At 55.6% G+C, this 139,391-nt stretch overlaps 5 protein-coding genes and 1 pseudogene across 5 annotated transcripts; 1 reads left to right on the top strand and 5 right to left on the bottom strand.

Moving 5' to 3' along the window:
- Nucleotides 1-20,145: 20,145 nt before the first annotated feature.
- GDF6 (growth differentiation factor 6) lies at nt 20,146-34,432 on the bottom strand. The gene is made up of 3 exons (XM_012935323.2): nt 34,147-34,432; nt 20,937-21,394; nt 20,146-20,810 (listed from the first exon to the last, which is right to left on the bottom strand). The coding sequence occupies exons 1-3, from the start codon at nt 34,430-34,432 to the stop codon at nt 20,370-20,372; spliced, it is 1,185 nt and encodes a 394-aa protein (XP_012790777.1). The 3' UTR covers nt 20,146-20,369.
- A 40,149-nt stretch (nt 34,433-74,581) lies between these two features.
- LOC101558821 (cytochrome b-c1 complex subunit 7) lies at nt 74,582-78,757 on the bottom strand. The gene is made up of 4 exons (XM_004619890.2): nt 78,674-78,757; nt 76,557-76,628; nt 75,415-75,581; nt 74,582-74,791 (listed from the first exon to the last, which is right to left on the bottom strand). Exons 1-4 carry the CDS (start codon nt 78,690-78,692, stop codon nt 74,714-74,716), a joined length of 336 nt encoding a protein of 111 aa, XP_004619947.1. The 5' UTR covers nt 78,693-78,757; the 3' UTR covers nt 74,582-74,713.
- A 1,797-nt stretch (nt 78,758-80,554) lies between these two features.
- MTERF3 (mitochondrial transcription termination factor 3) lies at nt 80,555-92,789 on the bottom strand. The gene is made up of 8 exons (XM_055126980.1): nt 92,574-92,789; nt 89,700-90,030; nt 88,256-88,408; nt 86,278-86,467; nt 84,249-84,396; nt 83,675-83,746; nt 82,022-82,183; nt 80,555-80,819 (listed from the first exon to the last, which is right to left on the bottom strand). The coding sequence occupies exons 2-8, from the start codon at nt 90,013-90,015 to the stop codon at nt 80,625-80,627; spliced, it is 1,236 nt and encodes a 411-aa protein (XP_054982955.1). The 5' UTR covers nt 90,016-90,030; nt 92,574-92,789; the 3' UTR covers nt 80,555-80,624.
- A 304-nt stretch (nt 92,790-93,093) lies between these two features.
- On the top strand, nt 93,094-114,203 carry PTDSS1 (phosphatidylserine synthase 1). Its single transcript, XM_055129267.1, has 13 exons — nt 93,094-93,401; nt 101,804-101,895; nt 104,521-104,565; nt 104,649-104,773; nt 105,668-105,826; nt 106,806-106,957; nt 107,490-107,631; nt 108,103-108,215; nt 109,161-109,226; nt 110,174-110,273; nt 111,369-111,437; nt 111,973-112,042; nt 113,473-114,203. Exons 1-13 carry the CDS (start codon nt 93,223-93,225, stop codon nt 113,583-113,585), a joined length of 1,425 nt encoding a protein of 474 aa, XP_054985242.1. The 5' UTR covers nt 93,094-93,222; the 3' UTR covers nt 113,586-114,203.
- A 12,908-nt stretch (nt 114,204-127,111) lies between these two features.
- LOC129403103 (U6atac minor spliceosomal RNA) lies at nt 127,112-127,219 on the bottom strand (annotated as a pseudogene).
- Nucleotides 127,220-133,845: 6,626 nt separating this feature from the next.
- LOC101540952 (bolA-like protein 2) lies at nt 133,846-134,450 on the bottom strand. Its single transcript, XM_055128647.1, has one exon. It carries the CDS (start codon nt 134,377-134,379, stop codon nt 134,113-134,115), a length of 267 nt encoding a protein of 88 aa, XP_054984622.1. The 5' UTR covers nt 134,380-134,450; the 3' UTR covers nt 133,846-134,112.
- Between the last annotated feature and the right edge of the window lie 4,941 nt (nt 134,451-139,391).

Raw genomic sequence — 139,391 nt, 5'->3', positions numbered from 1 at the left:
GCTCCTCTCAGAAGTTAGTGAATGGAAGCAAAGGGGAGAAGGGAAGAGCAGGGGTGTTCATTTTGCTTTTGCCCTTCTGCAGTGCCAGGACTTGAACCCAGGCTCCGGGCAGCGAGGCCATGGCTGGCTGCTGAGCCATCCCCTGCCCAAGAGTGCCTGGCTTAGCTCAGGTTCTCTTCTGCTTTGTCTTTCCGCTTGCTTCTGGGTCCTGAAACTGCATCCTGTCTTCCAAAAGGCAACGGCCCCGGGAGTGGTGAAGGAAAGGTCCTTCCTGCAAGAAGAAGGGAGACAGAGACCAAGGAACGAACACACCCTCAACGGACGCCAACCCCAGCCTCGGAAGAAGACAGCCCCTCGGTTTGCTTGAAAACATGCTCCCCCCGAGTGAGGGGAAGGAGCCGTGGCCTCTCACCTTTGCAGCCCACCAAGAGCACGGCAGGTCTCTCTTCTCTTCTCCTTCCCGGCTGCACTAGGAGAGAAGGCAGTGCCCGCAGCATCACCCGCCGATGCAGTGCTCGGTGAGAGCCTCGTCCTCGTTGGCAGGTGATGGCTTCTGGCCGAGACTTCTCACACAGAAGGAAGCTTCTGCCGGGGCCTTCTCAGGAGACTGTTCCCTTCTACCCCTAAAACTCAGTTCTGAATAACTTTGCAAATCACAGTTTAAATAAAATAAGAACATTTAAAAAGAATAGCACAGCCAGTAGGGTGCTTGCCTTTCACGCAGCCGACCTGGGCTCACAATCCTACGCTGCATGTAGGCCCGCAGCAGCACCAGGAAATATCCCTGAGCGTAAATCCAGGAGAAAGTCCTGAGCATGGCCAGGTATGGTCCATGAAGGGAGAAGGAGGGGGGGGGCAGGGGGAGAGAAATACCACTTTCATGAGGTCTAGGGATGTGGAGCCATGGAACGTATGTGTGAGGCTCTGGGTTTGAACCCTGCCCTTCAAAACAAAAGCCAAGGGGCCTCACGATGTGGGCTCCAGGGGCGAAACAGAACGGCCCAGATTCCAGCACATTTGAGACCACCTGCAACAGAGGGATGCAGGGCAGAGACAGCACCACCCACACTGGTCACTCTCCACCAGTGTGGTCAGCTGGGAGCTCTGGGAACAGATCAGGAAGCCCATCTGCCAGTGCATGTGTAGAGATGCCATTTGGTCCCGGGATCAGACTTGAGTGAAGGGGATCACGAGGTGTTTGGCTCCAGGGCTCTGATGTGACAGATAAGAAGGAAGCTCATGCCAGGGTCCCAGGGCCCACAGAGCCCCTGCAGCCCAGACCCGCTCCACACACAGGAGCCCTCATCACGATGGACTCTTGTTGGTCAACAGAACACTGGGAGAACTTATACAAGGGGATCTCTGCGTCCTCCGAGTCCGGCCTGAAGACCTGGCCCCAGGACCTGATAACTCAGGTCACAGACTCGTGGTCAGCCTGGATGGCCGGAGGATTCATCGGCCCCGGGTCTTTCCCAGGATGCGTGGAGAGGCCGCCTGCACCCTCTGTCTGCAGGCCCGCTGGGTGTTCAGCTGTATGCTCTGTCTGTGTGCAACATCTGTATGCACCAGCTGTATGCTCCATTGTAGGCACTATCTGCATATACGGCTGTATGCTCCATTATAGGCACTATCTGTATGCACAGCTGTATGCTCCACCTGCAGGCACAATCTGTATTCTCCATCTGTAAGTACCAGCTGTGTGCATGCCTTATGCTTCATCTGTGTGCTCTTATGTTCCATCTGTATACACCATCTGTATGCACCATTTGTATGCACTATCTGTATGCACCAGCTGTATGCTCCATTGTAGGCACTATATCTATGCACCATCTGCACTCACTGTATGCATACACCATTGTACTCTCCAACTGTATGCACCTCTGTAAGCATCAAGTGTATGCTCTGCCTGTACGCACCATCTGGACCCACTAAAAGTATTCACTGTCTGTATGTTCCATACGTATGTTCCCTCTGAATGCATAATCTATATGCACCATCTGTATGCAATATCTGTATCTACTGTCTGTGTCCACAGCCTCTATCCACTGCCTGTCTTTACTGTCTGTATCCACTGTCTGCACCCACTGTCTCTCTGTACCCACTGTCTGTCTGTATCCAATCTCTGTCTGTACACACTGTCTCTTTGTACCCACTGTCTGTACCCACTGTCTGTACTCACTGTCTGTCTGTATCCACTGTCTGTACCCACTGTCTGTCTGTACCCACTGTCTGTCTGTATTCACTGTCTGTACCCACTGTCTGTCTGTACCCACTGTCTGTCTGTATCCACTGCCTGTCTGTATCCACTGTCAGTATCTGCTGTTGTATCTGCTGACTGTATCCGCTGGCTGTATCCACTGTCTGTCCATTCTCTGCGTCCACTGTTTGTCTGCCCTGTGCGTGCCTACAGGTTTCACACCCTCATGCCCATCCAGGAGCCAGCACCCTCAGACTGCTTCCCTACCAGCCTGCAGAGACACAGGTTTCTTGAAAGCGGGGGGAGGCTTTTGTTCATTGTTTTATTCACTTCAAAATACAGATAGATATAGTTACATAGACATACAAAGATACATAGGTAGAACATATAGAGAGACATATGGAGAGCAAGGGAATCGCACACTTTGTCATCCTGGTCACACACTAAGGAGTGGGCCATGGCTGGGAGCTCAGCTGCCACTGAGATGAGACGCCAAGAGAGCTAAACTCCAGCCTACTTTTGGCGCATGTTAGGTTAGATCACAACTGCTACAGGAACTTCTCTCTTCTGTTGTCTTCAGTTTCTAGACGAGAGTGGAAGATGGTATAATAATTCAGTAATCATTGACTACTAAAAAAGAAAAAAAAAACAGGTAGAGTGTCAATTTAACAGATGGCTCTCCAGCTCATTTCTCACCTCTGACCTGTGGGTGAGATTTAACTTGAGGGAAGGAGAAAGTTTGGTGGTACCAGAACAGCAATTTTTCAAGGTTCCATCATTTTCTGTTGCTCGCTTTCCTTGTTGTCAGAACTGAAGAAGCAGCAGCTTCCACATACATCAAGATAAGAAGCACGCTTCCATTAATGAAAGGGGAGGACTCTCCGGGAATCAAGGAGTCTTTTTACGCTGCGAATGGTAAAAGGGACTCTGTGTCAGGGTCTTATCTGGCTTTTGATCATCCGGACAGGTTTACAGAAGGAGAAAAGGCTGTGTTTATTTTACAGACAAAAATTGCGTTTGCATTGTACCAAATACGGGTTGCAGCTGCTTAGACCTGCTGCTCCAGGAGGGCGCAGGGCTGTCAGGGGCTACGCAAGACGCTACTGAGTTTTCCAGAAGAACTGGGCTCCATGCAACAGGTTTGTAAGAGTCAAGGGGATTTCCCAAATCCCCGCCTGACCATCTAAACAAACGGCACCCTCGGATCATCAGAAGTTAACTGGTAATAAGCACGTGTCTGTTCACATTACAGGAAGCAGAGCAGAAAAACGGAGAAGCACGATCATCTGGTTCCTTTTTACGGACGTGGGATCAAGACTCTGTCAAGACTCTGAGGAAGAACAAAGGCCGAGCGGACGGCCAGGCCCAGGGCCGCAGCCACAGCCAGCATCTGTTGGAAGCAAAAATTGGATTAACTCTGGCCACGGAGATGCCTCTCTCTCTCTCTCTCTCTCTCTCTCTCTCTCTCTCTCTCTCTCTGTCTCCCTCCCTCTCTCTCTCTTTCTCTCTCTCTCTTTCTCTGTCTCCCTCCCTCTGTCTCTTTCTCTCTCTCTCTCTCTCTCTCTCTCTCTCTCTCTCTCTCTCTCCGTCTCTCTCTCTCTCATTCTCACTTGCTCCATCTCTCTGTCTCTGTCTTCTCTGTCTATCTGTCTCGCTCCCTCTCTCACTCCCTCGGAATCCATGCCCTTGGGCCTCCTCAGCACAACAGCCCGCCCAGGACCTGCCACTCATGCAATAGCACAGTTTCAAGTTAGGTGCTGAGCTGCCTCCCCGTCTATCTTCCAGGATGCCGTTGGCAATTGGAGTGTCTTATGACTCATACAAGCTGCATAAGACCGTGGCCCTGTCTCACCCAAGCCCTTCCCGGGAGAAACCTGCACTTTGCCCAAACCTCTGATTCATCACACAGAATTTTGCGGATGATCTTTGTGCATGAAGCAATGAACGAATGAAGGAAGGAATGAAGGCTTCAGCGAGGCCCCCACAGTAGAACAATCATCTTCACGCTGAGCTGGGTGCCAGAACTGCTTCATTCCCACACGGGGAGCTAGTAAGAAAGCCCCCAGCTGGGGCAATAGCACAGCAGGGAGGGCATTTGCCTGGCTCACAGCCCACCTATGTTCAATCCCCCAGCATCCTATAGGGTCCCCCGAGAACTGCCAGAAGTAATTCCTGAGTGCAGAACCAGGAGTAGGCCCTGAGTATTGCCGGGGGTGACCCCCCCAAAAAAAAACCCAAGCAAATAAAAGAAAGCCCCAAGCAGACGGAAGGAAGGGGGTGCTGGCCACGTGGCTGCAAACCCGAGGGGCTGGCGGTGCGTGATGAGGACCGTCCCTCTCTCCTCCAGCCTTCCCTGATGGCTGTGTCCCGCTCGGATGTGAGTCCCTCAGTCCTGAGGGGATACTCCTCTCCCTCTTGCTCCTGTTCCAGCTCCCCCAGCTCAACCCTGATCCCTGGGTGCTCACCAGGCCCTAGGTTCCCCTATTTACACGGGACCCCTTTCTCCCCACACCATCTTCCACCTCCACGCACAAGTCAAGTTTCACCAGACAGGGCTCCCCCAAACACACCCAGGGCTTCCCACAAGCATCAGGACCGAGGGTTGGATGCCAGGGGGCTTTCTGCAGGCCCTGCTGGCTTGGTTCCTTGGGGCTCCCCAGCCCCCATCCCCCCCGCCCCCGCACATCATTCCATAGGTGCCTTTCCACATTTCTGGATTCACCCCCTCACCCATCGCTATGAACTTCTCATTTCAGCCCAGCCCTGCCTCCTGCCGGGTACCCTCAGCCCAGACCTGCATCTCCCCACCGACCCCAGACCCTGCCCTGCCGGGAAGCAGCCTTGGGCAGCAAAACTGCGAACTCTGTGCCCACTGTTTGCTTTCTCACTTGCCTGCGGAAGCTCCATTTTTTCATCAGCTTTTTCCTTCTGTTTCCATAAGCCCATCAAAACCAAATATACCCAGGCTGCCCCATCCATCTTCGGGAACAACACAAAACCACTTTCTTCCCTGACTTGGCAGCCCGCCCACCCCACCCCCAGCCTCTCCTTCGTGCGCCCTCCCCGCCCCCAGCCCTCTATCACCCCATCTCACCCCCTCCGGCTTAAGCCCTCTCAACCTGTCTCTGCTTTCTTTCACCAAACTCATTTCTTACATCCCCGAAGCTCTGTCTCCTTTCACCACGGCCCCAAGACTGCCCCTAGTCCAAATATTTGAACCCCTTCTCTTCCTCCTCTTCCACTCCTCCATGGTCAGCAGTCTCCGCCCACCGCGGGCATCTCCTCCTTGCCTTCTGCCCCTGCAGCCGGTCTCATGCGAGCTCTCTTCCCCTCTCTGGTCCTCTCTCCATCCTCCAGGCTGGTCTTTCGTGCAGGCCCAGAGCCTCCTTCCCAAGCCGCCCTCCCCGTGAGGCAGGGCTTAGTGGCATGGGTGGTGGCTTCTTGTCTGGACCGTGCCTTATTGCTGGAGAAGTTCTTGAGTCCTTCCGACACACACGCCATTTCAATCTCTTGGGTTTAAATCTCATTGTTTTTTCCCGTTTTGGAGCCACACCCAGAAGAGCTCAGGGCTTACTCCTGGCTCTGTGCTCACTCTTGGTGATGCTCAGGGAGCCATATGGAGGGCCAGGATCAAACCCGTTTATTTTGGCCAGGTGCAAGGCAAGGAGCTTCATCCCTGTACTATCTCTCTGGCCTCAGTTCTTTGTAAAATCTTATTTCAGTTGTGACATGATCATAATCATGTTTATATGTGTGTGGGGAGGGTTCCATTTATTTTTATTATTAAGACACCATAATTTACAAAATTGTTCATAGTAGAATTATCTCAGGCACTCAATGTTCCAGCACCAATCCCACCACCAGTGGGACCTCCCCCAACCAATGTCCCAGGTCCTCTGCCCCGGCCCCCTCCTGCCCCCTCGGCAGTCATAAAACAAATGTATTTCCTATTGTTTGCTCCAACAAAACTTCAAGAAATGGAAAATGGAATTATTAGAAAATAAGTCAATGAGAGCCAATTTGTGATGATTGATTGTTGCATAATGTTGACCTACATATATAAAGAAATTTGGATCACTCAGTATAAGGTTCCAACTCTGCATCTAAAACATAATGAATTAAGTTTTATTTTGTACTTGGATTTTACTGTGGCAACTATCATGTTTTCTCTGTCATAAATAAAACTGTTTTTAAAATTCTGTGATTTTATATATATATATATATATGTATTTCGTTAACTGAATTATTGTGAGATACACAGTTATTGCGTTTCAGTTATACAATGTTCCAATACCCGTCCCTTCACCAGTGTCCATCTCCTACCACCAATGTCCCCAGTTTCCCTCCTGACTTCCCACAATACCAGTCTGCTGCTATGGCAGAAGACTCTCTCTCTCTCTCTCTCTCTCTCTCTCTCTCTCTCTCTCTCTCTCTCTCTCTCTCTCTCTCTCTCTCCATTTGAGCATTAAAGTTTGCAATACAGGTACTGAAATGTTATCACATATGTCCCTTTACCTACTTTAGCATTTACAAGAAATAGGTACAACTGTTTCATGGTCGAGAGAGGACCAGAGCCATGGAGACTGAGAGCTGATTTGTTTCCTTCTCTCCTTTCTCCATAGCTGTATCTACTGCCTCATCTTGATTTATAAGCAAAACTTGTAAAACCTATAAGAATTATTGCTTTGTGGGTTTCCCAAGAATAATACAAAAATATTGCTATTATTTCTGGTGAACAAAAATTCATTTTTTGTAGTTTATTTCAACCTAAATAAAATGTGAATTTTTTTAAAAAAGAAATATGTAAAACCTACAAATGTAAATTTTAGTAAAAGTGAGGAGAATTGAGGGAGCCACGACGCTGGTACAGCGGGTAGGGTGCTTGCCTTACATGCGGCCCACCGGGTTTGATCCCCGAGCACCACCAAGAGTGATTCCTAAGTGCAGAGCCAGGAGTAACCGCTGAGCATTGCCAGCATCCCCCAAACAGAAACAAAACAAAAAGAGCGAAGATAATTAAGAAAATTTTAAGGGGGAAATCTGAATAAGCCTGTGAAAATACTAAATGTTTTATCCTAAGAGAGGGAACGTGGATTTTATATTAGAAAATATTATATTTAGTGCCAGAACTTGGTGCCAGAACTGCGCAGGAGGAAGAGAACAGCGTGGAATGCCTTCAAGAGCATAGAAGAAGTGGCTAAGAGGACGAAGAACCTCTGGCTCTGGGCACATCTTTTTGACTCCATCGTTCTTCCTGCACTAACATACGCCTCAGCCAACAGGATTGACAAAAGGGAGACCCAAGGGACACGAGCGTGAACCCTCAGTCTATTGTCTTGGCTCTCTCAGATGACAAGTTTAAACACACTCGGTTCATAAAACTACTCCATGCTACTTGAATGTATGCATTAATAAATAAAAGATTGCTGAAAAAGAAAACCTCCATGGATGTAAAAAAAACTGATCAGACATAGAACATTCAATATAAATGGGGCACTGATTCATTATGAAAAATATATAAAATCCCTTAGCTAGCTAAGAGTCAACAAACTTCCTTAATCCAGCGGTGGGCAGCCACAGCACCATGAGTGAGCACCACACGGTGCCAAGTGTGGTGAGAAGCTCGGCCTGTCCTTACAGAAGCTCCTTTAAAGCTTCTTTACAAACTGGTTCCAAAGCTATGAATCCTTCACTCCTGCCTGTCCGTGGAGATCTGGCAATCTTGCTGGCTAGAGTATTCTTGGTGAGGTGTTCTTTAGCAGAGGGTTTGTTTTTTTTTTCAGGGGTGTCTTCTTTTTATTTATTTATTTTTTATTTCTTTTGCCTTTTGGATCACACCCAGTATTGCTCACGGGTTACCCCTGGCTCTGCACTCAGTAATTTCTCCTGGCAGTGCTTGAGGGATCATATCGAATGCCGGGGATTGAACCTGGGTCAGCGGTATGCAAGGCGACTGCCCTGCCCGCTGTGCTATGGCTCCAGCCCCTTGCGGGTTTTTGTACCATCTTCCTCCACTCTCTGCTGGCTCCTAGGTCTCACTTGGTAGCTCTGCTGAGACGCTAAGGGGCTTTGTGTACGGTTTCTTCTTGATCTTGCTTCTTTCAACCTCCTGCCTCTGTCTTGAGTGTTTCTCACTGGAGCACTATGGGTTTTCTGACTGAGTCTGTTTCCCTAGGACCCTTGGGGCCTCTTGGATCTTGGTACCTATATTCCACAACTCTGGGAAGTTCTTTTTTTTTAATTAAGTCCCTGTGAATTTTAATTTATGGTTGGGTTTCGGGCATACAATATTCCAGCACCAATCCCTTCGCCGACATTCATTGTCCTCCACCAATGTCCCCAATATCCCTCCCGTCCCCAAGCCTGCCCCTATGACAGGCACTTTATCAATAACTTTTCAGTGCTGTTGTTTACATTACTGTTTCTGACAGAGTTTCAAGCACAACACTTCACCACCCTTTCAGTACCCCTCCTTCCTCCACCATTATTGTAGTGTCCCCTTCCCTGTCCTATCTAGCCCCCACAAAGTGGCCAGCCTCCTACTGAAGCCCAGTTCTCATGTGCTTCATTTCTGTTGGCTTTGGGCGTTCCTTATTCCCCTACTGTGTTTTTTTTTAATCCCACATATGAGAAAGATCATTCTGTGTCTCTCTCCCTCTAATTTCACTCAGCATAATGCCCTCTAGACTCATCCATAGCATAAAATTAAATAATTTTATCTTTTCTTATGGCTGAGTAATATTCCATTGTAAATATGTCCCAGAGTTTCTTTATCCAGTCATCTGTTCTTGGGTGGATAGTGAATTTTGTGAATAGTGCTGCAATGCACCTAGGACAACAAATGTCTTTACTATGTTGTGTTTTTGGTCCCTTGGGCATGTATTCCAAGAAAGAGCATTGCTGGGTCATATGGAAACTCAAGTTCTGGGTTTTTTGATGACTTTTCATATTGTTTTTCAGAAAGGCTAGACCCGTTGGCATTCCTACCAGCAGTGAGTAAGGGTCCCTTTACTCCCTGCCTCCACACTAACACTGTTGTTCTTGTTTTTTTTAATGAGTGCCAGTGTCTGTAGAGTGAGGTGTTGTCTCATTGTTTTGATGAGTAATGCAGAACATTTTAGTATACCTTTCAGTAATTTGTGCTTTTTCTTTGAGAAAGTTCCTGCTCATCTTTCTCCCCATTTTTTGATGGAGTTAGATTTTTTTTTCCTTGTAGAGTTCTACCAGAAATTCTTATCTTTGATTTCATTGGTTCTCCATCAAATTTGTCTTCCTGTTCCTCAGGGACTCTGATGATTCTTTTATTGTTCCTCTTGAGCTCGTTTTGTAGTTCTCTGCTGTACTGCTCATTTGTTCTCAAGCCTTTTTTTTTTTTTGCTAATGCATTTATCTTTTTTTTGAATTTTTTTTTAATTAGTGAGTCACAGTGAGGGTACAGTTACAGATTCAAACATTTCGTGCTTGTTTTTCCCTCATGCAGTGTTCGGGAGCGCATTCCTCCACCAATGTCCATTCTCCCTCACCAATGAACCCAGTGTCCCTCCCACCCCCCAGTCCCATCCCCCCCAATTCTCAAGCCTTTTTTTCCATCTTCTGGTGCCCTATAGGATCTCCTCCTTCTCATACTGGATCTTTTCCTCAGCTGCTGTTATTCTGCTGCTCAGAGCTTCTAAGGGCTTTTATATATCACCTACCATGCTCTTCATTTCTGCGTGTAATTTTCTCATTTTCTTTCTCATAGTTTCTCGGGCTTTGCTGACTACCTGTGCCACCATTTCCTCAAGCTCATTAAATACCATTATCACGGTGTCACTAAAATCATTTCCTGAGGACTTACAGAGCTAGTTTGGTGTCACATGGGAGTCAATTGGCTCCAGATAATATTTGCTCCTGGGCATCCATCATATTTATTTAACTTTGGCCTCAGTTGCCCTTAGATTACCTTAGTTCCTAACACCCCAAAAGGTGGGTCCCGCTGAGGGACTTGGATGGACTTGTGTCTTGGAGGGACTTGGATGGTTATGTCTTCCATGTCACTGCTCTTGTTCACTGAACTTGGTGGATGTCTGCGTGTCTTCCCGTTGGTTTTCCCAGTGTTCCTCTGTGCTAAGGGTGAGTCTGGGGAGAGTTTCCTGGAAAACTCAGGAGGGTTATGTTGACAGTTGCTCTTTCCCCTCCCTGCCCTGGCCCGCCAGATGCCAGGAAGTATAGCTGTGAGCAATGTGTCATTTGTTGAGCAGATGGGTGCTGAGGGCCAGTGCCTCGGAGCCGTGGTGAGGGCCAGGTCATGTACCGAGGCCACGGGACCTGCCAGAATGAAGGGTCACTGCCTCCCTTTCTGAGCAGGGCCAGTGATCTCAGCCAAAAGCTAGCTTCACACAGAGGCTCCTCCCGCCCCCCCCCCCTCTTTCTCAGCCTCAGATCACACCCCAACTTCCTGTGCTCAGCCCCTGGCTCCCCTTGGACCCACTCCCCCTGGACCCGCTCAGCCTCCATCCCTCCTGCGGTTCTGCAATGGGAGAGTTCCTGCTCTTCCTTCTCCCTCCCTCCCCCTCCCTCCACGCTGCTCTCACTTCCGGTGGCCCTCTGCTCCATAGCTGATAGCTCCCTGCCTCTCCCCGGGCCCAGGAGTCCCCTACCAGTGTTCATGCCCCTGCCCTTTCTCCCGTACCAGAGAAACACACACTTGTCTCTGCTCCATCCACAGGCCAGCTTTGGTCTGATTTGGGGAACCCAAATGTTGCCTCTGTGTCACATGCCCTCGGCGTCACACACCCATGTGGGGTCTGCAGGGCCTTGCTGCCACCTAGCCTGTTTCTCTGGGAGATCCTGCAGCTCCTCCTGCTCAGCCATTGGCCTCCCCCATCCCCTTAGCTCTGCTTCCCACCCTGCCTCACATGCTCACTGCTTACTCGACGTTTAATTTTGTTTTACACAGGATGCTTTCTTTTTTTCCTTTTTTTTTGGAGGGGGGAGATTGGGGGGCCTTAACCAGGGGTATTCAGGGGCTATTTATTCCTGGCTCTGTGCTCAAGGATCACTGCTGGCAGTGCTCAGTGGTGCTGGGGATTCAAACAGGGGCAGCAGCGTGCTAGGCGAGAGCTTCCACCCTATCCCAGCATGCTCTCTGGCCCAATATTTCCTTGCTGAAAAACTAGCTGTAATGCCCAGGGCCATCTAGCATGAGGCCATAAAGCCCTTGTCTCCATGTCCACTGTCAACATTTGTGCTGTTGTGACCACACTGCTCCAATTATCCAGCCATTGGTGATCACACTGGCCGGCCATGCTGGGTGCCCCTCCCAGTCTGGCACAAAAGGGGCCAGATGGAGCCAAGGATAGAAGCTGGGGCAGCAGGAAGGGAGGAAGGGAAGAAGGGAGGGAGGGAGGGAGGGAGGGAGGGAGGGAGGGAGGGAGGGAGGGAGGGAGGGAGGGAGGGAGGGAGGGAGGGAGGGAGGGAGGAAGAGACAGGGCAGGAACCGAGAAAATTCATGGGTGGATCAGCACTGGGGCTTTGCACATTCTCTCTCCCTGCAGAGACAGGGGCTTCGTGGTTCCTTTCTGCATATGTCAAACCACCACGACCAGAGGCCTCTTGATCACAGATATTGACATCTTGACCTCTTGAAGTTCTGTTAAGTCATTCGTGCAGCGTTGGGAATAGCTTCTGCATAAAGTGCCCCCCAAGATACCTGAGGTCGGGTGGGCCCAGAGCTGCCCAACTGCACAGGGCAGATTCTGCTCTAAGCACCATTTTTCAGCCCTGCTCACCCCCACTGTATGCAGACCCCAGCAGGGTGCTTGCAGAGCTGAGGGTCTCACCACCCCCTCTTCTGGTGGGGGTGCAGCGGAGGGACAGAGCGGAGCAAGGAGGGAGGTGTCCTGTGAACTCCCGGGAGGTGCCCGACTTGCCCCTTCTCCCCTCCTGGGTAAGATAAACCCCAGCCCCGCCCCAGGGAGCCAGAGCTAGGGGCCCTTGGCCGGTCACAGCTCGAAGTTCACCTCTGCTTTAGCTGCCCCCCCACCCCCCGGGGCTACGGCTCTGATCTGGGATCCAGAAAATGCCAGCACTGTCCTCCACACCGCCCCTTCCTCCTGGAGCTGCCCATAGTTCTGCCCCATCTCAGGGGTGGGCCCTGCGGGCTTCTGCACCCCCAGCCCCTGCACACCAGGGAGCCTGGCCAGGCTGAGCAGCCAGAGACCCAAGGCAGGCCGGAGCACCAGAAAGAGTTGCCAGAGAAAAGGCTCTGAAAGCCTCGGGATTCATTTCGGCTGTCCAAACAGACCCCGGGAGCCCAGGAGATTGAGAGCATTTTTTTTTTTTGGCTACCCACATAGCCAAGGCTCTGCCGGTGATAAGAGATGGGACAGATTGTGAGACAAAAGTCCAGCCTGAGACCGCCCTGGGCTTCGCGATCGGGTTCCCTGCTGCCTTGAAGCCCAGTGGCAGCTACATTTTTCCCCTATCTTTTCTCTTTTTCTTTTTCTTTTTTTTCCTGACTGTAGTCATGCTCCAGTCTAGTGAATCTTGCTGGGTTTCAGGGCCCTCTGGGATATGGGGAGAGGAAATGGGGTGCAAGAAGTGAGTGCTGGGGCTGGAGCAATAGCACTGCGGGTAGGGCGTTTGCCTTGCACGCGGCCGACACGGGTTCGATTCCCAGCATCCCATATGGTCCCCTGAGCACCGCCAGGGGTAATTCCTCCTGAGTGCAGAGCCAGGAGTAACCCCTGTGCATCGCCGGGTGTGACTCAAAAAGCTAAAAAAAAAAAAAAGAAGTGAGTGCTTTGCAGGCTCCATTCCTCCCCTAAGAAGCCCTCTGAGACCCCTGCGGGCGCCCACATTAGCCCGTGTCCCTTCTGTGCAGCTCCCAGGAGGGTCCACACAGCCCCTCAGCCAGAACAATCAATGCGCCCCTCAAATTTCAGAAAAACCCTGAAGATCAAATCCTTGAGGAGCCCTCAGCGTTAAGCAGCCACTTACGAAAGCCTCCAAGAAAAGGGAGAGGTTTTGTAGAGCTCTCTGCCCGGCACGGAGAAACCTACAGGAGTGAAGTGGAATTTGAAAAGCAAGAGGCTGAGTGCTCTGAAAAATTAAACGTTTCTTATAAACCTTTGGGAAAAGGCTCTATTATCAGCACAATAAGGTGATAGCCTAGCTACCGGTATCACATCTCTGGCCGTGTGTCTGTGTGTGTGTGTGTTGGGGGTCTGGGATGCCCGTTTTTTTAATTGAATCACTGTGAGCTACAGTCACAAAGCTTTCATGTTTGAGTTTCAGACATATGTGATCAAACACCCATCCCTCCACCAGTGCACATTCCCCACCACCAATGTCCCCAGTATCCCCGCCCCATCCCACCCCTCCCCCTGCCTCCATGGCAGGAAATTATAGCTGCTCCTTAACCCTGGCTGATGCCCCTCCTGCAGCCCAGGCTGGACGTGATGTGTCCATTGCTCTCTCACTCCGGAGGAACTGCCACATTCCCGGTCATTCAGTCCAGTTATCCGAGAAACTTCCCATCCAGAGCACTCACGAGTATCAGACACAGAGCATCTCCCCCACTCTTTCCACCGCTGTGGTCTAAGGGCCAACCCTCCATCTCCACCTCTTCCTCCTTCCTCTGCTCCCTGCACATGCCCCACGGTCTCGTATGCCAACTCTCTCCCCCAAAGCCAGGCTACTGGTCCCCACACTCAGACCTGCACTCAGGTCCCCCAAACCAGCAGTATCTTCCTAAAAACCCCTTCTCCCTTTTTTCTATTTAGTGTGTGTGTGTGTGTGTGTATCTATAGGGTTCACACTCAGCAGTGCTCAGAGGCTACTCCTGCCTCTACACTCGGAAAAGACTCCTTGCAGTGTTCAAGGGGTCATATCAGATCAAAACTGGGTCAGTCACAGTGACAGGACCTCAGGGTCATTCTAGAAGAAATGAACTAGACCTAGGTAAAGACCTCTATCTCCCACCTGCCTCACCCAGGCTGGAGGCCCCTGACTCAGTGCTACTCCACGGGATATGTCTGAACATTTAGGAAAAGCTTCAGGGCCCCTGAAATGTAGCTGATACTCTTGGGAAGGGGCCACCTCTTCTTGCCTTTCCTGCTTTCTTGCTTCCTGGGATATGGACGTGATGACTGGCACCTGGGTAGCACACTTGGACTATAAAGTAAATGTATATAAAGAAAGAATTTGAGACTATTAAGCTGATAAAAGCAATGTACTCTATGTAAAGGAGCAGATTGAAACTCAGGAATGTTGATCTGTTAGACTGAAGAGCTGAACAGGATCACAGACTCTCGTGACAGTGCTCAAGGAAATGGATAAGTGAAAAAGGATTTGGACGTGTGTTCAGTCCACGCACAGTGCTTGCTGTATGCTCAGAAGGTAGCACTGAACAGGGCCCGAGTGATAGCATGATGGGGAGCACACTGGCCTTGCATGCAGCCAACCCAGGTTCAATCCTTGGCATCCCATAGGGTCCCCCAGCACTGCCAGGAGTGATTCCTGAGTGCAGAGTCAGGAGGAACCCCTGAGCATCACTGGGTGTGTCCCTAAAACAAAACAAAACAAGGTAGCAGTGGATAATAAGAATCTCTCAGCACATTCCCTGTCTTTAAGATTTACCCACATCTCAACTTGAGATGGATGTAGACTCTTGGCTTGCCTCGCTCTCCTCTAAATAAGCCTGTTCTAGCCTGTTCTCTCTCTCTCTCTCTCCTCTCTCTCTCTCTCTCTCTCTCTCTCTCTCTCTCTCTCTCTCTCTCTCGGTCTCTCTCTGTCATATATATACATGTGTGTGTGCATGCATAGGGTTGTGTGTGTTTGAAAATTTAACTTTTCGGCACCCAGATCTGTGTAAGCATATTGCCAATGATGGTCCTTCAGACAGCCCGTGTTCTGCCTCCATTCCCCTCGGCAGTTTGGTGACGTCTCTGAAAACACAGGGTAAGACTCCAGGCTTGCGAGTGCTCCTTTATATCACAACAAAACGTGGAACTTACACAGACCGGGGGCCTGAGAGCTAACTCAGCGAGCTGGGACACATGCTTTTCGTGTCGTTGTGTGTTTAATCGGCAACACCACAGTTGAGCCTATTTTACTTTGCAGGGGGTGAGGGGGAAGCATCTCTCAGTGGGGGCTACAACCATTAAACCTCGGGGGAAAGTGGAACGCCCATATATTGGATGTTACGTTTTTTCATTGATTTCTTTTTCGCTCTCTTCCCTCGTCCCTTTCCCCTCAGGCTGGCCGCTGCTACTGTGGGAACGAGCTGGAGTAAGTGGAAGGTGCCGAGTGGACCCCTTCGACTGTGGTTTTTCTTGGGGATCCATCCTGTTGCTCCCACACCCTGGGCTTGTGGCGCTGGCTGAGGGCACCTGGAGCGGTCGCCAGGGGTCGCTGTGGCGATCACTGCTGCTTTCGATGCTCCTTGCGTATACTGGATCAGAAATCACTTTGGGGGGCCTGAGAGCAGAGCTGGGGACCCCAAAGTGGGACCGGTGGGAGCTGATTACATTGCATGCTGGCAGAACCGAGAGTGAAGAGGGGCCTTCTGCTTACCAGGCAGGGGCCTCAAGCCCCTCTTGGACATTAATATTCACAAACTTGGCCATAAGTTGTCCTTATGGAACACCACCAAATTAACAGGCATGTCTGGGATCAGGGTGGGAAAGCCCACTGGCCTAAGCCCCTGATTCTGCTCTCTGGTACCACAGGTACCGAAAATAGCCTCGACGGGTTCTCTGGGACCCCAGGGCCATAGTGGGGCATAAGTTCCAGCACATGGTCACATATGAGCCCCCCGGGACCTCCATGGTGGGCACCACTGCCAGAATGTGTGCCCACGCCACCCCCAGGGCGGCCCCTGGGCACTCTCAACAAGCACCAGCATCAAAGGTGCAGCCCCAGGCCATTGAAATAGCCCAGATAACAGCCAAAGGAAAAGGGTGCACCCAGCATCTCTGTTCACTGGGTGTCATTGACGCCCACCACATCTCATCTCTCAAGTGAATGCCCTCACAGCCTGTGCTCCTGGGAATCTCTGCCCAGAGGCTGAGCTCTCCACGATCTCAAAGGGCAGGTGTGTCTGCAGCTCAGAAACTCAGCAGACGCAGCCTTGTGCAGCTCAGCCTCTGGCTTTCTCCACTCCAAGCCAAGGAAGAAACGTCCTGATGGAGGGAAGAGAAGCAGCAAGGGGTAAACGTTTGCACAGGAAGGGGAAGTCTCTGGATCAGGGACTTATGAAGGTCCTCAGGGCAGTGGAGCAATTGGGTGAGGGGTATGGAAAGAGTAGTGGAAAAATGCAAAGAATTCTCAACTATCTGAAAAACAACTTCTACCAGGAAAGACAGAGAGCCTCTCTTCTTTTTCTTTCCCAGGTGATTATCTGTTTCTAAAACCCAGGATTGCTTTGTTAGAAAAGTTCGTATTGGGTAAATAAAACTTTTATTTAAAAACAAAAATCACAAATGTTTTTTGGTTGTTGTTTTTTTTTTTTTCTTTTTGGGTCATTCCCGGCGGTGCACAGGGGTTACTCCTGTTTACTCAGGAATTACTCCTGGCGGTGTTCAGAGGACCATATGGGATGCTGGGAATCGAACTCGGGTTGGCCACGTGCAAGGAAAATGCCCTACCCGCTGTTGCTATCGCTCCAGCCCCACAAATGAGCATTGTTTTTATAGGAAAAATTCCCCATTCTAAACAGCCCACTGACAAACAGCCCACTGAAACAAAACTTGTTTGTAAATACATCATTATTTTCATAACCAGAGCCCTCAAAAAGCAAACCCACGGGGCCAGAGAGAGCCTGTGGGGTGAAGGCATTTGTCTTCTATGTGTCAGATCGAAGCTTGATACCAGGCACCACATGTGGTCCCAGAGTCTGCCCAGGAGTGACCCAGAGCACAAAGCCAGGAATAAGCCCTAAGCACAGCCATGAATGACCCAAAAAGAACCCCCTCCCAAGCAAAATAAAATGATAATAGAAAACCATACCCCAGGCAGTTGCAGGAACCTGTAGAGTCTGCTGAGGGCCGGCAGGACCCCCGCTGTAAGCACCCTACAGTGAGAGCTAAACTAAGGGTTCCCAGCTCCCCAAGCTCAGAACTCCCTGCGCTTTGCAGTTCCTACCCACCACCAGCTACCCAGGGCCCAACAGTCACAACGCAGATATTCCCAACTGCAGGCAAAGTCGTGACCCCCAGAGGGGGACAGCTCCTCCCTCACCAGTCCGCAGCTGCCCCCTAATAATTAGCTGGGATTGGTTGGGAAATCTGATGGGGACCAATCAGAGAGCAGATGGAAGACTGGGATGGGGTGGGGGGGGAGGAGGGGGCAGGATCTTCACCTAATTCATGATCGCCACTCTACCCCTGCCCCCGCAGCTGTTCACCAGTCAAATTAAACGTTCTGTAAAAGGGGAATGAGGATTCCCTCCCTCATGGAGTCTATAGCGGGTCAATGAGACGATGGCCATACACAGTATTTCTGACAGGCTGAGAGCTCAGAGTTGGGCTCCCTACCTTCAGCAAGAGTCCAAAGTGAAAAACATTTCATAGCCCCTTCGTGTAGCCTTCCCGACATGGAAGCAGTAATCACCCACATCACGCTGGATTTAGCTAACTTACAGGTTTCCTTTTCAACATTGAAGAACCCCTCCCCTCCCAAATCCAACTCCTATCTTGGCTCTTGAGAATGATGGGGACAGGCAAATAATCGCTATGCTAACAGCAACAGGAATCTGACTTTAATTTGGAGAATGAAACTTTAATCAAAAGGGTTATGGAAGTGGAGCCAGAGGAATAGTATAGCAGATAGGGTGCTTGCCTTGCATGTGGCCAACCCAGAATAGATTCTCTCTACCTCCTGCACCCATATCGTCCTCCGAACCTACCAGAAGTGATCCCTGAGCTTAGAGTAAGCCCTGAGCACTACCAAGGCCAAAAAGAAAAGAGGGAAAGAGAGAAAGAAAGACAGAAAGAGAGACAGAAAGACAGAAAGAGAAAGAAAGAAAGAAAGAAAGAAAGAAAGAAAGAAAGAAAGAAAGAAAGAAAGAAAGAAAGAAAGAAAGAAAGAAAGAAAGAAAGAGGGAAGGAGGGAGGAAGGGAGAAAAGAAGGGGAAAGAAGAAAGGAAGGAAGGAAGGACAGACAGAAGGACGTTAGTTTTGGAGAGATAGTACACAATGTGCTAAGTGACAGATTTTTAATAATCAATGACTTTTCAACCTTTCATTCCTAGTGGAACAGAATACCACTGACAATACTACTTAGAGAAAGTGATTTTTCTAAACAGACCCATAGAAACCAAGGTAAGTTAGGAAGGGGAGATGAATTTAACAACAGATTAGACTGAGTGCCATCCAGGAAAAACACCCTGTAAAAACTGGAATATAAAATGGACCTCAGGTAATGTTTGCATTTTAAATACTTGTATTATAGTGAGGTAGACAGTTAAAAAAAACAACTCTCCATTAGACAGACGTAAAATTTTGTAATAATATTTAAGAAAATGATAATATTAAGAAAGAATGAAATTTCTGATTAATACTTAACTTTGTACAACTCGAATATAAACTTTAAAAATATTAGAAATTATAACATTTGAGTGCATGTGACGCTTTGTACATTTAGAGGAAGCGCACTGCCCACTTCCCTTTGCTCTGTCACCTTAAATAAACAAATATATACAGCCTCGATAGTACAACAGCATAGGCAAAGCAAACGTGCATTTTAAATTATTCCTCCTGGCCAAGTCTCTCTTTTTTTTTAATGTAGCATTTTATATTAGCATTTATTATCATTCACGCTTTCTTGGACAGTGTGGAGTTCTCCGAACCAACCCTGCAACAGCTTTGGATGCAGAGAGCCTGAAACCATGTGGCAAACCGTGAAATCTTCGTTTCCCGATTGGGCCCTGGCGTGGGCCCTGGTGTGGGCCAGGACGAGAAAGGCGCGGGGTCTCTGCCGCCTGCAGGGGGCGCTCTTTGGTGCTGGCTGGACCAAGTTCCAGTTGGGGTTGGAGACAGTCTGGGGCCAGTGTGGAACAGCACTGTGCTCTCTCCTGCTTGCTGCCATCCAGAAGCTTCTTCCTCTGCCACCCCCGACCCACCCCCACCCCCAGGCTCCCACCCCAAGCTGTACCATTCACTGTTGAGAGCTTCGAATTTCTGGGCAGGCGCCTGGGGAATTCTAGCGGCCACCCTTCAGGAACTGGCGTGGGGTGCTGTGGACACTGAGACGGGGCCTCTTCTCAGCAGATGGGGCCACCCAGTCCAGCCCCAGGCCTGTCCCTGCCCTCCGCTATGGCCCCTCCAACTCTAGGCCTCTTCCTCCCGCTCATCCACCCTCCCCGCCCCTGAAACACCGCCAATCACAGGCCCCTTCAAAGGTGTCACTCGGGCCAAGTCTGCCCAAAGACCCCAGAATGACCAGGCGTGGGTGTCCCCGTCTGCTCAGAGGCCGGCCCCGCGGGTTCCACTGGGCTCATTCTCTCATTCCAGCATCACCAGATCCCCTGCCCCTGCCAGCCCCCACCAGCTGGGTGGTAGGAAAGGCGCCCTTGGGGGCGGGGGGGGGGGCTCTGTTCTACTGCCCCTTGGGTGCTTCCTGCACTGACAGCCCATGGAGCCCCTCTGTGCCACCGCCTCCTTCCCCCCAAATCGTGGCCACCCGCTGTGGTGGCCCCCTCCTACACCACTGCACTCCTTCAACAGGCTTCTTGTGTTTGTCAATCCAGGGGGCATGGGGAAGGGGCTGGAAACCAGTATGTGTCCCCCACCACTGAGCCAAGCCCAGAAACACACAAGGAAATCCAAAGCCACAAGGAGAGAGAGATAGAGAGACAGATACAGAGACAGAGAGACAGAGAGACAGAGACAGAGGCAGAGGCAGAGGCAGAGATTAGAGAGAGTCAGAAAGACAGAGGGACAGGCAGAGATATAGAGACAGAAAGACATACGCAGAGACAGAGACAGAGAGAGGGACAGAGTCAGAGAGAGTCACACAGAGAAACGGAGACAGAGAGAGTCAGAGAGAGAGAGAAAATTAAAGAAATCTCCTTGGTCTCGGTTGCCTGGTTCCGGGATGACCAGGCCAGGTGTGAGAATGCTGTGGACGGTGCTGGGAGGTGGGGACGGGGCGGGCGGCTCCATTCATCCCAGCGTCCGGGCTGCCTGGGCTACCTGCAGCCGCACGACTCCACCACCATATCCTCGTACTGCTTGTACACCACGTTGTTGCCCGCGTCGATGTACAGGATGCTGATGGGAGTGAGCTTGGTGGGCACGCAGCAGCTGGGCGGGGTGGCGCCGGGGTCCATGGAGTTCATGAGCGTCTGGATGATGGCGTGGTTGGTGGGCTCGAGGTGCGAGCGCAGCGGGAAGTCGCACACGCCCTCGCAGTGGAAGGCCTCGTACTCGAGGGGCGCGATGATCCAGTCGTCCCAGCCCAGCTCCTTGAAGTTCACGTGCAGGGGCTTCCTGCTGCAGCGCAGCCGCGCCTTCTTGCCGTGCCGCTTGCCGTGGCGGCTGGCCAGGGCCGTGCGCCGCCGCCGCCTCCCCGCCGCGCCCGGGGACCACCAGCCCGGGACGCCCGCGCGCGGCGCCGCCGCCGCCTCCTGCTGCTGCTCCTGCCGCTGCTCCTGCTGCTGCTCCTCCTCCTCCTGCTCCTCCTGCTCCTCCTGCTCCTCCTCCTGCTCCTCCTGCTCCTCCTCTTCCTCCTCCTCCTGCTGCTGCTGCTCCCGGGCGCCCGGCTGCTCGCGCATCTCGGCGAAGAGGTTCCTGCGCGGGGAGCGCGTGAAGACCACGAGCAGCGCGCGCTCCTGCGGGGCCCGGACGCGCCGGCCGAAGCCCAGACTCCGCAGGTCGGGGCCGGGCTCCGCCGCCGCCGCCGCCTCGGGCCCCCCGACGGCGCGCAGCTCCAGGCACAGCCGCCGCGGCCCGGGGCGCAGGCCCTGGCCCACGTCGAAGACTTCCCAGCCGGTCCGGGGCGCCCTCTGCGGGTGCAGGGTCCGCGCGTCCAGCAGCCGCGGAGACTGGCACGGCCGCAGCTGCACGTGGCCCGGCGCGGACGGCAGCCCCCCGGGGACAGCGGGCGCCCGGCGGAAGAGCCGCAGCTCCGCGCCCACCAGCTCCTCTTTGTCCGAGAGCGTGGACACATCAAACAAATACTTCTGTCTCCGCAGCGGCGTGAGCGAGAGATCGTCTGCGAGATTAAAAAAAAAATGGAAAAAAATAACTATGATGGGCAGTTTCGCTGAAGGGGGAGGTTCGTGCCCCCCCACCCCCGCTCTGTGGCCACCAACACACGCACGCACGCACACACACGCTCACGCACACACCCTGCCCTAGAAAAGGCCAGTCCCGTTACAGAGCCTGACCACCTCCACCCGGGGTAGGCACACCTGAGGCCAGAGCTTGGAGCTGCGCCCCCATCTCCCCCAGTCCGCAGTCCGGGGACCCCTGCCCTTGCTCCCCTTCCCGCGGGAACTCAGTGGCTACTGTCCGAGAGGTCTCTGTGACCTTCTTCCCTGGTGACCAACTGACAGCCCTTGGCGGTCCCAGCTGGAGCCGTGATCCCCAACACATCTTCTCATCCGTCACCTCCCCCAACAAAACCGTCCTCCCAAGTCCTAGGTCCCAGCTGATGAATTCTCGCTGTCCGGTCTTGGTGAGTCTCCTTAGTGGTCAGTTCCCAGCACATACACACAACCCCGCCTCCCCCCACCACACACACACACACACACACACACACACACACACACACACACACACTTAGCCTTTTTTTTTTTTTGGCTTTCTGGGTCACACCCAGCAATGCTCTGCGTGCAGAAATTACTCCTGGTGGTGCTCAGGGACCATATGGGATGGCTGGGATCAAACCTGGGTCAAGCGTGTGCAAAGCAAATGCCTACCCACTGTGGTATCACTCCAGCCCCCTGCACTTGGCCTTCTGGCCCACTGCAGCTCCTGCTTAAGGAACCCAGAAGTCATGACGGGTGGGCACCTGAGGACCTTCTAGAGTGCCCTTCCCAACAGGGCTTACTTCCACCCTGACACAGCGTCTCTGGGCCCTGGAGACAGCTTGGTCGAGGATTGCCTGACCTTTCTATTTAATTCCAAGATCATTTTTCAATGAATTGGAGACCCAAGAGGTAGTCCAGAGAATACAGTTAAGGCACTTGCCTTGCACGCAGCTAGCTGACTCCAGGTTCGAATCCTGGTACAGCATAGGGTCCCGGGAGTGTGGCCAGGGGTCACTCCTGTGGCCCCACAAAAAAGAGGAGCCCAGAGAGCTCTCCAGCTGCCGTGCAGATGGGCATGCCAGAGGCCTGGGCTTGATCCCAGGCACCACGGGGCCCCCCAAGGGGGGGAGAGGGGAATATCCCAAGCAGCACAAGGTGTGACCCCAAAAACCTAAAAACAAAATAAAATGAAGCCCTAATTTAGGCACACACAACTGTAGGGTGCATGAGGCAGCTTTGCAGAAGCTCTGAGCTCCTGAGCTCCGACAGATAGCAGTGCTGTACTGGGTACCCTAACATTCACCATCTCTGAGACATGACCCCTTAAGATCCTCTCTCAGGATCCCTCCTTCTCTCTCTCTCTCTCTCTCTCTCTCTCTCTCTCTCTCTCTCTCTCTCTCTCTCTCTCTCTCTCTCACACACACACACACACACACTTTTGAGCCACACCCAACTGTGCTCAGGGCTTACTCCTGGCTCTGCACTTAGGAAATATTCCTGGTGCCTGGGAAGAGGTGGGGTTCTGGGGATCAAACCCAAGTCTGTTGCTAGCAAGACAAATGCCCTACCCATTGTGCTATTGCTCCGGGTCCATCTCTTCTCTCCTCTCTTCTCTCTTTCCCCCACGACTCACCCCCCCCCATCCAAAATCTTCTCGTTTTGCAACTAATCCCGGAGATAAATGCTTTGGAATCAAAGTAAAAGAGAAATTTGGGGCGCATGCTGAGGGGAGGGAGAAGTGGGCTTCTAAGACCTGAGGTGAATTCTTTGGGGGCTCGGGCACAAGCGCGGCTGCTTTTGCGACACATGTGCAAGGAGCACCAGCCTCACTTGAGCGTGCAAGGCGGAAAGCTAACCAGATTTTCTTGGGCTGCTTCTCGTAAAATATTTACAGCCCCGCAAATACAAAAATCCCCCAAGCTCTGTGCTTTCCCCCCAGAAGCTAGTAAAGTGTGGGTGCATTTCAATAGTAAAAGTGTCACCAGGCCCGTTCTGCCCTCAGTGCCAGTCCAGACGCTGCCCCCGGGCCAGTCCGGGGCCTCCAACACAGCCCGTCCCTACTTCTGCGCTGAGTCTACACAGGAGTTCTAACCTGAGACGGGGCGGAGGGAGGGGAGAGGTGAGAAGGGAAGCAAGACGGAGGCAGCTGACTCCTAGGAGCTGAGATCTGAGCTGAGTAAAGCCAGAGAAATGCCAGCAGGACCCCCGGGCTCTCTCTCCACAGACCCCGCTCAGGCACACCCAGCCTTGTGCACCCCTGTCTGCCTTCTGCAGCACTTTCCTGCCCTCCCCCGCCCCAAAAATTAAGGGTTGAGGATGAGAGGGCATGCCCAGAGCATCAGGCGCCCCATAGTCCTCTTTCCTTCACCCATAGAACAGCCAGACAGCTCCACTGGTTCCCTCCTGCTTGACTGCAGGGAAAAACCAACCCCGCTCATGCAGAATCCACAGTAAGCTCATTTCCGAGTGTGCCAGCTCTCCGGCCACAAGCCTGAGATTCCAACAGGATGACTCTAGAATCAAGCATAGGGGTCCCTGAGCCCCTTTGCTGCCCTTTTTCTCCTGGGCCCTCCAGGGTGAAAGAAAGGGAGAACCAGACCCCACTGGTTTGGCCTGTGGTACTCCCGGGCACAAAACAGTAACCCCAGCCAGGGTTCCCCTGGGGGTTGCAAGCACCCTTGCTTCAGGGACAGCCAGGCTGGGTCCTGACGGTCAGTCCCTCCTGCACAGGAGCCTGTGCCGTTTTTAAGGGTGAGAGACTAGCTGACCTTTCACGGATGAGCCAATAGCCTTCGAGAGGGGTGAGGAACCCGGGATGCACCCTGGCTGCTGCAACCTGGAATTCCTGAGGGTCTTTCTACCCAGACCCGCCCACCAGCATCCTTGGGGGGGGGAGGAGCAAAGGGAGGGAACAGGGGGGATGCTGAGCCCAACCGAATGCAGCTTCCCCCCACACCCTCAGCCACCCAGAAAGGGAGACCATGCGAGCCCGAGCCCGTGGACCCTCTTCCACATGCCCAGCAGTGCCCATTGCAAGTGCTCTGGGGGTCAAGAGGGCAGAGGACACAGACCAGCCTGTGCATATCCAGTAAATCCCCGGGATTTTACTAACCCTTGCTGACCTTGGGACCCACTAAAACAATTCATCTGAGTGAGTGTTTCCTTCCCCCCACTTCTGAGCCCCCCACCTCACCCCGGGGGTCCCTGGGAAGTGGACCAGCCTGCACCCAGGCATGTCTTAAAGGAACAGCTCAATCACCAGAACCAAACTACTGTTGGGCTTTCTGCTCCTTCCCGCCCTGCCCCCTGGGCTGCCCCCCACCCCAACCAGGTGACTCCTGACCACAGTCCTATCACCGGATCTCCTGAATCCCTAGAGAAGGCCCTAAGAAAGTGACTGTCTCTGTCCAGCTCCCCCACAGACCACATTCCCAGCCTGTCTGGGCTTGCCCCTGGGATCAGCCCAAGGAGGCATCTGCCCAGGGGGTGCACACACCACCCCCACGACCCTGCGGATACTAGAGCAGTCGCCTGTGGGGAGAAGCCAGTGCTGGGCACCCTGCCAGGCCCTCACTGTCCCCCAGTAGCCCACTCCAAAGGGGACCTCACGTCATCAGTAACCAGCTCCCCAGATCCCCAGACCCTGGAACCAAGCACCTCTCACCTCTCTGGGGCCAGAGCCACAGTGGGGAGGGCATTTGTCTTGCAAAGGGCCTTGACTCCCGGACCCAGTTGATATGAAGCTGCTGAGTGCTGCTGGGTGTGCCCCCCCAAAAAAAGAGTGCCTCTCACTCACTCCCCAGTCTATCAGGTGAGGTTCCCAAAAAGCCTGGAGGTGAAGGTGAGCCTTCCCTGTACCCAGTTTAAATGGAAATTGATCTGTAACCCATCAGGGCTTGCATTTTACATTTGGTTTTATTTGTTTGTTTGCTTTGCTTTTGGGGTCACACCCAGGGATGCACAGGGGTTACTCCTGGCTCATGCACTCAGGAATTACTCCTGGCGGTGCTCAGGGGACCATATGGGATGCTGGGAATCAAACCCAGGTTGGCTTCCTGCAAGGAAACCGCCCTACCCGCTGTGCTATACCTCCAGCCCCATTTGTTTTGCTGGTTTTGTTGTTAATTTCTGCTCTCTCTCTCTCTCTCTCTCTCTCTCTCTCTCTCTCTCTCTCTCTCTCTCTCTCTCTCTCTCTCTCTCTGCTTTTCTTGGTCACACCAGGAGATGCTCCGGGTTACTCCTGGCTCTGCACTCAGAAATCATTCCTGGAGCTGCTGGGTGGAGGAGGAGCCAGAGGGGATGCAAAGGCAAAGGCCCTCCACCCCACCCCACCACACCCCCTCGAGGGACTACTGCTCTGGCCCCTAATTCCTGGCTTCTGGCATCTTACAGCTTGGCTTACACACACAGCTAAGGCAGGTTGGTTTGTTCTCAGGATTTATTTGTTGTGCAGGTTAGTGGGAGCTTGTGGGAGGAAATAATCACCAGGAGAAATCCATCTACACAGTGGAAGAAAATTCAACAGTAAGTCAGCCGCCTGGTGGGGGGGGCGGAGAGGTGGGGGGTGGAGGGCAAGGTAAGACCAAGCGGGCCATAAGGCTGAGGAGGGGTCACTGGTGGAGGGGAGCGGCTTCCTTGCTGGTGAGTGTGGTGCTGGATGCACAGGAATCATGCGGAACAGTAGGATTGTAAATCCGAGCACCTCGATCAAAAGGGCTTCAAAGAAGGGAGGGCTGAGGGCACCTCAAACATGCACTGGGGTTGGAATTAAATTTTAAAATAAAAAGGAAAGCAAATAAGGAGAAACAGAACGAACTGCTTGGAAGATCTGCCCTGTTCTGTCCCTTTAAATGAGAAAACAGGCTGAGAAAGAACTGCATCTGCAAACCAGTCTAGGGCTTTCGAAGAGGGCTGACTCTCGTGCTCTTCCCCAACCCCACACAGACACACACGGACACAGACACACAGACACATACACATACACAGACACACAGACACACTCACACACAGACATACGCACAGACACAGACACACACAGACATACAGACACACACACAAATACACACACACACACACACACACACCACACACACCACACACACCCTCTGCCGGGAAGGAGGGGTTAGGGGATGGTAATGGAGAAGGGGAGCCCACACCAAAAACTCAGCAGAAGCCCCAGGGAGGGATAAGCAAAGGTGGGGTGGGGTCTCCCCACTGTGACCCCCAACACCCTCCCTTCCCCGCCCAAATCACAACGTGCTTGGTTTTGGGCCTTAGGGCCCTGCACTGAATTTTCCCAAGCTGCCAAACTTGTCCCTGGACGCTGTCGCCTTCTACCTCCCCCACCAACACCCCCCACACACACACACCACGCTCAGTGGTGAGAACCTGTGAGTCCGAGCTGAGCCTGGGCTGCGGGAGGGCTGCTGCCCCCCACCTCCCCTAGCGGCGCCCCTGCATCCGTCCCTGAGGCCGAGACTGGGTGGGCGGGCCAGCTGACCGCTGGGGAGATGTGGAGGGGGGTGGGGGGGGCAAAGTCGCCCTCTCTGCATACCCTAGCCGTCCAGGCCCGCCCAGCTTCCTCCGGCTCCACCGCCTGGGCGCCCGCTCCTGCGGGCCGCGGGTGGGGGTTGGGGACGGGGGTCGGGGAGCGGACTGGCCAGCAAGATCCAGCCGCTCCCGTGGATCCACAGGAGGATCCACTCCACTCCTCCGCCTTACAGGAGAGGAGCTCTGGACAATCCCGGTTTGCCAGAGGTCCCTCGCGAGCCGGGACGCACCGTCTAAATTCCAAGCGGGCTCCCGGGTAGGGGTGAAGAGCCCGCCCCGCGAGGCTCTGATTGGGTGGGCGGGAGCGAGGAGCTCGGGTCGCCTCCAATCGCTGGGGGCGCGGTGGAGTGGGGGCGGGGATTCTGTTTCGTGGTCGCGGTCGCGGTCGCGGCGCTGTCAATTCCCCGCCGGCCGTGGCTGTCACCTCTCCCTCCGCTGCCTCCGCAGGGTCCCGAGAAGCCCGAACGCAAGGGTTGCAAACTGCGCCCTCGGTCCCAGCCCCTGGGATCAAGTGCTCCGGGTGCCCGGGTGACCGTGCCCTCCTGGGTACCCCTGGACTCTTTGAGATCAGACTCTTGCAAAGTGCAGACCTGGTTGAAGCAAACTGCACCCACTACGGGGCCAGGCAAACTCCTGCTCGCCCAGAAACTCCCTTGGTCTGGTTGGGGTGGGGATGGAGGTGGGTTGGGGGGCTGGGCAGCGCGAATGTGTCCAGGTCTGGGTAGCTGGGGAGTGAGCTGAAGAGGAAGCAGAGCCCTGGGAGGCCATGCTGCTCTTTCATCTGTTCCTGCCACTGGCCAGGTCCAGCCACCTGTGAAGCAAAGTCCAGTCTGCAGCCTGTCCACACACGCTCTGTCCCCTATGTGGCCTGCTCCCTCCTCTGGTCTCTCTGTAACACTGTCTGTCCTCTGTCAGGGTCTGGCCCACTGGCGACCTGTCCTGTGCCTTTTGATGGTCTGTCCCCATCGGTCCTCTCCACCACCACCCCTCATGCGCCCCACCTCCTGTCACATATTCATGGCCCAGTACCACTGCTGTCCCGACTTCCCTGTGCCTCCCAAGCTTGCCCCAGATCTTCCACTCCTCCCCCCTTTTCATAGACAGAGGGGCACGTGATCAGCCCTGGCGGAGACTGCCCCAGCCTGGCGCTGCCCCTTGGCTAGGGGTGCAGAGAGGGGTGAGCAGGCTGGCTGGCACCACGCACACCTTGAGGCTGGCTGGGGCGGAAATGGGTGCCTAGAGGGAGGGCGAACCCAGAGGTGCTGGAACTCAGATGCCCTCGGAGCCTCAGCAGGGTCTTCCAGGGCTGCTGACCCCTCTTGCTTCTGCAAGGCAGTTTGCTGTAGAAAGGGGTGAGTCCCACCCCCAGACCAAGCCTGAAAGTGCTCTGGGGGTTCTCCATGTCTCTCCAGGATGACATGGATTCACTTCTAAAGTGACTCCCAGGAACGGGGTCTGGAGGGAGGTTTTGTAATGGGTCCCAAGGATGAGACAGGTTCCTGGAAGCAGGCAGAGCCCCAACAGGAGCTGGGTGTGGCCCCTCCCTATCCCTCCCCATCTGCACTAAGCCGATAGAAGGGAGGAGGGCAGGCCATGTCAGCAGGGTCTGGGGGAACCTGGGAGAGGGACCCTGGTGGGGCAGAATCCGGGTAGGGACCCTGGACCTAGAGCCTGTGTGCAGATCAAAGGAGCATCTAGGGTGCGAACACTGTCCAGCTCCAGGGGTGGGGACTCAAGCCAGGTACATAGAATGGGGGGGGGGTCTGCAGCAGCCTCGACCTGACCCGTTCGCCTTGACCACCACCCCAGGAACGTGAACTAACTCAGCTCTGCGAGGCTCTCAGAGGCGGCTCCGTAGGCAGATGCGCAGTCAGATTCTCACATGCTCCTCATTCAAGGGAGGGGCCCAGCATCTCCTGCTCTGGCTTCCCTGCTCCTCTCTCCTGGCTAAAGCGGGCCAAGCACCCGGCACCCCAGAGCCTGCAGCTCCATACCCAGATGAGGGAGCAGATTGTCCGGAACTGCAGAGAGCCAGTTTCATTCCTAAAAAATAATCGACACCAGGTCGGGTTGACTCGGAACTCCAAAATGAGCAACCTGGGCTCCAATGCAGTGGGGGGATGGCAAGTGGCACCCCTTCCCCCATGGCATGGGGATCCACATTAGCTCTCGCCACACCTCCGTGGACCTGGGATAAAATCAAGCCCCAGGCATGGCGCTGGCACGGGAATATTATGACTCCGGGGAGCAAAGCAAAGGAAGGGGCTTCCCTCCAAAGCCTCCCAGTGATTCCCTGGAGCTCAGCCCTGTCCCCAAGTTATCCCAAATTGTTCTTCTCTGCCCTCTCCACCTCCCCTTTGCCCTCCCCTACCCCTACTCCCTGCGCCTGCCCCCAGGCTCTGTCAGAAAGACGCCCCAATTTCCAGGGGTGCCCCAGAGCTCCAGCTGGAGAAGAGGTGTAGGCCACGCCCCCAGCACCCTCGGTGTTGGAAAGGAGGAAGTTTCCACTCTTGATTCGTTGGCAGGGTGCGTACAGAAACGACTAGAACTGAGCGGTGGACTCATTTCCCCTCCCCCCAGCCCCCAGCAACTCTACACAAAGTCTCCTTGGGAATTGGAGCCTCCTGACCAAGAAAGTCCTCCCCCTGCACCCCCAGAACTCCCCGTCCCTGAATCTCAGAAAAGCGGGAGGCACAGCCCTAACCACTTAACCGCGGGGCGCGCTTATACCCAGTAAAGAGGGTGACGATAAAACAGACTCTTACTCCAAGCCACGGAGATGAGAGTGGCTCGAGCCCTTAAACACTCTTCCCAGACCCCTGCCGGCTGCATTTGCGGCCCATCCCCGTCCACCGCGCCTCGCGCGCCCACCGCGCCCCGCGCCCCGCACCCCGCGCGCCCTCGGACGCAGGCATTTGAACCCGCCGCGCTCCTTCTCCGAGACTGCTCGCTCTTTCCGGGGAAATAAAGCCTAGATTGGAACCTTCTGCCGGCTTCCTCACTGGGCCGTCTGGTCTGCATTAGTGTTTTTATAAGGGACTCAAACAAATCGAAGACAAGGTCACCAAATAATTAACAGTTGTGAATCCCCTCCGTCCCCATTAAAATACTTCCCTGCTTAGATTTCATTTTCCGTTTGCCAACCACAGCGAGGGCGCCGGCACCCTTAGTGCCCCTCCGGGCCCAGGTCCATGAAGACACTGGCAGGTTTGCTCCCCCCAGCACTGTCCCCTGCATCACCAGACAGGGACCCTGGCAGCTCTGAGAACGCCTCCCACCGTCAGGTCAGCCCAGGATGCCCCAGCTGGCCCGTCCTTTCCCAGATTCCAGAAACTCACCAAGCTTCCCTCCCTGGAGCCTTCCTGGGCAACCCAGCTCCCGCAGAGAGCACCTTTCCTAGGGTTTTTCCTACTCTCCGGCCCTCCTTTCCACCCTGCAACCACCATAAGCACCACCCAGCCCAGCTCTTCTTGTTTGCAATTTGTCTTTCCGAGTAACCTGGAGAGCTCATTCACTGCATGTTCTTACACTCGCTGCGGTGTCCTCCATCCAGAGAGGTTTTGTGGGTTCTTGGGTGGAAAAATGGGGCTTTCTGTGGTGCTAAGAGACTTCCTCGATCCTTTCAGTTTCTCTCCTCGCCCCTCTGTCAACCATGTTGGCTTCAGAGAAGATCCCAGAGTCTGCGTGTCCAAGTGTCCACCTTTCTCTGAGCACCAAGGTCTTTTGATGATAGTTATCATGGGGACAGGAAGTGCCATTTCCACCCTCAGACCTCAGACCTCAGTCTCCAGCTTCCACAAATCAGCCTCCACAGCCTCCAGCCCCCACAGCCTCCAGCCCCCACACCCTCCACTCCCCACAGACTCCAGCCCCCACAGACTCCATCCCCCTCAGCCTCCAGCTCCCACAAATCACCTCCCACAGCCTCCAGTCACCACAGCCTCCAGTCCTACAGCCTCCAGCTCCCACAAATCAGCTCCCACAGCCTCCAGTCCCCACAACTTCCATTTCACAGCCTCCAGCCCCCACAGGCTCCAGAACCCCACAGGCTCCAGCTTCCCCATCACTCATTCCCCTCTGCAGAGAGGCTCATTCATTACTAGCACACCCAGAGGCATTCTAAGAAGCAGGGACAGTGTGGTCCCTGCCCTTCACCAGGAGCAGAGAGGAAGCCTGGCCCTGCAGCCTCTCAGCCCCTTTACCCTGCACCGCTTCCCCAGCTCCCTGGGGATCTGCAAGGGGAGGCGGCTGGGAATCGCCAAGAGTCTCCACCTCACTGGCCGTGTGGCCTTGGGCCATTTCGTTTAACCTCTCTGTTCTCTGCAATTTATAAGTAAAACCCAGCCACTAGCAAGGGTGTGCTTGTGTGATCCAGTGAAACCATCGTGGCAACAGAATCCATTCCCAGTGCCCACTGCATCCTGGCTGTTACTCCTTCCCCCTTGATCTTTTAAAAGGGGGCAGGGATGCAGACTCAGACTTGACCCTGGTCGGCAGGAGAAGGGGGGGGGTATTAGAGAGCACAGAACTTGCCATCACTAGGTCCCCAACGCGCAAAGGAACTCTTCCTTGCAAGAGCTGCCTCCCGCGCCCCTAAAAAAAAGTGCGGGAGGGGGTGAGGAGAGGGAGGATCTAAGTTTTGGGGTCCGGAGTTGGCAAGCTAGGATGGCTTTGGATGGAGACCACGCATGCGGAAATACCTAACTGTGGTCCCCCTCGAGATGCCTCCCCCTTTCTGAGCCTGCGAAGCCCAGGTCACCAGACCGGCACCCTGGGGGTCCCGCGCCAGCCCTGGGGGCGGGGAGGGAGGAGAAGAGGAAGGGCTGGAGGGGTCCCCATCGGAGCCGGCAGCGTCCCTGCCAGGGGGCATGCGCGGCGGCGGCCCGGCCCTCGCGGGTGACTCCACGCCCTCTGATGTGTTATGACATGAACCCTCAATTAGATCGCAGGCCCCAGACACTCCAATCAGGGGCCCGATGCCAACAAGCCCCGGAAGGTCCAGCGCGGGGTCACCGCCCGTGACACATCAAATCAAGATCAGTGAGAGGGAAAGTGAGGCTTGTCCTTGATCCGCCGGCCCGGACCTCCTCCAAGCCCCTCCTCCGCGCGGCCGGAGGGCTCCCCCGGGGCTCAGCGCCCCTTCAGCCCCGCAGTGTGCGCCCAGCCCCGCAGCTTTTCCGCGCGCGCGACCTCCCTACCACCACCACCACACACACACACACACACACACACACACACACACACACACACACACACACACACACACACTCCCAGTCGCTCTAGACAACTGGGGAACTCGCAAGACCCCCGCGCGCTCCGTAAGCGGCTGCCCGGCCGGGAGGTCCCGACGCGGGTCCGGGGCGCGCACAGCCCCAACCCTCGAAGGCATTACGGACCCCAAGGCGGACGGACGTCTGGATCTCGGTGGCGCTGGCCCGGAGACCTTGGCGCGGGAACAGAGGCCCCCCAACCTGGGCGCGCGGCCAGGACCTTCCCCACCTCCGGCGCCCGGAGGCACGCAACGCAGTGCTCGCGGAAAGGGGAGGCGCAAGCCGGTCCACGGTGTGTGACACCCTAAAACCCCGAGAACCACCCCACCCACCCCCCAGAGCTGCTGCCGCCACTCTGCACGCCTCCCGACGGCCCTGGGCATTCCTGTTAGTGCACGGAACTTCCAGGACGCAGCCCGCCAGTTGCAGGCGGGCTGGGGGGGGGGGGGAGAGGCTTAGGGGCGGGGATTCTTTATGTTTGCGGGAAAGTGGGGGTGGGGGATGGGAACGAAACTGCCAGCCCCGACCTCCGCGGCTTCTCCCCTAGAGGAAGGCTCCTTGGGACCTTGTGCTCACACCGCCAAGGTTTGTCCTGGAAATCGGGGCGGTGTAGGGGACAACCCAGGGTTTGGAGGGGACCGTGCTGGCCGCCCACGAGGCCCGCGAAGGAAGCCACGTGCTGGCCGAGGGGACTTGAGAGAGATTCTAGAATCTCCTGAAATGCCCCGCATCCCTGTGCCGCGGAGCCCTTGCAGCTGCCCAAGTTCGCTTTAAGGGGTGTGGGGGTAAGCTAAGGGCCGCAGCTGTGCGATCCCGGGACGCGCGGGGCTCCTGGGCGCGTGAGCCTGCCTGCAGAGCATGAGGTCGGTGAGCGTCTCCCCAGCCCGTGCGGGTTCCTGAGCGACCCCTCAGCCGCAGGTGCTGCAGTCCGGAGCTGGTGGGAGCCGGGCGGGCCGCGGAGCGCCTGGGATACCATTCGTTCTCCCCTCCCGCGCTCCTCTCCCCTTCCCTTCTCCCTTCTTCCCAGAGTTTCTTTCCACGCTGTGGACTCTCTTTAGGAGCGCATTTTCGGGTGCCTGTGGACACCTCCACCAGATTTCTGGTACGGAGGTTCTGATCTAGGGGGCCTGCCTCGCTGCAGAGGAGGCGTGCGGGGAGATCGGGGTGGGGAAGGCACAGGCGGATGTCACAGTAACCATGCCCGGGGAAGGCACGGAGACAGCCCGATACCCGCATGGGTCAACAGGCAACGTGCGGGACGCACCGGACTTCCAAGTTCGGGCCATCCCTGTCCCCTGCGTCTCCTCTGCCACCACCTGGAAGAAACGCAGCAGCCCAGCGGCCAGAGCAAGGAGCCCTGGGCACGTCACGCTCGGCTCGCGCCCACCGGCCCAGGAGCTTCGCCAGAGCTTGGGTTGGATCGTCGGATCCCGGGACCTGCCGCCCGTTTTGTCCCGCGTGGATCCCTCCGTGGCTGCCCTCGCTCCGTCCACCCTGGGTGGCTCAGACCCTCGCGTCGCGCTCCCTGCTCAGCCCAGTACCCCGTGGCACGGGTGCCATCCGTCCCCGCCGCCAGCCCTCTGCAGCCCCGGCCACCTCTCGTACACACACACACACACACACACACACCAACACACGCACACACGCATACGCACACGCGTGCGCGCACAGCCACCTCCTCGCTCCTTTCTGCAAAAATAAAAAAAAAAATTATTTTTAAATCCCCCCATCCGAAACAAAACAAACAGAAGCGAGGGAGAGCGAGAGAAAGAAGCAGAGAATAGCACACGGGTCCCAGCGCCGCGGCCCCCGACACACGCCCGGGCTTGAGACGGTCGGCTGAGTCCAGCGGCGCCGCGTCCAGCCGGCCGCCCGGGCTGCGGGTCCCTCACCTCGCCCTCGGTCGACGAAGCTGGTGATGGTGTTGGCCGACCTGGACGCCTGGAAGAAGCTGGCGTTGATGCCCAGCTTCTCGGCGATGGAGTAGGTGCGGTAGAGCGCCAGCATGTACTCGGGCGCCCGCGCCGCCCTCGCGGCCCCGCGGCCCCGCACGCCCCTGGCCGAGCCCGGCTCGGCGCCCGACGCCGCGGCGGGGATGGACGCCTGCTGACCGCCGGGCACACCCCACAGGAAGCCGAGGACGAAGGCGGCCCGGAGCAGCAGCCGCGGGGCGTCCATGGCAGGCGGGGCGCGGCGACGCCCCCCGAGGGAGGCTGCGGAGCGGCGGGACGGCGGCCGGGGCCCGGCTCGGCGGGCGGACTCAGTGCACGGCGCCCGCTCGCGGCCACCCCAAGGCCGGCCCGCCACGCCCCCTCCCGCCCCTCGCCGGGAGGGGGAGGGCGGGGATCGAGGGGGCGGGGTGGGGGGGGAGAGGCCGGGCGCGGCGGGCGGGAGGCGTGGGAGAGGGGCCGCGGGGCGCGGGGCTGGCCCGGAGGCGCCCCCAGAGAGTACCGGCGGCGAGCGCCCCGGGGACACCCGGCCGCGTCTCTCTACTCCGGAGCGCGCGGGACGGTCCCGCGGCGGCCCCCGAGCTCAGGTGTCCGGGAAGGGGGTCCCGGGCCGCCGCGGGCTGTGGGGGAGGGAGCTGACGCCCACCCCCTCTTCCGTCCGCGCCCTGAGGCCCGGCCCGGCCGCAGCTCCCGGCCCCGCGCCCGAGTGCTACGCACCGCCCCATCTCCCGGCGGGTCCCCCCTCTCCGCCGAGACGCGGCGTCTGGGCCGCATCTCCGCCCCCTTGGGGTCAGGCAAAGGCCGGGGAGGGGGTGCGGGGGGGTCCTCCGAGTCCGCTCGGTGCTGAAACCCGCGGGTTCCGCGGCGGGCCCCGCGCTCCTCCCTCTCGCCGTCTCCAGCTGGGCGGACGCTGCCTCGGGCCGCCGGATTCCTCGGGGGTCTCTACTGGCCCGGCCTGTGGCTCCCAAGCACCCCCATTCTCCCGGGCCTCCAAAAGGCCTCCGTCTCAGCTCCCTCTGCATTCCAAGTCCTCTGTCCCCAGTCAGCCACCCTCCAAGGGAGCTCTCTCCCTCTCCTCTCTTTCACTCTCCTCTCCTTCTTCCCCTCCCTTCCCCTCCTGTCCCTTCTCCCCCTTCTCTTCTCTCCTCTCCTCTCCTCTTTTCTCTCCTCTCCCCCTCTTTCTCCTCCTCCTCTTCTCCCTTCTTTCCTCCTCTCTCTCATTCTCTCATTCTCTCATTCCCTCCCTCCCGCTCTCCCTCTCTCCTCTCTCTCTCTCTCTCTCTCTCTCTCTCTCTCTCTCTCTCTCTCTCTCTCTCTCTCTCTCTCTCTCTCTCTCTCTCTCTCTCTCTCTCTCTCTCTCTTTCTCCCCTTGGATTTTCAGTCCCTTTTATGTCCCTGCAGGATTTGTCCCCGGCAGCTGGGACAAATCCTTTGTTTATCTGAGCAGGCCCTTCTCCATCTAAGGTCTGGGCTCTGTCCTGCCCCACAGCCTCTGAGGAGGACCACCCCCGCCCCCAGGGGATGTGTGCTCCCAGAGGGGATCTAAGTCCATCTTTTCATCTAAGCTTGCCAAGCATCTTGGCATTGCTGTCTTATCTCCATTTTACAGGTGGGGAAACTGGGGCCCATGGTCAGAGGCTGCAGTCCAAGCTCTCTGTCTGCCCCACCTTTGTCCTTCCCCTCCAGATAGACAGAACCAGATCCTGCCCCCCTCCAGCCAGCTGTCCAGGTCTTAATTTCACCATGGACATGGTCCGGCAGGCCCAGCCCCTCCTGCTTTGCAGCACCTTGTGATGCTGGGTGCTCGCCCCGAGGACACCACGAACCGGGGAAAACCCTCGCTCAGCTGTGCAAAAACCCTCGCAGACACCAGTTTGTGGTCCTGGGCCTGCTCTATCCTCTGTAATGTCCTCCCGCCACGTGGCCCTGGTTCTCCTTTCCCAGCTGTCACTGCACTGGGTCCCTCTGCAGAGCTGCAGGCTCTTCCTGCAGCCTTCAGGTGGATTCTGGGGCCCAGAGATGCCTTTTCTCAGCCCTCCCTGATGGGAAGATGCAGGATCTTTGCTCCTTCTGCAGATCCCATTCCCCCCTCAGCACTCTTCCCTCCTGGCACAAACCACTTTCCCCTTCCGCCCACCTGTCACCCCTTCTGCTGGAGGCCAGGCTTGCCCACTCTGCCCTGTCTTCCCTCTCCTGACTGCTGCTTCCTCCTGGCGGCTTCTCTCCATCCCTTCCCTCTTGGAAGGTTCCTTCCATTTCCACCACCCCATCCCCACTCCCGCCCCATGAATCCCCTAATGGTGAGTCAGTCTCAGATGCTTCCCCAATATAAGGCTCTGCCGGCTCCTGCCACTCCGACTTCTCCTGCCCATAGCAGTTATTCTCTGCAACAAGTTCTCAGGAACCAGAAAACAAAGGCAGGAGCCTATGACCTTGGCTTGGGACCTCAGTGGGGCCGACAGAGTCCTTGGTAAGAGCTGGTGGCAAGGGACAAGGAGGCAGCCTGTCTTGCCCAAGGGCACTGAAACTCTCCCCATGACGGCCAGCCCCTGGTCCATGCCAGGCAAGAGCCGTGAGCTCACTCCCCTGAGAGGCATTTCATACTTCAGATATGGTGACAACGGCCCCAGTCACATATGTGGCCTGAGCTCCTTTCCCATGGGTACTGTGTAAATGGAATCCATCCCGGTGGCCACAGCAAGACCATATTCCTCTGTGCATGTATGTGTGTGTGCAAGTGCATGCACAAGTGCACATGCACAAGGAAAATATAGATGCAAAAAGTCAACGGACTTCAGAGCTCGGGACATCAGGAAGATCGAAAATAAAGTTCTAGAATTTAAGTTTTCAGACTAGGCTTAGATTCTTCCCCAGTTTTATCTATCAAGAACATAGACGTGTCCAAGGTCACGATTGGCAGCTCGGGGTAGGATGGGGGCTGCGGGCAGCATTCCTTTTCCAGATTCCACTTGTCTGCTGCAGTGGAAAGAAAGGTGCCCACAGCTGGGCCCGCGGTGTGTCCTGCCCCACTGTGGACACAGCGGGGATTGCGCTTGAAAAAGCAGAGGCCTTCAGGTACTGGGTATGGTCAGCGGCTCTTCCAAGAGCAGGGGATGGTGACATCTGGAGGCGAGTACTAGGTCACTGAAAAGTCACTGGTAAGGTGTACTGCATTTGGCAGGAAGGACAAACTAGAGATATAAAACTCCATAAATGAGAGATAGCTATGGGATCAAAAGCAAATTGAATCAGAACCCTTGTTTTCAAGCAACTCCTGCAAACAAATGAACAAAGGAGAATCAGAGAATCTCAATCTCTCTGTCTGTCTGTCTGTCTGTCTGTCTGTCTGTCTCTCTCTCTCTCTCTCTCTCTCTCTCTCTCTCTCTCTCTCTCTCTCTTTCTCTCCAGCAATGCTCAGAGGAGTAACTCCTGGGATCACTTGTGTTGGCGCACAGAGGACCATATGGGGTGCCAGGGAAGGACGATGGCTTAATCTGCTGTACGATTGCTCCGGCCTGAGAATTTCTCTTCTTGTCCCGTGTTTTTGGTAAAAGTGCTGCATAGAACACATCTTTTCTACATGCGACTCAGGAAACTTGCTTCGACCTGAGTGATTCTTCTCTAATCTGGGTTGGATATTCCATAAATTTCATCTATAGGAAAACTCCCTCAAAATAAAGGGGAAATGGGGTAGAGCACTGCTCTGTCTGTGTTGGCCCAGGACCCTCCCATCCACACCCAAATAAAAAATAAAGCCATTTGATCTCTCATTAGTTAATGTCCCTCAGGTGGAGCCCAAGATAGGTGGTCCAGCCCCTGCAGCTTTACGAAGAGTTGGGGGAAGTCTTGGCTTTGGCCAGGCAGAGGAGGCCAGGGCAGGGGCCAAGAAGGTGCCTCGTTGGAAGCTGGCCACCAGTGGAAGGATGGGCGGAGGACAGTTAGGATAAAGAAGGAGCCAGCAAGACAATGAGAGTTGGAAACGATCACTCTGGACAAGAACTGAGTGCTGAAAGGAGGTGAAGAGATACACAAGATAACTTCTCAGGGCCTGTATTGCAAACCACAATGCCCAGAAGGAAGGAAGGAGAGAGTGTGAGAGAAAGAGAAAGAAGAGAAGTGCCTGCCATAAAGGCAGCCCTGGGGGCGGGCGTTGGCAGGTGGGGAGCATGGAGACATTGGTGTGGGAAACCTACACACAGCTGGAACATTGTATGGCTGAAACACAATCATGAACAACTTTGTATCTGTGTATCTCACAGTGACTCAATTTTTTTCAAAGTGATGAAAAGGGGGGAGGGGGCTCATGTGAGCGTGACCCGTTAAAGCCCTTAATTCTCTCTGCTTCCCTAATTTCACTGAGACGGAAGTGTCCAGTTTACGTTACACACCCGCTTCTTTCCAGAGTGAGTCACAGCTCTACGAAGGGAGTGAAGGGCAGTGCCCTAGGATAGAACCCACCTAGACTCCTGGGCATCAGTTTCCCCACTCTGCCGGCTAACCAGAGATTTGGGCACCCCCCCCCCCAACTCCTTCTCAGCCTGCCAGGTGCTGGAAGGTGCTAGAAGGTGCTGGAGTCAGAAGAGGCAGTTAGACCCATGCTCCTGCAGGTCTCTGCCTCCCTGGCCAGGGCCCCGTGCGACTCGCCATCACCAGCATTTCTCTGCGGGTGCCATTGTCTGTGGCATCGTATGCCCCGGACACTTGCAAGGCTTCCCTGCACTTTGGGGCATCACCCAGGTCCATCGCCCCAGAAACACAGGGCCCAGAGGCCATGAGGCCCAGGAGGGCAGCCTGCAGGGACATCCAGGAAAGCTTTTAGGGTTCGGAAGGAGGAGTTGTACGGGAACTGCAGCCTGCACACACTCATGCTTCTCCCAAGGTGCAGAGGACATCTCATCCTCGTGTGAACTGGGGGTACCACATGGAGGGTCAGTGGGTCTCCAGGAATGAAACGAGCTGGGCCTGGCCAGAGTCTGGAACTTGGACAGAAGCTCCATCTGTGGAGAAATCTTAGTGCCCCTAGCTCCTGGGATGCCAAGCAGAGAGGGGCAGCTCAGAGTCGGGGCTCAGATTCCCTGCAGGAGGGAACCGTATGTGTGTTTCTGGGTTTTTGTCGCCCGTTTTTTTTTTTTTTTTTTTTTGCACACCTGGCAGTGCTATGGGTTCTCACCTGGCTCTCTGCCCGGAACCACTCCAGGCAGTGCTCTGCGGCCTATCCTAGGGTCAAGAGGAGCCAGCCCTAGGCCGGGCAAGTGGCATATCCCTGTGCTCTCTCTAGCACTGTCCCTCTGGGTTTTTAATGCAAATTGTTTGTCACTTATTAAATCCTTAGTAACTACATAGGACAGAATTCTGTGCAATCTTATCACAGAATAGCGATGGTGACCACGAGTAACTCTTTGGGTGTTTGTTAATATTGATGCTTCTCAGTTCGTTCTAGCCATCCTACTATTTATACCACTTGCTCTGGAATTCCGTTCTCGGCTTCCATTTAGCAGCCTTCCTATTCCCTTAAGAATTCCTTTGTGTTAAGTAACTCTCTGGAAAGGCTAAGTGTGTTTGACATAGCGCGTTTTCACTGTATTTCACTGTGAATTTGTGGTAACACTTTTCCTCTGTAATGATTCGACATGTTTTATGTTTGTCCAAATCTTCTAGATTAAAAACACATTGCAGTTTGCTAATAGGTACGGGGATCTTGACGTGGAGCAGAGAAACGCCTGCTCAGTGAGCTGCTGGGATCCTTCCGAAGAGGAGGGGGAGAGGAGGAGGAGAGGGAGGGAGAGGAGGAGGAGGAGGAGGGGGAGGAGTAGGAGTAGGAGAAGAAGAAGGAGGGGGAGGAGGAGGAGGAGGAGGAGGGGAAGAAGTAGGGGGAGGAGGAGAAGTGGAGGAGGAGGAGGGGGAGGAGGAAGAGAAGAGGAGGGGGAGGACAGGGAGGAGGAGGAGGAAGAGGAGGAGGAGGAGGGGGAGGACAATTAAGCATTGGCTCCAGGCTAAATTCTGCAGACTATCACACTTAGGTAGGAAATTATCTTTCCTGGTTAGGATCAGATTTAGTTTTTAAAATTACTACCAACTTTGTAAACATTCAAATAGGGGCAATAAAGATGTGGCATTTCACACAGGGGGTCTACAATATCTGGGTAATTATAAGCATATGGCTGCCTTACATGAGAAGCGCTGTTCAGATGTCTTTACCAGGGCGCTGGGAAAACAGAGGTTCTCAGATTCAAGGTTTATGACATACACCAAGAATGTCACATTTACTACCAATTGATTATCATCTCTTCACTTCAGAACCCTAAATAACATTGGCTAAATGTTTCTCCCCCTACGGCATCTCTGTTTCTTCATCAATTAGATTTTTGTCAACAAATAATTAAATAACAAATAATTAAATACCCTGGCTAATTAATTAATTAACAAATAATTAAATACATATTTTAGGTTAATGTTGTAGGGATGACCTTGCCTTGACTAATTTCACTGTGTCCTGATCAGATAGAAATGATGAACAGAACTGTCAGATTTCAGGTGCGTTTTCAAAACGAGATTTGAATGTATCTGCTCCTTGGAATCACCGGGAAAGCTCGATACAGCACCTGTCTCGCCTGGTTCACAGAACTCGGCCGATGCTTTCATCTGAGAAGGGGCTGGGATTTACTTTGAAATGAATAAATAGGGGATTTAAGGGTTTTCAAAGTCCAGGTAAGCCGTGTCTTTCCTCAAGAAGCTTTCCTTCCCCACACTTACTGCTCAAATGCTACGGTTGTTAAATGTGCCAGTGACAGGTTATCATGAACTAACCAATCTTAAAAACTAAGGCCAGAGTGGCAGTGGAAATACGATATCGGGTCAGGTGCTCACCTTGCATGGGCCCACCCCGGTTGGATCCCCAGCACCCCGTGTGACCCCCAAACACCAGAGTGACCCCTGAGCCCAGGACCAGCAGGAAGGCCCACTGAGTATGGGCCCCAAACAAAACAGAGCAGCAAAAATGTAGCCCAGAGACTGAGGATGTGACCCCAAAATCTTCTCGTGGGATAATCTAAGTTCCGTTTCCGCCTGCATGTTCCCCTGAGCGTCCCCTGGAGTGCTCCCCCATACAAAGAATAAACGAAAATAACAAAAATTAAATAATAACGCTCAGATACAGAAGAACAGTGGCTGCTGGCAGGTGGGCTGGGAGCAGGGGAAGCGGGGGGTTTAATGGGGACCGTCTCGGAAGATGAGAAAGTTCTGGAATGGATGGCAGTAGATGTCTTTACTACCTCTGAGCCACACATTTAAAATGGGTAAAACGGCCAAGTTTGTGTCGTGTCTGAAACCATGTTTTCAAAGTACAGGCTTGAGTTCCACAAGACAAGAAATGCCTGTTTGCAAGATATTATGTGTTTTACTGATTCCTTGGGCTGGAGCAATAGATAGCACAGCGGTAAGGCGTTTGCCTTGCACACGGCCACCAACCCGGGTTCGATTCCTCCGCCCCTCTCGGAGAGCCCGGCAAGCTACCGAGAGTATCCTGACCACACGGCAGAGCCTGGCAAGCTCCCTGTGGCTTATTCAATATGCCAAAAACAGTAACACCAAGTCTCACAAGACGTTACTGGTGCCCACTCGAGCAAATCGATGAGCAACAGGATGACAGTGCCACAGTGATACTGATTCCTTGTTTGGCAGATCTGGGGATCAGCCCAGGCTCACACATACAAGACAGGTGCTGGGGCACTGAGCCTTCTCTGCCCACTCACCACTCCACCTCATCCCTCCACTCTCACTCCTCCACTCTCATCCCTCCACACTCACCCTCCACACTCACCCCTCCACACTCACCTCTCCACATTCACCCCTCCACTCTCACTCCTTCACTCATCCCTCCACACTCCCCCTCCACACTCATCCCTCTATATTCACCCCCCATACACACCCCTCCACACTCACCTCTCCACATTCACCCCTCCACTCTCACCCCTTCACCCATCCCTCCACACTCACCCCTCCACACTCACCTCTCTACACACACCCCACCCACATAACCTGCTCCTGCCTCTAGCACTACTCCTGGGAATTGAAGAGAAAAAAGGAAGTTCTCTGGGGGCTGTATCAGCTTCCCTGCACCCATAGTTCACACATACACACATGCTCACACACACTACATATATACACACACCACACACACACTCAGACACACCCACATACATCACACATATATACACACACTACTCACATTCACATACCATGAGATACATGTACACTCACAACTCACACTCTCTCACAAACCCCACATATATAACACACCACACATAAACACACCACACATAAACACACACTCGCATAGACACTCACATCCCACACTCATCCTCACACTCACACATATCCCATACACCCCCCCCACACCACACACCATCCAGTCACACACATTCACACACAAACCACACTCACACATACCCATGTACATCTCACACAGGCAATGTATACAGACGTGCTCCACTCACACACACAACAGAAACACACATTTACTCACTCACACATATACTCACACATACATGCCACACACTCCACACTCACATATACACACAAACACACACTTTCCCAGAGCTAATCCAAGATTGAGGCTCATGCTGTGATTTGGTTTTGAGCCACACCTGGCAGTGCTCAGTTCTTACTCCTGGCTTTGTGCTCAGGGATCACTCCTGCCAGGCTTGGGAGAACCGATGAGTGCGTGGGTTTGAACCTGGGTCATTCGGGTGCCTTACCCACTGTCCTACCGCTCTGGCCCCAAGAGCTCTCCTCTAGGGACGCCTGTGACAGAGCTTCCCCCCAGCCCCAAGAGGAGACTCACCTCTGCGCTCCAGGCCAGGCCACCCACAGACAGTGGGGCAGGGGCCTGAGGGCCACATAGACTGGGGGATGTGACCACTGGCTGGGACTTCAGTGCCCCATAGCCCCGCCACACTGGATGGATGGGGCTGGTCTGGGAGCTGGGGAGGCGGGGGGTTAGGGTGGGCACACCCTGAGGACCAGCTGCGTGTGGCCAGTCCAGTTCCTTTCTAAGCATCCCTGCCTGGGCCCGGACAGGCTGAGCGGAGTGGCAGGGTACTCATGCCCACCAGCCTGCCCGGGAAGGCCTCCCGGGCCCCGTGTTGAGGGCAGAAGGTAGGGCTGGCCTGGACCTCACAGGTGTGCCCTGAGGATGGTGGGGGTGAAGCGTGTGAGAGCCCAGAGCAGTGGGCTGGTGGGGAGCATCTCTCCAGGCTGCTTCCCTGCAGACCGTGTTCACACTCAGAGGCGGGAAGAGGCCCTGCTGGCCTGTGCCTGGGTCACACAGGGGACAGACAGACACAGGCCTGCAGGGACACGGCACCCTCCTGACCCCGTTCAACCAGGGGAGATGGAGGGAGCCTCCCAAAGACACCGCCAGCCCTCAGAAAGAGGAAGGCGGGCGCGTGCCTCAAAGCCCTTTCCAGGATGTGGGACTAAAATCAAGAGCAAGGGGCCAGGGCTTAGCCCAGCGGGGAGGGCGTTTGCCTTGCACACGCTGACTTGGGTTCCACCCCTGACTGCCTATATGGCCCCCCGAGCTCTTCCAGGAGTGATCCCTGAGCACAGAGCCAGGAGTCAGCCCTGACCATCGCCGGGTGTGGCCCCCAACTCCCAAAATCATAAAATGAAAGGCAAGTTCTGGTTTGCTTGGCTTCGAGGTTGGACCACAGCAGGTGGTACTGGGGCAGGGGGGGAGGATCACCTCTGGTGGTACTTGGGGATCAGACAGTGCCAGGGTTAAACCCTCGCCTCCCCACAGCCGTTACATGCTGTCATTTCAGTTCCTTGTACACAGGCAGAAGGGGCCGGGGTTCAGGCCTGGGTTGATAGAAGGTTCACTCTGGGGGTTGTTCATTCAAGTGAATGATCTGTAGAGACAGGAGACCCTTGATAAGTTCTACTGACACACAACAACAACACGTGCACTGAAAGCTCTGACTACACACAAGGTGCGTGCATGCACACACAGACACAGACACACAAGCACACATACACACACATACACACACACGGGATTTTCTTTATAATTTTCTTTTGCTTAACAAGGACCTTCTCTGTATAACTGTGCTCTGGCTCAGGCCAGACTAGAGAAATGACAACTCCCCCATGGAAAGCCCCAACAGGCCCCAGTGTGTGTGTCTGTCTGTCTGTTTGCCTGCCTGCCTGTCTTGTGTGTCCATCCATGTGTGTCTGTGTATGTCTCTGTGTGTCTGTGTGTGTCTGTGTTTGTGTGTGTTAGTCTGTGTGTCTGTGTATTGTATTTGTGTTTGTGTTTGTCTGTGTACGTGTCTGTGTGTGTCTGTATGTGTGCTGTGTGTCTGTGTCTGTGTGTCTCTGTGTGTGTCTGTATGTGTGCTGTGTGTCTGTGTCTGTGTGTCTCTGTGTGTGCTTGTGTGTCTGTGTATGCTTCTGAGTGTGTATCTCTGTGTGTCTGTGTGTGTGCTTGTATGTCTGTGTATGCGTCTGAGTGTGTGTCTGTGTCTGTGTGTCGGTGTGTGTCTGTGCATCTATGTGTGTGTCTGTGTCTGCTTGTGTGTCTGTGTGTGTCTATGTATGTGTCTGTGTGTGTCTGTGTATGTCTGTGCATCTGTGTGTGTCTGTGTGCCTGTGTGTGTGCCTATGTGTGCGTCTGTGTATCTGTGTGTGCCTATGTGTGTCTGTGCATCTGTGTGTGCATCTGTGTGTATGTTCTGTGTGTATGTTCTGTGTGTCTGTGTCTGTGTGTCTGTGTCTGTGTGTCTGCTTGCAAGGGGCAGTGGGGTCCCAGGAGGACCCTCCCAGGCTGGAGGAGGGGAGAGCATCAGTGGCCGAGCCCAGAGGCGCTGTTCCCTCGGCGTCCCTCGTCCTTCTCCGTCCCTGTGGCGCGAATTGTTCCCGGCCGGCGGCCTGGGCAAGTCTTCCAAGGCGGTTTGGTATCAGTCCCCTAAACTCACCCCGTGGGGCAGAAGGGCATCGCGGAAGCTCGGGTCGGTCTGACCGTGGGTGATCCTAGGGAGGCGCAGAGGCACCCTCAGCTGTGAGGCGGTGTGGTGCAAGAGCTGGGTCTGCGCTGGGGTCCGGCAGGTCGGTCAGCAGGCTCCGCGCGCCCCCTGCTGTCCACAGCGCGCAGGGCGCAGGGAGGGCGCGGCCGGCGGGGCCTGGACCTCTCCCGCGGTGCGTGACCTGCCCAGGCTGGCAGAAGCCCAGGCTGACTCACGCCCTGGCCTCTTTGTACGCAGGGCCCTGGTTTTCGTGCCCAGCACCGCCTGGGGCTCCCAGAGCTGTGCAGGGAGCACCCCTTGTCTTCAGGGTGGGATCACACAGTGGGGGGGGGGGGGTCAGAGGATTGAACCCTGAGTCTGGGACCCCCCCCCCCACTGGGTCCCAGCCTGAGGTGGAGTTCACTCTGCACCCAGAAGGAGGGGTTCTGCCCATCCGATGCTGGTCCTCATCCTCAGTGGGGAGCTTGAACCGGACCCAGGAAGAGTGGGCGTAGCCCGGGGTTGCCCAGATCTGATTGGACCTCGGCGTCTCTATGGCAACCACAAGCATCCTTGAGGGGTTCAGCCCTCTGACTGCAGGGCCCTGGTGGACACGGGAAGAGGAGGAATACAGCGTCTACTTACCCTGACCTTGCTGAACCCCAGCCCTTGCAGAAGGGGGTTCAGGCCAGGTTTCCTGGAGAGAATCAAGCAGGAGGAAGCTCGTTTTCTCTTTCTTGGGGCAGTGCTAAGTTTGGGGCTCCTCGCGGGCACCCTCGGACTCAGCTTGTGGGACTGTCCAGAGGCGACTCTCTGTGTTCTGTCCCTGGGGCGGAGTGCTGAGGCTCCTTGGAGTCTACTGCCTCCTCAGTCATACCTCTAATTCCCGAGCAAACGTGGAGACAAGACAGAGAGCAGAGAGGCCAGCTTAGACTAGGTGCACCCACAGCAGCAGGAGAGCAGGGGGATTTGTTTGTTTGTTTGAAGCCATAACTAGCGGTACTCAGGGCTTCCTCTTGGCTCTGTGCTCAGGGGTCACTCCTTGTGGTGCTTGGGGGGCCATATGGGGTGCCGGGATCGAACCTGAGTTGGCCGTGTGCAAGGCAAGTGAAATGCCCCTTAGACGCTGCAAAGCCTGTTCATGGGGCAGGGGCATATGCTTTGCCTGCAGGGCTGGGCTCATCACTGCCCCCCCCCGGGCTCTCGTGACCCCTCCTCCCTCCCCCCAAAATAGGTAACTAAATAACTTGAAAGAAATAAACATATTTACAAGGGATGAGCTCGGACAGGGACTTCTTGCCCTGGGCGCCTTCAAAGATAATGCACCAACTCTCGCATTATCCAAGTGGCTCTGAGGCCAGGTTCATGCACCCCGGATAGAATCCAGAGGCAGAACACAAGATGTAACCAGGTCTCAGATGCAGCTATCACGGCAACCCCCATGCTCAATTGTCACGAGATTTCCTCCTGAGTTCGTGGTCTCGGGGGTCCCATTCAGCCTCCACTCTTTTTTTTTTTTTTTGCTTTTTTGGGTCACACCCGGTGATGCACAGGGGTCACTCCTGGCTCTGCACTCAGGAATTACCCCTGGCGGTGCTCAGGGGACCATATGGGATGCTGGGAATCGAACCCAGGTCGGCCGCGTGCAAGGCAAATGCCCTACCCGCTGTGCTATCACTCCAGCCCCTCAGCCTCCACTCTTGCTGAAAGAGCCCAACTTCCCTTCACCAGATATTCTTAGCTCCACTGTCAAACATCCATCGTGCTAACGAGCGTGAGGCTCTAGACTCCGCTCTGCTTCTGTCTCTAAGTCAGACAGAGAAATGCTAGAAATACGATGTGCTCTCACGGACAGGTGGGACTTTCAAACCACAAGAAATGAGATCAGATTAGGGGCGGGGGCAGACTTGATACAGCAGGGTTAGGGTGCTTGTCGTGCACGCCATCAACCTGGGTTCCATACTCAGTACCTCGTGTGGTCCCCCTGAGCCTGCCAGGAGTCATGCCTGAATGCAGAGCCGGGAGTAAACCCTGAACACCGCTGGGTATGGCACATCACACACATGAACACACACACACACACACACACACACACACACACAGAGAGAGAGAGAGAGAGAGAGAGAGAGAGAGAGAGAGAGAGAGAGAGAGAGATCAGATTTAAACATCCCTGGTAATTGCAGGTAAGGGGATTAGAGGACAGTGGTGAGGCCACTCTCCAGGGCCAGAGCTGACCAGCCCCGAGCCCCACACTCAGCAGGGTGACATTTACCCTGCTGTATGGACAGACACATGGCGGGTGGCTAGGAGCGGCTCGGAGACAGGGACACACAGATGCTGATGCTGCCCTGTCTCCCGGGCCCCAGGTTCCTGCAGTTCCCCTAGCCTTCCTGGCCTCTTTCCTGCCTGCACAGCCCCACCCCCTTCTTCCTACCCCACTGAGCCTGACCCCCTCTGCCCAAGGACCCAGCCTGAGCCACTTCTCATAGCCCACCCTCAAGACCTAGGCTCAGCCCCTGGGAGCTGCCCCTGCCACAGGTCCCTCCCTGCGCTGCCCCATTGTGGGAAGCGGGGGTGTCTAGATTGACAAATCATTGCCGCGAACCCTGCAGTGGACGCGACCAAGTGCCTTCAGCAGATGGTCCTTAGCTAGATGTGTAATGCTTTGGAACTCAGGCGTCCAATGCCCAGAGGGACTCTCTGGCCACAGTGTCCTCCCTGCAGCTGCTGTTTCATGTTGAGTGTGGTTAGATAGAGCAGAAACTGACACTCCACCACACACACACACATACACGGATGTCTGGGGTTTGCCTTTGGCCGCCGGGGACCATCAGAGGTACATGCAGGTAAGAGGGAGTTGGGGGTCATGAGGGGAGGCAGACGGCGCTTCTTTCCTCACCGGACATCAACAGGGAAACCTGAGCACTCCCCAGACTGGTGACAGCAGGTGCCCCCAAAATACAATCTCTCTGCTGCCTCAGAGAGGCTTGACTGTCATTGCTGAGGACTTGCAAGCCACAGAGGGACCTTCTACTGGACAGAGAGTGGCCAGAAATCAGCCATGCCAATAACTCAGACTCTACGGGGCTGAAGTCTGGGTGTTAGCTTTCTTTCTTTCTTTCTTTCTTTCTTTCTTTCTTTCTTTCTTTCTTTCTTTCTTTCTTTCTTTCTTTCTTTCTTTCTTTCTCTCTCTCTCTCTCTCTTTCTTTCTTTCTCTCTTTCTTTCTTTCTTTCTTTCTGCCCTTCCTTCCCTTCCTTCCTTCCTTCCTTCCTTCCTTCTTTTCTTCCTTCCCTCCCTCCCTCCCTCCCTCCCTCCCTCCCTCCCTCCCTTCCTTCCCTCCCTCCCTCCTTCCTTCCTTCCTTCCTTCCTTCCTTCCTTCCTTCCTTCCTTCCTTCCTTCCTTCCTTCCTTCCTTCCTTCTCTCCCTCCCTCCCTCCCTCCCTCTCTTTCTTTCTTTCTTTCTTTCTTTCTTTCTTTCTTTCTTTCTTTCTTTCTTTCTTTCTTTCTTTCTTTCTTTCTTTCTTTCTTTCTTTCTTTTTCTTTTTTTTAGGTTTTCGCACCACACCAGGCTGTGTTCTGCAGCTGCTCCTGACTCTGTGCTCAGGGATCACTCCTGGCAGTGCCCAGGGAGCCCTCTGTAGGGCTGAGGGTTGTCCCTGGCAGGGTTGGCCACAAGCGAAAGCCAAGCGCCCTCCTTGCCCTACTCTCTCTTTGGCCCCAGGACGCTGGGATTTTCTAATCTATCTGGATGATTCCGTTACGAAACCAAGGCTGTTTCCTCTTCCCCACGGGTAGTGACTGTCACCATCTCAAACCAGTAGCGGCAACACCGTTGTCTCAGAAGTTCCTCATGGAACTGGACTCTTGTTCCGTCTTCTCCAAAAACTGCATCTTGTGGGGCCAGAGCAATAGTACAGTGGGGAGGATGTTTGCCTTGCATGTGACCCACTCGGGTTCGATCCTAGGCATCCCTTATGGTTCCCCAAGCACCTCCAGGAGTAATCCTGAATGCAGAGCCAGGAGTAACCCCTGAGCATCACTGGAGGTGACCCAAAAAGCAAAAAAAAAAAAACCCACAACTACATATTGTGACCTAAACTCTGGGTGGGTAACAAAACAACTAGATATATATATATATTTTTGCTTTTTGGGTCACACCCGGCAATGCACAGGGGTTATTCCTGGTTCTACACTCAGGAATCAGTCCTGGCGGTGCTCAGGGGACCATATGGGATGCTGGGATTTGAACCCGGGTCAGCTGCGTGCAAGGCAAACGCCCTACCCGCTGTGCTATCGCTCCAGCCCCCACAACTAGACACATTTTCAATTTCATCACTCTGTAGTGGTGTGATCTTGTTTGTTTGTTGTTTGGGGTCGATAGTGTTAATGGGCTACTCCCAACTCCCTCCTCAGTGGTCCCTCTGGGTGGTGCTCAAGAGACCATTTGGGGTTGGGGGTCCACCGCCTGCATGCAAATTGCTCTCCAGCCCCTTGGACCGTCTCCCAGACGCCACTGAGTTTTTGTCATACACAATCAGTAATGTTGCAGATGGTGGTAGAGATCATGGGGAAGATGGTGGAGCGATGAGGGTGGAGGTGACAGAGATGGAGATGGTGGTGGTGATGATGAAGAGGGTGGTGCTGGTGGTGGTGGTGATGATGGAGACGGTGCTGATGGAGATGAAGATGGTGATGAAGATGGAGATGGTCGTGGTGGTGGTGGTGATAGTTAAGGAGATGGTGCTGATGGTGGGGATGGTGGGGATGGTGATGATTAGGATGCTGGTGGTGATGATGCTGAGAGAGATGGTGGTGATGGCGGTGGCTATGAGGATGATGATGGTCACGGCAGCTACCTCCATTGCATCCTTGCTATGTGCTGGGAACTGGGCTAAGAGCTCTTCATTCCTTATTCCACTGCATCCCCATGGATACCCAGCAAACAAACCACTCCTTCACTGGAGAAGAAACAGTGGTCCCAAGAGGCAAAGTCACTAGTCCCAGGTGACAGAAAAAGAGGCAAAGCCAAGGTTCCGTCCAACTGTCGGCCCCGCAGGTCGTGTTCTTCGTTGCGGAGGCTTATGGGCACACTCGGAGGTGCTCAGGGCTTACCCCCAACTCTGTGCTCAGGGAATCACTCCTGGTTCAGCTCAAGGGATCTCCCAGGAACCTAATGTGGTGCTGGGGCTCGAACCCAGGCAAGCCCCCAGCAGCTGTACTGTCGCCCTTACCCTACCTCCTCCCCAGGGCCGGTCCTCGCAGAGCTGCATGGCAGAAAGCAGATTCCTTTCTGTCTGCCCCGCCACAGTGCCGCCCTTGACTCAGCTTGCTGTTCGGCCCAGGTTACGGGCCCCAGAGTTTCTGGGGGTGGTGTCCCTCCATCTGACCCACTCAGAGATATGGCCATGTGGGGTGAAGGATGTTTAAATGCTAGAGGTATTGAGATGGTCAAATCCAGCTTAGAGAATCTCCGCTGTACTCCCCAAGTCAGGGGCGGGCGGGCAAGCCCCCACTCAAATCTTCCGGGATTTCCATTTATAAGAAGAAAAACACAATTCCGAGCTGAGATTGAAGAGCAGAAACGGCAGGTTTGCAGGCTGGTAAATTTTTCTCGCACTCGGTTCCATATGGCAATAACAAACGAAGTCTCTGATTTCTTTCATTTCTTTGTAGACTGTAAAAAAGGACCCATTTGCAAAAATCAATATGCGTTTCCTTTGCCGCCATGTCCCACGATTGACAAATACAAATCCCTGCCCCTCGAGAGAACCCCCTGCCCTCTCTGACTGCCCCCGCGATGAGAAGGAGGGCCCGTCTGCACTCAAGGAGCGGTTTCATTTCAAAGGGTTCTGGAGTCCTGGCTTGAGATCTCCGGGGAATGCGTGTTCAGGTGGTTCCTGGGAAGCTTCGGAGGACATCCCGGGCCGGGTCTGAAGTTGATTAGAGCAATATATTCCCGAGAAACACCGTGCAGGAGACTGTCATCGCTCACCGGGGGACTGCGCCCACCCTAACTCACGCCCGCCCCACGTCCTGGTGGGCAGGACCTGTCCAGGGGCTGGCGGTCATCCCCGGGGTATGCGGACAAGCTAGAAGGGCGGAGGGCGGGGAGGTCTCTCCCTTCACAGCCAAGTGAAGAAAGGCCCTCCAAAGGCTGCAGGGGGCGGGGTGAGGGGGGTCATGCATCACGTGTCTTAGCAGGGCAGAGAGGGAGGGAGAGCAGAGGGCTAGGGGCTAGGGGCTCCTTCCTGGCTCAGCTATTGGCAATGCGAAAAGGGAAGGGGCACCCGAGAGAGAGAGAGAGAGAGAGAGAGAGAGAGAGAGAGAGAGAGAGAGATCGCACAGAGGACGGAGAGCTTGCCTTGCACAACCCCGGTTCTCTCGCCAGCACCCCCTAGGGTCCTGCAAGCCCTCCAGGAGCACTAAACACAGAGCCAAGAATAAGCCCTGAGTACCCCCTCACCACCACGTGTGACCCAAAACAGACAAACAAAATCAGGTGTGTTGGGGGTGGGGGGCAGGCAGGTGGCAAGCGAGCAGCTCGGTGTGTTATTCCTGGCTATGGTGCTCCGTCAGCCAGTCAGAGTCCTGCGTGGAGGGAAGGGGCTAGGGATCGGGTTGGGGGTGAGTTCAGGCCAGACGCCACCTAAGCGTCTCGGGTTCATTCCTACCTGCTCAACTCCCTCCCCGGGCAGCTGAGGAAATGCAGCATTAAGCAAAACAACTGGGGGCCAGACCGATATCACAGCGGGGAGGGCATTTGCCTTGCAAGCAGCCAACCTTGGGTTCCATCCCTGGCATCCCGTAAGGTCCCCTGAGCACCACCAGGAGTCATTCCTGAGTGCAGAGCCAGGAGTAAGTTCTGAGCACCACCGGGGGTGACCCAAAAATAGAGAGAGAGAAAAAATAGAAGCAACCCGGCTTCCAGCAGGACAACGAGAGCAAGAGCCGAGGAGACATAAGCCACGAGGGCGTCCTGGCATGGACACTAGGTCCTAGGCTGGACCCCCTAGGCCTGCTGGGCCCTCAGTCCTGCCGCATTCTTCCCAGCTCCACCCGTCTGCCTGCCCCAAGCCAGAGCAGGTGTAGCAATGGGGTCCTAGGCAGTTCCCCGAGAACAGCCCCCACTCAAGTGTCTGAGCTCTGTGGACGGTGGGAAGCGGGCGGCCAGGGGGAAGGTCGCTGGGGAACAGAGGCCCACAGAGGCAGTCAGGACAGGCCAGGGGACAGGTGCCCTCCCGGGAGTGCTTGCAGCGGACGTGCCATCTGTCTGTGCCCAGCACCCAGGTCTAAGGCCACAGACCAGCAGGAAAAGCCAGGCTGGCTGCTGGCGCCGTGCAGGGCTGAGCGGCTCGAAGCAGGATCTTAGAGTGACATGAAAACTTCCCGCTTGACATAACTGTACTCGCTTAGCCGCCTGAGATGCCATGCACCTCGGGAAATTGCAATATATAAAATTTCATGTGCCACTTATATAAATATATCATCATCAGAGCGATGGAACCACATTTTTAAGAACATTATCCGAGACTGCTCTTTGTTCCAGAAAGAGTGGAAACATTTGGGAAATTAAATTAATTTCTTAAAAATTCCTTTGACTGAAGCTCACTTTAAAAAAATTTTTTTTAATTCTTAACATTTTTTAATGAATCACCGTGAGGTACAGTTACAGACTTACAAACTTTTGTGCTTACATTTCAGTCATACAATGATCGAATACCCGTCCCTCCACCTGTGCCCATTCTCCACCACCAATGTTCCCAGTATCCCTCCCCCCACAACCCCATTCCCCTATCCCACCCCGCCTCTGTGGCAGGCACATTCCTTCTTACTCTCTCTCTCTTGGCCATCATGTTCGGTCTATAGTCTACTTTCAGCCCACATCTCCCACACTGAGCGAGCCCTCCAAGCATCCTTTACCTGGTGGTCCCTTCTCTATCTCAGCTGCCCTTTCCCCCAGCATGTGAGGCCAGTGGAGCTCACTTCTTGTTGAGACAGAGACCCTTCACTTCAACTAGCTGCTAAATAACCATAAGGAGCTTGATATATTTTTCTTTCTCCTTTTAGCCCTTGACAAAATTATTTGTGAGCTATTTTTTGCATTATCTCATTCTTTCATTTTTTAAGTGTAAGTTGCTTATTTTAGTAATTATCTTAAATTTTTTATTTATCTATTTTTTGCTTTTTGGTCACACCTGGTGATGCTCAGGATATACTCCTGGCTCTGCACTCAGGGATCAGTTCTGGTGGTGCTCAGGGGACCATATGAGAAGCAGGGGATTGAATCCAAGTCATCCGCGTGCAAGGCAAACGCCCTACCTGCTGTACTATAGTTCTGGCCCCCAATCTGTCTTTGAATGGAAGGCAGCGTGGTTTACAATACTGTTCACGATAGGCTTTCATGCACCCACGCCTTCCCCTGAGGTGTCCACTGCACTGTCCTCCACTCCAACCTATCCCCACGCTCAGCTCATCTCCCTACCGGGGCAGGCTCGGTTCTATCGACCAATTCTTTGGTTCTGCTACCTTTAACCATTTGCTATCCCCTTACTGTTTCTTTATATCTGCAGCAGGTTAATGTTTATAGAATTTAACAGCCAACATCTTTTGTTTTGCTTTGTTTGGGGGCCACACTCGGCGGTGTGCAGGGCTTACTCCTGGCTCTGCAGTCAGGACCTACTCCCTGCAGTGCTCGAGGGACCACCCGGGGTGCCGGGGATCGCCCCCTGGTCAGCAGCATGCAGGTGAGCGCCCCCTCTGCTGTGCCATTTCTCCGGCCCCATTAGCAGCGGTAACAGCCAGCGTCTTTAAAGACACACTCATTGTGGCCCATGAACTTATCTACTTTTTGCTTTCTGGGTCACACCTGGAGATGCTCAGAGTTTATTCTTGGCTCTGCACTCAGGAATTACTTCTGGCAGTGCTCGGGGGACCATATGGGATGCTGGGAATTGAACCCAGGTTGGCCTCGTGCAAGGCAAACACCCTACCCACTGTAATTTATCTTTCATTCTCAGAGACAAAGGCACCGAGACGCAAACGCAAACCCTGCACAAGCAGCAGGTGGTGTGGGCAGCTGTGTGGCGAGTGGACTGGATGACGGGGCGTGAAGGCACAGACAGACAGTCCTGCAGTTGGACCGTCTGCTCACCGTCGTCCTGTGATGGCACTGTGAGTTTTCTTCATCTCGACGTGTGCAGGAGTGAGACCGTAACACCTGGTGAAGGAACCACAGGGGCAGGAAGAAGAGTTTGTCTGGCAGGGCTGGGTGTGGGGGACACGCCAGCAATGCAGAGTTTACTCTTGTCCCCGCCTCCAAGAACTGTGCCCCTCTCGGGCTCAGCTTTCCTGCAGGGCAACAGGGGCCTGACTCAGAATGCATGTCCCGACCGATCATGCATGTCTGACCCATCATGAGTGTCCTGACCCATCATGTGTGTCCCAGCCCATCATGTGTGTCCTGACCCATCATGTGTGTCCTGGCCCATCATGTGTATCTTGACCCATCATGTGTGTCCTGGCCCATCATGTGTGTCCCAGCCCATCATGTGTGTCCTGACCCATCATGTGTGTCCTGGCCCATCATGTGTATCTTGACCCATCATGCGTGTCCCGGTCCATCATGTGTGCCCTGACCCATCATGTGTGCCCCGACTCATCATGCATGTCCCGACCCATCACGTGTGTCCTGACCCATCATTCATGTCCCAACCCGTTATGTGTGTCCTAACTCATCATGCATTCCTGATCCATCATGCATGTCCTGATACATCACACGTGTCCCGACCTATCATGCGTGTCCCAACTCTTCATATGTACCCCGAGCCATCACTGGTGTACCGGACCGTCCTATGTGTCCTGACCTGTAAGATTTGCTGCATGTTTGTCTCAGGGTCATACCCATGGGGGGAGGAGAGGGGGCAAGGGGGAAGGGGACCCCGTCTCCGAGTGGTTGAGAGCAGTTGCGTGAACTCCTCACCAGACATCCTCCTCGCGGGGGCGGGTTCGCTCTCGCCCAGTAACTCTAGCGCCAGGACGCTTTCCAAAGAATTCCTGCAGCGCTAGACCGGAGAAAAACGGACCCGCTGTGAGTATAAAATGACAATTTTATTTAAACATTTGCACCTCCTTGGGTCTCCGCTGGCCGATTCAAATGTTGCTCTATATACTTGGACACATTTTTCACATTCCTCTAAGAAACTTTTATCTCCCGTGTGCCGTTGCTCCTTGGGGCAAGTTCCAGGCTTGAACAGTGGGACCATGTCTGCTTGGAAGCCCATGAACCTCCCAGGAAAATCACCCAGAATAACCCCCAATCCAAGTTCCTGATGGGGCCTCCTGCCAGCCACCCACCCTGCTGATACCCTCCTTTTTCCAGCTGTACAATCCGTTTAGTTGAAGCCTCCGTTTTCTCTGTGCTCAGGCATTCTGTTGTGGAGTCATATCTGTGCCCAGAATGAATAAAGATTTTTTTTTCCTTGTTAGCCTCACCTGGCAATGCTTGGGGGTTACTGCTGGGTCTGCACTGAGCAGTCATTTCTAGAGAGCTCGGTGGACTACACAGATGGGGTGTCAAGTATCGAACCCAGGTCAGTCAGTGCAAGGCAAGTGCCCTCCGCGCTGTACCATCTCTCTGGTCCTGCATCAAGACTTCCAATAGCCGAGAGGCCAACTTCCACCTGGACCATTGGCCTGGCAAACCCAGTCTCCAAAACGCAGGTGACTGGAGACATAGTGAGTCGTATACTTCTTGCACATTTATAACTATGAGCTTGAATGTCGAGCTCTTGGCCCCAATAATCTGTCAGACTGAGCCTTCAGGCTAATTTTGAGCATTGCCCAGTCCTTGGCTAGGATTTTTAACAGTTTTTTGTTGTTGTTTTTTTTTTACTTTTTGGGTCACACCCGGCGATGCACAGGCATTACTCCTGGCTCTTCACTCAGAAATTACTACTCCTGGCGGTGCTCAGGGGACCATGTGGGATGCTGGGATTTGAACCCGGGTCAGCTGCGTGCAAGGCAAACGCCCTACCCGCTGTGCTATCGCTCCAGCCCCGGATTTTTAACAGTTTGATTAGAAGGAAAAACTAGATTGACTGGTGCAGCCACGGAGTCACAAGCGGGAGATCCTAGGGCTGGGGGCGTTTGAGCTTGTGTCTGCTTCCTGCTTCTTCCGAGGGGAATGAGTGAACCCGGGAGGGGTGGCAGCCCCCGGCTCTGGGGAAGCAGTTTTCCAGTGCTGACAGTAGTGTTCGCAGGTGTCCCAGAGGTAGTGATGGAGGATGAGCTCTGCCCTCGCCTCCTCACCTGGAGCCCACCACACCATAGGCTTCTCGCGGAGCCTGGAAGGAGGGAGGGAGGGAGGGAGGAGGGGGTGGAGAGAGAGAAGGGAGGGAGAAAAGGAAGCTAAGTGTGAGCCATCGGAGTCAAAAGGAAGGAATCATTCATGGAGTCTGTAACTTCGTTTCGGAGACCTCTGAGTAGGCAGAGACCTACTGTGAGACACTCACTCTGCGCTGGCCCTACCGAGCCATTCACACTCTTAGTGATACCTGCTACTACTATGGGTGGGGGAGACAGTACGGCCAGCAGGGCGTTGGCCTTGCACACGGTGGACCCCCAGCATCCGGGTTCGATACCTGGCATCCCATAGGGTCCCCCAAGCACCACCAGGAGAAATTCCTGAGTGCAGAGCCAGGAGTAAGCCCTGAGCACCACTGGGTGTGCCCCCCACCAAAAAAACATAAAAAAAAACCCACAAAAATAAAATAGCTACCACAAGAGCTTCCATGCTGCAATCTGATTTGTGAACAAGCCTCAAGATTTTAAGAATGTCTCACTGGGAAAGTGAGCTGGCTACAAGGCTGTCCCAGGAGCTTGCAAGAACCCACCTGCCTGACAATATCTGGGGCGGGGTGGGGAGGGCGTGATAATGCCTGGGGGGCATGCAAATGCCTTTAGGGGGCCTGAAATGCCTTTGGGGGAGGTACTTTCATCATGTCCCATTTGCAGATGAAGGAGGAACTCCTACCCCAAGGGACTGGGGTGGCCCGGCCTTGGGGGACAGGTGAGGTGGACAAAGTGGGCGGGTCTCAAGCTCACTCCAGGGCAAGGGGGGGGCGGTCCTCCCTCCCACGCCACCCAGAGCCTGCACCTGGAGACAGAGACAATGACTGGGCTGTTGTAAGAAAACACGCAACCCGGAGATTCTTCTTCCAGCTATTTATTAAGAAACCTTCTCATGCAAACGGAAAAAAGGACGAACGAAGCATGGACTAAGGACGAACTAAGGAAAAGGAACCAGGGGGTACCCCTAGCTAGGCAGCTTCCCTCCTTATATACCTCTCGCTGCTTGTTTTCGCCCACGTGTCTGCATCTGATAGGTTAGTTACAGCTTATGGGCGTGGCAAGACATCCTGTTTCCTTATTAGGAATGGTTTTCGAAGCACACAGGTGTTGTTTACCAAGAAAGGTGCAATTTACAAGCACAGTGCAACTGTTGTTGCAAAGCACGGTCCCGTGGAGGCTCTCCACAGTGCTGTGTGTGACAGTGGGTGGTGCCAAGGGAGGGAGTGGGTCCTCGGTCCTTTGGGAGCACGTGATTGGCCTGTGTGTGCATCCCAGGCAGGTGGGATGCAGGAAGGACACCTGATGTGGTGACAAGGGCAATAGTCTGGCTGGAGAGCCTCATCCAGGGCGCGATCCCCGGCCCCACATGGCCCGAACACCCCCAAGACTGATTCCTGAGCACAGAGCCAGGAGCAACCCCTGAGCAGTGCTGGGTGGCACATGGGGTCTGTTCATTCACTCATTTCCCTGTTCCTCAACACTTTACGGGGGTGAGATTTCTGGACAGGCTGCCTGAGGAGGGCTGAGGCTCACAGGATTTATCGGGGGGGAGGGAGGGATGAGTCTCCCAGGCACGTGACCTCATCCTGTCTGATCCAGAATCTCACCCTCCCTCCTCCGGCTCTGTGTGTGTGTGTGTGTGTGTGTGTGTGTGTGTGTGTCTGTCTGTCTGTCTGTTTGTCTGTCTGTTTCTCTTTTTTACTTTCCTTTCTCATTTTTTTTTTTGAGCCACACCTCATGGTGCTCAGGGCTTTCCCAGTTCTGCACTCAGGGATCAGTCCAGGGGTGCTCAGGGGATCATGTGGGATGCTGGGGATCAAACCCGGGCCCTCCAAGGGCAAGGCAAGTGCCTTCTCCACTGTGCTACCACTCCAGTTTCTGAATCACTATCTTCTTTTGTTTTTTTTATTCACATTTTAGGTCAGTTTCTTTTTTTAATCACTATGATAGTCCCTTACAAAACTGTTCATGATTAGGTTTCAGTCATACAGTGCTCCAACACCCATCCCTCCACCAGTGCACATTTCCCAGCACCAGTGTCCCCAGGTTCCCTCCCATCATCCCCCACCCTCACCTCACCCTCCAGCCTGCCTCTCTGGAAGGAGCTCTTCTCTCTCTCTCTCTCTCTCTCTCTCTCTCTCTCTCTCTCTCTCTCTCTCTCTCTCTCTCTCTCTCTCTCTCTCTCTCTCTCTGTCTCTGTCTGTCTTTGTCTCTGTTCTGTGTCTCTCTCTGTCTGTCTCTCTGTCTCTGTCTCTCTGGGCATTGTGGTTTGCAATGCGGGCACTGAAAGCTCGTCAGGAATATCCCTTCACCTACTTTCCGCACTCAGTTCTCATCCAGCGTGATTGTTCCCAACCATTATTGTCAGCCCGGTCCCTTCTCTATCTTACCTACCCTCCATGCCACACACACACTTGTGGTTGCCGCATCACCATCTTCTGTCCCCTCTTTCCTGTGACAGTCACCACACCTGGCCACCACCAGCGCCCACAGCAGCCCCGCCACTGCCTCCCCGTTTCCTCTGGCCTGGGCCCGCTTCAAGGCCCCGCGGCGAGCCTGTGGGCCTGACCCCAGCGCCCGGCCCCTCTCTGCACTCCCCGGCCCCTCTGGGCTCTTCCCCCAGGAGGTGGGCTCTGGCACCTGGGCCCTGTGTCCCTTCCTTTGAGAGCCCACCTCTCCTCCCGAGTCCTCCGTGGGATGGGGCACTGTGTGGGACTCGAGGCCGCCTGAACCCCAGCTTGAGGAGGACTCCGGAAACGTGCTGATGACGTGATTCGGAGGGACTCCGAGGACCAGCCCGAAACCCTTGCAGCCAGGGGCGAAAGCTGATCCCCGGCCGCACACGGACCCCCGAAACCCAACCGGCACCAGCTGACGTGAGCTGACGCAGCGGCCACTGGGTCCCTTTGAATGGGCCCTTTCTTCCTTGCCGGGAGGAGAGAGCTGTGCTTGGGGCATGTGCCCCACCCCCCGTACCCCGCAGTCCCCCACCCCACTGCTTCTGGCTTTGTTTCTTCTCGGGGTGTTTTCCACAACGCTAGTTGGTTTGGCAAAATCCAGTGATCAGTGCAAAGCTCTGGGTTGGGTCTCACCTCACTTGGGGCTGGGGGTTTGGCTTCCTGGGGTCGGAGGCCTGGAAGCCGCTGAGGTGCTGTTGAACTCAGGGGCAGAGATACAGACGGGTGCCCAGGCCGCGGCGTCTCGGCAAACATCCCAGAGACCCAGCACCAGGCGAGCACTGCAGCCAGCAGGGATGCATGGGGACCACCAGTGTGTGAGGACCGTAGGGACAGGGCAGCTGAGTCAGGGCGACAGAGGCCCAGAGAGGTCAAGTAAGCGGCCTCAGGTAACACAGCAGGTCAGCACGAAGCTGTGGGCCTGTGGATTGAGAGCCCCACACGCCCAGCCTGTCCCCTAAATAGAGTTTCATAAGCAGTGACCCCACAGGCTGGCTCATACTCCCCCCAATCTGGTGTCTGGGGAGACGGGCGGAGCTTGGAAGAGCGAGAGGGGGCGGGAAGGAAGGCCAGGGACGCTGCGCCGCACAGGCCGTCGAAGCTCAGGCAGGGGGAGTGTCCCCTGCGGGCGAGGAGCCCGTGCCTGCAGACAGCCCACCGTGGGCGTGAGGCAGGGGCCCCTGCTGGGTGCCGGGGGTCAGCCTCACCCGGACACCCTCTGGGTCCTGGAGCTTGGGGACTGAGAAACACAAGCCCAGGCATCTGCTCTCCTCATGGTTGGTTTGGGGGCTACACCCAGTAGGGACCAATCCTGGTGGTGTCGGGGTCCAGGGATCGAACCTGGGTCTACTGCATGCAAAGCAAGTGCCCTGCCCACTGCACCGTCTCTCCGGCCCCCAAACGGGTTCTCACCACGATAAATACCTGAGACTTGTAATTTGGGTGGGGGGGATGAACATTATGATGACCCGGAAGAGAATTTCAGACGGATTCGTTCTGCAGGCAACAAGCAGAGACAGCGAAAGTGAGAACAGTCACCCTGAACCTCGGGCTGGAGGCACCATGGAATTGGTGTTTCTCAACCTTCTCCCACCACAGCCCCTTTGAAAGCATCTGTTTCTGCCCTGTAACATCCCTGCCTGCCAATGGGCCCTGAGTTTCATGCTGAGCCCCACCCTTTGATGTGGTTTTCACCTTTGACCCCCTTAGAATGCTATGGACGCCCATAATGGCCACAAGGCCCTCCGTTGAGAAACACTATTTCTTTTTGGGATATGGCAGAATGACCCAGGTTCGACCACCGGCACCCCACATGGTCCCCTGAGCACTGTAGCACTGTAGCACTGTTGCACAGTCGTCCTGTTGTTCATCGATTTGCTCAAGTGGGCACCAGTAATGTCTTCATTGTGAGACTTGTTACTGTTTTGGACATATCGAACACACCACAGGTAGCTTGCCAGGCTCTGCCATGCGGGTGGGATACTCTCGGTAGCTTGCTGGGCTCTCCGAGAGGGGCGGAGGAATCATGTGCAAGGCAAACACCCTGCCCGCTGTGCTATCGCTAGGAATAATTCCTGAGTGTGGAGCCAGGAGTCAGCCCTGAGCATGGCCAGGTGTGACCCAAAAGCAAACAAGAAAATAATTTTTTGTTTACTTATTTATTTTTTGGCCACACTTCACAGTGTTCAGGGTTGACTCCCAGCTCTGTGCTCAGGGATCATGCCTGGTGGTGCCCAGAGGACCCTGTGCAGTGCCAGGGATTAAATCTGGGCCAGCTGCATGCCAGGCTGGCATCCTTACACCCAGTCCTGTCTCAACTGCCTGAGAAAAGCTGAGTTAGGGGAAAGCAGAGCAGAGGTGGCAGCAGCGACCCACGGGGACTTAAGGGAGAGGGAGTCCCAAGCACAGGGAGAATGGCGCTTTCTGGCGGGGTGCAAGGTCAGGGGTGTTGGTGAACGAGGGGTGCAGACCACCGTCTCCACTGTGAGTGAGATGTGGGGAGCCGGGGGCTTTGGTGTCTGTTCGTCGGGACTCCCCTATATCCGGGCTCCTTAGTTAGGGCGCCCCAGGATTCCGAGGGATCTTCATTCGAAACCCTTTTGCACCCTGAATCTCGGGCGGGGGGGTCTCTGGGGGGCACCCAGAAGCGCTGACACATCCCCCGAGCAAGGAGACTTGCGGAGAACCGCTGCTCTTAGCTCTCCTCCTGATGTGCCCAGTTCTGCTCATTCTGTTTCATGCCCTGGTGATAAAAGAACCCCCCTGGGGACTCTGCGGGCAGTGAGCGGGCACCCGTGAGAGGCAGGCAGCCATCCTGGAGCCCGTTTCTCCAGAGACCCGCCTGTCCAGCCCGAGCGTCCGGCTGGCCCTCCACAGCCGCAGCGCTCAGGCCGGGCCTGGCCTGTGACACTGTGAGAGTGACACTCGTCTTCCCCTCCGGGAGCTTGTCCTGGTGTGTCACGCTTCATTCTGGAACTTTGCCCTCACAGTACCCTGGTCTCCCCAGGGACCCCCTTGAGCATCATCTCTGACGTGTGAGCCCCTTCCCGCACCCACACAGTGAGGGGTCACCCGTGAGCAACCACGCCACCAGTGCCAGGGACACAGTGCCCGCCCCGGGCCTTTGTGTGGCCTTTCCCAGGGGACAGAGCCTGGCGGTCAGGCCAGGCCCAGCTGCCCCGAGGGACGGAGGAAAGGGGCAACGTTGTTCTCTGTCTCACTGTTCGGGAGTGTAAGATCTAGAGCGTGTCCCTGCTGGCGTTCGGGGGCCTTGGCGAGTGACGTTCCGCGGCGCTGGGCGGCTGGCATGGTGCCCGGTGTCCTGGGAGCGCCGACGCCGTGAAGGGAGGCGCGGCCGGCTTACCAGAGGCACCAGCTGTCCCGACGCCGCTTCCTCCAGGACGAGCCCCTGCGCGGTGGCATCAGCACCCTGATTCCTGAACGTGCCCCTGGTGGGGGGCGACCCCACACCCTGCGTAACCGACTCCGGAGCCCCCACTCGCCCCAGAGTGTGGCAGGGGCGCCAGCGGGACCACCAGACGCAGGGTGCTAGGGGATGCCTGGAGCGCTGGGGGGCCCGGCCCGAGATGTCCTGGCTGGGCTTGCTGAGGACCCTCGGCTGCAGCCCATCCTTCTCTTCCAGAAGCTTCTGCATGCCTCCCTGGGAACTAGAAGGACAGACTCCCTGTCCTGGGCTTTGCCGAGAGAGCTGGGCGAGGGGCTGTGAGCTGGGACATCCCCACACGGGCTGTTGGCGGGGAGCAGTGTCCTGACAGGGCAGGAAGGAGGGAGGGGCTCAAGGCGAGAGGGTCCACGAGGGCTGAGGGTGGTGTGGCCTCGAGCCGGGGGATGCTGGCCCCCTGCAGGGTGGACACACAGGACAGTCTGCCCCAGGCTCCCGGCCAGGCCGCCCTGCAGACCCTCAGCTCAGGGACGACGGATCCGTGGGCCTATGGGCAGGGCGGCGGGCGCCAGGAGCTTGCCCTGGCGAGGGCACGGCTTGGAGGTGGCCCCGCGCCGCCTCGGGAGTGCGAGTGAGTGACGCACAGGCACTTGACCAGGCGCCAGAGGGAGGTGGGCAGAGACGCAGCCTCGCCTGTGGAGACCACAACCAGGCCCCAAACAGCCCCAGTTTTGTCCTTAGACACACAGGTGTCAACACGGTAAAAAAAAGGTAAGAGGGGCCGGAGCGATAGCACAGCGGGTAGGGCGTTTACCTTGCACGCGGCCAACCCGGGTTCGATCCTCGGCATCCCATATGGTCCCCAAAGCACTGCCAGGAGTAATTCCTGAGTGCAAAGCCAGGAGTAACCCCTAAGCATCGCTGGGTGTGACCCAAAAAGCAAAAAAAAAAAGGTAAGAAAGATAAGGAAAACGATTAGGGCTGGAGCCATAGCAGAGGGGGAGGGCGCTTGCCTTACACACGACTGACCCGGGTTTGATGCCCAGTATCCCTGAGCACCACCAGGAGTGATTCCTGAGCACAGAGCCAGGAGTAATCCCTGAGCATCACTGGGTGTGACCCAAAACGAAAAACAAACCAACGAAAATGCCCAAAGGAGAGTCTCTGGGGAACTGTTCATGAGACGTGCTCCCCTCCTCCTGGCAATGAAATGGCCTTTTTCTTTTTGGTGGGTTTTTTTTTTTGGTGTTTTTTTTTTCTTTTTGGGCCACACCCAGTGATGCTCAGGGGATTCTCCTGGCTCTGCACACAGGAATTACTCCTGGTGGTGCTTGGAGGACTATATGGGATGCCAGGGATTAGAACTCAGGTTGGCTGTGTGCAAGGCAAAGGCCCTACCTCCCGTACAAGGCAAGCAAACGCCCTCCCCGCTGTGCTCCCATTCTGGCCCAGGAAATGTTTTCTTCAAACAACGTCCGTGCCTCTGGGAAAGGAACGTTGCCCTGAGGCGTGGCAGGTTTTTAAAATCTGACGTCCAGCTTTCAAGACTGAGGCTCAGTGGGGTGTGGTAAGGGGGCGATGCAGGGTCGCCGAGGGTGGTCATCTCCTGATTCCTTCACAGCTGGGGACACATTCAGGCAGAGTGTCCCCTTGCCGTGGCGGAGACGGCTCTCCCTCACGACAGGCGCCCAAAGGCTTAACTGAACTATGACACAGCGGGGACGGAACTGGCTGCACACAGCAGACCCAGGTTTGGTCCCCGGCACCCCATGTGTCCCCTGGCCCCCACCAGGAGTGCTGCCTGAGCACAGAGCCAGGAGTCAACCCTGAACACCACCGGGTGTGACCCAAAAGCAAACAAACCCCCACCGAGCCTTGGACTCAATGCTTCGGGCCTTTGGAGTGTTCCCCGCAGAGCTGCAGGCTGTGGACGCTGCCCCCTGTGCCACCAGACACCCTGAGTGCCACGCAGGGCAGAGGGAGGGACGGCCCTGGGCAATCTGGAATCCGGGGCCTCACACGTATCTGCCAGGGAGGTGGTTGGATACACATGATTTGCTTCAACAGCAGGCTCGGGTGCTAGGAGAGAGCCCAGTGGTTAGGGCCATCAAACACAGTGGACCCAGGTTGAGAACATGGCACCACACGGTCCTCTGAGCATTTCCGGGTCAGCCATGGAGACCCTGGATGACCATCCCCGGATGCAGAGGGCATCCCCTTGCACTGAACCAATGGCCCAGCCGAGAATCATGCGGTAGGGGCACTGGACCCCTGCAGAAATGCGTCACACCCTCCAAGCTTGCAGTTGTGTGAGTGCAAACCCCAGCGTGGTCCTTGATCCAGAATGTGCCGGCACACCATCCCTGCCTCCCACCCCCACCTGCCCTCCATGCTCCCCCCAATTCTTCCTGTAGCTGCTCCTAGCTCGCTGTCACCCCAGATCCTTTGCACCTGCTCTTTTCCTGCCCAGACTGATCTCAGCCTTGGTTAGAGGTTCCAGCTAGCTGGCCCAGGACTCCATTGTGGCCCTCTCATTGTGGCTGAATCTAAACAGCAGTTCCGTGCTGCCATATCCGGTGGAGATCAGCTAGAGAACTAGAAGAACTTGAGATTTCATTTCACCGAGAGCATTGTTTCTTTTTCATTTTGACTTATTGGGGGGCGGGCGGATCTCACTCAGTGGTGGTCCAGAGCGACTCCTGGCTTTGTGCTCAGAGTGTGCCCCTGGCAGTGCTCGGAGGACCATGTGGTGTGGGGGATCAAAGCCGGGGTGGCCACAGGCAAGGCAAGCGCCCGCCTGCTGTGCTGTGTCTCAACCCTGAGAGCCCGAGAGACAGAAGTTCATTCCGATAGGAAAGAAACTCAGGAGTCACCCGCTCTTCACACCCTCACTCTCCCTTGAGCTCGGGTCCCGCTTGCTTATCCGGGGCGTCTTTGCTCGCTGCTGACCAGATACCATCCTCTCCAACACGCGTTTCCTTCTCTTCTCTTGTGTCTTTCTAAACAAATTCCATTCAGTAAAAACTAGCTTGTTTTCACACACACACACACACACACACACACACACATCACAAAAAAGAAAAAAAATCTAAGGAAAAAATATACTTTGAAAAATATACTTTGAGGGGCTGGAGTAGGGCGTTTGCCTTGCACGCGGCCGACCCGGGTTCTATTCCCAGCATCCCCTGAGTACGGCCAGGGGTAATTCCTGAGTGTGGAGCCAGGAGTGACCCCTGAGCATCTCCAGGTGTGACCCAAAAAAAGCAAATATATATATATATATATATATTCAAAGTATATATATATATATATATATATATATATATATATACTTTGAAATCAATGACTAGGATTTTTAATTTTGGGGCCACACCCGGTGGTGCAGGGGTTTACTCCTGGCTCCGTGCCCAGGGGTCTCTCTTGGTGGAACTCAGGGGACTCTCTGTAGTGCTGGGGACCAAGCCAGGGTCAGCTATGTGCAAGGCCTTAACCCTGCGCTATTATGTGCAATCCTAGTCATTGATTTCAGTCTCTATTTTTCCTTAGCTCTTTGTGTGTGTGTGTGTGTGTGTGTGTGTGTGTGTGTGTGTGTGTGTGTGTCATGTGTAAAAGAGTAGTTGGGGATGGAACTGGATTTGAAAGGCTGAGCAGGGAAGCACCATGCAGCCACCCAGCGTGGCCAGGTCAGGCCTGAGTCTGCACCCCACCCTGTGTGTCGCTGTGGACCTGTATCCTGACATCTGAGCCTCAGGGACTGCAGAGTCTTGCACCTGCCCGTTTTCAAGATACCTCAGGACCACAGGGCCATGAGAGCACGGGGCGCCGGGACCACTGGACTATGGCACGGGGTGACGGACACTGCAGCAGGTAAGACCCGACCTTGCAAAGCGGCCCAGAAGTGAAGCCTTGAAAGAGGGAGTGTCTAGGCAAAGTCGGCAAGAACAGGACGCCAGCCAGCACCGGGTGTTGGGCCTTGAGCCTCACTCGACATCCTGGTCACATGAGCCCAAGACACAGAAACTGTCACATATGCTTGGCAGGTCATCCTAACTGTAGCGTCTGGCCTTGATTGGGACTGGACCGGGCAAAGCAGAGCTGGAGAGCTCATAGGCCAATCATGCTGGACTTTCTGTGACTGACCATCCTTCTAGCCGAGACCCCCCATAAAATATGTGTGTATTTGGCAATGAAGGGAACAGCCCTGAGCTGCTCCCAGAGGGTGTTTCTCCGAGCGCCTGTCATCCTCCACCCCATGTCTGCCTGGACCCGGTGCACGTGTCCGGGCACCATTGGGGGAAAACTGTTCCCAACACTGGGCCACACAACTGCAGCTAGAGTGAGACAGCAGAACCCCCAGAGCCGCCCAGTGTGCAGAGTCCTGATGTTTCTTCTTTTTTATTTTATTTTATTTTATTTTATTTTATTTTTTTTGCTTTTTGGGTCACACCCGGTGATGCACAGGGGTCACTCCTGGCTCATGCACTCAGGAATCACCCCTGGCGGTGCTCAGGGGACCATATGGGATGCTGGGATTCGAACCCGGGTCGGCCGCGTGCAAGGCAAACGCCCTACCCGCTGCGCTATCACTCCAGCCCCATTTTCTTCTTTTTTAAATAAAGCTGAAATTTGGCAAGATGTGAGGGGAAGATGAGGGACACAGGGCGAGCGTGCTGTGGGGTCTGGTGCAGGGGGGGTTAAACAGGCCGGAAGTGCCGATGGGGAAGATGCCCGAGTGGGTCCCGAGGGCCGGTGGCCTCTGCTTTCTGTCACCCGGCAGTCCCCGGCCCCAGCATCTCCCGACTTCGCCGGCACAGGAGATCCGGCTGATTGGAAGCAGATCTGTGGTTGGGGGAGGGGGTTGGGGGCTGAGCCTTGGGGGTCACCTCCGGTCAGGCTCAAAGCAGCAGGTGTATATGGATTTCCGGTCCCAAGGGGCCAGGCTTGGTGGGTCCAGAAGAACCCCCCACCTGCCAGGGGAGCCCCGTGGCATCTGCACGAGTCAAGAGTTAAGGATTGGGGACCGTGCGTCTTCGGGGTTACCACTCAGGCTCCTGCCAAGCAAACAGCACTTCAGAGGAGCTGCTCCCAGGGTTAGCGGGGGCGGGGGGGGGGGGGGACGGGCAGGGAGCAGGGAGGAAGGGTGGGGCTGGGATGGGGGCTTAATGGCTCTGTGCTCAGGGATTACTCCTGGTGCGATGGTGCGATGCTCAGGGGACCATAGGGGTGCCAGGGATTGAACCCCAGGTCGGCCGCATGCAAGGCAAGTGCCTCCGTGCTATGCTATCACTCTGACCCGAATACTTTTGCTTCTTGTGATGAAGTGGAGTGATGCCACTCAGGGACTTACAATGCCCAAAGATGGCTCCAAAGTGCAAAGCACAGGGCAGAAACCCTGCCTGGGACGTGGGCTTTGCGCTTCGACCGAGTCTGGGTTAGAGAAAAGCACAAGCTTCTCTCTCTCTCTCTCTCTCTCTCTCTCTCTCTCTCTCTCTCTCTCTCTCTCTCTCTCTCTCTTCTCTCTCACACACACACACGCACGCACGCACGCACGCACGCATGCACACGCACATACCCAAACACCCCCACACAAAAATACCCTGTAAAGAGAATGGGGGTGAAACGAGCCTGTGACGCCCAGTCCCCCCACTCTGTGGGTTCCACAGCACAGACGCTCGAAGATTCAGGGGAAGCTGCCAGGGAGCAGTGGAGCCACGCCTGGCAGGACCCCCCCAACCCCCGCTGCCACCGCCCATTCTTACTGGAGCCTGCAGAAATCAAATCGTAGGACCAGAAGTTTGCACGCTAACATCAGCCTTCAAGATCTGCAGCTAGACCCCCTCACTGTATAGCCGAGAAACCCCAAATCTATAAAGGTTAATGACCTGCCAGCACGGTGGAAACCACATTTTAAGTACAGACGTAAGAAAGGAACTGTAAGTAGATCCTGTTGTAAAATAAATACCTTTTTTTTTTTTTGGCGGGGGGGGCGGGTTGTCATATAAATTCAATCTTCACACATATGTATAAAGTTGTCTTTAAAATAGAAGGGATACTAACAGAACAATGATCCCGTCGAATACTGTTACCAGAAGCTTCACAGGGGTTTATTTTCAAATTACATTTTTGGCATTTATGCAAAAGCAGGCAACTGTATTAAAATACAAAGTTAAACAAATAATCCATTCTTCCTACTGTGAGAGATATAGCCACAATCCAGAGTGAAAATTTCAATAGTTTGTCATAATATATAAACCCCTTAAGTATGAGCAGACTTTCTGGAATTCGTGCTGAATATTAACTGCTTTGTAATGATCCCGTGCTGCTTTCCTGCTCAATTGCTAACAGACACAATGAAATTTCTTAGCAAAATGTAGCTCAGAGGCACCATCTGATCTAAGAGCTCAGATTCTATGATATTTTAACTTTTAATAGGAATACCAGTCTAAGCATAATTTAAACAAATTATGAGAAATAAATTATTTACATTTTAACATCTATAGACTTTATTAGGTGTTCCTTATACAGTCATCTGGTACGTTTAAAGGCGAGCAATCATATTAAAGGAAATATGGTCATAACCGATTGAAGTAATAAAATCCTGAAACTAAATAACATCTCATAATTCATTGCCCAGCATATATTAGATTTCATTACATCAGTATGTAGCTTAGTAGTAAATTCTCCTGATGGCCATAAACCTCTAAGGTGTTGTCATTCTGAAAAATGAAGGGGCGGGGCGTGGGGGGTGCTGGTGTAGAGGGATCTACCCTCAGCTGGATGGGGCTGGGTTGGGTTGGGGGGGTGGTGCCTGTTATGTTGTAAAGTTGTGGTGCGCCGCCACCTAGTGGCTGCATTTAGCCCTTCAGGCGGCTGAAGGGTACCTATTCGGTTTCAGGCATGCACCGTTCCAACTCCACTCCCTTCACCCGTGTCCACTTGCCTCCACCACTGTCTCGTTTCCCCTCCCCCACTGTCCTGGTGTTTCCTCCCCTGACTTATCCCCCACCCCTTTCCCAGTGCCAGGCTTCCTGCTGAGGCTCAGCTCCACTGCTGCTCCTTCCTATTGCCGTGGGGCGTCTGTCATTCCCCTGGAGGTTTCTTAGGTCCTGTGTACGAGAGACCATGCTGGGTCTGCTCCTCTCCTCTGATTTCACGCAACACGATTATTCTCTCATCACGCAAGACTTCATCTTTCCCTCCGGCCCCATGTGCATGAACCGGAGTTTCTCTATCCTACCCTGTTCTCGGGCACTGGGGCTTTCCCGGTGCTGGAATAAGGCGAGGCATACCTTTCTCCAGGTGCTTTGGTGACCCTGGTGTGTATTCCAAGGCGTGGAACTGCTAGGTCATATGAAAGCCCAAATCCGTATCTGAGGAATGTTCATTTTGTCTTTCAAAGTGGCTGGACCAGTCGACATTCTCACACAGGGTGGCCCTCGCCAGGCCCCCGCTGAAGGCCGGGCCGTTTAACGTAGGCTCGGGGAGGGGAGGGCATGTTCAAAGGAACCAATGGCTGGGAATCACAATGGTCCAACCTCCCGCCCATCGAGATGACACTGGACCCTCTGGCTGTCCCTCACCCGGTGGCCCCTGGTAGCTTTGCCCTCGCTGTGCTAGGGAGCAGAGGTGGAGGGCCCGCCTGAGCACTGCCAGTCTGGCTTGCTTAGCCAGTGGGAATTATTCTCACTCACTGGCACGGAGGCTAACCATTTCCCTGGGGAGCCCTGGAGGCCTGGGGACCTTGGGTGGGCAGCTCGGACCCTACGTGTCACTGCAATTGTCTTTTTTTTTTTTTTTTTTGCTTTTCTGGGTCTACCTGGCGATGCTCAGAGGTTACTCCTGGCTCTGCACTCAGAAATCACTCCTGGCAGGGCTCAGGGGACCATATGTGATGAACCCGGGTCGGCTGCCAGCTAGGCCAGCACCCTCCCACCATCACCCCACTGTCCTATCAATTGCTCCGGCTCCATCTGAGCACCGTATTTGGATGATTGAATCGCAACCATGTTCGTGACAGAAAATTAAATTCAATTGCAGGGTCTGGAGCAATAGCACAGCAGGTGTGGCCCCAAACACAAAAACCAAACAAATTCAGTGACGGCCAGAGGAGCCAAGGACGGTCAGCCCCATGCAGGCCGCTGCTCTCCTCACGAGGAGTGGCCTTTGGTTCCCCCAGCCGTCTCTGGTTTGCATTCTGGTCTCGAGACTACTCTGGCAACACATCAGGGGCTCCTCCCCACTCAGTGCTCCGGGGGAAGCAGTGCTGGGGCTGGATTCTGGGCCCTGCAGGCAACACGAGCCCTGGGCACTGGGCCTCTCCCAGCTCCATTCATGTCCCAAACCCGAGGTTGGGCCAGAGTTATCACTCTGGGGGCATGGGGGGGGGCGTCATTTGCCTTGCACGACCCCCACCCAGGTTCCATCCCCCAAGACCACCAGGGCTCATCTCTGAGCTTTTGGGTGTGGCCCAAAACTCAAAAGAAAAAAGTCCAAGTTTTAAAACTATCTTCATAAATATGATTTTCCTACCCATGTCCTGGGACGGAAATTTCAGCTTGATCTCAACGTGTCACTGTCCAGAGCCCTGGCTGCAGTGACAGGTTTTTTTTTTTTCTTTTTGGGTCACACCTGGCAATGCACACAGGGGTTACTCCTGGCTCTGCACTCAGGAATTACTCCTGGCAGTGCTCAGGGGACCATATGGGATGCCGGGGATCGAACCCGGGTCGGCTGCGTGCAAGGCAAACGCCCTACCCGCTGTGCTATCACTCCAGCCCCAGGGACAGGTTTCTTTCCCGTAACGCAGAGACGGGTTTCTTCCCCATAACGCAGTGACGGGTTTCTTTCCCATTAACGCAGAGACAGGTTTCTTTCCCATATTGCAGTGACGGGTTCCTTCCCTATATTGCAGAGACAGGTTCCTTTCCCATATTGCAGTGACGGGTTTCTTCCCCATATTGCAGTGATGGGTTCCTTTCCCATATTGCAGTGACGGGCTTCTTCCCCATATTGCAGTGACAGGTTTCTTCCCCATATTGCAGTGACGGGTTCCTTTCCCATATTGCAGTGACGGGTTCCTTTCCCATATTGCAGTGACGGGTTCCTTTCCCATATTGCAGTGCCGGGTTCCTTTCCCATATTGCAGTGACGGGTTCCTTTCCCATATTGCAGTGACGGGTTCCTTCCCCATATTGCAGTGCCGGGTTCCTTTCCCATATTGCAGTGCCGGGTTCCTTTCCCATATTGCAGTGACGGGTTCCTTTCCCATATTGCAGTGACGGGTTCCTTTCCCATATTGCAGTGACGGGTTCCTTCCCCATATTGCAGTGACGGGTTCCTTTCCCATATTGCAGTGCCGGGTTCCTTTCCCATATTGCAGTGCCGGGTTCCTTTCCCATATTGCAGTGACGGGTTCCTTTCCCATATTGCAGTGACGGGTTCCTTCCCCATATTGCAGTGACGGGTTTCTTTCCCATAACGCAGCGTTGTGGGAGCTCTCAGGCAGAATCACACAGCTTAACAATTGTTACCATGGTACCTAAACAAGAGTTAATGCTTAAATTGTTTTCTAGAACATAGTGTTGGTACAAGAACACGAAACCTTTGGCTGCGTAAACTGCTACTATTCCTTGGGCAATTGGGTAATTCGTGCCCCGTCATTTTGTTTATTTTCCTCCTCGTATTGCCATCTCCTGCGTCGATCCCTAAGGGATTGATCCAATCTCTGACAAAGCAGGGCTGCTTTCTTTCCTGCACCATGTGAGCGGGAGACAAGCTGAAAGCAACCTGATCATTAATTTACGTATCATATTTATAATATGTACTCTGTATCCCATATATACTTACACCTGTTTCTCATCAATTTGCTCGACCGGGCACCAGTAACGTCTCCATTGTGAGACTTGTTACTGTTTTTGGCATGTCGAACATGCCACAGGGAGCTTGCCAGGCTCTGCTGTGCGGGCGGGATACTCTTGGTAGCTTGTTGGGCTCTCCGAGAGGGACAGAGGAATTGAACCCAGGTCGGCCGCATGAAAGGCAAACGCCCTACCTGCTGTGCTATCGCTCCAGTCCTTTTACATTAGATATGTAAATATCGATAAAAATATCGAGTTGTGTTTTATTGTTATTAATGACAATCTTATTTAACTTTTTAATTGTAAAGATGTAAAAGTCAAAATGTATTAAAACATGCAACCAACCACATGGTGACAAAACATGCTGTTTAATGTGCAAATGTTAATCCAAATCAATATAATGTTGCTGGCTTTAGTGATTACTAATTCCATGATGAAAGAGGTTTAGCTTCTGATTAAAACACAGTGAGCTTTCTTTACACATGAATATTGTCAATATTACTTGCCATTAAAAAAGGGTGGTCCAGAGAATCTATTGTAATTAGGTATGAGATGTCTTTGGGTCACACCCGGCTGTGCTCAGGGCTTACTCCTGGCTCTGCACTCAAGAGATCACTCCTTGCAAGTGCTCGGGTGGCCCTATTTGGGCGAGGATCAGACCTGGGTCAGCCGTATGGAAAGCAAGTGCCCTCCCCACTGTACAATCTTTCTGGCCCCAGAGAAGCATCTTTTCTTCTTCGTCTTTTGGTTTCTGGAACACATGGGCTGTGCTCAGGGCTTTGTCCTGGCCCTGTACTCAGGATCTGCTCCTGGCTGTGCTCGGGGGACCCTGTGTGATGTCGGGGATTGAACCAGAAGAGCCACACACAGATGTGTGCCCTCCCCCTGGACTATCGCCCGGCCCAGCAGGGAGGCATCTGGACATGTGTTCTTATTGCCCAACCCTCACACGACCGGACATCACTCACCACCAGCACTTCCCAGCCATCTGCCGAATCCAGCCAGACTTCCGGAGGCCACGGTGAAAGCTCACTCACTGGCCCCTCCGGCAACCACAGCCCTAATGACACGAGGTCCGAGGCCACACAAAGGAAGCCGAGACTGACATTCTGAGGGCCGGGGGGCCAGGTGAGGCCCCTCAGCTCTCCCAGAGTCTCATGGTGCTCAGCCTGGCTCAGGCTCCCAAAGTCCGACCCAGTCCACGAATCATCGTAAGTTACGTCCACACCAGAGGGTGCTCCTCCCAGCCATCGGGGTCTGTTCCGGACACTCTTCTCCCTTCCAAGCCCCTGGGACTCTCCCGACAGCTGCAGCGTGGCCATGGGCGTCTGTGCTCTCCCTCCTGCTGAAGCAAACACCGCAGGGCCCGCAGCCCTCCTGGCCCTCTCAGCACACAGGGTGCAGCCCCAAGGCCTCCAAGCACTGCCAGGGCGGCCCAGGAAATTTCTGGCACCCAAGGGCCCAAGGTGCCAGTCACCCAAGGTAAGAACTTCTGGAAGGATCCTGGAGGCCCCAAACAACTGCAGAATTCTGGGTGAAACATTTCCATTATTCAGTCCGTGTCTTAGTGACTCTAGTCGTGGCCTGGGCCCGTCCCTGCGCACACGCACAGACACTGAGGGCAGCGGTCAGCATTCGCCCTCACAGCCACCCACAGCCGTCATACCCGAGTGGAAAAGGCTCTGGGGTCTGGGGAGAGTCTTGCTATGTTTCAGGGTCTATTTTTGGTTTTCTGTATTTGCGTACTCATATGGGAACCTACATTTGTGTAAAATCCAGGCATTATGGCCGCTTGAGCCTGAAATGTTTTTAAAGACAGGCTGGGAACGCACCGACAGAGGGCTGAGGTCGCCGAGGGTGGTCCCTAAGCCTGGTGCTTGGGGGGGTGCACCTTCTCCCATCTCCCTGCCCACCCATGTCTGAGAGCCCTTGCCTCAGGACAAACCCAGGCTCTGGCCTTGGTCCTCCCCTCTGAGCCGGCGAGTCAGGACCTCACGGAGCTTCTCAGTGTCTGGTTACCTACAAAGGCAGCACCCCGATGGCTAAGCCACTGGGAGATGCTCTAGCCCTCAGTTATCAGTCACCTCACAGGGACACAGTGGGCAGGCGCTGGCCTCGCACGAGGCGGACCCAGGTTCAACCCCCAGCATCCCAATGGCTCCCTCGCCCATCCCAGAAGCTACCCGAACAGGGAGTGAAATGAACAGTGAGTCGTCTGAGCCCTTATACCGTAACTCAAATATCTTAGAAATCCAAGAAGAATTGTAACCAGTAATCTTAGCAGTTACTAAACATCCAGAATTCAAAAACTTCAATAATTATGACAGATATTTATTTAAAATCATGTACCCATTTGCAGCTCAGATCAGTTCAAGATTGTACATTTCAGCTTTAACCAACTTCATAAAAATCTTTGAAGACAGCTGCATGCAGATTATGTGATTATTTCTTTGCCCACTCTTCTCTCTCCTTCCTTTCCCGAATAACCTCTTTCAGATATGGTTCAAGGTAGAATTTATCCTGAAGAATAAAAGAAAAATGTTACATGCCACCATCAAAAACATGTTTGATGTTACAACATGTTACAACAAATGTTACATGCCACCATCAAATACATCAAAAATCTTGAACCTAAAATTAAAAAATCTTAAAAAAATGGCATTTCCCAACCCCCCTTCCAGCCCCCCCAAACACTCCCTCTCCCTCCCTCCCTCCTCCCCCTCCCTCTCTCCCATTACTCCTGGGGACCATGTGGGATGCCGGGATCATATGTGGGTCAGTGCCTGCAAGGCAAGTGCCCTCCCTGCTCTACTACCTCTCCAGGCCCTCAAAATTCATTTTCAACCAAGCACAGTCTTGAGCTAAGAAGTGTGTCTTTTTAAAATGTGAAAAGCCACAGGACGTGTAACAGCTGCTCTGATGGGGTCGAAGGAAGGTCTGGGTGAGTGGCAGAGTGTTAGCCCGTGAGCCCGGGCTGCCACAGTCCCAGCGCCCTCTCTGCAGGGCTGAGGTGGGGCACAGGACTTTAGACTCAGCGACCGTGGCCTCAGCTGGGAGGACGCGTACTGGACACGGCTGTAGAAGCCAGAGTGGCACCCAGACCAATGGCCCGTCCTAACCCCGTGGGTCCCAGAGGCGCCCACCTCCTCATATTTTGTCCACTGCTCCTTGGGCAGGATCTGCGCCCTCACGGTCAGGTCCAGGGCCCTCTTGATGCGGAACATCCTGTCGTTGTACAGGTTCTCGGGCAGCCTCCTGATGGCCTCCTTCACGTCCTCGTCCTCATATATCGTATCATCACGCATTAGCCCTGCGACGGAAACCAGAGCAGGCACGCTGCAAGTCAGGAGTGTTTAGACAGCAAACTCATCTTTCCAAGTGAACCAAGGATGAGTGTCGATGGCCCAGAGTTAGGGGCTGGAGCGACAGGACAGTGGGACAGGCATTTGACTAGCGCGCGGTTGACCCTGGTTCGATCCTGGCATTCCATAGGGACTCCAAGCTCCTCCAGACGTGACCCCTGAGCACAGCGGGGTGTGCCCCCAAAACAACAAGTAATAGGTCACTGAACAACACTTCCACCAAGTTCTAATAGTATGAGATAACCTTGTAGGCTGGAGCGCCCGCACGAGTGGGCGTGCACCTGAGCCCTGGCTCACGGCCCTCTTCACACTGCCAAAACGACCCCTACACACACCACGCCAGAAGTGGCCTCCGGGCACCACTGACAGCCGGGGCCACAAACACAAAACAAAAAAGAAATCTTAAGAGTTCAAGCATTAGGAATATGAAGGTCATAAAAGTCAAACATCTCATAATCTTTACTTTCAAAGTTCCTGTAACTGGATTTTTTAAATGCTAAGCAAAAGAACCAGAAGGAAATGCCCAGTTTCCATATTTGAATACAGGTATCACTTATTTTAAACTTACACAGTGATCTCCAATAAAGCGATACTCATTTCACAAGCAAAGAAAAGACGAAACAAAGCCCATGCCTGTTACACTATCCCCAGAGAGAGCACCACTAATTCCTTCATTTGTTAAAGACCCACAACACACACAGACGAATAAAGCCTGAGGTCGTTTTCTCCTGAAATGATTTCAGCACTCTTTCTTAAAACAGTAAAAAAGAAATGGGTTGACAGACTATAATGGGGCCTAATTAAAAGCATCTTCTAATGCACATAGGGACAAGTGAACAATCTCCTAAATCAAAATAACTTCTATAAAAGCACAACCCTCTGAAGACACACCAGCTGGTCCCAGAAGAAAAGCAGATACTCACCCAGCTTGTTGAAGCCCGCTGCGTTGTAATACCATTTCCGAAGGCCCTCCAGCCATCGGCCTGAGGCTTGGACTGATAAGAACAAAAGGGCTGGGGTTAGTGGCTGCTGCTCCCCACAGACTGCAAAGTAACTCTCACCTGTGACCTTGTGACAGCGCAAATGGGAAGGAATTTCCTCTTCAAAGTTCGAATTCAATGTCAACCAGAGTCACAAACTGCTTATTTAATTAAATTATTTAGTGAATCACTGTGAGATAGGACCCTACAAACAAACTGCTTATTTTGACTCTGTACAAAAATGACTGCAGGTGAAACGAGGGAAACTGGCCAAGTCACGAGGGAAAAGGCACAAAGAGAAGGGCCCGAGGAGCACAGAGCTGGGCCGGGACTGCAGGGCCCAGCAAGGCTGGCCGGGGAAGGGACTGCAGGGTGCAATGGCCACTCTTCTTCCCCAGGGAGCGGGCGCATGTGGGCACCCTCCCCAACGTCCCTTCCACCTGCCCTTGATTCTACTTGGCCGCCCTCTGTGACTGGCAGGAGCCAGAGCAGGCCGGGCAGGGCACTTGCCTTACATCTAGCGGACCTTCATTCCATCCCCAGCACCAGATGGTCCCTTGAGCACCAGCACGAGTGATTCCTGAGTGCAGAGCCAGGAGTAAGCCCTGAGCACTGCCGGGTGTGACCCCAAAACCAAACAAATAAACAACAGCATAGCAAACAATGCTTCCCCCCCCCACCCAGGCAGTCCCATGGATGCAGCCGGACAAATGTGCCCGAGCTCCAATCAGCCCCGAACCAAAGAAGGGAGGCCAGGTCTCTTTCTGCCAGCACCCCGCCTTCCCCACAGCCTCCTGAGCACAGCAGATCAGAAACAAGTGTGAAGAAATTGTGGCAACTGGGCACCACGGGCTTGTGGGCCCTTCTCTGTGTGCATGCGCCTTCTCCCTCACGACTTGCCCAGCTTCCCTCCTGCAGTCGTTTTCTTTCTGACTGCAAACAAATAAGCAGTTTGTTTGTAACAGGTCTATCACAGCGATTTTTAAAATAAGTAAATGCAGCGGTCAGAAGGCAAGACTCCATGTCTACACACTGCCCTGCATGGTCCAAGGTACTTGGGCCCACAATGACCATCCTGCTATTGCTTTAGTCTTTTAAAAATGAGAAGCACAGAGGCCGGGGTGATAGGACAGCGGGGAGGGCGTTGACCTTGCATAAACAGCTGACCCGGTCTGATCCCCAGCATCTCCTCTGAGAACTGCCAGGCGTGACCCCTGAGCATTGCTGGGTATGACCCCAAAAGCCAAAAAAAACCAAAACAACAAAAAATAAACAAACAGAAGAGCCACAATGTAAATGCTTTATATGCTGTTATTGAAAACAGCTAAACTGGGTCACGGAGATAAAGAGATAATGCGCAGGTCTTGCGCGCTGGGGGCCGGGTTCGATCCTGATGTCCCCCGGCACCAGTGTCCCCCACGTAGTGTGGGAGTACCCCGTGGGCACCCTCAGACTCACGAGCTGAGAGTGAAGTTTCTGGGCCAGAGGCAGAGCTCAGCGGCAGCACTTGCCGTGCACACCTGAGCTTCAGTGCTGAGCACCAGGAGAAAACAAACTCGGGCCGGAGCGACAGGGCAGCGGGGAGGGCGTTGGCCTTGCCCGAGCACCCCCGGGGGTGATTCCTGAGCGCCGAGCCAGGAGGAAGCCCTGAGCATCGCCGGGTGTGACCCAAAAGCCCCCACCAGAAAAAAAAAAAAAAAAAAGACAGAATCAGAGAGGCCGGCAGAGAAGCCAGGCCGGCCAAGGTCAGAGTCAGCCCGCGCCGGGGAGGAGCCGGGGCCGCTGGTCCCAACGGCACCGAGTCCACACCATGCGTGTCCAACTGGGGAAATGCCGAGTGTCCAGCCGCCCCCCACCCCCTGCCGCTGGCCCCCGCCCCCAGGGACGCTCCGGGCACCGGGGAGACTAAGAGGGACCAGGACCGAGGAAACGCCGCCCAGGCCAGCGGCCGGCCCCAGGGAAGGGGAACTAGAGCAGAGGAGCCCAGACGCCCACGGCTGTCCATGCTCCGCCGCCCCCCGGCCCCGCGCGACCCTCCCGGCCGCCCCCCGGCCGCCTACCTGTCTGCCTGCCCGCCATGACGACCGTAGAGGGGGATGCTGGGAAAGTCCTGGAGGTCGCGGGCTGAGGACGCCCGCGCAGGCGCGGATGGGTAGGCGGCAGCCAATGGGAAGACGGAGGGTAACTGCGCAGGCGCACAGTGGGGAGTATCTGCGGACCCGCCCCCGCGCAGGCGCAGCTAGGCCGGCGACAGCCAATGGGAAGACGGAGGGTAACTGCGCAAGCGTAGTATGAAGCGCACCTGCGATGCCGCCCCTGCGCAGGCGCAACGTGGGCCGACGGCAGCCAATGAGAAGACGGAGGGTAACTGCGCAGGCGCAGTCCCCAAATGTAGGAAGAGAAAATAGCTGGGGAAGTTAGTGTTAGTGATTCAGTTACAAAGGGACTGGAGCTGCTGCCACTGTCTTGGCCAGCTCAGGTTGCCCGACACAATTCTGTGGACCGGGCGGCTTCAGAAAACGTTATTGCAGCTCTGGAGACCAGAAGGCCAGACTGGACACCAGCATGTTCCAGGGGCAAGGCTTCTCACCTGTGCTGTTTCCTGCTTCATTCCTTCATTACCCACCCCTCCCCCCCACCTCCCAACCCAACACACAGACACACACTGAATTGCAAATGTCGGAGCAAGCCTAACTTATCTCACAGGAAGACCGCTGTACAGCATTTCTTGCAAAGCTCCGTGCACAACTCGCTATGAAGTCAGTGATTTAGAGCTCTTCTACTTCTGAACTCATCTGGGTAGTTCTGCCCCGCACGGGGGGTGGTTCAAGAGTTTTGCAGGTGCTCAGGTCAGGAAGCGCCTGAATTTGGTCTGGCTTCTCTCCCATCTCATTTCCCCAGAAACCACCTGGACTTCTCACCGAATCTCAGGGCCCCAAGCACAGACGTCCCACAGTGACAAACCTGATGTGAAGGTACATCCAGGGTCACTGCTTGATAATGTCCCTGAGACCAACAGCCCCGGTCAGGTGGGAAGGGCCCTAGTGGGTGCAGGCACCAGATGTGGTGCCAGGAGCCACCTGAGTCCCTCGCTTGCCTGGGATTACTAGTGTGAATAAAATGGCAGGGGAAGGAGTTCCTGTGGCAGCGAGTTCCTGCTGCAAACCCGCGTCCTGGCAATGGTCCCACGCTGGAAACAGTCTGTCACCCCCCACCTGCCCCGTACCTTTCCTCTCCTCTCCTGACTCAGTGTTCCGCTGTCACTGTCCATGCTCTGAAAGAAAACTCGGTAATCAGTGCCCTGTATGTGCGTCGCAGGGAACGCGGCTCAGTGAGCAGGGCTGGGCTGTGTGTTCAAGCCCTTATACCAGCACAGTCGGGGGGTGGAAATGGGATGCATTCGCAGGCTGGAGCAATAGGACAGTGGGGAGGGCATTTGCTTGTATGTGGCTGGCCTGGATTCAATCCCTGGTATCCTGACCAGGAGTGAGCCCTGACCACCACTGGGTGTGACCCCAAAACCGTACCAACAAATGAACGAACAAAAATCATAAAAAAAGAGATTGTGTTTTGGTTTTACCTGAATCATAGACTTGTAGATTTTGGGTGAATAGTAAGAGAATGTTCCAGAGACTCATGAAATGGGGAGAAATGTCGATGCTGGGGGCCACTGTCCTCGCCACTCATTAGCTGCCTCTCATTCTGCCACCGACAGAATGACAGCATTCTGCGTTTCCTTCAACACTCCTGAAGCCAGGCCCTGCTGAGGACCAGTGGCTGAAAACTCTGTCTTCATCAAGCCACATGTCTATTTCTTCCTATCTTGGGGAAAAAAAATGGTGACGTCAATTCACTAGTAATGCAGAAGAAAGATCTACAGGATGTGAACCCAAATTTGTGATATCCAGAACTGTTTCCAATATCCACCGAGGCTTGAGTCATTCATTTAAAAATAGGTTCATTTATTCGCATATTCACATTACATGATTACACTTGCATGTTCAACCAAAACTAAAGAGTTTTTAAAAATGTTTCCAAGTCCTGCATCGAGGCTTTGGCAATCTCTTTGCAAAATACCTCGTCGGGCAGAGACACCAGTTTGTCCAAAGAGACATAGCTGGGCTTAGTGGGGTCATACTGAGCCCTTCCCAAATAGTTGAGAAACAAATGTCTTTCTTTGACCTTGAAGAGCCGCGTGTTGAATACCTAGAAACGGAAAAACCACAAAAAATGAAATGAAACCAAGGTCTCAGTAAACAGTGCTCTGAAAGACAAACATTTCTTTGGGAGAACATGTTGACAGGCTGATATCCCCGTGCTGGCTGCGTGCTCAGAAACTGCCATCACTGCCCGGGGGCATGGCCTAGTGGGCAAATTGCGAGTCCAAAATGCAAACGGATGCGTCCTTCGTGTTGCTTTCCACCATTTTGGGGGTTCTGATTCTTGCTGCTCCCTTTCTGACCAGTAGGGAAATGAAATGAAGCCGAGTGGCCGGGAGGCAGGCTCAAACTTCCCACGGGCAGAGAGGCAGCGAGTGAGTGGGTCAGGAGTGTGGATGGGCCCGCACCCCGGAAGAACAGTGTGATAACAGGCACTGGCTTGCAAGGGCACAAAATTCTTTTTCTCTGCATAAACCAAGGACAAAGTGTCCAACCTTCATTCTGGTAACCAAACTCCCATTACTGCTGCTTAAGATACTACAAAAAATTATTTCAAGCCCCTCATGCCAGGAATTCCCAGAGAATGGGGCCCTGTACCCAAGCTGGTGCTGCCGGCTCTCCTCGAGGGAGGGGCAGACACCTCGGTGGAAGTGAGTCACCTTCCTCACTTCACTTTCTTTCTGGATTCCCTTTTTGTCCTTCTTGTGTTTGGGCCACACCCAGGGGTGCTGAGGGCTTACTCCTGGCTCTGCTCTCAGGGATCACTCCTGGCAGGGCTGGGGGCCATATGGGGTGCTGGGGTTTTAACTTGGCTGTATGCCCTCCCCCGTAAACTATCTCTCCAGCCCCAGGGATGTCATTTTTCAGATTCTGATTTTGACTTGGGTTCAGGGCTTACTCCTGGCTCGGGCTCAGGGGACCAAATGCAGTGCCAGGGATAGAACCGGGAGGGCCGCATACAGGGCCTTGGCTGCCGAACTAGAAGCAAGTGACTTCAGATGTCAGTGAGGGCGGAGCTGAGAGGGAATGTGTTGGATTCTAGAAAGCAGAACGAGGCCTAGGCAGTACTTCGGGGAAACACGGCTCCATGAACATCTCGGCAAAGTCCTGAAGCTATGAGCTCTCCCAGGAGATCCCTCCTCTGTCAGCTCAAGGGTTTCTGACAGGAAAATGGGTGGGAAATAGGAGTTTCAGGCGACTGGGGCTGCCACTGCCTCAGGGCTGATCCCTCCCAAGAGCCTCCCTCACCTGAGGGAACCTGACGATGAGGTGGTGGGGTACCCCCATCTCGTTGTGCACGTAATCGAACGTCTCGGTCAGTCTCCTCTTGTTGGCCGTTAGCATCTTCGGGATTCTGGTGACCATGTGCTGAATCTCGTTCCGTTTAAAGCCCAGTTCGAGGCTGTAGACCTGAGTCACACAGAGCAGGGCCGCGGCGGGAGGCAGGAGGAAAAGCCCTTGGTACGATGCCGGGCCGTGAGGGGCCTCTCCCCAGAGCACTCAGGTCGGGAGAGCGGTGCCCAGCCCTCGCAGGATCACTGCCCTCTCCTGGGTCCGGGCCACTCACAGGCCAAGCAAAAGCTGTCCTGACGACACCCCCAGATGTCCCAGTGCTGCCAGCCCAGGGGGACCGCAGCCAGTCTGATGAGGAAGTCACACAGAAGCCCACCAAGCTCAGCAAGGTTCAACGAGCACCAAGGTCAATGGGGACCCCGAGACAAGGACCAGGAACATCACTGTGAGATGGAGTAATGATGATCACAAACTGACTTTTTTGGGGGAGGGGGAGGTTTGGGCCACACCAAGGGATCACTCCTGGCTCTGCACTCCGGGATGACTCCTCATGGGCTCGGGAAACCAGATGGGGTGTTGGGGATCGAACTTGGGTCGGCCGCGTGCAAGGCAAACTCCTTACACTGCTATGCTATGGCGCTGGCCCCACAAGTTGACTTTCATTGTTTTTTTTTTTCTTTCTAGAATTCATTTTCCTTTGTGTTGAAACAAACAACACGAAGTAAATTTGCTTGTGCTTATTAACGGGGTGGGCAGGAAACTGGGGACCCTGGTGGAGGGAAGGGCACCCTGGTGGTGGCACTGGGGCTGGAACCCCGAATGCCCAAAACAACTGCATTATGAACAACGGGGGGAACCTATAATGAAAGCAGAGAATGAGCTAGAAAGCAACAGAAAGCTGTTCCTGGAGGAGCGGGACCCCAGGTTTTCCGAAGGCCCCTTCCAGCACACGGACCAGCAGGAAGGTTCGCCCGGTGCCTCCGGAACCCATCCCCATGCGCAACCACCCGGGTGTACTCTGCAAAGGAAATGCGGGTCCAAATACCAGAGAGGATGATGCTGAGCCCCTGCCAGTGGGTCACGCCTGCCTGTGCACCCCAGACGGTTCCCCTCAGGCCACTGCCCTCAACCGGGCTGTCCCTGCTAGATGGTCTCGGGCAGCTCCAGATCATGGTTACCCCCGGGGCCCAGAGCAGCGCCACCAAGAGCCCAACTGGGGCTCCAGCACCTGGAGATGAAATACTCCTGGCACATTAGCAAACGGGCGGGCAGGTCATGGCGGGCACTGCCACCTCTGCGGACGCCCCCGGGCATCACTCCAGCTGTGACAGCCAGAGCCCAGCGATGCCCACTGCTCCCTCCCTGGTCTCCGGGACTCGGCCTCTGGGGGTCACATCCCTGCGTGTGACAGACTCACAGGCGCTTGGGGTCCCACCTGACACCTCCCCGGTCCTCTCCGCCTGCAGGACAAGCGACTCCTGGGACAGCGGCTTAGCAAAGCACTGGGCGTTTTCTGGAAACCTTGAGTTCCCTCTAAGCCGCCAACAGTGAAGATCCACCGTGAAGATCCACCCTCTCCCGCCGACCTGGGGCTCCCCACCATCCTACCTTCATGTTTTCCTTCACGGGCTCCAGGCTTCCCGTCAGCAGCCGCGGGAGACGGACCACGAGGTCTCTCGTCTAGGGGTGAGAGATCGACCCCCCGTTACTCAGGGGCACAGAAAACCAACAGCACGGTCAGGAGCAGCCAGGAAGGCCAAGGGCCGGAACCAGGGAAGCAGCAACTTAATGCAGTTCTGAGACAAAAGCCAATACTGAAAACAGAACCTCGGGGACCAACTGGGTTTATTATTGTACAATTATGCTGAACACAGAGAGTGACATACGCACAGCACATGGCGGACACTCACAGAATTCCTGAGCCAGGCAGCTGTTAGAAGCAGGAGCTCTGACCATTGGGAAAGACAGGGCAGAGTGATACGCACATGCAGGCAGGGCGTCTCCCTTACATGCGGTGGGCCCAGGTTTGATCCCCAACACCCTATTTGGTCCCTGGGACCACCAGGAGTGATCTCTGAACACCGCCAGGTGTGACCCAAGTCCAAAGACAAAACAAAATGAAACAAAAATCCAGTTATGAAAGACAGCAGCTGTGGGAAATCTGCAAATTCTCTGCTTTTACCTTCTTCACACTAAGCTCAAGTTCTTTCTGGAAAAATCCCAATCTGTTGTCCAGTCTCTCCACCGAAAAACTCAGCAGGAAAGGTGCGTTTCGGACCATCTGTGTGATGTCTGCCTTACTGAAGTTCTTTGACTGCAGATAAGCCACTCTAGGGAACCGAACAAAAACACATACGGCCACGGTAAATGCTCATCGCATGCTGTTTCCCAGAGTCACAGCTGATTTTAAAATGGACCCCCAGGCCCTGATACACACAGAAGGGTAAGGAAAAACATCCCATGATAATGACCCAAATGTGGTTAAAACAAAATAAGTACCCTGCCAACTCTCAAACACTTTCCATTTATACCTGGAACAGAAAAAATCCTGATCTCCACTGAAAATTCTCATTTCAGTTTTCTGACTTATGACATGATAAAAAAAAAAATACCAAGTTTTTTTTTTTTGGTTAAAGACAGAAAAATCACACATTAAGGAACTACTGAAATTCGGAATTCTTATATCAAAGTTTCTCAGAAATTGCTGAAATAAAGGCATTTTTTTGAGCACATACATTGAACACGCATTTTCACGCGTAATTTGCAGCACAGTCTCTGATGACAAATTTTTGTTCTTTTTTTTTTTCTTTTTGGGTCACACCTGGTGATGCACAGGGGTCACTCCTGGCTCTGCACTCAGGAATTACCCCTGGCAGTGCTCAGGGGATCATATGGGATGCCGAGAATTGAACCTGGGTCGGCCTCGTGCAAGGCAAATGCCCTACCCGCTGTGCTATCACTCCAGCCCCTCTGATGATATATTTTTGTTAAGTCAGAAATTTCCTGCTAATTTTCTTTACCTAAATAAAGCAGAAGTATAGAAAGTCTGACAATAAAGTCACATTATTGGTTTTAGTACATATCTTTACTAGAGCATAGTGTTACTGTGCTTACTTTCTACCCCAAAATAAAAAAGCAAAAATGCATGAGTCAGGTAAAATGTCCACATCACACGCATGAACATATATTACTCAGAGCTGCTCTCTAGCCCTGAATCACGTAGGACAACCAGGACTGGTTCCTGGGTCCCCCAACACTGCTTAGGAGGCAGACCAACAGCAACAACAAAGAAAGAAAAACTATTTTAAAAATACAAGATGGAAAAAAAAATTCAAATGAATCAAAGACAAAATACTTGGAGGGAAATTACTATGCCATAATGAGCTAATTCTTCCCGTATGTGAAAGAAAGCTTACCTCAAAAGAGAAGGCAGATTCAAAAATGACAAATGACATAAGTGATTTATGGAAAAGATGAAATGGAAATAGAAATTTGGCATGGGAGAAGATGCTCCAAGCAGCATTTCCCAAAGAACAACAAACATACGCTGCATAAAATAAAGGAAAATCACGGTTTTATGGCAGTCTGTGTGAGGGTCGTCGGGGACTGGCTCGTCCAGTTCCGTTATTAGAGTATAAACTAGAAATTCCTCTATGAGGTTACCAATAGCTACACTAACCCCAAGGCAACGTGCCTTGGTACCAGCATCACTTGGGCTTACTGGGAAGATGCCACTAGCAAAGGCTTGACAGCCAAAGCCAGAGAATGAACTACCCTGGAGTTAGAGAGAACAGGCACCCCAGCAAAGTGCCTCCCTGGTGCGACAGCTGAGAGAGGCCAGCATGTGTACGTGGGAAATCGTGTCCCTGACAACGACCCCAGGGTTGGGAGGGCCCTGAGCAGAACAGGTGAGGTCTCTCAGAGCATATCTGGGCAAGCCAGAGCGTGCTGGGAAAGGACAGAAGGACCCCGTTGAGGGTCTTCAGATGTCGAGGCAAACACGGAACAGGGAACCGTCACGACTTTCCCCTTGAAGGCGCCGCCAACGGGCTCTGTGCAACACCTGTGCTGAACGAAAGGCCCTTTTCCTGAGGACCTGCTGAAGGCTGAGCGTTTGTCACCTTCAGATCTGGCAACTTCAAGACTGGGGACAGGGTGGGCCTGACGCCGACCATTTTGGGGGTCTGGTGAGACTCACCCTGAGGGCCTACCTGGTCTTGAGATTTTCAAGGTCTTCAGAGAAAATAGCGTAATTTTTGCTCAGGAACGGCCCCAGCTGGTCATCCTCGATGCCCAAATCTTTCAGAAACAGGAGCAGCTGCTTAATGTCCTTCTCGAAATCCAGTCTCAGCAGGAGGTTGGCCGCGTCCGCATGCTTCTCTATCTTGGACAAATCCACACCTAGAACGAGGAACAAAACCATTTAGAGGCCCCCCGTGGGCTCCGCCTGAGCTTCACGGAGAGCAGGCAGGCGTCTCCAGGCTGGCATGGTCGTGCACACTTTTGAGTGCTTGAAAACTAAACTGGCTACAGAAATTAAAAAGATAAAACGCGGGGCTGGAGTAATAGCACAGCGGGTAGGGCGTTTGCCTTGCATGCGGCAGACCCGGGTTTGATTTCCAGCATCCCATATGGTCCCCCAAGCACCACCAGGAATGATTCCTGAGTGCAAAGCCAGGAGTAACCCCTGAGCATCGCCGGGTGTAACCCAAAAAAGCAAAAAAAAAAAAAAAAAAGATAAAATGCATAAAATGAGAACACAGCATTTCCTTCAAAGCCTTGTGCAGAGGGATGTGGAGCGTTGTGAGCTCTTTCCACCCCAGACCGTCCCCTCAGCTACGGCCCCGCACCCTTCTCTTAACACGGGCCCAGGGACACTGCTGGAGGGAGAGATGCCCGTGGCCTCCAGCATCTCCACAGTGGCCGCCTAACTGCTAATTCTTCTGGGCACACCCCAATAGCTTAAAAACTCACCACTGCCATGAGTTTTGAAGGGACATTCCAGTGTGGTAAAGCACTTCACTGGCACAGAACCAACCGGGTTCAATGCCCAGCACCCGGGGTGGGACCCAGAGCACTGAGCCAGGAGTGAACCCTGAGCACTGCTGGCTGTGGTTCAGAAAACAAAGATCATTTCCTTCAAATTCTTTCCCTGAAATATGTGTAGGGTCCCCACGACGAAGGACTAAAATCCTTCCCCTGCTTTCCTTCGTCATCTCTCCAACGTGAGCAAATCGCACTGTTTGCTAAAATAAAGGTGGCACTCACTCGCCAGTGGAGAAAATCCAAGAATTATACCTTTGTCTGATATAGAATTTCACTTAAGTTCATAGGGCTCTCCCAGCATGCAGCCAAAGCACCCTTACATACATGTGTTGTGATGTTGTGAGTGCAGGAGAGCCAGGCAGACGGACCCACAGACAGACGCCCCCCTGCCAGTCCTGGAAGGGAGAGAGGGAGCCCAGAGGAAGCGGGAAAGCTGGGGTGGCAATAAGGTGACAGTGGAAATGGAAGGACTGAATGGAAGTCTGAGAGGGAAGAGAGTCAGAGGAAGGGGAGGGGAGGAAGAGAGAGAAAGGGACAGACAGACAGACAGAAAGTCAGAGGGAGACACACACACACACCCAGGGTCAGAGGGAGAGAGACAGACTGTCAGAAAGAGAGAGAGAGGGAGACAGAGACAGAGAGAGTCAGAGGGAGAGAGACAGAGAAAATCAGAGGGAGTTGGAGAGAGAGAATCGGAGAGAGGGAGGGAGAGGGAGAGAGAGATGCACATGCATATACACACACAAACATGCACATGCAGACACATGTGTAGCAGATGCACACGCACACACACACCACTCCACTACTGCCTGAGACTGCAGCACACGGCCACAGCCCATACGTGAGGACAGACATGTAGAGGCGCGGTACTAAAGCTCTCCAAGCTCAGCAGAAACTTCGGGGACTGGCTGCCGAGCTGGAAGGAGGACGCAGGCTCACAGACGCACAGTCCTTCGCTTGAGACTCCAAGCGCCGGGGCCAGAGACGGCACGGCCGGCCATGCCTCTGGCTGATGGCGCTGCACGGTTCCTCCCCGCACTGCTGGGTGTGCCCAACGACCCCCCATCAAAACAGATGCAAAAGGCTCACGCTAACAACCTGCACAATAAGCCAGAAGGATGCTTGCGCCCGCGTCACACTCACCAAGCAGCAGTAACTGCCTCAGCGTCTCCGAATGATCCACATAATCTCGAAGGGTGGATGAAGATGGCGGTGATGGGGGGACTGCGACGATCCGAACAGCCTCCTCCTCAGACACCGGCTGCAGTGGAGACCTGGGCGGCAGATCATCGAGTTCTGTGAGGCCGGCCATGTGGAAAGAGAGACGGCCGTGAGTGCGCCAGCCCCAGCTTAGAGCTACTTTCGACCCAGCAACCTCGGCTTCTGGTGGCGTCTATGGGGCCTCGGGCTTGTTTCTGAGTTGAATGTCCAAAGAACCCTGGTATTCTTTCCCAAAAGCATCTAAGGGACCCAATATTCTTTTCTGTTTGAGAAACATCTAAGGGACCTGAAGTTCTCTTCAGAGAAATGTCTGAGGGACCTGAATGTTCTCTCCATCTGAGAAACATCTAGGGAGCATGAATGTCCACTTCCGTCTGAGAAACGTCTAGGGGATCCAAATTTTTTCTTCTGTCTGAGCAGCGGGGCCAAGGGCAGCTGCTGTGGCGAGCAGGACCCTCTGTTCCTCCATGTGACAAATGTGTTGGCCAGTCCACACTCCACAAACCCCTTCTCTTCATTTCCAGTCCCCTTGCAAGGATGGTAAAGCTCCACTGACCGTTAAGTCCACTGAGACATAAGACCGTCGGGCCCAAGCCCACTGTTCTAGGTGCCTTGATTTTTTTTTTTTTAAATCACTTATGGAAGATACCAGAAATTGTTACCTGCTCAAAGCTAAGGAATGGGAACCATGATATTTTCCATCTACTCCCCTACCCAGAGCCAGCCCGTCTCCACCCCTTGCCCTGCACTCCCCAGCTTCCAATGTTCTCCCATTGGCATGAATTTTTTTTTTGCTTTTTTGGGTCACACCCAGCGATGCTCAGGGGTTACTCCTGGCTTTGCACTCAGGAATTACTCCTGGCAGTGCTTGGGGGACCATATGGGATGCCGGGGATTGAACCCAGGTCGGCCACGTGCAAGGCAAACGCCCTACCCGCTGTGCTATCGCTCCCCTGGCATGAAATATTTCTTGTATGGGAATATCTCAGGCATAGGAGAATGGCCTGTCCGTATCCTGCCACTCAGGAGCTTTTCCTAGTCAACAGAAATCCCACTTGTTAGTTGCGCTCATTGGTAAACACCGCCAAACGCCTACATCAAAACATACAGAAGCATATGCCCTCAGAAAGATCAATTTTAGTTTATATAAAACCTTATCAACTTAATCAGCACTGAGTAAAAAAAAATTTTAAAAACCCTCTAAAGTATCTGCAAATGCTATACGCGTCTGTAACTAATGAGATAACGACCAGAGTCAAAGAACAGAAGTGGCACTGTCCTTTGTTTCGTGCCCAGCACAAAGGTCACCCTGCCAGGGGCTAGCAGGGAGAACGCACCCGTGCTTCTCGTCCTGGAGCTCAGTTACCTTCTAGCGAGAGTGCAGAATCCAAGTCAGGCCTGGCGCACGCGGGCTGGCTCACAGGAGGTTGCCCAGTGCTCGGGAAAGCCTCTGTCCCCTGCCCGCCCGAGTGAGCAGGGGGGACGGAGTGGGCAGGAGGGACGCTCGTCCCAAAGGCGGAAGTCCTGGAAGGCCCAAGTCCCCTCTGCAGCTGGACAGAGGCCCCACACAGTAGCGAGGCTTGAGGTCTGAGGACGCAGGTTGTGAGCTGTGCCGCACCAATAAGGCGCCTCACTTTAGCTGGGTGGAGCCATCTGGGTATCTGCTGGGCAAACACAGCCATTTTCCCTCAAGCGACCTACGAAGGGAAAAAGCGAAGTTTCAACAACGAGACGAGACGCACGTGCTGTGTGGATGTGTAAAAGAGCAACCTCGTTGGGGCTGCAGGGATAGGACAGCAGGGAGGGAGCTGGCCTTGCACGGTGCCAACCTGGGTTCGATCCCCAACACTCCACATGTCCCTCAGACAATGTAATTCCCGAGTAATTCCCAAGTGCAGAGCCAGGAGTAAGGCCCACGCATCATGGGTGTGGCTCCCAGACAAAAAATTAAAAAAAAAAAACACTGTACAAAAGATGTCCTAAAATGCCAACAGAAAGGCTGTCTTGGTTACAAACCAAAAGACAGGAACTTCTTAATTGGAGGAATAAATATTCGGAGCCCAAGAGACAGCACGGGACAGAAGGAACTGGCCCTGCATGTGGCAGCATGGCCTGGGCCCTGGTTTGAATCCGGGCACCCGGATGGTCCTCGGAGCAGAGCCAGGAGACAACCCCTGGGCATGGCCATGCAGGGCTCCCAATCCACCCCCTCCCCCAACAAAAACGGGGAGCTTTTATAATGAAAAAAGCCAAAAAGCAAAACCCACTGGTATAAGGGAAATGCTAGAACACAAATCTGCAAAGGCACAAACAACTCCTCGGCCCGGTGAATCTATTTTACTCATTTAAAGGAAATGACGTGATGCCATTAAGTGTTCTTGAAATTTTGTTTGAAGGACAGTTAGAGAGCAGACTGCTGATCAGAACAGCACTAAATTTTTCAAATGCTGCTTCTGCAGATACATTAGTCACAAAGTAAAAAGCACTGTCATCCGTGAATCATCAAAGCATTATCACTGCAACAGTCAGTGGTTTCTTGCTTCATCCCCAGAACTAAGCATTTGATGATTCCACGAATAAGGCTGGCTCTCAAAAGCAGCTTTGGTCAAATTCTGTCTCACTGGAGAAAAAAGAGGAAAAAGTAAAGCCTTCACAACAGAAAAGGCCAAAATTCACAGGCAAACGAAGGGATAGAAATAAAGAAGCAATCAGTAACAAATATAACTAAGCAGAAAAATTGGTTTAAAATAAGATCTCTGTCAGAAAAGGCTGTCGCTACTTTAAATTTCAGGAAGAAAAAGGAACTTATTTAGCTAGCTTAACTAGAAAGGCAAATTGGGTGCATGCAATTTTACAGAAATTTAAAGGCAACCCATATAAAACCTAGCAAGGCAAATGGAAAAGCACTCAACCAATATTAGAACACCAAATATAAATGAGCCCCGCTGAAATGTCACATATAACTTCTTGCTTTTTCTCCCCCAAGTGGTGGAATTCAGCAGGTTTTATGCTCTGAATTAGATGAAACACTCGTGGGTCTAACCAAGGAGATGTGGCAGTCTCCTGAGAGAGGCCAGGTCTCACTGTCACTCTGAAATGATCTTGGTTTTGTTTTGGTTTTGGTGCCATACCTGGAGGTACTGAGGGATCACTCCTGGTGGGGCTTCAACCCCCGGAGGGGGTCCCATGCAAGCAGTGCCCTACCCACTGGACTATCTCTGCAACCCCCATTCTGAAATGGTTTTGGAAATAGAGCATGCAAAGAGCCTCCAGGAACCTGTTATTTTTGTTAAATTTGGGTCGGAAAGGTGCCTCCACATTTGTCGTTCCCCCTTCAACCTGAAACACTCCTTCTCTGCACAGGAAGCACTCCAATGGGGCCAGCCCCTCCGCTCGGGTTCCTCAGCACCAGGTGAAAAGAGCTGCTTTCAAAATCCCAGCTGGGGTGGGGAGGGGCATGCGGCATAGAAAAGCTGGAAAATTCGTTTTGTCTTTTTTTTTTTTTTTTTGCTTTTTTGGTCGCACCCGGTGATGTTTAGGGGTTACTCCTGGCTCATGCACTCAGGAATTACTTCTGGCGGTGCTCGAGGGACCATATGGGATGCTGGGAATCGATCCCCGGTCCGCCTGCGCAAGGCAAACATCCTACCCGCTGTGCTATTGCTCCAGCCCCTGGAAAATTCGTTTTAAGATGAAAAAAATCTGATATATTTGGAATCAATGTTCGATTCGGTTCTAGATGCCTTAGTATGTCCTGATGGTGTGACAATTCCTTGGGTGAAACGGCCGCGAGGGGCCAGAGCGGTGCGGGGAGGGCTGTGCTCAGGTGGCCAAGGGGCCCACCCGGCATCACCCCAGGCCCGCGGGAGGAATCCCGAGCACCGCCGGGTGGCCCGGAACACCGGCGACAACCAGAAGGGGTTACTAGTGGGAGAAGTCCAGGAGCCGGCCCAGGACACACTGTCCACGAGGCCCTCGAGGTCGCGGCCTTGACTCCAGTCGCTGCGGCCCCTGTGCTGGGCCCGTCCGCGCGGGCAGCGGGAGGGGCGGGGCCGGGGCGCCTGCACGTGCGCGGGCCCAGTCCTCGCTCGGGCTCCGCCCCGCCCGTCCGTCCACGCGGAAGCTTGCGGGCCAGGCCGCGGGGCCGTGCGCCGGAGGGCCAGCATCCTGGAGCGCGACCCCCGGGCCCCGGGGCGGGGCCACGGTCCCGGCAGCCCCCGAGCCCCGCCGGCCCCGTTACCTGCGCCGCCTCGTCTGCGGGCCTCGCCCCGGCCCGGCCGCCGCCGCCGCCGCCGCCCCTGGCCCGGCGCGAAACCAGGCCCACGCGCGTTCGGCCGCACCCAGCCTTCCGGGCCCGCGTGGACTAGGCCGAGGCCCCGCCCCCACGACCTCGGCCCCACGCTTGGCTCCGCCCCCCAGAGGCTGGGCCGGGCCCCGCCTGGGAGACCTCGCCTCCCTTCCGGCCCCGCCCTGCGCCGGCCGCCGAGGCCCCGCCCACCCCGAGGCCCCGCCTCGAACCTGCGGACGAGGCCCCGCCCAGCGCCCCGCAGAGGCCACGCCCACCGAGAGTCCCCGCCCACCTGCGGGGCCCCGTCCTGCTCCCCGAGGCCCCGCCCGCCCGAGGCCCCGCCCCGCGCCCGCGCATTGGCCCCGCCCACCCTGAGTCCCCGCCCGCTCTCGAGTCCCCGCCCGTTCTCGAGGCCCCGCCCCGCCCGAGGCCCCGCCCCGCGCCTCCGCCGTGGCCCCGCCCCGCGCGGCCTGCCCTCGCCGCCCTGCCTCGCTCGGCGCCGGAGCCGCCCGCCCGCCGCCCGCCGCGGCCCGTCCCCGCCGGGGTCCCAGCCTGCACGGGCCGGGGCCGCGGGCGCCGCCGCAGGACGGGGAGGCGGGCCATGGCGTCCTGCGTGGGGAGCCGGACCCTGAGCAAAGACGACGTGAACTACAAGATGCATTTCCGGATGATCAACGAGCAGCAAGTGGAGGACATCACCATCGACTTCTTCTACCGGCCGCACACCATCACGCTGCTCAGCTTCACCATCGTCAGCCTCATGTACTTCGCCTTCACCAGGTGCGCGGCCGGGGGGGGGGCTCCCCGACACGGGCACACGCACACACGCCCGGACACATACAGGCACACAAACACACGTGCACAGACACACACACGCGCACACACATAGACACACATGCACACCCAGACACATGTGCACACCCTCACGCTGCCCACGCAGCTTCCCCAGGCAGGGGTCTGCGGGCAGGCGGGGCCCCACTTCCTTCCCTCGCTGCAGCTCCTCAGGCCTGGCCCCCGCCCCCACTGTCTATTCCCCAGGGCCCCTCAGCAGTCCTCCTGCCCCCACCCCTTTCTGCCGCACCAGTGTCACTCTCCACCGCACATCCTGACCTGACCGGGGGCCCTGCAGCAGTCTCTGCCCCTTGATGGGTCCATGAGCCACAGAGACTGCCCCACAGAACCGTCCCCGCCCCAGGGCCCCACTAACCCTTCCCCATTCAGCAGTCCTCAGAGCAAAAGGGACCCCCCTGCCCCTCTGACATACACACACACACACACACACACACACACACACACACACACACACACACACACTCTTCCAGTAGGCCCAGCCACACACCCTCCATGGAGCCCACACGGCCCAACCATACACCCTCTATGGAGCCCGCACGGCCCAGCCACATGCCCTTCGTGGAGCCCACACGGGCCCAGCCACACGCCCTCCTTGGAGCCCACATGGGCCCAGCCACATGCCCTCCGTGGAGCCCGCAACGGCCCAACCATACACCCTCCATGGAGCCCGCACTGCCCAGCCACACGCCCTCCGTCCATTCCTTCGCTCACTTGCGTACCGGCCAGCGCTGTTTATGGGGGGGCACTCGCTTCCTCCACGGTCACCTGGGTCCGTGTGACACCTGCCTGACGCGTGCCCTGAGTATTTGCGTGCAGGCAGGCCGGGCTGAAAGCAAGGCCCCACACCCGCACCATCAGGCCTCAGAGACGGGACTCCAGGGCCAGGCCGCAGCCTCCTGTCAGGGCATATGCCCGGCATGTGCCCAGCCTGACAGTCCTGCCACCACGCGGGACCCGCCAGGCAGCTCCTCGCCCCCAGACCTGTGCGCGTGTGGCTGGGGCCGTGCGGGGCCTGTTGGAAGTGTGCATGTGTGTGTGTGTGTGTGTGTGTGTGTGTGTGTGTGTGTGTGTAGCACACACCCAGAGCGGGCCGGTCCAGGAAGCCACGCTTAAGTATGAACTCTCCCATGCGGAAACACAACGAAAAGGCCTCCAGCCCCTCGTCACCCCCAGCTTGGGGGGTCCGTCTGTCATGCTCCAGTTCCGTACTTCCCCTTTCCCTTTCCCTGAGCCTCTGGCCCGTGTCTGCAGAGTGGGTGGACGTGCCCAGCAGGAAGGGGTGGCCGGCAGCCCTGGGTTCTCGTCCAGGAGGGCTTACGTGGATTGAGGATTCAGGGTTGGGGGTTTGGGCCTCGGGCTCGGTCAGGGCCTGTGGGGCCAGCGTGGGACAGAGCATGTGTCGTCCCTCCGTCATGCAGTCATGCCCTGGTCCCTTCCTTGGTCATCACTTACCGGGGTTGCCGACAGGGTGCCCAGTGCCCTCCCACTGCCTGCTGGCTCCGTACTTCCAACGTCCACTTGAGTCTTGGTCATTACTTGGAGCTGGGGCCTCCTCCACAGTGCTCAGGAACTTGGGGGGCCCCATGGGAGTTCCGTGTGAGGGCTCGAGGGCCCTGCCCCGCCCAGCCCTGAATTGCCCAGGGGACTCTGGCCATGTTTGGGGGGGATCACGGGGTGCCAGAGACCCATCCCTGGTTGGAGGCCTGCCGGACTGTCCCTCCACGGCTGTGCTATGACCCCCACCCCAGAGAGTTCTTCCGTGTTTTGCACGAATTCACCCCAAAGCATCTGTAGCAATTCCCGCTCAGGGCTGAGGGGACACTCTGCTTTGGTCATTTCTGCCCCCGGCATCTGACCAGGTCCAGCTTGGGCGGGAGCGTGGGGTCCTGCCCTTCACTCCCCATCGTCTTCACACGTTCCTTCTTCATCATCCCACCCGAGCTTGCCTTGTCAGGACCCCTGCGGCCACCAAATTTTCTGCTCTGTTTTTTAATCCGCACGTAAGATGAGAATACTTGGAAATAAATACCCCCTCTGGGGCTGGAGTGATAGCACAGCGGGTAGGGCGTTTGCCTTGCACGCAGCTGACCCGGGTTCAATCCCCAGCATCCCATATGGTTCCCTGAGCACCGCCAGGAGTAATTTTTTTTTTCCTTTTTGCGTCACACCCAGCAATACACAGTGCTCAGGGCTGACTCCGGGCGAGGTTTGGGGGTCCCTCTAGGGTGCCGGGAATCAAACCTAGGTTGGCCACGAGCAGGGCCAGCCCTGTAACCGCCGTACGCTCTCTCCAGCCCCGAGTTTATGATACAAAGGCAACAAGGGCTTGGCCCGCCCGTGTCTGCTCTCTCCCTCCCTCCCGGAATCTGAGCGCATCTTTGGAGGCCAGGCAATAAGCATCGTCTTAGAGGGCTTTTGCTTTTCCTGGGCTGGCGGGTTAGTACCAGTGGCCTGCGGTGTTGGGGATCCCCCGGTGGTCATGGGGCCGCCAGGGCCACTCCTGGCAGGGCTGTGCCCAGACAAACTTGGGGACGTGTGGTGCTGGTCACACGCGAGGCAAGCGCCTTTGATGGTGTTTTACTTGGAATTACTAGCAGCAGCTGTGAGTCCAACCTTTTAATTTATTTTTTTATTTTTTTGCTTTTGGGGTCACACCCGGCAATGCTCAGGGGTCACTTCTGGTTCTGCACTCAGGAATTACCCCTGGCGGTGCTCTGGAGACCATATGGGATGCTGGGAATCGAACCCGGGTCAGCCGTGTGCAAGGCAAACCACCCTGCCCGCTGTATTCGGGCCTTTTGACTTTGATGGTGGCTGCCCTTTGGAGAGTGCTTGCTTCCTCTTTTTTTCACATAGAAAGGGGACGTTCTGCGGAGTCTCCCTTCTTCCCAGGGACTCTGCCCCAGAGGTCCAGAGGTCAGAAGTAGCAGCCGTCGTGAGGTGCGAAGTGAACACGCGAGGAACGCAAGCCTAGCGTGAGCCTGAGTCTGACCTGCCCCCGCGAGTCATGACAGGCCGCCCCCATCCTGGTCTTGCTATAGAACACTTGCTCTAGAAGTCGCTAGTAAGCCCCGCCTCCTATAAAACCCCAGGCACCGTTAGTACATTTATGTTACCCATAGCGCAGCGGGTAGGGCGTTTGTCTTGCACATGGCTGACCCGGGTTCGATACCTCTGCCCCTCTCGGAGAGCCCGGCAAGCTACCGAGAGTATCTCGCCCACATGGCAGAACCTGGCAAGCTACCCGCGGCATGCTTGATATGCCAAAAACAGTAACAACAAGTCTCACAATGGAGATGTTACTGGAGCCTGCTCCAGCAAATTGATGAGCAACGAGATGACAATGACAGTAATAGGTTACCTTTTTTTTTTTTTTTTTGCTTTTTGGGTCACACACGGCAATGCACAGGGGTTGCTCCTGGCTCTGCACTCAGGAATCACTCCTGGTGTTGCTCGGGGGACCATATGGGATGCTAGGAATTGAACTCAGGTCTGCCCTACTGCCTGTACTATCTCTCTGGCCCCTAACAGGTCACACTGGCTGTTGCTAATCACAAGGGCGCTCTATCACAGGGGTGGGGCAGCGTCTTCTGTGGTGTGACATCCTGACAATGCTGACGACGCTGCCTTCCTGTTAGCTAACACATTTTAGCGCACAACAGGGTCTGTGCAGTCCCTTCAGTGAAACTTTTCTTAGCGGTCTTCAAGCGTGTCTTTCCCGGAGCACAGGAGAGAGAGTATAAGGGGGGTGGGGTCCGTCCGCTGCTGCAGGAGCCAGGATTCCGGTTGGGTGGGTTGGCAGCCTGGAACAGGTTTGGATTTGTCTCTGGTGCTTCTGTGTTGCCCTGGTATCGCCCTTGAGATCTGTTCTCCCTTATCATGCAAATGAACTTGGGAGTGGCCCGAGCTTGCCCTCCCAGATCTGCTCCTTTCACCACCTTGGGGGTGGGGGTGTGTGTGAGATCATCTGAGAGTGTGTGTGTGTGTGTGTGTGTGTGTGTGTGTGTGTGTGTGTGTGTGTGTGTGTGTGTGTGTGTGTGTGTGTGTGTGTGTGAGTGATCATCTGAGTATGGCCACTTTTGAGAAGTGGAGTAGTGTGTGTGTATATATGCGTGTGTGTGCACGTGTCTGTCTGTCTGTCTGTCTGTCTGTCTGTGTGGTTTCAAAGGCTTTGCCCTACATTCTGCGTGTGCCCAGGCGGAGCTCTGGGGCGGAAATCCTTACTGAAGGGGCGAAGGGGCCCCTCTCGCCTTGTGACAGCTGCAGGTGGGATTGCACTTTTATTAAATGACTGCTCTTCATTTAAACCACAGGCGCCCGGGGAGGGCTAGAGCTTGGCCCTCTGTGTCCCGGGGACCCTGAGTTCGACCCCCAGCACTGCTGGGGTGGCCTAAGCAGAGACAAGTATAGGTTGGTGGGGCACATCCCAAGAGGCCCACTGGTGCCCGGGCTGCGGGCACTCAGACCTGGTGACAGAGGGCCAGACTGAAAGTGGACCCTGGCCTCCGCCTTGTTGGATGGAACCAGAGACCCAGTAACCATCCACCCCCTGTGCCCTTTGTCTCCGGCACGTAGAAGGCCCTGGGTTCGAGCCCTTGCCTGCAGAGAGATAGGAGAGGGAGCATGTGTGGGGGTGTCCCAGGAGAACTCTGCCCCCTGGCGTGTCCTGCAGTCTGCCCGTTGGGTATTTTCAGGGGTGCCTCTGCTCCTGGCTGCACTGGGGCAGTTACAGAGCCACCTGGGCCAGGCCTGGGACCGCAGGGCTGGACAGAGTGCCCACTGGCTGAGGCCTGAGGTGGGGTCCCTGAAATCCCGCCATCCTGTGAATGAAGGAGAAATGAATTTGCAGGGCTGGGGCGGGGTGGGCGGAGGAAAGAAGGAGGCACGGGGCTCTTGTCTTAAGACTCCCAGCCCTTTTCTTTTTGATGTTTGGTTTGGGGCCACCTGTGTCTTGCTCTGTTGGTCCCTCCTGGGCCTGGGCCTGGGCCTGGCCTGTGTGCCCGAGGCGGCGTTTGCCCTGCCCTGGGCTCCGCCTTTATCAGTGCCTGCCACGGTGCATTCCTTCCCTCCCACCTGGGCTCCTGCTTGCCCTTCCTTCCCTCTGCATTTCTCTCAGGCTTGTTTAGTTGCTCCGGGTTTTGGCCTTCTCCTGTCGCTACCTAGAGGCTGTCCCGGACTGGACTCTCAGCTCTGGAGTGACCCCTGCCCGGGTCCCCTGGTGGACCTTGTATGGTGCCTTGGATCAAACTGGGGTCTACTGCAGGCAAGGCAAGTGCCTTACCCCCTGCTTACTCCTGGCTCTGTGCTCAGGATGACTCCTGGTGGGCACCAGGGTTGGCCTCTTGCAAGGCGTCCACCCTCCCTGCTTACTTTTTGCTCCATGCACCGGCCCCCCACGATGTGCTTTTTACTGAAAGCTGTTTCGGTCAGCTGGCGCTGCCCCCTGGTGTGCCCTGTCTCCCTAGTAGTGTTGCCCCAGACTCCGGGCTCCTCTCTCCGCCCTCCCTCGTTCCTGCTCTCAGCTCCTGAGTGGCCGTGCGCTGTGCCGACAGGCCGCTTGATGAGTGGGTGATATCAAATACGCACGGCTGGTTTGCTGGGGTTTCGAGTGCTGCTTCCCAGTCGGGTTTCTGGAAAATTCAGGTTCAGCTGTGGGAAAGGAAGGGCCCCTCACCGTGGCCCCTCGCCACGGCCCCTCCCTGTGGCCTAAGGCCCACACTGCCTCCAGGCCTGCCTGAGATGCTCCTTCCTCTGGGGACCTCGGAGGCCCATCCCCAGCCGAGACCACCCCTCCCTCACCCCAGCCCCGCACCTCACTTTGTCCTGCCGCCCCCAGCTGCTGCGCCCGTGCCCAGCCCGTCCTGGGGGCCGGGGAGTGGGGACGCCGGCCTTTGGGGGCAGCAGCCCTGCCTGAGGTATGTGTTTGGGGGGCCACATTGCCCAGCATGGAAGGGGGCTGGGGTTTGAGTTGTGCCGCCAGAGACAACGAAGCCATCGCAGCCCCCGGATGGTGGCTGACCTGGGCGGGGGGGGGGTCTGAACTGCCAGTGCAGTTTTGCCCCCCACTCGGGGGGCCCCGCGTGGGTGCTACCACCCCATGGCACAGCCGCACGAGCACCGATGTCCTGGGTTTTCCCTGGACCCGCCCTTGCGTGCTCAGGGCTTCACACAGAGGTGAAGTGTGTGTGTGATGTCAGGCCACGTGTGTGATGCCGCGTTCGACTCAGGGCCCAGCAAACGCCCATCGCTTCAGCCCCAAGTGAGGCCTCCTGAGTGGACATCGGTGCCAGTGCTGATGGAGAGTTTCATCGATGTGCCTATTCTAGGCTTTCAGGCGATACTCGGTGGTGCTAGGGTTTACTCTGCACTCGGGGTCACGCCTCGTGAGCTTGGGGGACCCTGCGGGATGCCGGGTATCAAACCTAGGTCCGTCCCATGCAGGGCAAACGCTCTACCCACTGTCCTAGGGCTCCAGCCCCTGACGGCCCTTTTAGACAGCAGACTGACCTTGACCCTTCACTTACTCTGGGATCGTCCATTGCTGAGCCCGCAGCTCTAGGCGTGTTTTAACAGCCAATTTTGACCTGCAAATTCTAATTTGCAATCTAGAGCGGCAAATTAAAAATTATTTTTCTTGGGGCTGGAGTGGTAGCACAGCGGGTAGGGCGTTTGCCTTGCACGCAGCTGACCCGGGTTCAAATCCCAGCATCCCATATGGTCCCCTGAGCACCACCAGGGGTGATTCCTGAGTGCATGAGCCAGGAGTGACCCCTGTGCATTGCTGGGTGTGACCCAAAAAAAGCAAAAAAAAAAAAAATTATTTTTCTTTGCAAACCTGGTTTCCTTCTAATTTTTTTTTTTTAAGTCCTTGACTTTTTGCTTCAGCGGGGCTTACTAGATGCTTTGGGGGGCGGGCACTCCTGCCAGAACCACCAGAGCTGGTACGACCCAGGTTGGGGCTCCGGGCCCTGCGCCCGCCGGGCGTGTGCTGCAGCTATAGAGTTCCGGGTCTCTTGACCCCTCTCCTGTCTTGGGGGAGCCGCTTCTCTCCTTCCGTGCTCGGCCCCCCGAGTCCCCAACAGCCGCCTCCTCCACTCCTCCCTCCGGAGCTGGCACCTGTTCTCCGTCTGCGCATCCTGCGTCTCTCGGAACGGAAATACCGCATTTCCCGCTCCCGGCCTTCCCCGTAGTGTTAATAATTCAGAACATCTTAGTCTCGGATTTCGCTCTCTTGGCTCCTCTTGGCATCGCCTGAACCCCAAGTATTTCACTAGGTTCTCCTCCCCCCCTCCCCGCCCCCACGGAAACTTTCCCGGCCCAGTTCTTCCCCTGTTCACGTTACGAAGACGTTTGTTGGGCACAAAAGCATTTTGTCCCTCTAGAGGACTCTGACCGGTCTCTGGCGGCCCGGCCCCATGGCCGCCCTGGGTGAAGGCCTGCCTCGGGGACTTTGCTTTCCCTGGGGAGGCAGACACCCCGGACACCCGCAGAGGAACGGTGCCAGTCACTGGGCACGGGTGGCCATGGGGACGAGTCAGACATAGCCAACTCCATTTCCAGTTCTGCTTCTGGAGTGATATAAATCTTCTATGTTTTGTTCTTGTTTTCTCTTGATTTCGCGCTTTTGTTTGTTCTTTTTGGGGGGCCCACCTGGAAGTGCTTGGTGGTATTTGGGGTCCCCGTAGGGCCAGATCTGGAGCCACGGCGAGTGCTTGAGTCCGTGCCCTTGAGCCCTCTTCAGTTACTTTTGAGTTGGATGGGGGAGGGTGCATTCTGCAGGGTTCAGGGCTCGCTCCTGGCTCTGTGCTCAGGAGTCACCACCGGGCGTAGGACCTGGGTCACCTCCACACGAGGCTGCGCCATCTCTCCAGCCCTGATTCACTTTGTCTGAAGACCAAAGGCGTCTCTCCCGTGTAAACTTCACGTTCAACATGAGAGAGAGTGAGAGAGTCTTTTGCTTTGTTTGGGGCCACACCCTGTGGAGCTCAGGGCTCACTCCTGCTCCTACACTCAGGAATCACTCTTGGGGGACCACGTGGGATGCCGGGGTGGCCTCGTGCTTGGCGAGGGCCCTCCCCACTGTGCTCTCTCTCCGGCCCCTCCTGTGTATCTCACGGGGCAATTCTTAGGGCTTGGCCAGGTGACAGTGTCCGTGGCGGGGGGGGGGGGTTTGCTAGGCACGTTGAGGGCATAAACTGAGCACAATAGGGAGAGTGTCTTGTTTCTGGAGTGACTGTGCCACAAAGGGCTGCCGTAGCACGTGCCCCTCCCCCTGCCTTCTTCCCCTCCCCGCTTCCTGCTCTGAAACACGTTTCTCCTTCTGGCCGCAGGGACGACTCTGTCCCGGAGGACAACATCTGGAGGGGCATCCTGTCGGTGGGCTTCTTCTTCCTCATCATCAGTGTCCTGGCGTTCCCCAATGGTGAGTGGGGCCCCGGGCGCTCCGGCAGCCCTGGAGCTGCTCGTCTTCTCCACGGGGAGAGGAGGAGGTGGGGTAAGAGCAGAGGCTGCTGGCCTTGCACCCGGCCAACCCAGGTTCGATCCCTGGCATCCCATACGGTCCCCAAGCCCTGCCAGGAGTCAGTCCTGAGCACAGAGCCAGGAGTCAGCCCTGAGCATCACCGGGTGATGCTCAGCCAGAAACCAAACACTGCGCTTTGCTGTGCTGGGGTGGGGAGGCCGTTGGCGGGAGGGCCAGCCGCCCCCTCGGGGGTTCCCGCCCTCCTTTGGGGTGCTTCTCTGGTAGCAGGAGGCTCGCAGGCGAGGCTGGGGAGAGGCCAGGTCTGTGGCTCAGGCCCCCTCCCCGCCGAGGGGCGCCCCTCGCACTCCCGGCTGTTTTAGTAAGCCTCTGGCCGCAGGGTGAAGGTCCGGGTCTCAGCGGTGAGGGGGTCGTCACTCGGGGAACTCACCCCACCTGACCTTTCCGTGAGGCAGGAGCGCCCTGCAGGTCGGGGTCACCCTCCTGCAGGTTCTGGGTCAGTAGTTGTGACTTCAGGGCCACACCCAGCGGTGCTCAGGGCTGACTCCTGGGCGGAGGGGCTGGGACAGGCCACCCGGCCTCTGCTCGGCCCCACCCACCCTACCCCAACCTTATCTGTGTCCCCAGACCCAGCCCCTGAGAAACTTCCCCAAACGCTCTTTGTGGGAGGAGACAGCACACTGGCTCAGAGCGGAGCCCTGAGGACACTGTTCCTCCCCCCCCAGCCTGGGGCCGGGGGGGGGGGGGAGGGGTGGGGGAGGCCCGCCCAGCTTGCCCCCTACACCAGGGGCTTTCCCTCAGTCTGTGGGTCTGTCCTTCTGTCCGTGCTTCCCCCCACCCCGCTCATCCTGTCTCCCAGAGGTTTGAAGGTGGTCTCGAAGGTTCTCCAGAGAGATAGTACAGAGGGTGGGCGGTGGGGGGGGGGTCTTGCCTTGCATGCAGCCTGTCAAGCTTCCCAGCACCCCCGAGGGTCCCCTGAGCCCTGCGGGAGTGACCCCGGGGTGCAGGGCCGGGAGGAAGGCCTGAGCACAGCCAGGAGTGGCCCAAATTTCGAAATCCAGAAGCTTCTCCTGGGCCAGAGGGGGGCAGACCCAGCCAGCCTCCCGGTCCCTTTTCAGAAAGGAAATCCCTTGGCACCACCCTCCCATTCTGCCTTTCACCCTGGCACCCAGCACCCCCAGCCGCCCCCCCACAGAGCCCACAGCACCCACTTTAGGACACACTGACCTCAGTGGACTGACGTTGGGTTTTTTGGGCCATATCCAAAGCTCAGGGCTGACTCCTGGCTCTGTGCCCAGCGGTCACTCCTGGTGGGGCTCGGGGGGACTCTTGGGGCTGCCGGGGCTCGAACCCAGCTCTGCTGTGTGCAAGGCAAGTGCCCTCGCCACTCCAGCCTGTAAATTCAAAAGAAAATCTTTTTTTTTCCTGAGCTTTGAAACTTGCTCATAAGCGCCCGATTCCACTTTGCAGTGGAATTTTGTAGGTATTTCTGGAGATAGTTTCCTGTCAGGAGGGTGTACGCGGTGGCCAGAGAAGCTGGACACAGGGACGCAGCTGTGGCCGCGGGCGGGTGGGGAGCGCCCCTGTGGCTCCGGCGTGGGAAGGCGACACTCCCTGCTGGCCGTCCTGGCCTCCATTTCTCAGACTCGCTCCCGCCTGAAAGCCGCCCCGCTCCCAAGATCAGATCAGATGCCTTCCAGTTTGCAAAGCAGGAAGGAGAGAGAGAGAGAGTGTGTCTGTGTGTGTCTGTGTCTGTGTGTGTCTGTGTGTGTGTGTCTCTGTGTCTGTGTCTCTGTGTCTGTGTGTGTCTCTGTGTGTGTCTGTGTCCGTGTGTGTGTCTGTGTCTATGTGTGTCTCTGCGTGTGTCTGTGTGTGTGTCTGTGTGTCTGTGTGTGTCTCTGTGTGTGTCTGTGTGTGTGTATGCGCCTGTGTCTGTGTGTGCCTGTGTCTGTGTGTCTCTGTGTGTGTCTATGTCTGTGTGTGTCTGTGTGTGCCCAGGGAAACCCTCCAGCTGAGCTGGGCTACATGGTGAGGGAAGAGCCTTACACACTCTTTCCTCCTCCCTCTCTCCCTCTCTCTCTTCTCTCTTTCTCTCTCTCTCTCTCTCTCCCCCCCCTCTCCTCTCTCCCTTTCCCTCTCTCTCTCTCTCTTCCTCTCCCCCCATCTCTCTCCCTCTCCTCCCTCCCTTTTTCTCCCTCTCTCCCTCTCCCTCTCTCTCTCCCTCTCTCTCTCTCTTCCTCTCCCCCCATCTCTCTCCCTCTCCTCCCTCCCTTTTTCTCCCTCTCTCCCTCTCCCTCTCTCTCTCTCTCCCTCTCTCTTCTCTCCCTCTCTCTCTCTCTCCCTCTCCCCCCATCTCTCTCCCTCTCTCCATCTCCCCCTCTCCCTCCCCGTTGCTGTCCCCTCCCGAGGGGCCTGTACAGAACCTCCTTCCCGGCCGCTCCTGCCTCTGCTGGGGCCGCCCGCTCACCCACCGATGCTGGAAGCCGCGTGTGAGCTTTGGGTGCGAGGGGCAGTGCCCGTGCCCTGCAGGGGTGGCACGGCGGGCTGACCCGTGTCCTCTGCCCACAGGTCCCTTCACGAGGCCGCATCCAGCCCTGTGGCGCATGGTGTTTGGTGAGTCCAGCCCTGCCCCCTTCCCGCCTGCAGCCCGGGCGTGAGGGCTCGCCCCCTAACAGCGCCCCCGCTCTCGCTCCCAGGCCTCAGCGTGCTCTACTTCCTCTTCCTCGTCTTCCTCCTCTTCCTCAACTTCGAGCAGGTCAAGTCGCTCATGTACTGGCTGGACCCCAACCTCCGCTACGCCACCCGGGAGGCAGACGTCATGGTAAGGGGCTGTGGGACGGGGCCACGCATCTCAGGGACCCTGGTCACCTGTCGGGCCCCGAGGTGACATTCGTGGGTCCCTGCTTCCTGGGACCCGGGGCATAGAAGGGCCTCCCAGCGCCCCCCTGGGGCTCCCCCACTCTCCACACCCTCGGGGAGCCCCGCTGTGCCCTCTGCTCCCAGAAGGGCCGGTTGGCCAGGTTGGGCCTGTTGTGTGGACACGTGTGTGTGACGGCGACAGAGTTTGCTGTCCCGCTGGGACACCTGGTGGCGGCTCCTCCAGGACGCTCCTGGTCCTCAGATGCTGGGGGCGGGGGCCCACCGCAGGAGCCGGCCACGGGGAGGCCCCACGGGGGCTTGCTGTGGGACCCGAGCCACGTGCGGAGTGTGATGGCATCCGAGGGCGTGGTGGTGTGGTGCGGTGGCCTTTGCCCTGTTCATCTTTGCTGCTGGCGAGAGGGCCACTAAAGGCAGGCAGGAGCCTCGGGGAGGAAACTGGGGTTTCTTACTAAGGAAGACGGTCGGGCAGGGGCCGGGGAGAGAGCACAGTGGTTAGGGCGCCCGCCTTGCCCGCGGCTGACCCAGGCTTGCTCCCAAGCACCCCAGAGGGTGAGCCCTTCCAGGGGTGGCCCCTGAGTGCAGGGACAGGGGAGGCACCCAACTTGGAAGGAAAAGGCTGCCAAGCAGACAGGTGTCTCCACAGTGGCCGTGGGGGCCGAGCGGGCCCCCTGGGGCAGGGCTGGGTGCCACGGGGTCAGCCGAGGGAGGAGACGCCCACCTGGCAAGCACCCTTTGCTGCCCTCCTGCGCTTGGCGAGCCCGGCCCCTCGGGTGGCGGGTGGTAGGTGGCCCGGACGTTCCCCCCAAGGGTCGCTCACGCCCGCCCGGCCTGGCAGGAGTACGCGGTGAACTGCCACGTGATCACCTGGGAGCGCCTGGTCAGCCACTTCGACATCTTCGCCTTCGGGCACTTCTGGGGCTGGGCCATGAAGGCGCTGCTCATCCGCAGCTACGGGCTCTGCTGGACCATCAGCATCACCTGGGAGCTCACCGAGGTAGGCGCTCACCGGCCTGCCCCCCTGGATGGCGGGAGTCAGACTTGCGGAGGACTCGGAGAGACAGTGGGCGGGGCCTGACTCCTCCACGCTTGAGTTGTTCAGTGATTCATCGTTCCCCAGAAACAAAACTGGCCACCAGGGCCCCGACCGAGCTGTTCCCCTTTTTCTAGAGTGTTCTTTGGGTTTTTTTGTTTTGTTTTGTTTTTTTTAATTTTTTTTCGGGAGGGAGGGGCCACACCTGGCAATCTGGCAATGCTCGGGGGTTCCTCCTGACTTTGCACTCAGGAATTACTCCTAGCGGTGCTCAGGGGACCCTATGGACTACCGGAGATCCAACCCGGGTTGGCTGTGTGTAAGGCAGATGTCCTCCCCGCTGTGCTATCGCTCTGGCCCCCTTATCTGTGTCTCCTGAGCCGTCATGCTGCGCTCAGTGGCCCTTCCTGTCCGCGTCCCTTCTCCAGGGGCAGCAGCTCAGAGCATCTTTCTCCCATTGTCTCTGTGATGACACTGGCCCCCGCAGAGCAGATTTCGGGGTTCTGGGTGACAGCCCAGTTCTCACCTGGACTTGGGGTCCAGGGACGCGGCTTCGTGGTGGCACCTCTGTGAGGCCGTGGCCCTAGCCAGGGCAGGACCCGGACCACATTCTGCATCCCCACCTGGATGCCTGCTGAGCCACTCGCTGCTGCCCACCCCGACTGCCACCCAGGGGGATGTGCCCAGCCTGAGTGCCAGGCCACCAGCTTGTGGCTGGGCGGTGCCGTCAGCCCTGGGCGCCCGGAGCCATCAGGAGGCGGGTGTGGAGAAAGGCATGCTGCCCGGATCCACCCAGCACAGACCATCCCAGGCCCAGGCCCCATGTCCTTCCTGTGGGTCCTTGGCGGGGGTGGGGGGTTGTTAATGGCTGGTGTACCCTCCCGTCCCCGGCATGCCCACGGCCTCCCGACCTGGGCCGTCACGGCCGCCCCTTGCCCTGCAGCTCTTCTTCATGCACCTCCTGCCCAACTTCGCCGAGTGCTGGTGGGACCAGGTCATCCTGGACATCCTCCTGTGCAACGGCGGCGGCATCTGGCTGGGCATGGTGGTCTGCCGCTTCCTGGAGATGAGGACCTACCACTGGGCCAGCTTCAAGTGAGCCCCCGCGCCTGCCCGCACGGCCACTTCCCTCCCTCAGCCCACCCCCTCTCTCCCTCTCCCTCCCCACCCCTCTCCCTCCCTCTCTCTCCCTTTCTCTCTCTCTCTGTCTCCTACCTCTCATTCTCCTCCCCCTCTCCCTCTCTTTCCCCCTCTCCCTCTTCTTTCTTCTCTTACCCTCCCTCATTCTTCCCTCCCTCCTTCCCTCCCTACTCTCCCTCTCTCTTTCCATCCCTCTCTCCCTTTCACCCTCTCTCCTTTTCTTTCTCCCTCTCTCCCTCTCCTCCCCCTTTGCCCTGACTGGGGGGGAGGAGGGGAGTTGAGCTGCACCCCTGACCTATGCCAGGATTTCGTTATGTATGCCCTTAGGGCTATCGGCCCCTGGTGCCCCGTCCCCCTCACCTCTGGGTCTGCACTAAACTGACCGAGCCCACCCCACACCCCCTATCCCAGCTACTCAGTGGGACGGAGTCACTTGGTGAGACTGTCCCCGTGTCCCCGCCCCCCGGTCACTGGCGCTTCCCTCCAGGGATATCCATAGCACCACGGGCAAGATCAAGAGGGCCGTGCTGCAGTTCACGCCGGCCAGCTGGACCTACGTGCGCTGGTTTGACCCCAAGTCGTCCTTCCAGAGGGTGGCGGGCATCTACCTGTTCATGATCATCTGGCAGGTGACACTTGCCGGGCGGTGGAGCTGGGAGACTCCCCAGCAGAGACTGGGAGTGTGTGTGTGCACGTGTGGGTGTGTACGTGTGGATTGTGTGCATGTACATGTGGGTGTGCTTGTGTACATGTGGGACTGCACCTGTGTGCATGTGAGTAGATGTGCATGGGGGTGAGTGTGGGTGTGCATACATGTGTGTCCAAATGTCTACATGTGGGTATGTGCATATGTATCTGTAAACCTGTGTGTACATGAGTGCATGTGTGTTCATGTGTGAACTTGGGTGTACATGAGTGCATGTGTACATGAGTGCAAGTAAGCACACATGTGTATGTGACTGCACATATAAATGCATGTGTAAGTGCATGAGCCTGTGTAAATAGGTTCCTGTGAACACACGTGTGTACAATATGAGTGTAACTGTACACGTGTGTGCGAGTGTGGGGCACGCAGCTGACTGACCATTATCCTCCTGCAGCTGACCGAGTTGAACACCTTCTTCTTGAAGCACATCTTCGTGTTCCAGGCCAGCCACCCGCTCAGCTGGTGTCGGATCCTCTTCATCGGCGGCATCACGGCGCCCACCGTGAGGTGAGTGCCCGCCTGGCGCCCCGCCAAGTCAACCCGCTCTGCTTGCCGGCAGCCCCCGAGAGCAGCTGTCGGGTGTTCGATTCTTCTAGGTGGTTTTAGGAAGCCAGAACCTTCCGGGCGTCAGAAGGCGGGATCGAGCGCGTGCGGGCAGGGCCGGGTCCCCGGCACCCCGTAAGGTTCCCTGAGCCCGGTGGGGTCGTGAGTGGCCGGGGCGGCCCCCAAATCAAAATTTACAACAAAGCCAGCAGGCCACTGGCCTGGAAGGGACACAGAGAGGACGGGCCTGGGCCCCCGCGCCTCAGGCCTCGCTGGGCCTCGGGCTCTGCACGGCTGCTGTGGGATGGAGGGCGGGGGGGTGGGAGTCCGACTGGCCACGGGAATCCCCCTCCCGGGCCACGGGGCCTCTGCTGCTGTGGTGCATCCAGAAGGTCGGGCAGGGCCGTGCCTCACCCTGGCACCCTGTGCTGGTCGGAGCCCAGGTGCCCCCGAGGGGGACGGGCGGGCGGGAACGCGCTGCTCTGGGGCTTTGGGCACCTCCAGGGATCCCCAGGGAGCAACCAGGGGTGCTTGGGACACCAGGCCCCAGCCGGACTCCAGGGGAGCCGTAAAGAGAAAGGAACCTGATTGGTCCAAGAGTCCAAGGACGTCTCATTCCGGGAGCAGCATCGCCTGGGACCACCGGGGCCCCTGAGCACGTCTCCAGCTGGGTCCCCCTGAGTGTGTCTGGCTGTAGGAGCCAATACAAACTCATGTCTGCACTTCAGGGTCCCGGCCCCACCTCTGACACTGCCCCCCACCCCATGCTCTGTCCCTGGCTCCATGTCTGTGCCCGTCCCTGAGGGCTGCCACGTGGTGCTCTAGCTCTTGCATCCCCGGGGGTGTGTCCCGTGTCCGTGGCATGAGCTCTTCCCCTGGGCTCTGACGGAACCCGCCTTGTTCCTGCAGGCAGTACTACGCTTACCTCACTGACACACAGTGCAAGCGTGTGGGGACCCAGTGCTGGGTGTTCGGGTAAGTGACGGCCCTGCCTGCGGCTGACCCAGGTTCCGACCCCTGAGCTGGCCAGGAGGGAGCCTGAATGCCCCCAGATGTGGCTCCAGAAACAAAAAAGAGGTGGGGGTGGGGGGCTGGAGTGATAAAGGCATTTGCCTTGCACGCGCCTAACCTGGGTTCGATCATCTACATCCCATCTGGTCCCCTGAGCACCACCAGGAATGATTCCTGAGTGCAGAGCCAGCAGTAACCCCTGAGCATCACCAGGGGTGACCCAACTCCCTCCCCCAAAAGAAAGAGACCAGGTGTGGGGGAGCATCCCCCAAGAGAGGGCGTCCCAGGAGGGGGCCGACTGCCCTGCTGCCCAGAGTTCCCAGGGGCTGCAGAGGAAGGGAGCTGGGGGTGGTTGCTTCCGGGGCACAGGTGGGGTGCGGGGACGGTGTGGCCGCTGCAGGGGCCCCCTCCAGGGTTCCCGGTCTGCCCCTCCCTCAGCCACGGAGAGGGAGGACCAGGCCGAGGCAAGGTGGAGCAGGTTACTGGGGCCGGGCAGCAGGCAGGCTCACAGTGGGGGGGAGGGGAGGGCGGGGGGGGGGGCACGAGAAACTTGGAAGTTGAAGCTGGGCCACCACCAAGCACAGGAAACTGCCAGTGAAGTGCAGCTCCCCGTGGGCGTGTGTGTACACGTGTGTGTGTGTATGTGTGTGTGTGTGTGTGTGTGTGTGTGTGTGTGTGTGTGTGTTGGGGCGGCTCCTTCCTTTCCTGTCTGCCCCTGCCCTCCTCGGTGGCGCATGTATCCCCAGACATTAGCAAACACTGTGGGCCCCGTGGGGGTGGCCCAGGGCCCGTGGGCAGGAGGTGGCCCCGATGTCCGGGACTGGCCAGGTGCTGCTGTTGGCCTGCGCAGGCAGTGGTGCCCCGTGGCCCCTTTGCGCCTGCCCACGCCCTGCCCGGTCCCGCCGCCTCAGGGTCATCGGCTTCCTGGAGGCCATCGTGTGCATCAAGTTCGGCCAGGACCTCTTCTCCAAGACCCAGATCCTCTACGTGGTGCTCTGGCTGCTCTGTGTGGTGAGTGTGGCCCGGCACCACGTCCTGCTCCGGAGCCGCGTGTGGACGGTCACCCCAGAGAGGACGGGGCGGAAGGCTCCTCCCATGGTCTGCGAGCCGGCCTGCCCCTGCCTCCTGCACTCGCCCCGCCCGCCCCGTGACCTGCACCTCCAGACCCGCCTGACGGGACCCTCTGGCCCGACCTCCTCCTCCATCTAGGCCCGAGAAGCCTCTGGAACCTGCAGTAGGGCGAGGACCGGGCGGGTCTGCACGAGTGTCTGAGTTAGGGGCTCCTGGAGAGGCTCCGAGAGAGGCCGACTCAGGGTCAGGGCCCAGGGGCTATGCTTCCAGAGGCCCGGGGAGCTGTCATGAGTCCTGGGGACCCACCCACCACCCATCCATCCATCCACCCATTCATCTACCATCCACCCATCCACCCATCCAGCCATCCACCCATCCAGCCATCCACCCACCCAACTGTCCATCCACACAGCCATCCATCCAATTACCTACCCGTCCACCCACCCATCCATCCGCACAGCCATCCGCCCACCCTCCCACCTACCCACTATCTCCCATCTATCCATCCATCCTTCCTTCCTTCCGTGTCTCCATTCCCCATGTGGCCAGCCCTCCTTCCACCAATCCATTTCGCTCATTCCATCTGTCCCCGTGTCCGCCGCCCTTCCCTCTGTCTCCCTTCCTGTCCCTCTACCTCATTGTCCTTCTCTGACCAGCCTGGGCACCCAGAAACTTCCACAGCTTACCAGACCCGGGTCCTAACTCGGTTCTTGCAGCGGCCACGCTCGGGTGTGATGCAGGTACCGGGCAGCCACGCCGAGGGGAGCAGATCTGCCCTGGGCCTTCCGGTCCAGCTCCACCTTCCCGGCTGCTTCCTGGGCAGGGCAGGGGGTGGGCGCTGCTGGGCTCTGCCAGGAACTTGGCCCTGGCCCGCCTGCCCTGGGACCCGTGAAACTTCCCCGTGGACCTGCTTTTCCCCAGAAGCTGACCCCGTGTGATTGTGCTGTGGGGGGGCGGGCGGCCAGCACGGCCCCTCTCCTGGCCCCGGCCCCGGAACACCAGGTGGGCCCATCTCAGACAGTCTCTCCCCTGCAGGCCTTCACCACCTTCCTGTGTCTGTACGGCATGGTGTGGTACGCGGAGCACTACGGCCACCGGGAGAAGGTGCGGAGGGAGGCCAGGGCACGGGGAGGGGGCTCACCCCCAGGCATGGCCGTCGCTCACTCCCGGGAGAGTGCTCATGCCCAGCACGGTCACTCCTGGGACAGTGCTCCCCCAAGCACGATCACTCGCAGGAGAGTGCTCCCCCCGAGCATGGTCACTCCCGAACGGACACACACAGCAGCCTGGCCCAGGGGCCTGTGGTGTCGGCTTGCGCTCTGGAGACCAGACTCCCACGTCTGTCGCCCACACCTGGCGCCCCTCAGCTCAGTGTCTGACGCCTTGTCTCAGCGGGTGTCTGGCTTCCCGGGCCCTGTCCCGCCTCGCACGGCCCCCGGAGGGGACAGCTCCAGCCATGTGCAGGATGCCTGCCCCCTGGGGTCCACTTGCAGATGCCTTCCTGGGCTCCTGCTCCGTCGGGCCTCCCCGGGGGTCCGGGGAGGGGCTCGGGCTGGTTCTCCCGCGCCGGGTCCTGCCTCCATGTGACACTGAGCTGGTCGGCTCCCCGCACCACTGTAACCCGCGCCCTCTCCCCCAGACCTACTCCGAGTGCGAGGACGCCTCCTACAGCCCCGAGATCTCCTGGCCGCACCGGAAAGGGACGAAAGGTAATGGGCTGGGCGTGGCCCCCTCCCGCAGGGGACATTTGGGGAGCGTGTGAGACCCCCGGCTGGTGTGTAGGGTCTCAAGCGTGCAAGGCCCGCTGTGCCCACAGCCACGGCCGCCTCCAGGGCTGAGCCCCACCCTCCCTTAGAAGCAGTTTGGTTTGTGAGCCGATGACCCCGAGGGGGCTTCTGGCCGGTTCCCGTGAGCTGCGGGGGGAGCTGGGGGCCGAGTCTTCCTGACGAGATGAACATGCCCCAGAGACGGCCGTGCTCCCGGCCGCCTGTGTTCTTGGTCCTGACGAAGGGGACAGAGGACTCCCCAGACACCCCTCAGAACAGCCCTTGGCCTGTGGGCCACCTCTCCATGGGCAGAGCCCCGGGGCCCCAAGTGACAACACAGCGGGGAGGGTGCTGGCCTCGCACGTGGCCAACCTGGGTTTGACCCTGGCGTCCCATCAGGTCCTCTAGCACCGCCAGGAGTGAACCTTGAGTACTGCCAGGTGTGGCCCCAAAACAGAACAAAAGGAATAGAAGTTGTGCTAAAGCTAAGCTCACTGACGGAGAAAGAGGGGAAGTTCATAGTTAAGGAAAGGCGGGGGCCCGGCCAGCGGCGATGGCACAGTGGGGAGGGCCCTGGCCTTGCCCGGTTCTATCCCCGGCATCCCAGATGACCCCCCGAGCACCGCCAACTGTGATCCCTGAGTGCAGAGCCAGGAGGGATCCCTGAGCATCGCTGGGGGTGGCCCCAAAGCCAAAGTAAATAAAAGGAAAAGCAGAACAAAGATGGGGCAAGAGAGTTGGGGGGGGCTGGGGGCAGGGCAGCACTGCCGAATTCCCAGCCGCATGTAGCATGAAGCGGGGTACCCCTCCCCCCCACATGCCCTGGCTCCCCACCCAGCACCATCGGGTGTGGCTTCAGAATCCCCCAGAAGAAAAATCTCAGGTCTTGGACGGCCAGCCCTGTTTCCACAGACAGCAGGAACATGGGGACTTGATGCCCTGCCCCCTCCTGCTGTCCCCGTGGACCTGCCCTGGGTCCTGCCAGCCCGCACTCCTGCCCAGGCAGAGGCAGCTCAGAACCCGCAAGTCCCAAGCCTCCCCGACGCCCCCGCCCCCTGGTGCCTCCTGGCCCTGTCCGCTGCCCCCGACCCCTCCCAACCCCATGGAGGGCACTTTCTGAGCCCCCCCAAAGTGTGATGCATGGGATCCCCTCCCCCCACCAGGCCCACCCACTGCATGGTCCCCCCCTGCCTTCCAGAGAGAAGGGTGCAGGGGTTCGCCCAGCAGGTCCTCAGAGCCCCCAGGTCTCCTGCGTCACTCCAGACAGCCACCAGGTGGCGTGCAAGGAGCGTCTGTGTGGCCTGGTCCCTGCGGCACGGCCAGTCACTCGGTCAGCAGCGCCCAGCCCAGTGCCTCCTGCTTCCTCTCGCCAGGTTCGGAGGACAGCCCTCCCAAGCACTCCGGCAACAGCGAGAGCCACTCCTCCCGGCGCCGGAACCGCCACTCCAAGGCCAAAGTCACCAACGGCGGCGTGGGCAAGAAGTGATGGGGCACGGGGACTCCGGGGTCAACTGTCGGAGTCACTGTCGCATTACTCGGGGGCCGGCATGGCTCACCCCAAGGCCGGGGTCTGCGGGGCTGGACGCCGGGGGACCCCCGGGACCCCTTCAAGCTTGAACCAGAACCCCCGCCCCAACAGACTGGCCCCCCGGCCTTCATTTCTATGAACCCGCCTTCCCTGTAAGCCAGCGAGCGGGCGGTCAGTGGCTCTCCCGCCTCGCCCCTCCTTGTCGTCCTGCCTCGTGTCTGAGTTTGGATGCTTAAAAGCCTCTGGAGCCACGGCTGACGCGGACTTGGGGACTTGGGGGGTCCCTCCCCCCTCCATCTTCTCCAGGAAGAGGAACAAGAAGAAAAAGGTGGGGGAGCCTTTGTGATCCCCACGGGCCGCTCCGGTGTGGGGGACTGCCGCTGAGGAAGGCCCCTCCCACCCTCACCCCCGCCCCGGGGTAGGGCCACGTCCCCATGCCCAGACCACGTCTCCATCCCACGTAAGGTGCTGCTGGTGAGCCTCCCTGCTGTCCCCTTCGTTCTGTGCCATGTTCTTGGACTCGACCCTGCCCGTCGCCTCCAATGGCTCCTCCCTGTTTGAAATAAAATCTCGACCCCCCCCACCAGGCCCACCCATCTGCATGGTCTCCCCTGCCCCCATCCCTTGCTGCCGCGGGTGGGGGCAGAGAGCAGGGGTCCGAAGCTGAGTTGGGAGCTCTGCGGGGTGGGCCACCTGGAATATGGCTGGAAAAAAGCAGAGGAGAGGGCGAGCACAAACCCCCCACCTCACCCCTGCAGGCCCTGGGCTTCCCATTTCTTCGCCCCCCCACCCCGTCCCCGCCCCAAGGCGCATGCTCGGTTTCTGCGGAGGAATCGCAGGACGGGCTGCCCTGCTGCCTGCGACTCCCAGCTGTTCCTGCATGGGTGTTTTTTGTTGGTGTGGCTTTTTTCTTTTTTTTTTTTTTTGGCGGGAGACTGTTTTGCTTCTCAGAACCCTGAACCTCCACCCCCCATCCTGGCTGTGGGGTCCCACTGGCACCCCCAACTCCCTCATGTAGCACATCTGTTCCCCTTCCCTGTGGCCAGCAGGGGGCGCCCTCGGGTCAGAGCTGGGGCGGAATTTGGGGCCTGACTTCAGTGCCCGCCCAGCCAGGACCCCTGCCCCTGTCCCCGAGAACCCAGGCTGGGCCTGTGGGATGGAGCCAGATCCCAGGGGAGTGGACTCGGCCCTGGCGGGGAGGGGGGGAGAGCAGACCCTGGTCTAGTTGCCCGAGGCCTGCCCTTGGCCCCGCCCCTGCCACGCCTCCCCGCCCCGTGGGTGCCGCTGGCCCCCACCCTGCTGAGTGACTGTCCCCAAGCACCCCCACTCCAGCCCTCTCCTTGGGAATCCTGACCCTGGCGGGTGGAGGGCGGAGGGCAGAGCGTCGAAACCCCTGCATGTGGGGCAGACCCCTAGGGGTCCCAGCCCCCTCCCCCAACGCCTGCCACACCCTCTGCAGGGGTGGGGGGGCACGGGGGCTGGCAGGACCCATCGTGGATACTTTATGCTTGGGGCCACACCTAGTGATGCTCAGGGCTCCCTCCTAGTGGGGCTGGGGGGACCACGTGGGGTGTCGGGGACGGGACCCTCCCCCTGTCCTCCCTCTGACCCCTAGGCAGGGAGGGGTCCCCAGCCTGGCTAGAGGCTCCTCGCCGCCCCGACCGAGTCCCCGTGCGGCGGGCGGGCACTGGGATGCAGGCGTGTCCGGGCTCGCACGTCTGTGTCTTCGGGGGCTCAAGGGGGGCTCCCCGCCTGCTCTGCCCGCAGGCGCCGCCAGTGTGGGGACTGGATCTGGGGGCGTCAGGGCTGTGAGTCCCACAGGGGCCGAGCCTTGGGCCTGTGAGAGCAGCCGGTCCCCACCACCCCTCAGTGGTGGCCACTCTCGGCGTGTCCCCAGCGCGCCCTGGCGTCACCCCTGCACGGGCAAGCCCTTACCAGCAGCCGCAGTACACCCGCCCCCTGCGGATAGCGCCCCTGCGCAGTGGCACACCTCCAGTGTCAGTGCTCGAAGGGCAGTGACACCAGGCCCTTTGCCCGTGCTACAGGGTCAGAACTGCCCGAGCCCCGTGCGGGCTCAGACTGAGGAGACCCTCCCGGTACGGGACGCCTTTCCCTCTGGGGTCCCCAGGGCAGATGCCCCCGTGCCTATGGAGCACCCCTACTTTGGAGGAATCGCGGGGCCCCCAGCAGGACCCACCGCAGCAGAGCAGACTCGCCTCTGGAAGACAAGTGAGACATGGACTCTGCGGGACCAAAAGGGGGCGTGGGCACGTCTGGGGGCACGGGGCGCCCAACCCGCCCGCTCCTGCAGCGCTTCTGCCTGGCCAGCCCAGGGCGGCTGGGAGAGCTTGGGCAGCCCCCCGGAGCTCAGGAGACCCCGACCAGGAGAGGGGTGCGGCTCCCGTAGGGCTGACACGTGGCTTCCACAGCACAGGGGGGGGCAGCACCGGGGTCTCGGGGTCCCCATTCTGTCCCCACGACTAGCCGCAGGCCGGCGTGGCTGTTGAACTTCCATGCCAGGACAGAAGCCCCGAGACACACCCCACCCCTGCCTGATGTGTGGGCCCCTCACCCCACCCCACCTCTGCAGAGTGTCCTGACCCCTCTCACAATACCCCTGCACGGTATCCTTACCCCTCTCACCTCACCCCTACAGGAGATCCTGACCTCCTGCAGGGTGCCCTGACCCTTCTTACTACACCCCTGCAGTATGTCTTGCTCCTCTCACTACATCCCTGCAGGGTGCCTTGACCCCTCTCACAATACCCCTGCAGGAGATCCTGACCCCCTGCAGGCTGCCCTAACCCTTCTCACTGCACCCCTGCAGGGTGTTTTGCTCCTCTCAACTACACCCCTGCAGAGTGCCTTGACCCCTCTCTCTGCACCCCTGCAGGGTGCCCTGACCCCTCTCTCTGCACCCCTGCAGGGTGCCCTGACCCCTCTCACTACACTCTTGCAGGGTGCACTGACCCTCTCGTTACACCCCTGCAAGGCACCCTGACCCCTCTTGCTACACTCCTGCAGAGTATCCTGATCCCCCTCACCCCACCCCTACAGGGGTCTCCTGACCCCACCCTGCAGGGGGCCCAGGTCTCCTCCCCCTCCTCTGGCCATCCAGTCTCCTGCTGTGCGAGGAGAGCCCTGGTCATGTGCCGGGGCCGTGTCTGGCACGCCTTGCAGCCCCCTGACTGCCCAGCAGGCCCGTGGGCTTTTCCGGCCGTGCTGAGGCCGGGAGGGCCGCCCTGCCCTTGGAGTCTGATTTACAGCCCGACGCGGCCATAAACCTCGGGCTTCGCTTCTGGAAAGCAGAGTATGGGAAAGAATGTGGACTCTAAACACGGAGCTCCTGGGGTCAGCAAGGCCGGGCGGTCTCTCCCGCCGCCGTGCACATGGCTCTCGTCCCCCCACCCCATTGAAACGTCCCGCTGAGAGACAGTATTTTTCTGAGATGAGAGATGGCGTTTCCTGACGCCTCACTGCCAGAGCCTTTGAGGTGTCTGTCTTCACGGGGAGGGATAAAGGGACAGGCAGCCCCCCCACACACACACCAGGACTCTGCTGACGGGATCAGCGCCCCAGCCTCCCCCCATTCTCTTCTAGCAAGACCCCCCCCCACACACACACATACAGCGGAGTTGTGGGGGTCGTTTCCCTGGACTGTGTTTGACCTTCCCCATCCCCCGCCAGGCAGGGTCAGGCTTGTCCCGCAGCCTCCCCTCCTGCGAGCTGCCTGGCGGGCCGTGCTGGGGGCCTCGAAGTAGGGTCTGTGGGTTTGCATTTCCCCAGGCTGCAGGGAGCCCCGGGTCACCGGCCTGCAGACCCCAGGCCCACCCGCCCACCCCGCCGGTCCTTAGGGCTCTTCTTTCAGCCCAGCTTCTCCGGGTGCAGGACGGCTGCGGGCTGAGCAAACACCCGCCAGCTACGTGTGGGCAGCTCCTCCTTGCCGGGGCTGTGCGGGGCGGGCCGCTCATGCTCATCTGTGCCTGCACCCCTGCAGCCTGCACTCTGGTCCTCCCTCCACCCCATCCCTGCATCCCACCCCTGCCCTCTGCACCCCACACCCTTCCCTCTGCACCCCACACCCCTGTCCTCTGCACTCCATACCCCTGCACCTCCATAACCCTGTCCTCCTGTACCCCACACCACTGCCCCCTGCACCCCACACCCTGCCCCCTGCACCCCACACCCCTGTCCCCTGCACCCCACACCCTGCCCTCTGCACCCCACACCCCTGCCCTCTGTACTCCACACCCCTGCACCTCCATAACCCTGTCCTCCTGTACCCCACACCACTGCCCCTACACCCCACACCCTGCCCCCTGCACCCCACACCCCTGCCCGCTGCACTCCCAGCCCTCCTGCACCTCCATAACCCTGCCCTCCTACACCTCACACCCCTGCCCTCCTGTACCCCACACCCCTGTCCTGCACCCCACACCCTGCCCCCTGCACCCCACACCCCTGCCCTCCTGTACCCCACACCCCTGCCCTCCTGCCTTCATTTGATCCACATTTGATTCACCACTCGCCAGGCTCGGCCTGACCTTGGGAGCAGCCAGACCCTGAAGGGCATGGGGGAGTGGGCACAGCCCCCAACAGTCCGGGAGGACTCGGGCCCCTCCCCCCAAACCCGAGCTCGGGCCCCTCCCTGTGCTGCTTCTGTTCAGCTGCTGGGTGTGGACGCCCTGGCCAGTAGGACGGGTCTTTCCGAGCTCGAGGACCTGCTCTCGTCAGGAGGTGTTCACAGGCTCCCCGGGGAGTGGACGGGGGGCTGCGGAGGACAGGCCGGGGCCGCCTGGCTGCTCCGTCCTCCCAGCGCCTTCCTGTCTGGTCGGGAGGAAGCTCAGGCTTCTGCTGTGGCATCTCTGCACAGGGGAGCCTGTCCCACCTGTCCGTGTGTCTGTCCCCCTCGGCCTTTTCTAAGTCGAGTTATAAGCCTTCGTCAACTGGATTCAGTCAGGGGCCTCTCGGGCCCAACATTCTGTCTCCTCGGGCCGAGGTACGCACACTCGGGTCTCACCAGAGGCAAAGGACAGGCCGAGAGGCCGCGCCCGCCGCCACCCACCCCCCTGGCCTCTCCTGGCTCTGGGACAGCAGGGTCAGCGCCTCTGCTGTCCCCCGAGGGGTTCGGCTCCTTGTGCAGTGCTCGGCCGGGTGAGCACTACTGCAGATAATGGCATTGTAGTGGGGCTCGGCTGACAGGCCAGGACCAGGCCTGCACTTGGACGTGTGCCAGCTCCCGGGGGCCTGGAGAGGGTGATCATGGCCGGGCCGTGTGGTGGTGCTGGGGGCTGAGGGGTCAATTCTTCTGGTTTTGCTCTTGGGTCCCACCCGGCGATGCTCAGGGCTGATTCCTGACTCTGTGCTTAGGGATCCCTTCTGGTGGTGCTTAGGGTCCCTATAGGATGCCGGGGATCGAACCCGGGTCAGCCGCGTGCCAGGCCAGCCCCCGGCTTGCTGTACTGTCGCTCTGGCCACAACCTTTGATGCTTCAGGCAACTTGTGCAGCAGATTAGCTGCCTCTTGTTGAAGCAAGTCCTTCAACATCTGCTGGGCTGGGAGCGGGGCACGTACTTTGGTTTCCCAAATAAGCATCTTTGTATTTAGCGAGCTGACGTCACCCCTCGGCGGGGATTCGAACGCCAATGGCAAGCAACGGTTCTTGCCTTACTTGGCAAAATAATGTATAGGAAAAACTGCCCCTCACTTATGCTGACCACATGGCAGCCCCACTCCCCACCCCTCGCCCCCACCCCAGCCTGCTACCTGCCACCCCTCTCCCCCTCCTCCCCCTTCGTGTCCGACCTCTTTCCTCGTAGGTGGGCCCCCTGGTTTGCGGGCGAGAGATGGGAAGCCTGGGAAGTTAAGGACTCACACCCTGGGGAGCATCAGGCCCCAGGCTGGGCGCTGCCTCAGCCTTCCTGCCCCCCCTTACAGCTTTGGGTGCCTGTGTACCTCTGTAAGAAGCAGCCCGTAGTGGCCCCACCCCGTCCCCCTAGGGCTCCGGTGCCCAGCCTGGGTGAGCGTCATCCTATCCGACGGCACCTCAGGTGACAGGAGCGACAGTTCTTTTGTTTCTGTTCTTGGGTTCCACCCGGCAGTGCTCAGGGCTGACTCCTGGCTCTGCGCTCAGGAATCACTCCTGGTGGGGCTCGGGTGACCCTGTGGGGTGCTGGGCATCAAACCCAGGTTGGACTTGTGCAAGGCAGATGCCCTCCCCACTGTACCACCTCTCCGGACCCCTGTCCAAGTCACCTACTACCCGTGCATCTGCTACCAGACGTCAGGCTCCTCCCAGGCTGGGAAACACTGGCTACAGCTGCTGGAAGCATCTGCGGGTAGGATGCTCGGTGTGTGTGTCTGTGTGTGTCTGTGTATGCATGTGTGTTTGTGTGTAGGCGTGTATATGTATGTGTGTGCATGTGTGTACATGTGTGTATGCATGTGTGTAAGGTGTATGTGCCTGTGCATGTGTCTGTGTATGTGTATGCATGTGTGTTTGTGTGTAGGCGTGTGTATGTATGTGTGTGCATGTGTGTACATGTGTGTATACATATGTATATGTAAGGTGTGTGCCTGTGCATGTGTCTGTGTACATGTGTGTATGCATGTGTGTATGTATATGTGAGGGTGTGTGCGTGTGTATGTCTGCATGTGTCTGTATATGTGTGTATGCATGCATGTATGTATGTGTGTAGGTGTGTGTATGTATGTGTGCGTGTGTGTAGGTGTGTCTGTGTGCATGTGTCTTTGTGAATGTATGTGTATATGTTTGTATGTGTGTATGTATACATATTTGTGTGTATGTATATATGTGTTTGTGTATGTATATATGTGTGTCTGTGTATATGTATGTGTCTGTGCATGTGTAGGTATGTATGCGTGTGTCTGTATGTGTATGTATGTACATATGTGTCGGTGTGCGCGTGTATGGACTTATATGTGTCTCTGTGTGTGTATATATGTGTGTATGTGTGTGTGTGTGTGTTTGGGGTGGGGGTGCAGGGAACCAGAGCTCTTTGGGGTAAACTCCGAGGGTGGAGAAGACAGGGTCTTCTGAGAGGGTCATTTTGGCGCCCTCCCCATTGGACTGGCCTTCTCGCCTGGTTTTGGCTGGATCTCCGGCTCTGTTTCTCCCTGGGTGATGTGGGACCCCCGACTCCCCTTCGCACCAGCATCCCGGGTCTCTGTGTCCAGCTTCCCTGTCTGAGGCCTCATGGTCCAAGCTCCTTCCTCCCGGTGCCTCAGGCATGCCTTGGAAGGGGCCAAGGGTCCCGCCAGAGGATTCTCTGCGCAGCTCTGGACCCGCACAGCTGGAAGGCTGTGATTTCCCACCTGGGGCCGGCTCATGAGTAGAACCTGCACTGCAGGCGTTCTGGAATCTTTTCTTTCCTCCTTGATGTTTTATGCTTTAAAAAAAAAGTGTGTGAGCAGAGCAACGGTGCAGCAGGTACACGTCGCCTTGCACCCGGCACCACCTGTGGTCCCCGGGCCAGCCAGCAGTTAGCCCTGGGCACCACCGGGCATGGCGGACAGGAAAGGCAGGTGTCCCAGGAGACTCCTGGTGCCCGCGGGGCAGACAACGGGCCCAGGGCTGGGGTGCCGTCAGCACCCCCTGAACCCGCCTCTCGGGGCTCAGGCAACTCACCTCGGCTGCTGGAGCTTCAGAGACACCCCGTGGTCCCGCTTGACCCCCATGATGCCGACCTCAGCCAAGTATGACACCCACAGCCCCCGCCACCCCCTCGTGCCAAGTAGGTCCCTTCCCGCCTGCGGCAGTTCTCAGGAATCAGGAACCCGGAGGGCTTTGGCCAACGCCTGAAGCCCAGCTGGCCTCCCCGCATCACGTGACCCCAGCGCAGGGGCCAGTCTGACTGGCCGTGACTCCTGTCACTCTCCATCGTCCTGTAGAGGTGTTCCTGCTGGGCTGGCCAGGTGACACTGTGCCCAAAAGTCATCCCCAGGCCGGTGTCGGCCTGGAGCCTATCTGTGGTTCACGGCCTGCTCCCCCACGGGGCGCCATGTCCCCACCCGGCCCCTCTGCCTCCTGCCCTCGGACCGCTGTTACCTCCTGCCAGCGCACAAGAGCAGAGCTGAAGAGAGGCCAGCGGCCCTGACCCCCACGGACGCTCTCTGCTGCCGGCGTCCGCGGACACTCGGGAGAATCACCCAGCTGCTGCTCCTGCTCCGCCCCCACGCCCAGGGCCTTCTCTGCAGAGCAGCGGGTGGTCTGGAGGCCAGGGCTGTGTCTGGGGGTACCTAGGGAGGGTCCCCCACTGCCAGGCCTGGCACGGTGCTAATGAGAAGAGAGAACCAACCCCCTCCCGTGGGCGACCCCCCAGTAGGCGCCTTCCTGGCTGCTTCTCCCCAGACCGTGCTTTGGAATGCAAAGCCCCCCGCCCCTGCCAGCCCGCATCTGCTCCCCACAGGGCCCCAAATAAGCAAGGACAGACCAAGCGGACTGCAGTGCTTCTCGGGGTCAACCCCGGCTGTGGGGTTTGGCCGACACTCCACGGGGAACACCACTGCTTCCCAGCACGTGGCTCTGAGACCCCGGACTTCTGCCGGGGGTTCGCAGGGTCCAAAGGGCTTCACTCAGGAAGAGGCCAAGCCGCTTTGCCACAAGAGCTTAGCGCCTGGGTCGCTGCAGCTGGGACTCAGCGGGTGGCTGCCGGGGTGACACGGCCCAAGGGACAATCTCTTCCCCCCCCCAGCCCCACAGCTGCTCCCAGATGCAGTTCTGCAGCCCAGTGGAGACTTGCAGATTGTCCAGGAGCGGGCCGTGGCCTGGGGGAGACCTGTCTGCAGCAGGTCACACACATCATGCCTGCATACGCCAAGGTACACGCATGCACACAGGAACACACATCCATGCAGGAACATGCATACGCTCAAGCACACGTGAGCACACTCAGGTACTTGCATGCATACATGTGTACGTGCGTACACATAAACACATGCACACACTCAAACATGCAGATACACAGGAGCACATGCGCATGTGTATACACATACCCAAGTAATATTCAAATGTGTAGGCACACACTCAAACACACAGGCACCCTTAAGCACATGGGTTCACACACACATACGGGCATATTCAGGAGACCAGGATGTGTCTGGAGGAGGGAACCCAGGGTCAGCCTATGACCGACCCCCCAAAACTCACAGTTGGAGACGCCAAGGTCTCCCTTGCAGCCGGAATGACGGGGGCTGACCCAAGTGGTAGAGGACATGCGTGCAGTGGGCTCCACCCTTGGCACTGTGTGGCTCCCCAAACCCCTGGTGAACCCGCAACTATAACAGCAACAAAAAATATAAGAAAAGAAAAGTGTTGGGTGGGGCAGAGTGGAACGTGGGCGCCGGTGCTCTGGCGGTGTGAATGTAGAGTGGCCTGGCCACAGCAGGCGGCACTCCGGCAGGGCCTGCCCAGGAATAAGTGGAATTACCAAACAGTCTGAAGTTGGTTCTGCGTATTGGACGACAATCTGAAGAGTGGCGCGGTAGCGCTTGGGCTACGCAGGTGGCTGCTTCCAGCGGACCCGGTTCTGTCCCCAGCACCCGAGGCTCCGGATTCCACCAGGGGTTGTTCCCGAGCACAGAGCCAGGAGGAGCCGCTGAACGCCACCAAGTGTGGCACAGCCAAGCCCACTCCCCCCAAATGCACAGACACCCCAGCCAGGCATGTTTGCACCCCCTTGTTGTGGTGCCCGCCCATTTTTACAAACGGGGGGCGGTGGGAGCTATAGCTCAGGGGCTGGATGCGTTCTTTGCAAGTAGGAGAGGCAGATTTGGTCTCTGGCTCTGGATAATCCAGGAACACCGCTGGGAGTGACCCCTGAGGACAGAGCTGAGAGTGGTCCCTGAGCACCCCTGTCTCTACCTCCCCCTCCCCCTCCCCCTAATAAAAAAGGGTAGGAAAGAACCCTGGCCCAGGGCAGTGAAGTGCTAGCATGGCCTGTTACATTCGCTACAGCCAGGGTCTAGGCAAAGTCGGGGTCCCACTCCATCCCTTCTGCACCGCACTCCCCTCAATCCCAGTTTCGAGAAGGAGGCATGCAGGTTGTTGCTCTTGCAGTGGGGATCCCGTCTTCTTCACCAAGCTTGCCGCTGTCCCTCCTGGTGGGGCTCCCAGAGCCTCTTCCCCCCCCCACCCATTTAAAGGGAAGGCATGGAACAAGAGTGCTCAGCGCCCAGGATGCATCCAGAAGTGGCACGCGTGCCGTTTAAGCAGCCTGGCAGGAGTGGATAAGGCTTGGGGGGTTGGGATGGGGTCAGGTATCTCGGGAAAGTGGGGAGAGCTTTTGAAAGTCACAGAGAAGGCAAGAAAAAAACAGAAATGGTGCCCAGGGTTTGGGAGAAACGAGTCTCGTTTGGCGATGTCGCCCCAACGACACATCCTGCGGGAAATGCTCGTTGCTCTTCACCTGAGTTACCCCTTCTGTGCCCTCCTGGCTCCCCCCGCACCATCACTCCAGGTCAGCGTGGTCTTTCCCGCTGGGCTGTTGATTCAGAGAGGAGAGGGGTGTGGACTCGAGCCCCCACACCTGGCACTGCAGAGTCCTGCCGACATTTACGGGCCTCCCGGATGCTCCGTGGAGAGAGCAGGGCATGTCACTGCGTGTGTGCGGGGGAAGGAAGGGAGCCACGTGTCAGTCTGCAGAGACTGGGAGTGAGAGCTTGTCCAGCTCTGGCAAAGGAAGTGAAGGACGAATTTGCAGGTAGAAACCAGGCAGTCAGAGGTCGCTTAGGAAGCAGCTCAGAACACGAGGGTTCTTAGAGTAAACGCCAAGAGCGGGCATGGCTGGATCCAAAGGCCACGCTACTCTTAATTTTGGGAGAAATCTCCAGGTGGTTTTCCATAAAGCCTCCACCAGATGACATTCCCACCAACAGCAAACGAGGGCTGTGTTGTCACGGCGGCACCCCGATACAATGCGTTTCCAGTCTTTGTCATCTATACCAGTCCGACTGGCATGAGGCGCTATGGCACTGTTATTCTTTTAAAACAATTTTTAAAAGAAATTGTTCATGATGATTATTGCATTCAATATTCCAACTCCAATCCCACCACGGCACCTTCTCACCACTGTTCTTCCCAATTTTTCCCAGCCACCCCTCAAGTCTGCCTCGTTGTGTTTTTGATTTGCATTTCCCTGATAAGTGATGATGAACTTTTTTATTTTTTCACTTGCCTATTGGCTTTCCACATGTCCTCTTCAAGGAAGTATCTGCTCTTCTCTCCCCATTTTTGGATGGTGTTGGTGTTAAACTTTGTGTTTCAGATAGCTTATTAATTTATCCTTTATCTGATTTATGGTGTTAATTTTCTCCATTCATTAGGGTGATTTTTTTTCAATTTTATCCCATTTCTTTTGCCCTTGAAATAAACCTTTTGGTTTTATGTAGTCCTAGTAGCTTATTTTTGGTTTGGTTGTTTTGCTAATGGAATCAAATCATTCAAGATGTCTCTGATGAGTTCCTTTTGGAAAGTTCTGGAGGGTTCCACCTTTGTTTCCCTGGATGTACACCACGGATTCAGGTCTAACCTCAAGTTCTTTTTTAATCCACTCTGAATTAACTTTTGTGAATAGTGTAAGACACAGCTCCAGTTTTTTTAAAAAGACTAGTGTTCTGAACACTATTTGCTGAAGAGACTTTTCATGCTAATTTCGTGTACCAACTCCCTTGTCATAGATTAACTTCATAGCCTTGAGAGTTCATCATTGGGTGCACAATTCTATGCCATTGGTCTGAAAGTCTGCCTTTGTTCCAATGCCACACAGTTTGTATTACTATTCTTTTATAGTATGATTTAAAGCCCCGGAATTCAATGTCTTCTGTCTTCTTTTTTTCAACATTGCTGTTTTTTTCCCAAAGCCTACCATTGTTATACATGCTAGATTTTTTCTGAACATTTCACTCTAACGTTTTGCTCATTACAAGAGTTCGACTGTGTCTCTTGTAAGTAGCAGAAAGTTGGATTTTGTTTACTGAGTCATCCAGCAACTCCATGCCTTTTTATAGGAGAGTTCTGCTCACTTATATTTATAGAAATGATTGATTTGGAAGAATCTGTTGCCATTTTTTGATGGATATTTGGGGCATCTTGCCATTTGGTATTGCTCATTTGGCTTGCTCTCATTCTTTCCTACATGTGTTTTGATCCAGAACTACATGATTTGCTTCTGTTCGACTCTTCCTGTTACTTTCCTGTTTTCCTTTTTAAGTTACTTTGCAGATTGCAGATGAAGCGTTGTGCTTAGATTCAAATTTTAATTAACGTAAGTCTTGAACTCATCCTGTAAGTCCCCTGTGTACTCTCTATCCCAGTTTTATGAGTCTTTATGACTTTATAAGTCCTTAATCTTCCAGATGACTTCTTGCTTTTGTGGAAGGCTATTCTGTTGGATAATAAAGCCAACTCAGAGGCAACAAATGCCTCAGCTGACATTTTTTGAGGATATTTTTATTGCTCTCTCAAATTTGAGTGATAATTTTGTGAGGCAAAGGTTCTGGTTAATCCGGTATTTTGACTGTACCCATTCCTTTTTTGCTTATAGACTTTCATTTGATGGGAATCTTATGATTCGTTCACGTGTGACTCTGCCTCTCTCTTGCTGCTTTAAGTACTCTCTCTTTTGGTTTCTTGCCATTTTTATTTTAAAGTGTCTTGGTATTATTCTGTTTGGATTATTTTGTCTGTAATTCATTAGTTATCCTGGATCAGAATACAGGGTTTGTCCATTTCTCTTTTTCCTCTCCAAGAATTCCTAGGATATGGAAGTTTCTCCTCTTGATGTTGTCAAATATAGACCTTCAATTTTCTTCATTAATAAATGTCTTTATTATCTTTATTTTAGTGAATATATAACGTATCTTGTCTTCAAGACTACGGACTTCATTTTTGTTTTGTTTTGTTTTTTGCTTTTTTGGGTCACACCCGGCGATGCACAGGGTTACTCCTGGCTCATGCACTCAGGAATTACTCCCGGCGGTGGGAGTAATTCAGGGGACCATATGGGACGCTGGGAATCGAACCCGGGTTGACTGTGTGCCAGGCAAACGCCCTACCCACTGTGCTTTCTCTCCAGCCTCGCATGGACTTCATTTTTGCCTTCTTCCATTTGGCTGCCGAGTCTTGCCACTGTGCTCTTTTTTTGCTTGAATGAGTTCTTCCGCTTTTCCATCAAACTTTCTTTGAGTGTATTGATTTGCCCTTCCAGTTATCCTACCTGTTCAATAAACATCAAGAAGAGTATTTCTCTGAAATCACCCTTGGACAGTTTAGAGAGCTCCGAGTAGTCCTAAACTGTTCCTGGATGTCTGTTTCCCTTTGTTGATGTGGCTGGATGAATACTTTACCACACCCCGCACTTACCCTGGCATGTTATAGGGACTACAGGTGGAGCTCCAAGTTCTAGCTGGCTCTGCTAGTGATCCAGGGCTAGTGATCCAGTGCTCCTGTTTACAAGATAAGGTTGGCAAAAGGTTAGATGTGATAAAGTAGGTAGCAATGCCTTAACTATATATGTGTTGCAGGCTGGACCCTCTTCCATCCTTATCAAAGGAAATGATAAAATAATGATCACTAGACATGTTTCTTAACATTTCTTTGGCTTGGGGTCCACAGATAAGAAATCATAGTCCTATTACTGGGGTTATTCTAAGGGGCATAGAGCATGGGAAGTGTCTTTGCCCTCTCCACATGCAGACAGGGCATCACTGCAATGAGGAAGGCCATCTACTTGGCTGCAGATCCTAGGGATAAACTGAAGCCAATAGGTGAATTCTTTCCTGTTCTGGAATTTTAGTAAATCTCCCTATGACTTGGCCTCTGTGGACATGAAATGGTGTTGCGTGACTAACAGGAGGTGTCATTGTGTCTGTGACTACACATCATACTCTGGACACAGGTTGATTTTGTAAAAATTTTTAAATTTCATTTTATTTTTAAGACTGTATTATTGATTCACTGTGAGATATATCTTTACAAAGTTGCGCATAATTAGGTTTCAGTCATACAGTGTTCCCACACACCCATCCCTCTACCAATGTATGTTTCCCAGCACCAGTGTCCCCAGTTTCCCTCCCATCACCCCCACCCCCTGCCTGTCTCTATGGCAAGCACTTTTCTTCTCTCTTTCTCATTCTCCCTCTCTTTATTCTTCTTCCTCTCTCTCTCTCCCCCCCCCTCCCTCTGGGCATTGTAGTCTGCAGTAGAGATACTGAAAGATTATCTGGTATACCCCTTTACCTACTTCTAACACTCAGTTCTTGTCCAGAGTCATCATTTCCAATGATTATTGTCATTCTGGTCCCTTCTCTATCTTACCTATCCCCCCACCGCCACCCAAACACTTGTGGTTACTTCCAACCATTGACCAATCCTCCCAGACCACAGGTTGACCTTTTGACTCTACTCCCTGAGCTGTGATTTTGGGCACCTCACTTTCGAGGCTTCTTCTTCCTCCTTTGGAAGGTGGGGAGAGAGGGAGAGAAGAGAGAGAGAGAGAGACAGAGAGAGAGAATCAGAGAGGTAGAGACAGAGAGAGACAGAGTGAGACAGTGAGAGACAGAGAGAGCAGTAATAGCACTGGGACACTGGGAACAGGGTGTTTTAAATCCTTCCAAATGAGGAAGTGTATATACCGATGTCCATATGTGTGCTTTTAGTTGCTATCACAGTGAATTGAAACTACTTAATACCTGCCTAGCGGGGTTCTGACTGCAGAGTGCAAGGTGCAGAGATGGACTGGTTCTTCCTGCATATACTTGTTTCAGAATATTTTCTCCTCAGTAATGTTCTTGGATATCATGCCCCACAGCCCACTTAAGTTAGTGATTTTAATGTTAGTATCATTCATGTTGGGGGAAACCAGAAATTAACTGAATATGTGCAGAAACGGAGACAGTGAGGTGGGTGACGTTGAATAAAGTTTAGCCTTGATCAGGAGAATAATCTCTATGACCAAACCAGAGCTGGTCTGAAATGTTGTCTGGGGACCAGCTGGAGTACAGTCAGCCCAGGTTGGGCATCAAGCTAGCCACCAGCTGTGGCCACTTAGAAATGTCCCTTTGTCTCCTAGTGCCTTAAACAACAGTGAGTGTTCAGAGTTATGCCCTGATATACATCTTAGGCCAGGTCAGCCTCTAGGCAAGCAACTGGCTTTGCATGAGATATGGTCTAGACTTAGAGATACATCCCCAGGGAAAAAGGAGGGAAGAATAATGAAACTTAGAGGCTGTTAATAAAAATTTTAATTGTGGTTAAAAACCCATGTCACAGCTTACCATCATAGCCACTCTGAGGTGTGATGCGACAGTGTTAGTACATCACACTGTTGTGTGAAAAATCATCAAACCCTGTTCATATTGCAGACCTAAAACTCTCACCAAACAATTCCCCTTGCCCCCCAGCTCCCCAATATGGCCTGTATTCCTGTTTCTTTTGTTTTTTTCCTGGTTTGGGGGCCACACCCAGTGATGCTCAGGGGTTACGCCTGGCTCTGTGCTCAGAAATTGCACCTGGTAGTGTTCAGGGGACTAAGTGGGATACTGAGAGCTGAGCTCAGGTCGTCTGTGTGCAAGGCAGGTACCCTCCCCTGTTCCTATTTCTATGAATTCAGCTACTTTAGACACTCCCCCAACCCCACATAAGGAATCGCAGTATTCATGCTTGGGAACCAGTTTATTAGCAGTGGCATAATGTTTTCTAGGATTAGCCATATGGTGACATGCATCAGGATTTCCTTCCTTTGCGAGAAGGAATAATCCGCAGTGTGGTTCCATTGTTTCTGAGAGCACTCACATCAGAATTATTCCCAATAGCCAGGAGAAAACGGCCCAACAAATGTTCGTCAGCTGGGCAGAGACAAACAAAATGTGATCTCTCCATACAGTGGCGTGGCACCCAGCCACAAGAAGGACGGTTCCAAGTCACAGTGTGGTTGAAACTTTGAAAACATTCTGTTCAGCAAGAGGTCCCAATCACAAGAGGCTTCCAGCATGATTCCTTTCGTAGAAAAGTCCAGAACAGGAAACTCCGTAGAGAAGGGAAGTAGATTCAGGGTTTCCCTAGTGGGAAGGGGACACTGGGGGACTGTAGGGGTGAAAAGACTCTGTTTGGGGAGAGGGGTTGGGCTACACCCAGTGGTGCTCAGGCCTAACTCCTGGCCCTGTGCTCAGGTTTCACCGGGGATCATAACAGCGTCAGGGACTGAGCCCGGATCGAGCACACACCAGGCAAGACGCCCTCTCCAGCCCAGGGGGTGATTCTCTGAGGTGATGAAGACCTAACTTCAGCTGAGATGATAGTCAGGCCGATCTGTGAATAGACAAAACCGCTTTAGTGCTTGATTGTCCAACCTCTCACACACACTGAGAGGCTTCTGCTGGGAGGAGTGTGTAGACTGCCACTTCTGTTTCCTGGGTGCTGTCCCCATCATTCCCTCTCCATTGATAAGGGCTCCCCGGCACTTGGGGGAACTGTTGTCAGAGAAGCCTTGGTCAGATCCCCATCCAGCCCCTGTGCCCTGGGAGGAGGTTTGTCTGCTTGGGTTGGTGGCCAGGGAAGGGGCCGTCTGCTCCTTACAAGCAGGCCCACTGCAGGGCTGTGTGGCAGGCCAGACTCACCCACAGCGGCATCAGGACCCGATCTTTCCGACAGAGCCAACATTTAAAGAGCAACTTCCACAAGGCCGATTGCCTTGACTTCCCTAATCTCCGTGGATCCTGCATCTACACAGGATCTTAGGAGAGCATATGCTGACTTAGTAAAGCATACCCCCTCGTGTTCAGCTCGTGACGTAGGCACAGGGCACCATCAGCCACCCACCCGCACCCTGATGGCCAGAGGAGATCGTTGAGAAATGGGATTGCAACCACAGAAGTGGGTTCTTCAGCTCATGGGGACCCACTTCCTCCTGGCTCTCGAGCTGTTGCAGCCCACAGAGAGATATTTCTGGCAAATGCATTTAAATCAGTTGGCTGGGAAAGGACTCTGTTTCAGAAAAAAATGGGTCCTGAAAGCCTAGTCCTCTGCAAATTTCTTCCTTGGTCGTAGTTGCCTGGCAGTTTCCTTCAAAGACAGCAGCTGTTGAAGCCCAGGGCTGAAGACAGCAGTGGAGACACCAAGAAGATCCATGGTGGTTTTGTTTTTTTTTTTTCAACCTAATCAGCATTTGTGGAGTTGGCAGAATCCAAATCCAAGCCATGTTTTCCAGGGAGATTTTCTCTCTTAATTCTTAAATCCATGTGTAGTCTACGCGAAATCTAACCCATGTGTTTCTCACTCATTTACACTTAACTCATCAAAGCATTTCCTCCGAAGAACTATTTTGATGTCCAAGGAAACTTTTAGAGACTTTTTCTTTCTTTTTTTTTTTTTTAACAAGCCTTTGTTCTGAGAAATAAAGAAGCTGCTGAAGTTGTAGATGCAAAGACTAAATGATCTTGAAGCCCAGAAAGGTTGATCTTGGTTTCAAGTAGGTTCTCTCTTCTACAGAGACAACTTTGAGGAAGATTTCTTTGTTGTTTGAATTTCTTTTTTAGGGGAACAGACCGAATGAAGTTTGGGTTTTCATGTCCTAACACTTTTCTCTTCACTTGTCTCTGGGTGCCATGAGGCATTCTGAGGCAGTCTCCAACTCCTTAGCTAGAGACCATACCACCCTAATTCTCATCTCTCCTTGATCATTTGTGGCATAATCCATCCATGTGCATTCTAATGACGTTCCCAGCCTGAGTGTTAAACCTGCTTGGTCCAGGGGACAGGCCACCTCTTCTGCCCTACAGGGCCCTCACCGAGATCCTTTCAAATGCTCATGGCCCCTCTAATGCCTGCATGCTGAAATGAGATCACTAACATTTATCCTTAGGTTCTGTTCATGAGGCATTTTTTTAATTTTAATTTTTTTAATTTTTATTTATTTATTTTATTTTATTTATTTTTTAAGTTAGTGAGTCACCGTGAGGGTACAGTTACAAGTTTACTCATCTTCATGCTCCTGTTTTCCTCATACAATGTTCGAGAACCCATCCCTCCACCAGTGTCCATTCTCCACCACCAATGAACCCAGTATCCCTCCCACCCTCCAATCCTGTCCCCCACCCCACCCCACCCCGCCTCTGCCTCTGTGGCAGGGTATTCCATTTTTTCTCTTTCTCTCCTTTTGGTTTGCGGCATTTTCTTGCGCATCACTCTGCATTGCTGTGTCCTAGAGCTGGGAGCCAGTGGGAGGGGCTTCATTTCCCCCAGGCAACAAAAACAGTGCAGGTGAGAAATGCATCAGGCACGCCCCTGAGAGAACTTCCTGATGCAGAGCAAGAAACCCCCCAGAGAAAATGGATCCAGGGTCGGGGCTGGAGCAATAGTACGACGGTAGAACACTTGCTTTGCACACAGCTACCCCGGGTTTGACCCCCGGCATACCATAGGGTCCCCCAAGCACCACCAGGAGTAATTCCTGAGTGCAGAGCCAGAAGTAGCCCTTGAGATCACAGGCTGTGGCCCCCAAACAAAACTCAGGGTTCTGGGTACAGCAGTCTAGGCCGGACGGTGAAAGCACAGCCCCCCTCCACCCCCTGCCCTGGGCTGGCATCCACTCCTGCGAAGGGAAGTGTGGTCAGTGTCAGCTGAGTGTGTACTGAGAGACTGCGGCTGAGGCTGGCTGGACCCGTGACCCCGAGACCCCTGGGATTCACCCCTCGTCAGCATGTTCCCCTTTCCAGACACCCAGAACCCTGACGTTGGCCCCCTGGCCTGCTGTCACCCCCAACTGCAGTGTCTCGTGTCCCTTCTTCTTCCTTCCTTCTTTCTCTCTGGCATCTGACTTCCCCTCTGCTCTGGGACAGCTGCCTGGCCAGGATGACGTGCCATGCTCCCAGACGTCAGACTCGGGCCTGGAGAAAGGGAACGGGAAGAACGCCTGCTGGGAAGCCATGTTTTCTTGCTTGTCCCTCTGATGCGTGCTCACATTGGGTGCCTTTCGAGCATGCATGCTCTCCTGTGTTCCTTATGACAGCATTGCAGGGGCAGGGTGGCCCTCGGGTAAAGGGGGGCGGAAGAGGAGCAGAGGCTGACTCCCCACCTAGAGCTCAAGGAGTGGCGCTTGGGGAGAGGCCAGAGAGAGGCCAGGGTGGGAGCGAGAGCTGTCAGAGGGAGTCGGGAGAGCAGTTCGCCAACACCGGAGGCCACGCGGGGCAGAAGAGAGCCTGGTGCGGGCTGTGAGGCCTGGCCGGGACTGGGGCCCCGAGGGTTGAGGGTCCAGAGTGGGGCTGCAGGGAAAGCAAAGGAGGTTGCGGGTCTGAGAAACTCAGGATGGGTGGGGTCAGGGGGAGGAGAAGGGGAGATTGGTGGTGGAGACTGCACTGGTGGAGGATGGGTGTTTGATTATTGTGTGATTGTAATTCAAACATGAAAGCTTGTAACTGTATCTCACGTGATTCAATAAATAAAAAAGCAAAAAGGAGGAGAAGGATGAGTCCTGCAGTTCAAGGTATGGGGAAGTTGTGGGCGAGGCTTCTCCCCGTGGGGGGTGGGCAGTCAGTCCGGGTGAGTGGATCATGGCTGTGTGCTTCAGGGACCACCCAGGGACCACAGAGACCAGTGGGCCCACCATAATGGATCCCTTACAATCCAGAACTGTTCCTCTCCACGGGCCTCTGCTGACTTTGGTCAGTAGGTGGGATGTTTGTGACTGTCCCCCTGACTAACGGGGATCCCAGTCTTCACAGACACACAGGACAGAGGGAGACCAGATGTTCTTCAAGGCAGGGAGGGTTGTGTCTGCTGGAAAATCACTCCTCATCTACTCCCCTCAATGTCCCATTGAGCAGACGTTAGAGGAAACATCTGTAGTTCCCTGAGCTGAGAATCTCACTAATATGCAAACACACACACACACACACACACACACACACACACACACACACACACAAATGTGTGCATATTCATTTCAAGTCACACTCAGTTTCAGAAAAATATAGCCATACAAGTAGAAAATGGCCGTTGTTCCACTGAAACTTGATTTGAGTTGTCTCATTTCAGAAAAATCACGTGTCTGGAGGCAACATCTTTCTTAGAGTTTGGATTATTCTGCATTGATAATTAAACCATTCTGTGTAAATTCCTGTGTGTTCAAGTATCTGATTATTTCTTTTTTTTTTTCCTTTTTTTTTTTTATTGTTGTGGGGGCCATCAGGGAAGTGCTGGGGGGGAGGTGGGGACAGGCATGAAGTACCACAGGGCATGACACTCAGGAAAGCACCAGCAGCTCGCCCCCTGGAGGTGGAGGCCTGGCCCAGACCAGTCACATCACAGCGGGGGGCACACAGATCTTTCTGTGACTTGGAGCTGGTAGACCATGAAACACTCTACAGTGAGGGGGGCAGGGAGCAGCCAGGCCCTGGGGCCCATGTTCCCCCAACACTGGCCGAATCGGGCCCAGATTCCGCAAGTCCAGGGCCTGCAGGTCCTAGTCGCTTATTTCTGCTTCTCATGGGCCCACTGCTCCGGGGTGAGGGTTTTCTGCCCAAAGGCATGGATATGCTGGAGCTCTTCCGAGAGGCAGTTGTTAACGAGCCGGTGTCTCTGAAGCAGGGGCTTCAGAGTTCCCTCGAACTTGGACGACACTACAAGGACTCGGAAGCTGGCCGCACAACGGTCCCGAGTCGTGTCCTCCACTTCCACGTGGTCGGCCTCCAGGTCCCGCTGCAGCTTCTCTCGGAGGTAGTCGACGCTGAGATTCATTGTAGCAGCCCAAGGAGGGCGGCAGCCCAGCGGGGAATGAGACCCCCTAGCTCAGACCACGCACCACCACGCTTCCGCCCTTACTCTCAAGTATCTGATTATTTCATCCGTAGCACTGACAGTGCACTGTAGCACTGTCATCCTGTTGTTCACCGACTTGCTCGAGCGGGCACCAGTAACATCTCCATTGTGAGACTTGTTACTGTTTTTGGCTTATTGAATACACCACAGGTAGCTTGCCAGGCTTGCTGTGCAGGCGGAATACTCTCGGTAGCTTGCTGGGCTCTCCAAGAGGGATGGAGGAATCGAATTCGGGTCGGCCGCATACAAGGCAAATGCCTTTACCCACTGTGCTATCAGTCCAGTCCATCCATAAGTATTCAAGTCTAATCATAAAGTACTTATTTTGGGTTGGAGCAGTAGTATGGTGGATAGAGCACTTAACTTGTAAGCAGACTTGATCTCCAGCACCGCATATGGTTCCCGGAGCCCTGCCAGGGGTGATCTCTCCGTGGTGAGCCAGGAGCAAGCCCTGAGCACAGCTGGCTGTGTCCCCACCCCCAACAAAAAACAAAAAAGAAACAAATAAAATGGCTCTTTTCTATAAAAACACATAATTTATCTTTCATATTACAATGATGTTTTTAGTTACACATATAGATGAGTTATGTTATCTACAAATTTCACTTCAGGGTTTGTTACAAGTTCATTGTTCTAAGGCAGGAATGGAACTGAGGGTGTTAGGAATCCTTGGTTCTAGATTAGCACCGTCCAACAGAAATATGTCGAAAAGAAAGACTTAAGTTTTCTTATCGTCAAAGGAAGGGATTCCTGTCCCATGAGCCACGACATGGTTAAGAATGGGGGACTTTATGCTAATTGAAATGAGCCAGTCACAGAAAAACAACTCCTGAACAATGCTAATTAAAAGAGGTATCTACATGTGGTATCTAAAGTCAAAGTCTTAGCAACAGAAAGTGGGATGGTGGTTGCTAAGGAGTGGGCTTGGAGGGCAGGAAAGGGGAGATGTTACTGAATGGGTATAGAGTTTCAGATTTGCAAGACAGAGAAAGTTCTGGAAGTGAGATTCATATCATGTGAGTGCCTATCCTTAACACCACTGAGCCCTCACTTAACAGTGGGTATCACTGCATCACTGTCATCTTGTTGTTCATCGACTTGCTCGAGCGGGCACCAGTAATGTCTCCATTCATCCCAGCCCTGAGATTTTAGCAGCCTCTCCTTACTCATCTTTCTCAATGACTGGAGGCTCTTTCAGGGTCAAGGAAATGAGACCTGTTATTGTTACTGTTTTTGGCATATCGAATATGCCACGGGAAGCTTGCCAGGCTCTTCTGTGTGGGCGGGATACTCTCAGTAGCTTGCTGGTCTCTCCGAGAAGGACAGAAAATGTATATCAGAGAATACAAGCAAGTATGTTAAAACCAAACACTATATAAAACAGTGGGTAGGAGGCTCAATTTTGTGTGTGTTTTATCGAAGCAAAATAATTAGAAGATAAAATTAATTTTGATAGCATCTATTTAACTCTATATATTAAAATGTGACCATTTTAAATACACAGTCAATATATAAATTATCTGCAAGCTGTGTTCTATTTCCTATACAAAGTCTTTGAAATCAGTGTGTTTTTCTATCCCAACAGCACATATTAACCCATATTGGTTATAGTTCTAATCTTAGTGACCAGTGGCTATCGTCTTGGACAGGGATTCTAACTGTGGTCACCTTTGGCTAGTGGCCAGCATATGGGAAGAGATGTTCTAGCGGTGGTTATTGGTGGCTACCATGCTGGATAGAGAAGTGCTAGCAGTGGTTATTGGTGGCTAGTATGTTGGATGGAGAAGTTCTAGCAGTGGTCACGGAGGCTAGTGGCTGCCATGCTTGATAGGAAAGTTCTAGCAATAGCCACATTGGTAGTGGTTCCCATATTGGACAGAGCTTCCAGATCAGACTAACACTTAATCCAGGCTCTGCTGTGACTCGCTCACATAGAAGGACTCTGTCTGTCCCCATCATCGTCCTGTGGGACAGATCGAGTCATTGCTTCAGTGGACATGAGGACATTACAGCTCACCTGAGGTCGGGCAAGTTCCCCAGGGAAGGGAGGGTTGAGCCTGGGCTTTAGAGCCCTTTCTTGGTGGCCCTTTCTTGGTGGCCCTGGGACTCCTGTTCTGCCAGCTGCAAGTCCACGTCCCAGGGGTGGTGCTAGGAGCTTGCTTCTGTCCATCCATGCAGGTCTTAGGGAGCTCAGCTAGGAGCCTGGTGGACACACTGAAACACTCTCGCTAACTCGCCCTTCCTCAGAAGCATGGCAGGGCATTGGCTAGGCCTTCTGGGAAGCAGAAAGAATACACAGACACAGACACACACACACACACACTCACACACATACGTGCACACACACAGACACACATGCACACAGACACACAACACAAACACACAGACACACACAGACATACACAGACACACAGACATACACACGCACCTTCTTTCTCTCTCTCTCTCCCTCTCTCTCCGTCTCTCTCCCTCCCTCCCTCTCTCTCTCTCTCTCTCCCTCCCTCTCTCTCTCTCTCTCTCTCTCTCTCTCTCTCTCTCTCTCTCTCTCTCTCTCTCTCTCTTTCTCTCTCTTTGCCCTCTCTCTCTGTTTCCATTCAAAGAGTCAATGTAGTAGTGGGCTTGAGCCAAGCCCAAGACAGAGAAGCCGGCGGGCCAAGAAACAGTCCCAACCCACGCATCTAATAAGGACTTGCCTTCCAATAACTTTTCCTCCCGGGTTTTCCTTAATAAAGACAGATTTCTTCATTTCCTGGGACTCCCTCAAGATTATACTAACAACTTCCCCATTAATTATCAAATTACACCCCGTCACAAAATGATTACATTCGCCTCCCACCCAAACACCTCCCCTCATTGATGAAAAGTCTCATTTAAACTAATCTGCTTTTAACTTGCTTCATTTCCACACCTCCGGGGAGGCCCCTAATGAGCTGACTCCCAGCCCTGCGGGCCCTCTGGCGCTCCCCCACTTGCTCCGTTCCAAGACACCAGTTTCCAGCTTGCCCGCGGGGAAGGAGGAGGCCTCTCCGTTTCCGTGGGAGCCGGGCAGGCGGCACCCTTCTAGGGAAGGTGGACCCTCCGAGTCAGAGCCCCCAGGAAAGTGAGGGCTCGGTCCGGCCAAGCTGTCCCCAACTTTCCCCCAGGCACCTTCCCGAGCCAGGTAACTGTCCCCTGTTCCTCCTCATCACGGTTCGTTCACAGGACAGCCTGGACCTGGTCACTGATGCTTAATAAAGACCCGAGTCCGGGCTGCGGGCCCACTGGGGGCGGTCTGATAGCCAGGGCTGCAGCTACGCCCTTCCAGACGTTACCTCCTCCTGCAGGGCGCTGGGGAGCTAGTGAGGGGCGCCTCGTGGAGGGGGTGACTGTGCCATCACGCCCTCCCTGGCACCGTCTCCCCCCCACCGGGGGTGTCAGATTGGCAGGCCCCCACCTGGTGAATCAGCTCAGTCTGTTCCCCTGGTTTTAGCCCTGACCTCATCGTGCTGGCCGCTGCGGGCCACCGGCAGGAGGAAGCGCTGACCGAGCTCCCGCCGCGGGCCAGGCGGGCTCCGTGCCAAGTGTTCTCTCAGCGCCTCTCCTTCACTTCCCATTAGCTGTCATTCAGTTCCTCCCCTCCCGGCGCACACGGGCCCGCGTGGGGTGCATGGACCCTGCACGGATGGGACACTGGAGCCTGGGGCCAGCCGGCACATCCTCCCCACCCTGCGTTGGCCTGGCCAGAGACTGCGTTTGCATTCGTGTCCGTGCACGCGGCCAGTGCTGCAGTCCTGGCATGTCCACGGTCTCCCAGCATCCCCGTCTTCAGCACCCTGTCGGACCAGGGCCAGGCCCAGCCCCGCAGCCCCACCAGGCAGGGGCCTTCCCCGGAATCTTCAAAGTGAACTGGCAAACCAGAGCTTTCCCAGCTCCCCTGTCCGCCGGGTCCGTGCTCTGGGGGTGACGGCTCCCAGCTGGCACTCACGGCCCTTGGCCTCAGAGCCTGGATCCGAGCCCCCGAGACACAGGCCTTGGGTCGGAGCCACAGCCCCTTACGTAAGCCCAAGCGCATCTAGTTGCGTTTATTTCTCGCAGCAAGCCCCGCCAGTCTCACGCACGCGCTCTGGAATCTAGTTCCCTAAGGATCGGGGGAGGCACCAGGGCCGTTGGGGGCACTGCAGGCAGGGCCTCGGCAGGGAGCAAGGGAGAGGAGAAGCCCTGAGCCGTGGATGCAACGGCCAGCTGGAGCCCGCGCAGGAGGCTTGGCCCGGCCCGGCCATGTCGGCTGAGGCTGGAGATGCACCGGGAGAGGCTTCACCGGGAGGAACGCCTCAACGAGGTGATGGATTGGGCACAGGGAGGGAGAATGGAGGGAGGTGAGAATGGAGGGGTGGGGGGTGGCGATCTCGCTGAGTCCCAAGTGGACGGTGATGCCTTTCCCTGGCTGGGAAATTGGGGGGGCAACAAAGTCCTTTTTGTTTTTTGGGCCACACCTGGGGTCACTTCTGACCCTGCACTCAGGAGTTACTCCTAGCGGTGTAATCAGGGGAGCGAACCCGGGTCGGCTGTGTGCAAGGCCAACACCCTCCCCGCTGTGCTATTGCTCCAGCCCCAAGCCAGAGCTGTCTCGAGCAGGTGAGTGGAGAAACATCTGAGGGCCCCAGGCCCAGGGAGGGCTGGCAGGCTGGCACCCAGTCGCAAGGGGCTTCTTTTAGACACATCAATGTTTCTGCCGTGAAGGTGAGGTCTGGTACCTGCCCATCATCCCTCGCTCCCCTGTCATCAGAGTGACACGTTTCTGTGCTCGGGTCTCCTGCTGACGTCTCAGCACAGGACAGTCTCCTGGTGGGCTCCCCCCCACCTCAGGACCGACGCCGCTCACTCTCCCAGTTTGGGCCGCCTTGGCTGGCACCACTAGAAACGACGAAAGACCTCAGCTCCAGCCCCGCACT

The sequence above is a fragment of the Sorex araneus genome, chromosome 2 (assembly GCF_027595985.1).
Source record: "Sorex araneus isolate mSorAra2 chromosome 2, mSorAra2.pri, whole genome shotgun sequence".
In the NCBI taxonomy this organism is placed as follows: domain Eukaryota; kingdom Metazoa; phylum Chordata; class Mammalia; order Eulipotyphla; family Soricidae; genus Sorex; species Sorex araneus.
The sequence above is the reverse complement of the archived record's forward strand: the minus strand, read 5'-3'. Positions and strand labels throughout refer to the sequence as shown.

Bases quoted from the DNA above. Each gene is read 5' to 3' on its own strand.
- GDF6 (XM_012935323.2), bottom strand. From the start codon at position 34,432: ATGGACGCCCCGCGGCTGCTGCTCCGGGCCGCCTTCGTCCTCGGCTTC. The intron at 21,395-34,146 runs GTGAGGGACCCG...TTAATCTCGCAG, and splicing joins CTTCGTCGACCGAGGGCGAG to ACGATCTCTCGCTCACGCCG. The intron at 20,811-20,936 runs GCCCGGGAGCAG...CAGGAGCAGCAG, and splicing joins AGATGCGCGAGCAGCCGGGC to CAGGAGGCGGCGGCGGCGCC.
- LOC101558821 (XM_004619890.2), bottom strand. The intron at 75,582-76,556 runs GTGAGTATCTGC...TTTCCGTCGCAG, and splicing joins AGCGGGCTTCAACAAGCTGG to GGCTAATGCGTGATGATACG. The intron at 74,792-75,414 runs GTGGGCGCCTCT...TTTATTCTTCAG, and splicing joins AGTGGACAAAATATGAGGAG to GATAAATTCTACCTTGAACC.
- MTERF3 (XM_055126980.1), bottom strand. From the start codon at position 90,015: ATGGCTGTGTTTGCCCAGCAGATACCCAGATGGCTCCACCCAGCTAAA. The intron at 88,409-89,699 runs GTAACTGAGCTC...CCGGCCTCACAG, and splicing joins TTCTGCACTCTCGCTAGAAG to AACTCGATGATCTGCCGCCC. The intron at 80,820-82,021 runs GTGAGGGAGGCT...TTCCGTTTCTAG, and splicing joins TCATCGTCAGGTTCCCTCAG to GTATTCAACACGCGGCTCTT.
- PTDSS1 (XM_055129267.1), top strand. From the start codon at position 93,223: ATGGCGTCCTGCGTGGGGAGCCGGACCCTGAGCAAAGACGACGTGAAC. The intron at 93,402-101,803 runs GTGCGCGGCCGG...TTCTGGCCGCAG, and splicing joins ATGTACTTCGCCTTCACCAG to GGACGACTCTGTCCCGGAGG. The intron at 107,632-108,102 runs GTGACACTTGCC...ATCCTCCTGCAG, and splicing joins TGTTCATGATCATCTGGCAG to CTGACCGAGTTGAACACCTT.
- LOC101540952 (XM_055128647.1), bottom strand. From the start codon at position 134,379: ATGAATCTCAGCGTCGACTACCTCCGAGAGAAGCTGCAGCGGGACCTG.